This window comes from Vanessa cardui, chromosome 13 (assembly GCF_905220365.1).
Source record: "Vanessa cardui chromosome 13, ilVanCard2.1, whole genome shotgun sequence".
Taxonomy (NCBI): Eukaryota; Metazoa; Arthropoda; class Insecta; order Lepidoptera; family Nymphalidae; genus Vanessa; species Vanessa cardui.
This window is the reverse complement of record NC_061135.1, coordinates 14355493-14486554: the sequence shown is the minus strand read 5'-3', so window position 1 is coordinate 14486554 and position 131062 is coordinate 14355493. Positions and strand designations below refer to the sequence as shown.

The 131062-nt window shown below is 34.6% G+C and overlaps 8 protein-coding genes across 9 annotated transcripts; 5 read left to right on the top strand and 3 right to left on the bottom strand.

Moving 5' to 3' along the window:
- Positions 1 to 14723: 14723 nt before the first annotated feature.
- LOC124534580 (regulator of nonsense transcripts 1) lies at positions 14724 to 23424 on the top strand. Its single transcript, XM_047110497.1, has 10 exons — positions 14724 to 15094; positions 15184 to 15371; positions 15542 to 15742; positions 16425 to 16495; positions 17429 to 17496; positions 17642 to 17757; positions 18344 to 18553; positions 18866 to 19036; positions 19745 to 19904; positions 20616 to 23424. The coding sequence occupies exons 1-10, from the start codon at positions 14915 to 14917 to the stop codon at positions 22314 to 22316; spliced, it is 3066 nt and encodes a 1021-aa protein (XP_046966453.1). The 5' UTR covers positions 14724 to 14914; the 3' UTR covers positions 22317 to 23424.
- A 3363-nt stretch (positions 23425 to 26787) lies between these two features.
- LOC124534717 (arrestin domain-containing protein 17) lies at positions 26788 to 30801 on the bottom strand. The gene is made up of 9 exons (XM_047110704.1): positions 30677 to 30801; positions 29820 to 29973; positions 29507 to 29662; positions 29217 to 29428; positions 28866 to 29048; positions 28318 to 28506; positions 27965 to 28165; positions 27799 to 27874; positions 26788 to 26944 (listed from the first exon to the last, which is right to left on the bottom strand). Exons 2-9 carry the CDS (start codon positions 29932 to 29934, stop codon positions 26796 to 26798), a joined length of 1281 nt encoding a protein of 426 aa, XP_046966660.1. The 5' UTR covers positions 29935 to 29973; positions 30677 to 30801; the 3' UTR covers positions 26788 to 26795.
- Positions 30802 to 30983: 182 nt separating this feature from the next.
- LOC124534718 (hsp70-Hsp90 organizing protein 3-like) lies at positions 30984 to 33002 on the top strand. Its single transcript, XM_047110705.1, has 5 exons — positions 30984 to 31404; positions 31486 to 31639; positions 31711 to 31811; positions 31942 to 32065; positions 32636 to 33002. The coding sequence occupies exons 1-5, from the start codon at positions 31156 to 31158 to the stop codon at positions 32731 to 32733; spliced, it is 726 nt and encodes a 241-aa protein (XP_046966661.1). The 5' UTR covers positions 30984 to 31155; the 3' UTR covers positions 32734 to 33002.
- Positions 33003 to 33613: 611 nt separating this feature from the next.
- Positions 33614 to 38037, bottom strand: LOC124534615 (integrator complex subunit 3 homolog). Its single transcript, XM_047110552.1, has 5 exons — positions 37809 to 38037; positions 35038 to 37638; positions 34806 to 34931; positions 34389 to 34517; positions 33614 to 34282 (listed from the first exon to the last, which is right to left on the bottom strand). Exons 1-5 carry the CDS (start codon positions 37881 to 37883, stop codon positions 34217 to 34219), a joined length of 2997 nt encoding a protein of 998 aa, XP_046966508.1. The 5' UTR covers positions 37884 to 38037; the 3' UTR covers positions 33614 to 34216.
- Positions 38038 to 39032: 995 nt separating this feature from the next.
- On the top strand, positions 39033 to 49061 carry LOC124534582 (myelin expression factor 2-like). Of its 2 annotated transcripts, XR_006966746.1 has the most exons (13): positions 39033 to 39211; positions 39373 to 39565; positions 39656 to 39818; positions 41056 to 41158; positions 41707 to 41824; positions 41928 to 42074; positions 42195 to 42536; positions 42724 to 42943; positions 43337 to 43546; positions 45426 to 45499; positions 48252 to 48391; positions 48611 to 48726; positions 48977 to 49061. XR_006966746.1 is itself a non-coding variant. In XM_047110499.1 (11 exons), exons 2-10 carry the CDS (start codon positions 39383 to 39385, stop codon positions 45479 to 45481), a joined length of 1542 nt encoding a protein of 513 aa, XP_046966455.1. In that variant the 5' UTR covers positions 39033 to 39211; positions 39373 to 39382; the 3' UTR covers positions 45482 to 45499; positions 46706 to 47001. The 2 variants fall into 2 exon arrangements, 1 of the variants encoding a protein (XP_046966455.1); XM_047110499.1 differs by lacking the exons at positions 48252 to 48391; positions 48611 to 48726; positions 48977 to 49061 and adding an exon at positions 46706 to 47001.
- On the bottom strand, positions 49052 to 61197 carry LOC124534971 (pickpocket protein 28-like). Its single transcript, XM_047111003.1, has 10 exons — positions 61010 to 61197; positions 60804 to 60882; positions 59953 to 60071; positions 59772 to 59886; positions 59161 to 59330; positions 58788 to 58899; positions 55672 to 55946; positions 55231 to 55355; positions 49297 to 49539; positions 49052 to 49227 (listed from the first exon to the last, which is right to left on the bottom strand). Exons 1-10 carry the CDS (start codon positions 61195 to 61197, stop codon positions 49052 to 49054), a joined length of 1602 nt encoding a protein of 533 aa, XP_046966959.1.
- Positions 61198 to 72596: 11399 nt separating this feature from the next.
- On the top strand, positions 72597 to 75101 carry LOC124534886. The gene is made up of 6 exons (XM_047110927.1): positions 72597 to 73050; positions 73956 to 74262; positions 74365 to 74461; positions 74536 to 74646; positions 74727 to 74900; positions 75048 to 75101. The coding sequence occupies exons 1-6, from the start codon at positions 72597 to 72599 to the stop codon at positions 75099 to 75101; spliced, it is 1197 nt and encodes a 398-aa protein (XP_046966883.1).
- A 25614-nt stretch (positions 75102 to 100715) lies between these two features.
- On the top strand, positions 100716 to 104780 carry LOC124534969. Its single transcript, XM_047111002.1, has 2 exons — positions 100716 to 102826; positions 104009 to 104780. Exons 1-2 carry the CDS (start codon positions 100716 to 100718, stop codon positions 104778 to 104780), a joined length of 2883 nt encoding a protein of 960 aa, XP_046966958.1.
- The last annotated feature ends 26282 nt before the right edge of the window (positions 104781 to 131062 follow it).

Below are 131062 nucleotides of genomic sequence, written 5' to 3'. Positions count from 1 at the left end.
GAATTACTAACAAATTAAGTTTATATTACTTAATGTGTTTTATTCTTGCCCAACCATCAATAAGACCTCGCTTGATTGCATCGCTGTACGAAGGATGGGAACGACAATAATCGACGAAGGCACGAGTTCTGATCACATATGTTAACGGAGCTTTTTAGTGTTCATATATTCACAACTTAATTAACAATCATATGTGATGTATTTCAAGACACATATATAAATAAAATACCATGATGCTTATTCATAACAAATAGTATAACTGTATTTAATATAACTTTGTCTTGATTGAGCTGAGATGGTCCAGTGGTTAGATCGCGTGCATCTTAATCAATGATTGCGGGTTCAAATCCAGACAAGCACCAGTATATATATATGTGCTTAATTTATGTTTATAATTCATCTTGTGCTCGGTGGTGAAGGAAAACATCGTGAGAAAAACTCTATGTGTCTAATTTCATGAAAATTCGGCCACATGTGATGCTGATACTCTGCTTAATGGAAGAAGAGGCTTTATCCCAAGAGTGGTAAATTTACAGGCTGTCACTTTACTTTTTACTTTTTTGTCTTGATTTGTATGCACACATACAAATATATACCTCCAGGTAGTCCAGTAGTGAAACAAATTTAAGGAAACAGTTTAGAAATCTGCAAATATGTAATTGGCACAATGATATAATCAAGATCCAATTCTACATCTTTGTACAAACATTCGTGAGAAATCGCTGATTTTAAAATTGAAAGGATCTAAGGAGTACGTTTATGTTAAACAAATACTTACTATCCCAAATTCGCAAGTAAAGCATTTTGGCATAATGTTTGATAAAATATACCGATTATAATATCAGCTGTATTATATAATTCGATATTATAATTCGAGTCCGACGACGTATTTGCCGCACCGAGATAATCCATCTTACCTCACGCTTCTTGTCCTTTTCTCGCTCGGTCCAAATTGCAAAGTGAAACAGCATTTCTGTTAAAGAATACGCTCAAAATGTATTTGTTATTTATTTTGATAAGGATTGACACCGGTCGCTGTGCGACAAACTTGATATCGGCTATAAGTACACGAATTGTCTGAGGTTGTATATTTATTATATAAATAATTTTAACTAACATGACTGTATTTTTTTAAATGTCGAAAAAAATTAACTAGGTACTGAATTTAGTTTCCAAACCGGTGATAGCTTTACTTCATTGTTAAATGACGATTCAAAAGTGCTTGTAAAAGCCCACTTGAATAAAGTTTATTTTGATTTTGATTTGCAACTAAAATACAAATTTATATCTCTTACACAGTTTCTGTGGTATATTTATAAAACAAGAAAGTAAAATATGAAAAAATACACTATATATACATATATAACTATAAGTAGTAAAAAATATTTTATTTATTACCTGTAAAATAACATAATAAAGTTTAATCAAATAAACAACATTAATAGCGCTGAGTCGGTAACCTTTATTCTGTATAAGTCGACTAAACATAATTAGTGTTGTCTTCTATCTGATTAATAAACTCAATACGCGTAAAAATATTTACTAAAAACATCATAAGTATAATTAAACCTTCAGCTAATAATGACTCCACACGCTGATGACACTTAGCGCTGTCCCCGCGATGCTGGGATGCTATACATTGTGCTATGCGAGTCTATTTCAGACAGCCACCGAAAGAGAATGTGTCGCAAGTCATTCACAGGTTCTATAATTAGCATGGAAGGTGCGTGAACGACCGGACGTGTCCGGTGAAGGCCGGCGCGAGCGCATCGCAGGTGACGAGGACGGGGCTGGCGGGCCGTCTGACGTCTCCCGCCCGATCAGGAAACACTTTCGTATGAAATACACGAAAACTTGGTTTCGTGAATTGCCATCCGACCTACCCTTAATGCGTTCATAATGAAGTTCCGGCCGCCGCTCTATCGTCTGATTGTTCACGCTTCGGTCGCCGGTAATAAATCATTAACGCAATTATCTCCATTAGTATTAATAACACGAACTCAAAGCGAGCGCTTTAGCATTACGTATGTATTTGCGATCGTGCCTTCCACGTGCCTTCTCTCCATATAAATTCATTTTTGTGGAAATAAATTGTAATCCTATATGATAATTGCTTGATCTTATATGTATGACTTCAATGACTATTGATGAATTCCACTTGTAATGGATTGACCTACTTACACCGGACCCAGACCTAGACATACCTCCGTCTAATCCTAATTTGGCGCGCTAAGGATGACATTTTTATAAATTAGTCACAAACACTACTTATATTCTATTACAAGAAAATATGATAACTGAATATTTTAGTAAGCAAAAAATAACATGCTGTTTTATTTGAAATACATGCTTAAATTCGCTTGAAATATTAAGTTCTGTATAGAGCGTACTTAACGACAAAATGATGATGACATTACAATTATGCTAGCATTTCTAAATGCTTTTTGGCTCGTAAATGTCTCCTAGGAGGTCCAAATATAAAATATTACGTCATAGGTATAAATTTGGACGATTCCCACGTCATACTTTTAATAATAGCGTAATACAATTACAATTAATTCTTTAAGGACCATCGAGGTCTTGTTGTACTCAAAAGGAATCAACTTATCCTAATACGGCTGAGCGAGACCGGCTCAATAGCCGATGAGAAAAACTTACTGCGATCTCTCGGTCATAGTAAAATACATTTTGTAATTAATACCATTTAAACAGAAGATCTATGTTTATCGTTTTATAAAGCATCGCAATATTCTTTGTTAAATAGTGCATTCTCTGAATAGTATATATAACAGTATATATTTTGTATATTCTCTGTTTACAAGCGTGTTTCTCTGAAAGTATTAGAGTTTCAAATATAATGATAACTATTAGGTAATTTGTAATTTCAATGAAACATTTTTATGAATAAAGATTTTGTCAAACCGTCAGACTGAATGTCGTAATCAGTGCTTAGTTTTACATTTGTATTAATCTCGTTTTAAATATAATAGATTTCTATTTTGAAGGAGACGGACCCTAATGAATAAAGATAACCATGAGTGTACAAATATCTTAAGAAATCGCCTAAAAAAGTTACCAAGCAATATCTTTCTTGAAGGCACATTTGCAGTAACTCATTTCAAAAAGGCATTTTATAATTCAATAGCCTCATTCTACGACATGATCATAACTTAGTATTCTATTGATCATGCTCAGAACCGTGGAGGATGGTTATGTAATACGTCAATCGATTCTGGTTGTATTCAAATTACTTGTAATAATCAACGCTCTGAGACAAGCACATGTTTTGGCGTAAGTAACTGCCTTATATTTAATTCAAACAATAGTTAATAAAATTATCATGTATAGCATTGACATGCATATTTAAAAGCACGTCCGTCAAGTACACCTTTCAGCGGAAAACTGTCGCTACTCTCATTGCAAGAGATGAAAATTAACCTTTAAACACCCCAGAAGGGCACAAAACTGAACATTTAATCTTAATGGTCTAGAGGCAATAAATTTTAAACAAAAATGTGAAAAATATATAGTCATTTTGTAAGTTATAAGTTTAAGCTTAAATACATAAAAGTACTACTTAAGACTTCTAGCAATATATAAAACCGTACATAACACAAAAGTCCGTCGACTGCTACTCATACAGGCCCATTAATTTTGATTTATTTATTAAATCTACGCGAGAAGATGAATCTTCCTATTAAAGATGAAACCTTGTCCTAAATTGGAAGATGCGTTTAAAAATATGTGTTATTATTATTTATTTGCCAGTTATCTGATGGCACGGCGTGTCGTGGCTCCAGCGTTCTATACCAATGAAAAAGAAATAGATATATTTGATGCGAAATATTTCAACCCATACATTAAAACACTTTAACAGAAATCGGAATTCCTAAAGAACATTTGGTTTTGTTTATTGCTGTATACAGAACCTACTTAAGAATAATCACAGAATTATATTGAGTTGAAAAGATTAGCGAGAACTTACCTAGATTTTTTTTATTTAAGATCCCATTTAGTAAACGTCATTATACAGTATTACAGTTTTTACGTGGGTTTATTTAGAAGTTGTTTGTTAATTAAAATTAGTTACAGCGTCTTATAAAGAACATAAAAAATATTAAATTAGGGGGCCTATAAAAATTAATGGGGTGGTGAGGAATCTTAAAATACCTTTTAATCATAGCCCGATGAATGTAAATTAACACACACACACAAGCGATATAAGAAAAGCTGGATCATTTTTTGTCCAGAGAACCAGAATTCAACATGGGAATGCTGCTAGCATTCTCGCAACCCCACGCAGTATTTTTTTTAACGTGTCGCCAGTACATATATACTTTTTATGCAATAAAAATAATTCTAACTTAATGCGATAGTAAATATGTAAATTAACACAATTGTAAGGATTCGATTCCGAGTTAGACTACGAACCCGAACCGCTAGGTTGCTTTGTTCGTTTTTTAATAACAATCGATAAATTTTGTTGTCGAAGTGATTAATCGAAAAACCCATTTGAATATTTAACATACATACATAGTCATTAGTCGAGATAGGAATGAAGATAAACGATTCCTAATTTTAGTGGCTGAAGAAAATCATAGGTTGCAATGAGCCGTGAACTAAATTGTCTGCAAACATAAAGCGTACATCTCGTAAATTGTTCTCAATTCAGTTTAGGTAAATACTAGGGAGTCTAGACATTCCTAACCGCCGTCGTTAACATCTATTTGCTAATATTGCTACGTAACTTAGCGAATGAATATTTATTGAGACATTAACTGTAATACTAAATAGTTTCAATGATGGGTAAAAGACAATATTTTTTAACATGCTTTTATTTAATCCGTGCACTAGAGCGAATAATACTTGGTTAACTATTAATTGATTGATGATTGCTCATTTCGTTCTGAAGTCATCTTTAGGTAGACTTAACGCTCAATGTGTTTCGAGCAGCCATGACAGTGACCAGCGAAAAGCCGACGAGGGCAAGTTCCTTTAAAATTTATTACACGATTGGAAAAAAGAGTATTTGGCATTAACGTGCCTGAGAATACTGAAGTATTATTTATATCGTTTGTTCGTGACTATACATGTTCGGAGTATTGAGTACTAAAAATATTAATAAACATCCGACCTAAAGTTTAAACTAATAAAAAAGTAATAATATATCGAATGAAATAAGGTACTCGTCTGCGGCAGTGAGTCACCTACTCGTGTGAAAAGCGAGAGGTTGTCCCGCGCCAGCAGGCACTCGCGCAGTCAATCTATGTCTGCACATTAGTATGTATAAAACCTGCCATGAATCCCGATGAGACGTGGCGCCAACGGTAACGCGCATGTCTAATAATTGCTCACGTGTTTTAAGGCTATTCCATTGCTTTGGAAGACCCTTTGGCATACATAATGCTCTATACATATTATATCATTAATATCATTTCATACGAAACGAAGACGGAAGTAGGTGTCACGATATATTATGAACTACTCTCAGAGATTAATTATTCATACATATTAAATAATGTAGATATATGTATGCGGTAACTATAGTTGTTGTGAATCATGTGTAATCAAATCAGCTAGGTACCTATATATAAAATGTACACGAAGACCATCGAACACTAAGTCGACGCTGTTGTTGGGTGCCCTTAACCCTTCAACTGTCCAAGTGTACGTTTTTTAAATGAAACTCAAGCAGCCGTATAATACCTCCGCGTGTGGTGAACACAACATTCGATGGCAAGGTTTCGGTTCCGAGAAGGTACGTTAGATCCTTCGCTTGATACGATACGGGAGATTCGAAAATGTTCGGCTGTACTGGCACCGACCGAGCAAGCACAAAAAGATTACACTCTTACTGTTTCCTTTTAGATTACTCAGCCAGGGAAGGCAGAGCTAAACCCGAGGAATGCGCTTATAGCTTTACAATAATGTATCGGGGAACAAAAAATATCAGTAGTTGGGTTACTTGGAATATTTAACCTCGTTCACCTTCCTTCTCAGTAAGTATAATTAACAAAATAACTTCTTATGCCTCATAAACCTTTGGGTTGAAATATTTTGTCTTTATTATATTTATTTTCTCACAGAATTGACTTACGTATAAATAAAAAGAGTCGTGTGGAAGATGCTTAATATGTTTTATTTTTAATATTTAAGTATATTGAATATTGTTTTTAAAAACGAACAGATTTTTTTAAGATGCAGAGTAACTCAATTTGCAAGATGAAATTATTATCACTACAAAGTATAAAACAAAGTCGCTTCCAGCCCTCTTTCTGTCCTTATGTTTGTTTAAATCTTTAAAACTACGCAATTCATTTTTAGGTTGTTTTTTGACACATAGAGTGATTTAAGAGGAAATAACATATAAACCATAAGTATAATACATGCATAATATAATAGACAAAAACTTTTAATTTAATAGGTTAGTAATGTGATGTCGTGAACAAACACATACGAGTATTTGTATGTTTTGCGTTTATATCGCAGACGCTGCCTGAACCCTTCCGAACCTAACCGAGATATTACAGATATTGAAAGTATTGTACACCAAAAAAGTCTGCGTTGGTATATGTCTCATTATATGATAAATTATGGCATATTTACAAAGGGATTTTAAGTAAAACAACATCAATCCCTATCCAATTAAATACATGTGATTCAAATGAATAATAATAATAAATTTGATTGAAAAAACACAATGCTTACATAATAGATTAGAACATATGGCACAATATTAATCTTCTTAAACTTAGCTTAAACGATTACAATGTTTTCCATTGGCTTAGGTGCATTATGGTTTTAGCAATTTTAAAATTTTTGATTATCTTTCGACCCCACACCTGAGGAGACCTGCATCGTGGAATCATACAAAAATAATAAAGATGACACAAAATCTGTGGACGTTGTATGTAAGGACTGTAGTAAGTATATTTAGTTAGTATATTCAGCTTTGCACCCGTGCGATGCCGGGCGGGTCACTAGAGTTTCTATATAAGTCGACCGAACTATCATAGTAATACCATTTTGCATCATGAAAAATAAGGGTTTTTTTTGTTATAATTATTGGAAAGAATAATTTTATATTAATCAATATACTTTTATTAACATAAGAATTATTAACATTAAATGCTTAAATATATACATATATGAACTAAAAAAAAAGGAAAAAAGTAGTAGAAAGTTGGGTATTGACACCAAGAAATCATATTGAAGTAATTAAAATTATAATAATATCATGAAAGGCATAATGGGGCTTTCTGTCAAACAACCTACATCTGAAAACATGAATTGGCCGGGTGGGCGGTGTTACTATTTATACACGCACTTACGTGTTTCTGTTTGTATAAACAGATACGACTAATCATTATATGACAACACAAATACACTTAACGCGTACAATAATATGTTGAATAGAATATAAATACAGTAAAATATACTGATAAATACTACTTATAAAAACATGCGTCGACTCTAAGAAAACAATTTGAAATAATGATTGACATTCAGTTTTACCGACTGGCAACATTTATTAAAAGTAACTAGAACGTATGTGTTTAACATATATACGAAACTTTACTACGAAATTAAGTAATTATTCGGTTAACAAATACTAAGAAACGCCATACGGATAACCGTTATTACACGTAGAAAGTGTTTGTGAGTGTTTACGTTAAATAGATACTTGTAAGTAAAGTTGGTCAACATCCCACCGCTGCCAAAGACTACCTTTCCTCTTAACTTATTGGATAACGATGGTGCACGGATGTGGCCAGAAGCGCTGCCTTTTAGGTAACCCCGGAGGTGGTCATGGCCATTTGTTGATATTACCAACTTTACCTACTGACTATTAGTAGTTACTAGTAATAGAATTTGAAACGATTAACGGTTACCTCCATCATAGATAATATAGAGACAATAATATACGAAGTGCAGTATGTAAGGGTATACTGATGTATATTGATGTTTCTATTTTTATATAACTTCTTTGATGATTTAATAATACAAAAGTTTCGTATAAGCTGGTTTCTAAAGTTATCAATTTCGGAATATTTAACATGTTTTTTATTTTTATTCGGTAGAGCTCGATATTTCGACATTATCTACTATACTAAAAAACATGGTAAATATCCCGAAATTAATAACTTTAGTAATAAAAATAACCATGTTAATTTAAAATCTTATATAAGCAGGTTTCATCCGCTAATCTAACAAATAAGGAATTATTAACTGAACAATTTATACATTATTAGCAACATATTACTCATTTATTAAATAAGCCAATAAATAAATAATAGCTTCCCGGTTAAACTTACATAGCTATTGAATTCAAATGACTTCTGTGTATGTTTAACCATAATTCAATTATGTAAGATAAAATTGACATTTATATGTAGCTTAGTCTTTTTATTTTTAAATAAATCAAGTTATTTGACATCTCATTTCTTATTCATATTATAAATGCGTCGATGAATGAGTAGACGATTGTTAATCAATAACACCAAAAGGCTGAAGAAAGAATGAAATTGTACACAAAAATAGATTAAATAAATAAATAAATATGATACAACATCACATACATTACTCTGATCCCAATGTAAGTAGCTGAAGCACTTGTGTTATGGAAATCAGAAGTAACGACGGTACCACAAACACCCAGACCCAAGACAACACAGAAAACTAATGTTAATCAACATCGACTCGGCCGGGAATCGAACCCGGGACCTCAGAGTGGCGTACCCACGAAAACCGGTGTACACACCAATCGACCATGGAGGTCGTCAAAATTTAAAAAATTATACTCAAATGCGGCACTTTTCGTTCCTAACACCAGCACCAATTATACGAGGGCGAAACCTCGTACCTCGTATATGAAAAATTAAATGAATGCTGCATTTTTAAAGGTATCCATATAAATCCAAACTGCACTTGACGAAGTTACTGGGAGAGTCATATTGCCACTTTTAAATCCCCATACCTAAGTTAAAATGAAAAGCCTCGATTTAAATTTAATGACACGTATGTGTGTGAAAATGAGTGTAGTAATTAGCAGGCACGCAGTTCGGTGAAGACGCTGAAACGGCTAACAGTCGGCCGTCGCGGTGACATCACGACTGGCGCCGCTGCGCGCCAATTGTCAGCAATTGTCTCGTGCCCAGCGGAGTTCGGCCCAAGCGAGCGACTCGTCGTCTAATTACATTACTTAATAATTATATTGTCTCGTATTGAATAAACGACGTCGTAAAACTGCAATAGTAAACTTATCAAAAGTAAAGTTTTTCATTTAAACAAAGTAACTATAGAATGGCAATTCATTAACTACACAACATTTCTATAGTGATGACTAATTGCTGCGAGCTTATAATTTGCCAGGAAGAGTTTAAAGTCGACACTTCTTCATTATACTGTAGGGTAGATAAGTACTTGTGTGAATATTATAAGTAATCGAAAGAATGAAATATCGATATTAAAATCGTATCTTGTTACGAAAATGTATATAACAAACGCATGTTCATTTTCAGAATAAAATAGAAATGAGTATATAATAACAAGCAAGTAGGATGCAATTGTCTAAACAATATACATTATAACTCTCATATTGCGGTCATACCTGAATTATTTTACATAACATGCTAAACAAATTAGAGTTAGACTACACCCACGCATTAAAGCTTTAGTACACTGTATATTAGGCTGACAAACTTTTGTTACTTTCTTATGAAACTTATTATTGTTAGCTCTACTTGTTGCTGTAACTCTAGAACTCATAATCAGCGCTGCAGCAGATCACTAGTGTTGATTTGATTGTCCACCAGCTAATTAGTGATCTTAGTAGAGTTATCCTGAGACTAACGTTGCCTGGCCGTCTCTGCTTAATCCGACCCTAATCGAGTGCAAGTATTGTCCTAATATTATCTCCATGCACAAGATTCTACGTTAATTATAATCAAAGCTCACCCTGTCATGTAGCAATGAAAGTTATTAAGTACATTGTGCGTCAAAACCGGGAACAATGCTCAAAGGAGTAAATAAACATCTGGCAAAGGGCATCGTTCTCATCGGACGAGGCATTTACATCAATTAGTTAACGTTTTCAGAGTAAAATACAACGAACCGAAATTTGATACGTACTTACGATGGTGTAGTTACACTACTCGCGACCCTTAATTGGTTAAAGGAACACGACTGAGCGTTTGATTTACTGACGCGAGTTGGAGTTCGCTGTGCGGAAAGTAATAACAGCTCTTTGTTATTACGCATCTTCGACGCCCTCGAGATAGCATTTGGTTATGAATATCGGGCTCATATTATATTTGTATAGTTTCATTATCTTTATTAGTTGTAGGTCCACGACAAATCGGCCACCAGATTAAAACTGTTTCCCCAAACTGTCCGGCTATACTTACGCTGTCAATGCCCGTCGGGCGTCGGCCATGCAGTCTTAGAGTTGTGTTTATTATGCCTATTGTCTTCTTATTTGAGTAGAAGAATCTTTAGCATCAAAACTAAAAAGATAATTTACAATCAAATCAACTGATCCCTTAAGACATATATTCAGAGCCCCACCGAATTTTCTTTAGTTTTTATCTTTTTTCTTATATGTCCTTCATTTTTCTCCAGTTGCGGCACTCTATCAAATAAATCGTGAGACCAAAAAAACTTCTACATAAGATTGGATTCTTATGCAAAATTTCATCCTGTTAGACTCACCGGCTTAGTCTGTGCGCTGTGTGTCAGTCACTCATTTTAAAATGTTATTATGTAGATAAACAACCGAGTCTATAAAAAAACATTTTTCTGAGAAATGTTATGGACTTATTTATTGTGTTTGATGTTAGAGATAATTGGTTTATTACATTTTGAATATTAGTTTCTTGTCGTATTTTTTTTAATTATCTTTTAATTAGATATAATATAGATTTGGTATATGTTTATAATTATTTCGAAATGTATCCGAAACTACTGTCAGTATCTAATACAAGTCGCAGTAATCAAAAATTTTATTGACATATTTTTTAAGTTGGCTATAACTTTAACACGTTACTTGGTTTTAATTAGTTTTTAATAGCCATTACCAATTATAAAATTTCAAGAAGGAATATAGGCAGGTTATAAATCAACATTATATTAATATTAATATAAAAAGCCTTGACAGGCTATAGATATAAAATTGACATAAAATAAACCGCAAGGAAAACGTTGCTTCAATTCGCAGAAGTCACATTTGATGAGAAGCTTGGGAATAAATTACCACGAAATAAAAACATTAATTTTATAAGCATAAACGCATTGTTTTTTTTATCATATACTCCTAACTTATTTGACAACGGTAAATTATCACTTGTGCACAGGTGCACATACACTACACAGGCACATCCTCTCACAATCCGAGGGCAATATGACACAACCTTAAAGAGATCAAGCACTCGCAAACTCTACTAACTTACAAACTCTAGAGTTGCTACCGTGATATTTTTCCAGTGTTCCGCCAGAACCTCACGATCTTCGTCGGCCTTTGGTTTTATATAAATACTAGCGGTCGCCCGCGGCTTCGCCCGCGTAGATAAAGTTCATGATCAGTCTTCTAATATCCCTACTGCTGAGGTACGGTCACATTTGAAGAATTACTGCAACCGGCGCTTGGATCTATTGTGATAAACCTCAAATTCGTGATCACATCACCTCAGCCAGACCAACATCAGCCACGAATCTGATGAGGTTCTTAGGGTCGGAGGCCATTGTGCCCTTTAAGGACCGGAGTTAGAACATTTTATAGTTCTATTTATTATAGTTTAGGCATCATACGCAAAAAATCAAGATTAGATTAGTAGATTTTTTCCTTTTTTGTCCGAAAAACCCAAAATATCTTACGGAACCCTATTTTTTTTTCAAAATAAAATTTAGCCTATGTTATGCGGGATTAATTAAGCTTTCGAATGGTGAAAGAATTTTTAAAATCGGTCCAGTAGTTTTTGAGCCTATTCATTACAACCAAACAAACAAAGTTTTCCTCTTTATAATATTAGTGTAGACTATACTGATAATGAAATATAGGAAAAGATTAACTACTGTATGTCTTGAAGATTTTCGGTAGAATCCTTTTCCGAACCGATGTATGGTAGCTTGAATATTTTTCAATATAACACAATGAAAAGTCATATTAAACACGACGATTCAAAAGTGCTTGAGTTACTTGAATAAAGAAGATTTCGATTTAGATTTCAAATTGGTTGTTCACAAAAATAGTAATAACTCTCATCTGCTGAGATTTGAACTTCAAATAGTCTATCTTATTTTATCCATATTTAACACTCATAAAAGTAAAGTGCACTAATAAAAGTTCCGATCGCATGTAGCAAGTAACGCCATCTAGTGTTCCTATTGTGAAATACCTATAAGGCGAAAGTAATATTTTCCTCATTCTGACAGGTTGTTCTATTATGCTAAAACGAGTAGACTTGCGCAAACTTTAATACAATAAACTCACATTATCTGTGTATATTATATCTGATACATCTCTGGCAAAGCGCCAAGCCCGTTTTCTAAAATAGATGAAAATGCAAGTTTGCAAATTACAATACCGCTGCTTTATCTGAACGCTTTAGATACCTATTATAAATGTTAAACTATTAATCCTTATTTAAAATTTACATTTTTTTATTGTCAAAATCATGTGGTTAAGTATAAATTAGTCGTATATTTAGTGTTGTAACTTCATTAAAAATAAAAATTATAATACAATTAAAATTAAAACATATTTAAAAAAAGAAAAAAACCTTTTTTTTGAGTTAAAGTCGATTGACAGAAAACAATGTTACGATGAAATGAACTTGCTCCAGTAGGTACTCACTACATACAGATATGTTTTCGCTATAATCATTGCCAACTTTTCGGTTCGCATGAAAATAGCCCAGTCGTCAAGAATACTAATGCCCCACTGACCGCGATGAGGAAAACGGAAATTGAATTTTTGTCCTTTAATAAATTAATTTGACATTTCTAAATTTTAATGGAGCCATTTCTACCAGGATAAAACATTAGAGCCTTTAATAATTTTAAAGATTCATTATGTCTATTATAATGACGGTTTAATTATAATGTTAAACAAAATATCCTTCTATTCATAACATCAAGATGACAAAGAATATATATAGTATATACGTAAAAAAGAAAGCTTAACTATGGTCATGGGTTTCTAAGGTTGTTAGTTGTTCGATAGATCTTACTAAGGTGACTATCATACTGACTCTATCTCGAAGGTGGCAAGATCTATTCAGAAGGATCGACCCTTGCTCATGTTCCAATTTTTCTGAGATTATCAACGGCCAGTAGAGAGCGCTATTCTAACTCAGTTAATATTACTTTCCTGGTTCTTATAAGGATAAACCTTATTCTTAACACGCTACGTATACTATTTATAAAATGTATATACATTATAGTAGTAGTATTTTAGTAACAGATGTTCTCAAGCTTCAAATACCTCTCCTACACGAGGAGACACCGCCAGCGCCCAGCTGTGGGACAGTAAGTGGAACGTTTACTATAAGTATATCAACAGAAACAAATCCTGTATTTTTGGGAAGATTTTTCCAGTAGCTAGTTTGAAGTTTTACACTGCAATGTGAAGAATATTCCAAATAGGAAAATTTACAGTCGGTAAATAGACTGAAAACAAACTTGCTGTTATTTAACAACCGTGCACATGGAAAGACGGCGAAGGGACGATATGAGATAATACCTTGTCACTCAAGTTTTGGTCGCTGTGACGACGGCTTGACCGCATCACGTCGAATTCGGACAAAGTAGGGTATAAGTGTTATAAAGTTATACGATTTGGGTCGAACTACAACCGCACGGTTGATACACTTAATTTACAACTACTTAAGCAGGATGATAGTAGTACGACAAACGTATCGGAACACCAAACGTCCAATTTGAAAGCAGCCAAATGGACATACAAAATGTATGTGAACTAAGGTAAGTTATGAATTCTTATGCAAATAATTCATTCCAACAAAAAATAATAATTAACTTGTTAATATTTATAACAATTACTATTTTTTGTAATAACTATTTTTACGATAATTTTGTTCTTTATTCACCACTACAAATTAGAGTTCTCATAAATTAAAATTGCAATAAAACAGATATTTTAATTATTTTAAAAAATAAGAATAAGATGAAGAGAATTTGAAATTGTCTTTTTGGTTTGTTGATATTTAATTGGATGTTTAGTGATCAATTTTATCACATCATGATATTACCCTTTACGCAAGCATCATAAAAAATCGCTCTACAAATTTCAAATAGAGATTTAATAGCAACGATTTTTGTTTATAAAATTCAACTAGACTTTTAAGAAACTGAAAATCTTATTCATTACAAATCAAAAGAGGATATTATTGTTTTAATAATATAAAATGTACATAATCTTATTACAGATTTTTTAAACACCAAACTAATAAATAAGCGATTTCACATTTTACCCTTTGTTAAATTTTAAAGCGATTTCATTGCCTTAATAATAGTCTTGAATTTGAGTCATATCGGTTGTTTTTAAACGTTTAGTTAAAATATAAAACAAACACAATTCCTCGAAGTCAGACCAAAAAAAAGGAAAATTATCTATGGATCGTGTTTTCCTTGCAGGTTATTGGTAGCAACAGTTAATACAGAATTTTAATTGGTTGTTATATCTTTTATGTTTTGATTTGCCAATGACTAAAGAGATTGTAAACGGAAACAAACCATGTGCTAAGTGCTAACATGGCGATTTTTCTTGATCATCAACATCATTCATAGCAAATCGTTCTAATAATGTTCGATTGTTATGGGATTGGCATTTGATGTCCAGTATTTTATACTTTTTGACTTATTTTCATCGTTTTGTACAACATAAAATTGACGTGTAAGCATGAGTGTCGACGCGTATGGTCCAAGTTCTCAAACGTTGACATTCTTGGACACCGAGGAAGCTGATCTTATCGGTGCTGATACCCAAGGATCCGAATTTGAATTCACTGATTTCACTCTTCCATCGCAGAGCCAAACACAGGCATCCCAACACGATCATGGACTAACAGCATCCAGCCAAGTGAGTGAACTTTTCCTATTAGCATTTGCATAACCTAATTCAAACAACTTGTATGCCTGTTGTTATGTTATTGATGCTTCGATTTGTAGGTGAATGGCCTTGGACGGACGGATCTTAACTCGAAACTTTCAAGTGTAGGGAATACTATAGCGGAATTGCAATTTGAGGAAGAAGATGAAGCACTGTATAGTAGCAAGGAACTGCCAGATCATGCATGCAAATACTGTGGTATTCACGACCCTGCAACCGTTGTTATGTGCAATATTTGTAACAAATGGTAAGACCGAACAATAATTAACTTATATAAGTGAAACTGCTTTTACCAATACTCGTAATTGTTGAGAAAATAAATATTTAATTATTATCTCATAACAATACTGAATATTATTTGACTCATACAATAATGTTAGTTCTGAATTGATTAACTTTATGTATATGTTGTTCTAGGTTTTGTAATGGACGAGGTAACACCTCTGGGTCACACATAATTAACCATCTTGTAAGAGCTAAACACAAGGAAGCAGCACTCCACCGTGACGGACCCCTTGGAGAAACATTACTGGAATGTTATTCTTGTGGTGCACGGAATGTTTTTGTACTCGGCTTTATACCAGCCAAGGCTGATTCAGTTGTTGTACTTCTGTGTCGGTAAGTTAATTATCAACATAACCACTTACAAGTAGTTTGTAGATTGTTGTCTCACAACAAAGTTGCATTCTCTATCTCTTTGTGTGCTTAATTCTTTAAAACTATGCAATGGATTATGATGCAGTTTTTTTAATAGATAGTGATTGAAGAGGTTTTTGTATATAATACATAGACCATATAGTAAAGAAAGACTTATAATTTTGAGAAGTTTCTATTGTGATGTTGTAAATAAACAAATTCTGTAGTATATTTAGTATCAGTATTGCACCCTTGCAAAACCGGGGCGGGTCATTAGTTCAAATATAAATAAAGATAAAGATACACAAAATAAACTAAATAAAATTATAAAAACAAATGACATTACTTTAATTAGAACATAGAAAGAAATAAAAGTGATAATGTACAATTAAATTCACTTATCATCAAAGTGAATCTTACTGTACATTTTAAATGTGGTTATTATATACTTATAGTTTTTATTGTTTGATTTTGTTTAATATTCAGTATTTTTTCACTTTCGACTGAATATAAATTTATACAATTATCAGACAAATAACCATTATTAAGAAAAGGCATGCTTTATTTACAATAATTTGTTTATTTTGGTCTTTTTTATTTACTTTAATATTAAGAATTAAAACTGAGTGTTTTGTTTAACTACACTATGAACATTTGATTTCAGTCAGCCATGTGCCGCACAAAGTTCTCTTAAAGATATGAATTGGGATCAAGAACAATGGAAACCATTAATTTGTAAGTTTTAGTATTACAGATGGGATTGCATTAGAAATTCGCATCCCGAATTTAAGGTTGGGGAAGGGGTGGGGGGTATGGGGGGGTGGTGTAGTACCTACACCACCACTCCCCCCGCGCGAAAATCATTAGTTTTTTTTTTCTTCAATTTTTAAATTTCAATACTAAAATCATCAAAATTCGTACTGTTAGTTAAATTTGAGAGATATAAAATTCCAATTATTATTGGTATACAATGTGATTTCAGCTTTTGGTCATAAAATCTAACCTAACCTAACCTATCCTTAGCTACTATAACGATCTACTATTTTTGTTGCCGGAGTGGCTTCGCCACTCCTGTGCCACTCACAGCTGTTAATTTTGGGTGAAAAATAGAAACAAAAATAGGTATATTTTAGAAATTTATAAGAACCATTTATCTGTATATATACTTGACTACATTTAATTATGCGATAAATGGATCTTTTTTATATTATATTGTATTCTATTATCATGTTCGTAAAATCTTCTGGGTGATTATTATTTTCTTTATAAAGGAATCACTTCACTACAAAATTAAATTAAATTTTTACATGTTTTTTTTTTACTATAAATTAACGTAGTATTTGTTGCAATATAATACAGAAAAAAGCTAATAAACATAAAAAATAATGATTTAAGGTTAATTATAATGTAAAATATCGATCCGTTACACGTAACTCTAAATGCACATTAAAAAAAACTAAGGGTTTCCGCGGGTTGGGAGTGGTAAATTTCGAGAGAGGGGAGCAACCCCTTTAAGAAACAACCCCTACTATCATCAAATTCGGGATGCGAATTTCTAATGCCGACCCTTACAGATTATTATTTGATACAAGTCGTAAATATATATAAATATAATATATTAATAAGTATAAAAAATATTAATAAGTTTTATTTTTATTTCTTAAACAGCGGATCGTGCCTTTCTATCGTGGCTTGTAAAAGTACCATCAGAAGCTGAGCAAATGAGAGCTCGTCAAGTGAGTATTCACATCTATTAAAGTTGAAACTACTCTGTGACTATCATATATGTCAGTTGCTTATTTTATATGACACATTGTGGGATAACTAATAATATATAATTTTACTTCTGCAATTATTTTCAATTTATTTTATATTTTACAGGTAACACCGCAGCAAATAGGACGACTTGAAGAACTTTGGCGTGACAATGTCGATGCTACTTTTCAAGATTTAGAAAAGCCTGGAGTAGATGAGGAACCCCATCAGGTTCTGTTGAGGTAATTCGTTATTTTTAATTAAAACTTTACAAACCTTTCTTAAGAAATACAACATTCTTATGTGTCTAATATCATCGAAATTCTGCCACTTGTGCATTCCATCAACCCAATCCGCATTGGAACAGTGTTGTGGAATATGTTCCAAACCCTCTCCTTAATGGGAGAGGAGGCCTTACCCCAGCAGTGGGAAATTTACAGGCTGTTACTTTATTTTTACTTTACTTTTATCTTAATAATAATACATACACATGTTTCCATAACACATACTGATTTTAGATTATGATGAGATGAGAATTATTAGAATGAAACATATAAAGTATATTTTTTATCTTATTACAAATAAAGAAAATGATGAAAAAAATGTTTGTAGTAAAATAAAATGTAAGTCGAACGAAAATCATATATTGCACATTGTATGGGGATAACTGAATAATTGCATTGCATGCGTCCCATTGACCTTGAAACCAGTCTTCAAGTCTTTACATTTAGGTGAAAATTCTATCTTAAAAGTCTCTTAGCACTGCACACTAATAAAATCTATTATCTGGACTCGATTGTGTTCTAAAAATACATTTTGTTTTAACAGATACGAAGATGGATACCAGTATCAGAACATCTTCGGTCCACTGGTGAAGTTAGAGGCTGACTATGATAAGCGACTCAAGGAATCACAAACGCAGGAAGGCATAGAGGTGCGCTGGGACGTCGGCCTCAACAAGAAAACCATTGCGTACTTCACGCTCGCCAAGACCGACAGCGACATGAAGCTCATGCACGGAGATGAGCTGAGACTCAGGTAACACGATGAATCAATACACGTATTGTTTAAAATAAATAAATAAATAAATATGAGACAACATCACATACATTTCTCTGATCCCAATGTAAGTAGCTAAAAAATCAGAAGTAATGACGATACCACTAACACCCAGACCCAAGACAACGTAGACAACTAATGGTAATCTACATCGACTCGGCCGGGAATCGAACCCGGGACCTCAGAGTGGCGTACCCATGCAAACCGGTGTACACACCACTCGACCATGGGGGTCGTCAAATAACACTAACTCATGATAGTAAGGTTTGTTTTATCTAACGTTATTAACAGATATGTCGGTGAGCTGCACAAGGCCTGGTCGGGCGTCGGTCACGTCATCAAAGTGCCCGATAACTACGGAGACGATGTCGGTCTGGAGCTGAAGAGCGGGGCCGGAGCTCCTCTTGACTGCACGTCCAATTTCGTCGTCGATTTTATCTGGAAGAGTACTTCGTTTGACAGGTATGTGAGAACTTCATTTCGTATATAAACCATGAGTGGTTACTTGATTCTAAACATTATGGTGACTTGAAATCATTACCAATTGTAAAATCTATTTAAAAATGGAGCTATTTTGTATGAAAAGAATAAAATAATATTAAAATTAGTGGGTGTCAACTGGGTGTGTTGCGATATCTACCATGCTTTTAAATAAAACTAGTTATAACGGATTTGACTCTACCCGTGACCACGAACGCTGTAAAGTGCTCGAAACGTCGGGATGCCAAAAATAATTAATATACGCGATTCAAATCCGTTATAACTAGTTTTATTTAAATGTGTAATAATCGCGAAAATTTAAGACAATACTATCTACCATGCTTGCTCTCACTCGATACTGTAACGCCCTAAGACAAATAAGTACTGAAATAATGCGTTTAAAGTAATGCCATAATTTGAACAGAAAATATCAGTCTTTGCAATGTTACTTTTAAATTGCAGAGTAGGAGTTTTTGTAATAATTGACGACCTCCATGGTCGAGTGTTGTGTACACCGGTTTTCATGGGTACGCCACTCTGAGGTTCCGGGTTCGATTCCCGGCCGAGTCGATGTAGATTATCATTAGTTTTCTACGTTGCCTTGGGTCTGGGTGTTTGTGGTAACGTCCATAACACGCGTGCCTCAGCTACTTACATTGGGATGAGAGTAATGTATGTGACGTTGTCCAGGATGCAGCTGGCGCTGCGCAAGTTCGCGGTGGACGAGTCGTCGGTGTCGGGCTACATCTACCGGCGCCTGCTGGGCCACGAGGTCGACGAGGTGCTGTTCCGCGTGCACCTGCCCAAGCACTTCAGCGCGCCCAACCTGCCCGACCTCAACAGGTCTCAGGTGGGTGCAGTACTTTACTCTCTCATGTACTGTTATATCACTGTTACCCTTGTCCTTTACCCTTGATCCGTCTACTAGTATATAAGGTTTACATGCCCAAGCACTTCAGTGCGCCCAACCTGCCCGACCTCAACAAGTCTCAGGTGGGTGCAAAATCAAAATCAAAGTATACTTTATTCAAGTGGGCTTTTACAAGCACTTTTGAATCGTCATTTAACAATTAAGTGAAGCAACCACCGGTTCGGAAAGTAGATTCTACCGAGAAGAACCGGCAAGAAACTCAGTAGCTACTCTTTTTCAACATTTAAAAAAGTTTACACTCTTATATCATGTTATATCATGCATACACTGTTATATCACTGTTACCGTTGTCCTTTACCCTTGATCCGTCTACTAGTATATAAGGTTTAGAATAGCTTATGAGGCTGTCTTATATCACTGTTAGTTACCCCCGATCTGTCTACTAGCGAATAGCTTATAAGGCCGCTGACCCTGATGTCGTGCTTTTAAAGGTTTAGGGGGCTAAAATGTGTGGGATAATGCTTTATATTCATATAAACATAACAAAACAGTTTTTTATGTTATACCATATATCATATTTGACCTGTTTAATATATTAGCAGCAGTAGAAATTATATTACAGACTATGTCATTAACACAATATTTTTTTCAATATTTTATTTTATCATTGAATTTTATATTCGTTTCCAGGTATATGCCGTCAAGCATGCGCTTCAGCGACCTCTGTCCCTGATTCAAGGCCCCCCAGGAACAGGCAAGACCGTCACATCGGCGACCATCGTGTACCAGCTCGTTCGGCAAAACGGTGGTCCGGTACTCGTGTGCGCACCGTCGAATACTGCCGTCGACCAACTCACCGAGAAAATTCATAGAACGGGACTTAAAGTGGTCCGCCTCTGCGCGAAGTCGAGAGAGGCCATGGAGTCTTCCGTATCGTTCCTCGCGCTGCACGAACAGGCGCGCGCGCTGGGCTCGGCCGACAGCGAACTGCGCAAGCTCACCCGCCTGAAGGAAGAGGCCGGGGAGCTGTCGGCCGCCGACGAGCGGCGCTACCGTGCCCTCCGCCGCGCCGCTGAGAGGCGCCTCCTGGACGCCGCCGACGTCGTGTGCACCACCTGCGTCGGCGCGGGGGACCCCAGGGTCGCCCGGATGCGTTTCCAGTCGATCCTGATAGACGAGGGCATGCAGTCCACCGAGCCCGAATGTATGGTACCGGTGGTGCTCGGAGCCAGGCAACTGATTCTCGTCGGCGATCACTGTCAGCTGGGTCCCGTCGTCATGTGCAAGAAGGCCGCTAAGGCGGGCCTGAGCCAGAGTCTGTTCGAGAGACTCGTGGTCCTCGGGATTCGTCCCTTTAGATTGGAGGTGCAATATCGTATGCATCCTGAACTCTCGCGTTTTCCGTCTGATTTCTTTTACGAGGGTTCTCTTCAAAACGGAGTGAGCGCCGAGGAGAGGCGCCTCCACAAAATCGATTTCCCTTGGCCCCGACCGGATAGACCGATGTTCTTCTACGTAACCCAGGGCCAGGAAGAGATCGCCGGCTCGGGAACGTCCTACCTGAACCGAACGGAAGCGGCCAACGTAGAAAAACTTACGACTCGCTTCTTGAAAGCCGGCGTCCGCCCCGAGCAGATCGGCATCATAACGCCGTATGAGGGGCAGCGGTCGTATCTCGTGCAGCACATGCAGTACCAGGGGAGCCTGCACGCCAAGCTCTACCAGGAGATCGAGGTGGCCAGCGTCGACGCGTTCCAGGGCCGAGAGAAGGACATCATAATCATGTCCTGCGTCCGCTCCAACGAGCACCAGGGCATCGGGTTCCTGAGCGACCCGCGCCGCCTCAACGTCGCGCTGACGCGCGCCAAGTACGGCCTCATCGTGGTCGGCAACCCCAAGGTGCTCAGCAAGCAGCCGCTGTGGAACCACCTGCTCGCCTTCTACAAGGAGCGGCGCGTGCTCACCGAGGGCCCGCTGTCCAACCTCAAGGAGTCCGCCATCCAGTTCGCCAAGCCCAAGAAGCTCGTGAACGCGCACAACCCCGGCTCGCACTTCATGTCGACGTCCATGTTCGACGCGCGCGAGGCGCTCGTGCCGGGCTCCGTGTACGACCGCGCGCGGCCGCCGCGCGACCCGCTGGCCTACGTGGGGCCCGCGCACGCCGCGCCCGTGCCGCCCGCCGCCTTCCCGCGCCGCGCGCCGCGCCGCCGCCCGCGCCTCTCGCAGGAGCCGCTGTCGCAGCCGCCGCCGCTCGCGCTGTCGCAGCCCGCCTCGCAGCCCGACCTCAGCCAGGAGTCGGCGGCGCCCGACTGCCCCTCGCAGCCCGACGGCCTGCTGTCGCAGGACTCCTCCTACCAGGGCGGCTTCCGCGCGCGCGCCGCGCACTACTGAGCGCCCGCGGGCGGACTCGCGGACTCACTCGGCCGGCTCGCCGCGGACCGGCGGCCGGCGCCGCGCGGGAGTGCCCACACGGGATCCGATTCTAGCGCGAGGAGTATCATAAATTACAGGAATAGATATAGAGATGTTTGATCAAATTATTCGGGAACCACACGCATCGACACCTAGACCATAGTATCGGGCCCGCCGGGCGGCGTGCGCTCCCGCGGGTCGACGACCTCGGCGCTAAATTTGTTTCAACTCGTGATTCGATAATCGTACACCGACGCAGTGGATGCCGTCGCCGCTACCGTTTCGATCAAATCCAGAGTACAGAATCGTCATCATTCGCCCTTCAGTAGTTGACTTGTTTGTTTCGAAAAGAAAACATACAGAGGAGAGGATAGCGTGGTAGAACTGTACCCAATTAGGGCATCTTTTCGTGGTTTTGTTTCCATTATTCATTATCCTTGGTATAAGCAATCATTAAAATCAATGCTCCGTATTAGACAATATTCAGCAATAAATGCTTGTTGTTTTTCCTTCATAAACTAGGATGTTACTGTTACACAAACACTGAATATATCATACGTCACGTGTCATTGAGGGTTCAGAGTAACAAAAACTAGACAATGTGTTGACAATATCATGCGAGCAGTCGTTCGTCGTAATCCAACACAACATGACCTATTGTTATGTTTCAATGTCTTCATTTTTTATTTAAAAACCTTATACTAATATCAATGTTCATATTTACACGTGAAACCAACAAATACGATTATTTTATTTACAAGTTTGTACAATTAATAATAACTAATCAAAGATTAAACCTTTTACATCGGTTCATTCAGATTTTACCTCATTTTATTTAGTATAGATTTACCGAGTAATTCAATATTCAAATATAAAGTAAGGTTTTTTAAATGTTGTAAATTTTTATCGACAGTTTCTAAAATAAAATATTTGTTTCACTTGATTAGATTACAAAATTGTATTTTTATTTATATTGTATTGGTAAGAGAACACACATCTCATTCTGATAAAATTATGTTACAAATGATAATGCTCAATGTTTTATTACTTTGTGAAGGAAAAATCAATAAAGACATCCACAAAAATATCTTTTATTTTCCTTTACAATATTCCGCAATACAAACAAAGACTTATTTCTTTCTTCATTATGTAAATTAGTTTAATATGGCATCATAACATTTTCTAAATTATTGGATAAATAAAGATGATACAATATTATATTGAAGTGCTCCGTGAAGTACTGCACTCGCTCAATCAAAAGCAAAGAATCAAAAAAAAAAACAAAAAAGATCTATCAAATGACTCCTTTAAAACTATAGTCTGTTCGCGTTAAGAATGCAGTGAGTTGTCATTCTTTACCGGCCTGAGTCCGCCCCCTTTGACCAATCAAATATTTTCAAATTACAAAGTCAAGTTCACATTTAATTAATTATTAACTGATATTTTTATAATATAAATTTTGTTTATTTATATATAAGTTATTCAAGCTGTACACGTAATAATAAATGTAACCTATAGCTACTAGATGACGTTATGTCAAAATATGTAAATTTCTACATCGCGATGGCAAGATTCGCAAACGATATTTTGTAGATTATTCACCCCGATTCGATTTTTTATCTTAATGTGTAAACAATGACAACTCACTGCATTCTTAACGCGAACAAACTATAGGTATTATTTCAACTCCAATAATTTATTTTACTAAGCAGCCGATGAGCAAAGAAAACTCTTTAGAGCGATCACGCGCACCCGATGCGTTCGTTTGGGAATCGTTAGTTAAACAGCACTAATCTTAATCTAGCAATCTACGCACACCCACAGTAATACAACTGTTCTATTCCATTTACGACTTTATTTTTCTTTTGTTTCTACTGGTTCTTAACTACGTATAGTACGACACAACTTAGATGCAGCATCGGCTAATTCAAAAAGAACCGATTAATGCCTATTTATGAAACCAATAGATAAACCTCCCTATCGCGCCATTCGACGCTATTCGTCACTACAGATTCTCGCGTCAGTTCAACTCGAGAAAGCAAGTGCATATAAATCGACGTGTCAAATTGACGAATATATGAGGTCATATGATATTAAAAGCTATTCGTTTGTGTAAAGATCATATTCACATAAGAAATAAATATTTTTAGAACCAGAAGTAGGTTAACCTCTAAAACAATTATCTTTAATTTAAAATAATCATCAATCTACCACAAAAGAAAAACATTTAGTCAACACAAATAACCATCAATAATCACATTACACCGCAATAATTATATTCGCGATATCTATGTGTCAGCCACGAATCTCCCGCCTTTTTTTTAAGGGGAGTTGTGTGACTTGACGGCAAACGCAGACGTTGCTTGTTTATTCCAACAACATTGATAACTTGGGGTCGCGTATACTTAATTCGGATGTGATCGGTTTAATTAATTTTGCCGACGCTACATCTAAGTTGTGTCGTACTATACTAAACAATCCAACACCATTGAACCAAAACTATTAAATTTCTAAGTAACTCTTATGACATAAACAAATAACAGTTGGACTAAAAATTCAAATTGTAAGACTTACTCCCTCAAGAGCTCTTATGCCAGATTAGAAGTTTTCGTCTCTCCATTTTTTTGAAGGGAGTTATGAGCCAAATATTTTTCAGTAACTTTTGTACAGTATTTCAATTTTTCAGAAAGAAAAAAGCAATACTGTACACTTCGATTGACGTGACTATTTAGTAGTTGTGCTTCAACGCTTAGAGCATAGAAAATTAAAAATACTGAGAAGTGGCAATTGTCATAAGCGCTCTCAAATTATTATTAATAAAACTATAAGATTCTTGTTATATAAAATTCTTCGTTTGGTTTTCATAGGTGACGGGTTGAATGAAAAATCATTAAAAAGGTATTATAATTTATTTATAACAGATTAATAAATTTTGTAAAATGCTAATACTGAGGCCGTTGACATAAATTATATATAAAAAAATGAGATTTTCAGCCAAACGAGTTAAAATAACGATTCTAGCAACACAGCCTGCATTACTAAAATAATAGCATAATATAAACACGTATTCATAAATAGCATAATCGGATAAAATAATTAGTATAATAAAGCTATACTATTAATTAAGTTCGAGACATACAATACAAAGCCACTGAGCAAAGATTGTCTAGACAAATCTAGACATATAAATGTGTCCCTACTCTCACAATTGTAAATACATATTAATATTGAAGATTAATTCTTAAAATATATACTGGTTAATAAAATATCCGAAATTATAAAACATAACCTTAACACATCAACAAACTGGACGATAACAGTAATATAATATAAGTATACAAAAAGATAAAAGCACATTGAAATATTACTGTATAATAAATATTATCATAATTACTCTTTATAATATTTTATACCAATAAAGTATAAACATCTACAAGTACATTATACCTGCGAACTGTGCGTTTACTTTTTTCATTAAAAACAACTTCAGTAACAATACATTTATTAGTAGTGTACCATGCGGTTGTAAAATATATTTGTAGAAAAACAGGCAGTATCGATTTCTATACACTTAAAGCCTTACAATTGACATAAGCTCTGGCACTTTTACATTGTGAATATAAATATTCGTCGCACTAAATACATCAAAGTTATCACCACCCCCAAATGTGTAATTTAAATAAAACATAGTGGTATGTTAAGAGAAAATTAAAGAATATGAAATGAACAAAAACAAATCCTTAAAATCTAAAGATAAATAAAGTGCTTTATTTTTTATTTTTTTCAATTACTATAAATAAAATGAGATTTACACACAAGATTCACGTTACATTTTTATATAAAAGAGATTATATCCCATATGAGCAGTTTTGATTACCATTGCTTTTACATCATTGGTTAATATTTTAAATGAAGCTTCCACTTGCGATCGTATATTCTAACACTATAAATGCGAAAGTAAACTGTCTTTTGTTCATTCAAGGCCAAACCACCGAAGGTAAGAAATAAGAATAAGATGAAATTTGCGTTAAAGCGGAGCGGCGTTTACAAGTGAGGTCGCTATGATACGAAATATAAGACGTCATGAACCATCGCTCGAGTAAGAAAGTCAAAAAATAAAAAAAAGCATCTTGAGGTAACTTTGTTAACTAATCCGTAGATGGCATATTATATTTCAATAGGTAACTTATTTCTCTTCTCATTTCTATTCCTGAACGAATTGTATTTCGTATTAGTGAATGACAAGTTTCTATTATATTACTGACAATAATCGGTACAAAAAAGTTGTCAAGAAATTAAAAATATTATCAGAATTTTAATTTTCTTCACAACTTTATTGTTACATGTTATAACATGTTTATGATTATAAAAATCCTGTTTATATTAGAACATACAATATGGGACCATAATTAAGGAAAAGAAAAAATAGGTTTACAATTTTCATCTCTTCATTACATGTTAGTGCGGCAGGGGTGGGGGTTGCACGGCCGCGTACGTGGGGTAGAAGGGCGCGAACCGGGCGGGGCCGGCGATACCCATGGCGTCGCTCTCGCCGCGGTCCTGGATCGTGCGCGCCTCGTACGGGGATACTTTGTACACCGGTTCCGCTGTGAAAAGAGGGGATGGAGTCAGCATTATATTTGATAACTAACAGGGAGATTGTATATTATTGTACACAGTTTAATATTATTATTATTATTATTTTTTTTTTTTATGTTATATGTTGGCGGACGAGCATATGGGCCACCTGATGGTAAGTGGTCACCATCGCCCATAGACATTGACGCTGTAAGAAATATTAAGTATTCCTTAAATCGTCAATGCGCCACCAACCTTGGAAACTAAGATGTTATGTCCCTTGTGCCTGTAGTTACACTGGCTCACTCACCCTTCAGACCGGAACACAACAATACCGAGTATTGTTATTTGGCGGTAGAATAACTGATGAGTGGGTGGTACCTACCCAGACGGGGTTGCACAAAGCCCTACCACCAAATGAAATTACATATACATTGTAGAATTATATAGCACAATATACATAACGGAGCAGGATGTCCGAGCCCGTTTTTAAAAAACATGACGTCAGCGTTGCTGACGTCACGAGTGTCAGAGTTTCGATCTTTAACCATCTTCGGTGGTATGAAATAAAACTCAGGAAATAATCCTCTCTGATTTATTCCGATATGAGGCGGTCCGATCGCTCCGACGGCTCGACCAAGTCTGTCGATAACGACGGGCGCTTGATCTTTTATAACAAAAATAGGTGGGTAGACTTATTCACTCAAGATAACAGCTGTTTACAAACATCAAAATATTTCAGAGTAATTTAACATTTCAAAATTCACTAAAAATTATTCATTTAACAATGAAACAGTTTTAAATTATTAAAATAATCATTTCTGGACACGTGTTTTTCTTAAATTCGTGGTTTCGCGCCGACATACACAAATGTTTAACTTACTGAGCGTGGGGTACAGGGACTGGTAGGGCGGCGGCTGCGCCGGCGGACCGGGGAGCGCCCAGCCGCCTCCCGCCAACTGCGCATACGAAGACATTAAGTTTACACCATGACTTCATGCAAGTTTACACCATGACAAAAATGCAATGTAGCTGCAATAATAACATACATTGCCGGGCTGTGCAGGTTGACCAGGCATCACAGGCAGCACGGCCGGCTGGGTAGGGGAAGGTTGGCCATCACTGGGCATCATCGGCGCTGAAGGCTGTGGTACCGCTTGACCGGCCATACCCACCAATGGGACAGTCCCAATAGTTATATACTTTCGGTCTTTCATATTGATGTGTGTTGTTGGTACGACACACTCCACCTGGAAAACATAGGAATATCATTTTTTCCGTCATTACCGACTGTAATGGTGACCACCATTATATTGTCATACTGGACAGTAAATAATTACTTTAAAGTAGCCAATGTATACATGAATATATAAAGTAGGATTTGCTTGATACAAAATCGTACCTTTAGATCATAATCTAAGTCAATAATATTGCAATTGACTAAATTCGAAGGAGGTATTGGAGGCACTTCCATGGAAAGATTCCAGTGTTTAGTTGTACCAGCTGGGGCCGGGCCTTCCTGGATTGTTAAGATTACATCCTTAGCCTTCTTGGTCACTGTAGACGGAGATGTTGCTCTGTATGTCACCACCTAGGTCATAAAGGGCAATTGTAGCCACAAGTTAATATTACTTTATAACTAACAAACATTGACAATTATAAATCATATTTTTTTTTGCAATCACCAAAATATTCAAATATAACTTGCATTATTCATTATTGTTGTTATTTCCTTAATGTGTCATTAAAATCATTTCATAAATTTCAAATCTCTGTGTAATGGTAATTTAAACAAATAACATAAAAACTGTTTGAAAATAATACTAAATATGAATGAATCATGATGAGCATGACATTAGCTGACTAGATTCTCAATAGGATATATGACAATAATAGTCATTAAATTAAATCACAACAATATGTTTATTCTGCTGACTTATCTCTACTTACTTTTCGCAAAAACACCTTAACAAGATGCAATTGCACATTGCTCTTGTTTTCAATATCTATTGTAATTGGAATCACTTGTCCAGGACAGTATCCTGACACAGGCGCCCGCACATCCACAGAGAGTGGTGGGGATGCACAGCAGAAACAACAGAATGTTTTTTCCATTTGGAAATGTATGGGTTCCTGAAATATATAAATATAATCTTAACTTTTTTTAATCAAATTACAAACTCAGTACAATCAAATTTTAAAAGTAATAACTTTGTTATTAACTTTTTGGTAAATAATAATAAACATACTGTTCATTTTAAAGAAGTAATGTTGCACAAAATCAAAACAATAATTTCTTACCCTGTAAGATGGATTAAGGTTTAAGTCCAAAGCATTGATGACTGTAAATGCCATTTTTGTTTCCTGATCAAATTTCCATGGTCTGTCTAAGGTTACTTTCACCGTATATCTGACAAAGCCATACTGGCCCTCAAAGGACGATGGTAGGACGGGTGGTAAAGCACATGTGAAGTTGTACACCTGTTTGCCCGCAGGAATCTCTATCTCTTCACCTGTTCAATAATTCAAAATCTTGAGATCAAAGTTTTGGTAAAAGACTTTGTAATCTTCAAATTTATGACTTTCTTTACCTGAACTGCTACCCAACAAATAATATGATATTTGAAAGTATTCTTCATTTCCTGTGTGAAGAGTGTCAGTGGATTGTGTCTTGCCTTCTGCATCTTCTTCTTGTTTACTTTCACTCCATTCCGTATGAGCCTCGCCCTTAAACTTTACGTGTACTCCTAGCAACAAACAATAATACAAGTTTCGGGCTATTAATAAAATAAGTGATCTCAGATTACACTAATCAAATGTAAACGCGATATAGTATTATTTTTTTAGCAAACTATGAGTCATTCTTCAAAGGCAATCATTATTTTTAAATAGGCTTATACTCACCTCTAACTTTTTTAGGACTGTCAAAAACATATTCTATCCTTCCGTTAACAGTTTGGCCCGCGTAATATGTATTGAACTGATTATCTAAATATATAGCAGCTTCTTTTAAGCCCATAATGACTATATTAACAGTATTCTTAAATTAACAAAATAGTAGAGTTGTGTAGTTCGCGAACGAACTAGTTCGAAAGAGCCGTTCCCACAGATGAACTACGCGAACTAGATCTCCGATTTTTCGATCCATAGTTCGTTAGTTCGTTACTGAGCGAGACAAGGTTGCGCCAAACAAACTAATGTTGTCTCGCTCGCTCGCGCGGTATTCTACCTGACACTCACTCATTGTTGATAATTTCTAAAAAAGACTTTAATATAAATAATTTAATATGGTGAATATTATAAGTTGATTATTTTCGTTTGACTTTTACATGCTTGTCAAAAAAGAGAATATGTATTAGTTATCGTTGATTATTTTGAAATTTAATAAAAAATATAAAAGCAAAAATACTAAAAGATCAGAGATTTTAATTACTATCTAAATAATAAACCTATTTGTTTGCAATAAATCTAATATATTTTACGAATATTCAATTCATTTATCTTTTATTTTAAGTCGAAAATTTTAATTTATTATCGTCACAGTAAGTACAGTATCAAAACGAGCGAACGATCTGCCCTTTTTTGAGTCAATAAGAGTCAGATCGCTGTTTTAGATCATCCGTCCCCAGTTCCCAGATGCTCGGTAGTCGGTAAGCAGCTGGGAACTGAAGAACTAAAAGAGCGAACTAGTTCGTTTAGGTTCGGCGAACTAAACTGATCGATCTCAGTTGCGAACTATTATGCCCAACTCTACAAAATAGGTACTATTATTGCAAAATGTCAGTATCAGACTATCGCTAATTCGCAACTTAGTACTTACTGCGTTTTGACTTTGACATATACATACATTTTTTAATATAGATAATATAATGTTGCACTGTGAATCCTGCTACCCAAAAAATAATCACAAAGTAGAAATAGAGATCGATCATAGTAGAAACAGATCGTAATTTTTAAAAAAGTACTTATAAAATACTATAATAACAATACAACATTATTCTTTTTTACTACCCATCCAAACCAAACATGATTTATTTTTGACAGATGACATTTAAATGATAGCTGAAGCTGACAGCTACAACTTGAGAGACTTGAGCTTGACTTCATGAGGCGCTACATTTTATTTTATTATCACATGAAGACTTAAAGTTACTTTTTATTTAATTAAAAACATGTCACGTGTGAGTGTATAGTAGTGCAGAAAGTCTGAATGTATAAATATTAATGTACTTTACTTAAGATGGATGAATCAACAAAAAGAGGTACTCAACCCGTAAATATTGAAGAACTAAAGAGTAAAGGGAACGACTGTGTTAAGGATGGGAAATATATTGAAGCTGTTTTACATTACACACAAGCAATTAAAATGGATCCTAATAATTACGTCTTATACAGTAATAGATCGTTTGCGTTTTTGAAACTAGATCAACATTATTTATCCCTACAGGACGCTAATGAAACTGTTAGATTACAGCCCCAGTGGGCAAAGGTAACCAAAATTACAGTATAGAATATACAAGGAATAAGTTATAAAGGATAATTAATAAAATTGTGATAAAACTAATTACAGGGCTACTTTAGGCGTGCTGAAGTTGAAGCTGCCAGTGGATTGTATGATGAAGCAATTATTTCATACACTAGAGCACTGCAGTTGGAACCTCATAATCCTAAATTAATGGAATCTATTAAAAACATAACCGATATGCAAAAAAATAAATTAAAAGGCAAGACACTTTTATTTGTGTAAATTCAGTGATTGTATATGAAAAAATAATGACTTAAATGTTGTTTGTAGGTAACCAAAACACTATCTGGATCTGCACATGTATTGGATTCATTATTGGTATTAGTATAGTAGTATTAGACTACTCCTTGACAGCAAACCCTACGTTATCAGTAAGTTCAATTGTATCTAAAACATTTAATAACAAAGTTAAAGTTGGATGTTAACAACAATTTCTTCTGTATTGAAATATATTTAAGTTTCACTGATTAAAATTAAAATCAACAACATTTCCATTTTTAGCATCCTCTTAGTATGGTGGCATTTTCAATAGCATTGGCGGGCTTGGGTTGGACTATTGGGAAGACTTCTACATTAATGAGTGCATGGAGTGCTGGGAAGTCCTTGCAACCACCACCAGACTTAGGTTTGTCTTATTATCGATATACATATACTATTATTATGTTTTATGTTGACATAGATTTTTCAAATGATAATAGATTTACCAAAGTCCAACATTTAAAAAAAATAGTGGGCCAGGTACTGAGTATATTAATATTTAGTTTTTTGTTGTTGTAACACCAAGCCTCAACTCACTGTATTGTACCATATTATGCTTAACACCCATAAATGTGTGTGGAGAAGATAGATTTTTTGTTTATAAAGTTAGAAATTATCAGTTTACATGTTTTTAAATACAAGCAGTAGTTAAATTTTATTCAATATAAATTACTTTCTACCTTCTTATTAAATAAAAGTTTCATGTTAATGTAACAAAAATTAGTTTGAAATTGAAAATTACAAATGCGGAATTTTAAAGTAAAATGGTAATACTACACTCGTAACAAACACACTTAATATGTTGAGTGTTGCTTAAAAAAAATTAAAGGTTGGTTTACTAACTTTAAATGAAAAATAATAATTATGCTTTATAATTTTCTTCAGTTTAAAGTTAGATTCTTGATATTTATTGTTGTTTATTTTTGTTTTATTTCAGTTTCAAATGACACTAATGAAAAGGAGGCCGTGCCAGAAAAGAAAACTAAATACAGTAAAGCTCAAGCGAGGCAAAGGTATAAACAGGGAAAAAATTAGTTGAACTTATTCAAAATTGACCTTTTTTATAGTGGTTTTGGTATAATATATTGTGGTGTGGAATAGGATAAGAAATTAAGATGTTTTGACTAGATTTTCTATCACATTAGATATATTGTAAAGTTGTTTGATTAAGTAAAAGTATACAAAAACTTTTATTCCATTTAAATTTCTACACATAATATTAAGGTACTTACTTAACAAACCTGGACAGACTTATTATTTGTTGAATTTGAATGTATTGTATTATTAAAAAATATTGTGCAGAACATAGTGTTTTTGTTCCTGTCAAACTTTTATCTATTTTATTTTAAATGCTAATTTGGATATTTTATCTCATCTGAAAAAAGTTTTTGAAACATGGCTCATTTTAATTATAAGCCACAACTCAATAAATTCTAACAAAACTAATAAAAATATATAAGATATAAATTTGTTTAGGTCTTAAATAAGACCTCAAAATATAAGTTAAAAAAGTCATAATAATCATATAAAATAATGTCGTATTCAATGTACACCACCAAAAATGATAAAACTTACTAAAACAGCCAGACACTTTACAAGGGTACTGAGAAATTAATCAAATATCTCAAATAAATATTTTACAAAACAAATCATATGACTAATCCATTTATAATACCCCCTTTTAACTTGAGTACTCTTTACAATAAGTATTAATTTTTTAACCAACTTTAAGGATAACATGATTTTTTATGCATATATTTATCGAAATAATAATTATAGATATGCGTAGTATAAGGGATGCTGTAGGATGAGAGCTCGAAAACAGCAGACATTAAAGGATAAATTTGTATTACCGAAAATGATCATAAGAAACGCTGCAGTTATTTTTGAAGGATCATTTATTAAATGAAAATTCTTTTAGGGGCAATACTTTATTGATCCTAGTGTAAAATGTATTTAGAAAATTGCATCAATACAATATATCTTTTGAATATAATTCTTGGTCACATACCTTATAATTAAAATAAGTCCAACATAGATAGTATGTGTGGCTAAACAAAGTATAACAATAGTGTATTTATACTATTACTACAGAATTTACAACGGAAGTCTTAAAATAACATTGTCCATCACCAGAATTCTCTTTAGTTGTGCATTCAGTGGTACATCAATGAGTATACAAATTTAAGTTTGATAATTTTTGGACATCGTTCATTTTTTCAAAACATTAGATATAACTAATAAAATTATGTTCCTATACTTTATTAACATAACACTTAATTGTGGCAAATTATAATTTCAAAAATAACAGTAATATTACATAGTAATATTATGTATGTGTTTACATAAAATTATCTAAGCAAATAATATGACAATAGTAAGGTACTATTCTTAGAATCGCATCCCTGGGAAACATAAGGTAACAATCAATTTTTATGTATTAATCATATTTATATTTATTATATTGTTGAGTTGCACTTTGGTGTTTAAAATTACCATATTTTTTCGACGAGATATGTCAATCGCTATCTGATATCGCCTTCTTTCGACGTTTCGCTTGTTTCGGTTTTACGATTTCTTCTTCCTGAACACAAAATAAAATTTATGTTAAATATCTTGTTCGTATGTAACTTAACAGATATACCAAATATGATGTAAATTAGTTACTAAAACACAATCCATTGCCTCACCTCACTATCTTCATTTGATGAATGTAAGTTAGGGTTAATTGGCAACGAGTTCGAAACTAGTTTTCTAGCTCTTCTGGAAATTGGAAGTTCATCCTCCCATGCTAATAAAAATAGTTCATTATATTGTCTCTGTAACAAATCACAGTATATTAAGTTTTTTGTATATTGTATTAATAGGAATAGTGGTGTAGAAGTTGAGTTGTTCTTAGAACAATATCAAAGAGAACCATACTTGAAATGATTTACAGAAATCATTTTGCTATGGGTTTATCTAATTCTTTAAAACTAACATATTTTCAACGATGTACCACAATTTTGTTACATTATAGTTATATATGTATGATTATTTAATGCCAAATAATATCTTACTTCTACTATATCAACAACATTTGGTCATTAAGATAACAACTTACTAACCTTTAAACTATCACTACTATTTGACTGTGACTGTTGTAAGGCTTTCTGCAAACATTCCATGTTAAAAATTGACATATCATCTTGATCAACACAGCATATTCTTATTTGCTCTAAATGACCTAAAACCTAAAAGGAAAACCACAAATTAAATATGGAGACCATTTATATATTTAGATAGATAGCTTTTCAGTGGCTAGTTTACAGTGACTTAGGTACAAAAACATAAACTCACTAGTTCTGCAGACGGCGGTGCATTGGGTGGAATGTTGTGTTTTCCAGGTCGTTTTCTCTTATTAGGGCTGGTGCCTGGATACCTTGTGCTTAATAGTACTGCTAGCAAATCTGCAACCTTATCTTCGTAGTCCTGACACCAGTACATGACAGTTGAGACAACAAATGTATCCTCTTCATCAACAGCTCTGCAAAACATTTGTCTCAGAACATCTCCAGTGGGTCGTTCCTGCTTCAACATTAATAGTACTGATGTCAAAGCTTCTGCATGATCCTTATATGACAATTTAGGAATAATAGGTAATACGTCTTCTACTGATATTTCATGAGCTGTTAAAAGTTGCCATAGGCAATATTGTTCGAATGTTTCCCAACTTAGACTTGTAGAAAGCATTGTTGTTATATCGTCAGATTTGAACATCATCAAATTTCCCTGTAATGTGAGGCACACGAGACGCTGTAACTGTCCTGCATCTAACGTAGAAACAATAATATGCAATAACCTGATGTGATTTTGAACCTGATCCTTAAATTCTCTGTAAACATCTGGTATTAACCACACAAGTACATTAGCATCACTCTCTTGACACTTTTCGAAATCGTCCGCCAAGCTCTCAGCTATTTTTAACTCTAAAAAACTACAATAATCTCTATATACATCAGCTTTAAATTTGACATTCCTTTTTTTTACCGGATCACGTTCGGCCCGTCGTTCCCGTTCAAAACAAACTTTTAAATAAAATAATAAACAATATCCTACATTTTGAACAGAACTCTGTACATACATTTCCTTTAATGTCTCTAAGATCAGTTTACGTTTCACCTCAGTCACATCACTGCTATGAAGGCAATTAAACAATGAGAATATTGGGGAGTTAAGCGTCTGTTCTAGTTCCGATGGAGAAGGATTGCGGGTTATTCGTAAAGGTGAAGCGTCTTGTAAAGTCGCCGCAAATAGATCGGCCAGAGCAATCGGCGTTGGCATGGGAGTCGTACAGGCATTGAGCAGTGCGGTGGCCGCAGAAGATGATCGATCATCTAATAACGTTTCCGCAAACGGTCGTAATATGAGGGGAAGGGCAGCTGCTAATTCAGGTCTTTCACGCGCCCGTACTTCAGAAAGTGGCAAATCGTCGTCATCGGTGTCTTCTGCTATATTTGGTTGAGGTTCATCTTCATCATCAGAAAAGGCTGGTTCATCTGGACCTCCTCGAGGTAAATCATCATTTCCATCTTCTCGAATACCAGATACACCCTCTCCATTTCCATTACTACAAAATTCTTTAAAAGTATCCCTTACTGTTGTGCGTAATTCTCTGTCTAGCTTAGGTGAATCAAATAAAGGTTGCAAATTTGGTAATACTCTTTTTTCGATTATTTGTTGTAAAGAATTAAATATCCCTTGTTTAACTTTGTCAGCAAAAGGAGGGTAAAAGTTGGGAATGATACGACATAGAAAATCCAGTAAAGTTGCTGTAACCGCAGGGTGTGATCTCATAGAATGATGCATTACCAGTATAGCTGGTTCTATGTTCATTATATTATCTTTTTCAGGGTCATAGAAAAGCCAATCATAAAATAAAGCTAGCTTTGCATTTGATGCAGCAACATTTGATGTGCAGGTAGTTAGGAGCCAACCTATGACAGCCCATCTTGGAATTATATCTGAACAAAGTAATTCATTGGTTGGGTGTATGACTCCTACTATGAAGCGTATCATATCACTCCTGAGTGTCTGAGATTCTGGAGTAGCTAAATATTGCCTTTGAAACCACTCTTGGTACTTTTTATGATGACCAAATCGAACTTGAGATGTCAAGAAGACTAACTTTCGTTCCATTTCAGGTGTTAATCTAGATTGCAAATATCTCCTAGAAGTCCTAATTTGTAAGAGTTGCATGACATTTGTGAATGTAGGTGATAATGTTTTAGGGTTTATCAAAATGTCTTGCCACAGTTGGTTAAATTCAGGAATCCGAGCAACATTTTGTAGTAGTCTTACTAAGTCTCTTCCAAGCGTTAAGACTTCATTAAAGTGCTCACGAATGAGAGCAATAACAAAATTGACTTCCCTTTGCCTAAGTGTCATTAACTGTGGAATATTGTGATCTTCTATCAACCTTAAATATGTATACACTACCATACACACAAGTACAGGATATTTATCCAGCCACATTCGATTGTCAATAAAAATATCTAAAAGAGATTCTACTAAGAAAATATTTTTAGGAGTAACATCTCCCCCAGAAGCATACCGCATTAAGTTCCAACAAACACTGTCGACACCGTTCACTGCATTCCTTATCATTTCTTTCAAAAGCCATAACAATTGATTACGAGTAGTATCTTGAAATTTTAAATATCTCTCCAAAATCAAGTTAGATAAGTTGTTAAGTACACATGTTAGTCCGTCTCGAGTGACGAGAGTAAGGTCCCGGTAACATTTCGTCGCATTGTGGGGTTCTGTGAGTATGGACATCAGCATTCCAAGTGACACGTCTTCATGATTTTTACATACGGCATTATTAAGGGCGTCGTGAGCTTCTTTTTCACTGCAGTCCGCCACGAGTGATTGAAAAAAGTTATAAGCCCTTTCATATCTCTGAAAGTAAAAAATAAATAAAAAAGTTTATTTAAACTTTCAAAATACTTCATAGATTGAAATTTCGCGCCACAGACAGCAGCGCCGCCAACGATACAATAAGAAAAATATGATTTTACATGGCCGACTAAATGATTCTTTGTTGGAAACTATGAAATTGTGCACAATACCTCTTCTATTTCATCCTTGTTTTCTATAGCGGTGCACACAAAAAGCCTAGGCGAATTAGCTTTTGTCTGTTCCATTATTGGTATTTTTATACTATTTAATTAAATAAAAATATAACAGAGATCGCCTGCATGGCTATCGTAGACGAAAAATATACATAAGCAATACAATCACAGATAATATAATGTATAAGTACTTCGTAAATGTGTACATGCGTGCAATGACTGTCTTGAGTCTTGACTCCCGCTATGTTTGCTTTTAGGGTTGCAATTTACACAAATCCTTTTATATTCGACTATTATACTTTAATAAATTATAATTAATAGATTTTGAATATTAGAATAACGAAATGAATTGCTTATCAGCTTATGAGGAAAATCGATTGCAAATATGTTTATCAATCTTTTTTTCTTAAAATTGAAAATAAAACGATTAATTAAAATTATAAGTAACCATAATGTAACTTTATTATAAATGTGCTTAATTTTTTTAGCACAATGAAATTCAGATTTGTTAATTTTATAATATTATATATTCATATGGTAAAGAGTTTCCTTAAAATCGGATTCGCGCAGAACATATATTTTTTTAAATATTTGCCTAAATAGTACCTTGTGGTTTATAAGGCAACATATTAAATAATTATTAATTACATTTTAAATGTACCATATTCCTGTCGGACAGCGCAGTGTAGGATATTAGAACCCGTGAGATACATCACAAGTACTTTTGTTATAAATATAAGGTATTATTTAGTTCAAGATTAAATCATACCAAAATATTTAAAATGTTAATAAAACATAAATATCAGTAATAAAGTAGGACAGCACGCAACACAAGCGAAAAGCGCTTGTTTCGACACTTATTGTATTATTATAAATAGTCAGGTATAATTATTAATATATATTTAAACTTTAAGATATTTAATAAATTTTACTGTTTGTGTCATGTTTATTTTAAAACTTATTAGTCTTTATTTTAACTAAACGAAGTCGAAGTTGTAGTGAGGTATTTTGTGATTAGGCTGTTAAATAACAACAACAACATTCTACTGTAATATTTGAGAAAACTAAAATGTCTTTTTTTTAATTTAATTTTTGTATAAAAATTCTAAGGTCATAAATATTTCTAGTTGATACCCAATGGTATTGTTAATATTAAACAATAATTAAAGTCTAAACGTCGAACTCATATTTGAGGCTTTTTTTAATCTGTATTTTTACATAAATGAAATCATATTTATATTTTGTAATTAGTTTATATTTCATTTCGACGCCATTTTGATTCAAACTTAGGTTTGATGGAAGTTGTTTGCCTGTTGAGTTGCTTAAAATTTGGTTAGATTTGTGAAAAACATCAATCTTTGTGCTCTTATCGTTAGCTATTTTATTACTTGTAAAAGAAGGTAAATATCTATTTATTCAATTCTTGTTAGAAGTTGTAAAACGTGGTCTCGCCCTGTCATTGACCGGTACTGATGTTTACCGGCTTTATTACTGCATCATATTAATATTTAGAGTCGATTATATCAGAGAAGTTTCTAATTGTTTATATTTAATTATTCAGAAAACAGAAAATGGACAATCAAAGGGAAAAGGATCGAGATCGTTCGAGGCGGGGCGATAGACCGTCAAGGTTTTCAGATGCTCCGAGAGACCGATCCAACGATCGTGATAGATCGGAAGGAAAACGCTTGTTTGTATCTAATATTCCTTACGAGTTTCGCTGGACAGAATTGAAGGATTTGTTTAAAGAAAAGGTTTGTCATGAAACAGCGCATTTTGAAATCATTTTAGAATACGGAAAGTTTCAATGGAATCGATACATTTTATGTTTATTAAATTTCCAGGTCGGAGATGTTGCGTATGTCGAACTGTTTAATGATGAGAATGGAAAGCCAAGAGGTTGTGGTGTTGTCGAGTTTATTAATTCAGAAGCCATGAAGAAAGCTCTATTTGTAATGCACAGATACGAGCTCAATGGCAGAAGACTTGTATTGAAGACGGAAACTGGTATTTATTTTTCTTTATATATACATTGTTATTTTTGTACTAGATTTAAGACTTGTATTTACAATATTCTGTACTTAGTTTAGTTAGAGTTTATTGGAAGGATGTGTTTGCCATGTAATTGTTAAAATAAGACACATGATTTATGTGAAATATTATGTTCTTCAGTGCATGGATGTAAAAGTTAATGTTCCTTATTGGGCCATACTTAGTTTTCTATCTTTCTACAAAGAGTAAACTTCTTATTTCTTTATCCTACTGATTTGCAAAAAAACACTACTCATTGTCAGGACACCAATAACAAGAGTCAAATAGATATATATATATATTTTTTTTATGTCTATTGTGCAGTACAAATGATAGTTAGTACAACTTTGACCATGACCACCTTTAAACATACCACTAGGGCAAGCAACTCTTTATTTGCATACCTAGTTCTTTAAAAATCCAATAATTATTATTGGCCTTTTAATCTCCAAACCCTAGGGACCAACAAGTCAATCAAGTCTATAGTCCATTCCAACGACAAAAGGAAACATTCAAAACATACCGTATTTTTCAATATCACAAGTGTTTTGTTGATAATTCCGCTATATGATTAACTACAAACAGTTCTTGATTAATATATCTTCATTTGTAATACAACAATATTTCACTAAACTACATAAATCCACTTTAATTTCACTTCTAAATTAACTAAAACAGTTTTGTCAACATTCAAAACGCCATTTTTCGATGAATGAATAATGAATCGAAATGAAGAATTAATGAATTTATACAGATAATAAATATATTATTTTAGTTTCAAAATACTTTATAGATATTTTTTTAATATATGTATATTTATTTATAAGGTTGTAATATGGAATATGAAAACAGACTGATTGAAACCTATTTACTATTTACGAACTTTAGCTTCTGCCTACTGACTTTTCTTTTAATAATTGTTTTATTTTAATTTTACCTGCAATTTATATATAATTATTTATAAAATAACATAAAATTACTTTTAAAATAAAAAAAAATATATTGTTCCTTAGCATTAATTACCCATTCATTAAATTATTTTCACCTCACTAGTCGAATGCAAATAACATATCAATTCAAGGTCAAAGTTGTTTATTTACCTTCTCTCCTCTTCCCATTGGAATAGACTATACAGAGCCTACAACTGGAGAAAAACTAGTGTTTTTATTGTTTTATATTTTAATGTTATATCATTTCAATCATTTGTTTCCAGGTAGTGAAAGAAACAGATTGAATAGTTCAAGGTCAGGTGGTGGTGGCGGTGGCGGCGGTGGCGGCGGTGGCGGAGGAAGGAACATGAGGGAAGATAAAGATGGGTATGTGTTGTGATATCGGCAAGTAGATTTATCTGCTGTTTCCTCTAATGCTATTCATTTTAATGTCAATAAGCCAAAATGAGCCGAGATGGCCCAGTGGTTAGAACACATGCATCTTAACCGATGATTTCGGGTTCAAACCCAGGCAAGCGCCACTATATATATGTGTGTTTATAATTCATCTCGTGCTCTGCGGTGAAGTAAAACATCGTAAGGAAACCTGCATGTGACAAATTTCATAGAAATTCTGCCACATGTGAATTCTATCAACCAGCATTGGAACAGCGTGGTGGAATATGTTCCAAGCCCTTTACTTAACGGGAGAGGAGGCCATTAGCCCAACAGTGGGAAATTTATAGGCTGTTACTAAGCCAAAGATACTGCAGCATTTAAATTGTAGATATATCGTCTTTGAAATGTAGTAATGATAATATAAGTTGTTAACAAAAAACTCATAGCTGACCATGATTTTTGCTGCAAATCAAGTGTAGACTTTTACAATTAATGTTATAAAATCATATATAATATATTACATTTCTTTTTTCCAGTTGGGGCCAAAATAAACCAAGGGAACCTGAAAATTACAACACATATGGTCTTAGCTTGCAATTTTTGGAATCAATCAATGTACAACCACCACTAGTAAAGAAAGTATTTGTTGCAAATGTAAGTATCTCGCTTGATAATGTTATAGAAATATTATTAGCGATGTAAATGTGTGATGTCAGTGGCATAGAGAAGTAAGTTCTTAATTAGGATAATGTTACAGTTGGACTACAAAGCAGATCGAGCGAAAATCAAGGAAGTTTTTAAAATGGCGGGGAAAGTACGCAACATAGATTTGGCTGTTGATAAAGATGGTAACAGTCGAGGATTTGCAGTAATTGAATATGACCATCCTGTTGAAGCTGTACAGGCAAGTTACTTTTTTGTTTCCTTGGTAGAAAAAAAAAAAAAATGAACTCATCTCCCCTACAAACTAAATATTTAGTGTGTATGATCATTGTTTACATGTTTCTATTTCAATTTGTTCCAGGCAATATCCATGTTTGACAAACAAATGCTATATGATCGTAGAATGACTGTTCGCATGGACAGAGGAGTGTCTGACAAGTCTGAACTGAAACTACCCGAAGGACTTAAAAGTATAGGCGTGGGGCTCGGACCGAATGGAGAACCACTGAGGGATGTAGCCAGGAATTTACCCCAAAATTCAGCTCCAAATAATTTGAATATGGCAAATGCCGGTACAGCAATTGGTGCCGGAGTTTTAGGAGCTGTACCTACTACTAATGTTGCTTTAAATGGTCTAGGAACTGGTCTATCTGCTAATCCATTAAGTACTAATGCAGCACTAGGTGGAAGCTTAGGATTGCAGGTAACATTTTCATGTAAAATATAGTGTATTGCTCTTATCTTGGTTGAGTTACCTCAATACAAATTTAACAAAATTGGCTGTATCTAATTTTGTCAGTATTATTAATTATCAACTGTTTTCTGTTTTAACAAAAACATTGTTTAGTTTCTATTAACAAATGATCCAATAGCTGACTTGCCACTTTTAGGCTCTAGGTCTCACTGGGCTAGGAGCCCTGCAGAACCAGCTCCTCCAGCAGGGCCTGACGGCAAACGACCTGGCGACCGTGCTGAGCCAGGCTCAGGCCAACAACACCAACGGCCTGGGTCTCACCACCGCGGACCTGAGCGCCAACGTTCTCGGCAACTCGGGCCTCGGCAATAATGTTCTGGGACCCAACTCGACTATGAGCAGTGGGCCCCTTTCCGGTAAGGACATGGCATAAATATCCATATCGAAGATATTACAAAAGTAACAGCCTGTAAATTCCCACTGCTGGGCTAAAGGCCTCCTCTCCCTTTGAGGAGAAGGTTTGGAACATATTCCACCACGCTGTTCCAATGCGGGTTGGTGGAATACACATGTGGCAGAATTTCTATGAAATTTGTCACATGCAGGTTTCCTCACGATGTTTTCCTTCACCGCTGAGCACGAGATGAATTATAAAGACAAATTAAGCACATGAATCAGCGGTGCTCGCCTGGGTTTGAATCCGCAATCATCGGTTAAGATGCACGCGTTCTAACCACTGGGCCATCTCGGCTCGTTTCGATATTACAAACAAACGTAAAACAGGAGAGTGAGATTGGTGTTGTCCGCAGGCAGTAACCGCCAGATGGGAGGCGTGTCGGGCGGGTCGCGCGACAAGGCGTCGGACATGGTGCTCATCAGCAACCTGCCGCCCACCGTGACGTGGCAGCTCATCCGCGAGAAGTTCAGCGAGTGCGGCGACGTGAAGTTCGCCGAGATGACGGCCGCCGACACCGCCATCGTGCGCTTCCACAAGGACTGGGACGCCGAGCGCGCCGTCAGTATCCTTTGCATATATATCATCTATAACATCTTGTGTCGAATTATATGCCTTTTTTATCATTGTATATTTACAAACTATTTGAATTTAGCAAATGGCAAAGTTAAGTGCGGGATTTTATTATAGAAACGGATACCTTGCCCCAAGAAGGATTTATTGAGTTTGCGGAGTCGGAAACTTGGCGTTATAAGCTTATCCTTACTAGTGCACATACAATGATTATCATTGATTTTATCAAAGTGATCAATGTTACTGTGATATAATATTGTTGTAAATATATTGCGACGCAACAGTGAGTATTCCTACTTTGTTAAAAACATCCCGAAGAGTCTCTAGCTCCATGATTATAAATAGAACGGATTGCTCTCTTTTGTAAAATAAAGACAGATTCAATATCTGCAGCGTTACCCCAAAGTAACATGCCATATGACAATACTGTGAAAATAACCAAAATAAACTAAACGAGCGGTATCAATATCAGTTAGTTGTCTAACTTTTCAAACCGCATATGTTGCGGAGCTGAGTCTTGCACTCCACTGAAGTCTGGAATCCAATTCTATTCTCAAGAACACCGTAGTATCGGCTACATCAAGTCGGTCACCGTTTAAAGATATATTATAATTTTTTTTTTATAACATTGGGTAGGGTAAAAACTACATATTTTGTTTTTTGAGCATTTACCAAACCCAATTATTTACTTTAAAACAATCTTGTATTTGTGATAATGCACCTTTCACATCGTCATAGTCAGTTTTATTCCTGTCGACTTTAAAAATCAGTGAAGTATCGTCAGCAAACAATACTATATCACAAATACCTTTAACATATAGAGGAAGATCATTTATATATACTAGAAATAGAAAGGGACCCAAAATTGAACCTTGTGGAACACCTATTTTTAACGTAGATCCAGAAGACTTTATTCCATAAATGAAAACTTCCTGGATCCTTTGACTTAAGTATGAAGCAATACCTTTAACATATAGAGGAAGATCATTTATATATACTAGAAATAGAAAGGGACCCAAAATTGAACCTTGTGGAACACCTATTTTTAACGTAGATCCAGAAGACTTTATTCCATAAATGAAAACTTCCTGGATCCTTTGACTTAAGTATGAAGCAATGAGATCAAGAGCCTTACCTTTACACCGTAATATTTTAACTTATAAAGAAGCGTCTCGTGTTCAGTGGCGTAGCTAGGTGAGGAAGGGCCCGGTGCATAGAAAAAGAATCGGGCCCTCACTCCCTCTTTCCCATCTCTCTTTAACTAATGATTACCCTTTAAAATTATAGATACCAAATAAGAAATCTATATATAAATACAGAAGTTTAAGGTTTAGTTTAGAGGGCCCCCTGAACTCTGGGGCCCTGGTGCACTGCACCTCCTGGCCCTACGATAGCTACGCCACTGCTCGTGTTCTACACAAAATGGTTTAGATAAATCACAGAAAACTCCATTGGTATTCAGTGATTTTTCCCAAGCATGGTAAATATGTTTGAACTTAAACTCAAACTCAAATTCCTTTATTCAATATAGAAGCATTACATTTACTTATTGATTGTCAAATAAACACTACCACCGGTTCGGAAAAAGGAACACCCTGACCTGAGAAGAACCGGCGAAAGAAACTCAGCGGGTCTTTTTTTTGTTATTTTTTTTTTTTGTCAAATTAATAAGATACATAGTAGTATATGATTAGAAATAGCCAGGAGGCGATTTGAGAAGCGCTATTGCCGCATCAGTTTTCGATCGATCTGTTGTAAAAGCGAATTGCTCACAATGATAAATAGTATTTCTATCGAAATGGATGAGAAGTTGATTTAAAATAGTATTTTTTTCGAAAATTTAAAGATGGTTTCCTTAGCGCTGCGCTCAGAAATGTTTGACAGGACGCGCATCGACGGCAGAACCATCGATGTCCGTTTCTTCTGAGACCCGCCTCCCGATCGGGTGAGTACTGCCTTCAGTCGTGACCTTGAGTTCATGATTTGCTAAAATAAATTCCACATTCATGCGTCTAAGGCGGGTCATGATGTCCGTTTTGGTTTTGCGGTTGCTGTTGACGTTAGCTTCGAAGTTTAAATTGAAATTATGTCTATATTATCTGTAAATAGGATTTAGGTTATATCCTTGTCACTAGCGAGGCCGAAAATTATTTTATTATTAGTTTTCACTTATTCGATTCGATAGATCTTTGTGTAAATAATGCAACCTTTAGGTAGCCATTTTTAAATATTGGGGAATTTAGCTATATTAGGAGAGTGAGAAAATAGTTGCCTGTTCCGATTAAGGGGACTAATAGTCCCGGGACCCTTAGTACATTGACAACTGCGCTTGATCATCGACATATGCCATCCAAGCCCGCTCCCTCCACACCCGCAAGTGATCGTTGGTAGCTACTTGCGTTATTACTAACACACAAGAAATCAGATTTGCGTTGCTAAACAGTATGAAATGAATAATAAAATTTGCCAGATTTTTAACGTATACATTACAACACCAATTCATAACTATTACTATTTTTATTAATAAATATAGAAGAATAAAGATACCGAGATTCTCATTCGTTTATAGTGCGCTCCGATACAACGCTTCGGCTCCAGCTGGGCCAAAACTATACATTTAGTCAGTGGGGTCACTAACTCTCGATGTGAATTCAGTAACAGCTTTATTAATTGCTTGATTTTCTTCTTTTATCTTCGGATTTCTTTCGAGGGCATTTTTTTATTCCTACGTCTCATCATAACTCACGTTCTTTCAATTGGTGTCATCGGTATCTTTACAACACGCCAGTAATGATAAGAAAGTTGTTTTGTGATCTCAATCGATGCTGATTGAATTATTAATCATCATTTTTAATTAAAAAACAAAATCTAAATATACGTTAAAGCAGGACTCGAACCCGCAACTCTTGTATCAAGGACCGAAAACTGGCAACTGCTTCTAAACTTTTGAGGTCGCTCGGTCTTAATTTCACCCTTGAATCCGGCGATGGCGTAGGAAATTAAAATGATTCGCTCGGTACGAGGAAGGTATTCTGTCTGCCAAACGGTCTCGGTTCCTTTTCAATAGTGTATAATTGTCTGTATAACCGTAGGATGTACCTTAGACAGTGTTTAAGAGTGGTGGGAAAATAAATTGTTTTTGTGTTTTCAGGGATGTGATATTGAAGTTGGTCTCTTGGTCGAAAGCCGGTTTCCATCATCGTCTTAGTACATCCGCTGCGTAACGTGTCGGGGCCGCTTCCTCTAGATCGAACTTGACTCTTGACAAATATCTGTAACTAGGCTAGTTAGAGTAAGTCCCGCCGCTCGGCGATCCGGAGTTAGTCCAAAATAATTGTTTCTTTTCTGGCGAACTTTTAACCTCGATATTACATTTTCTTATCGACTTGTAACATTATTTTGTGTAACTGTACATTCATTTGAACTTCAATAAAATAATATAGCTAATACTTTCAATTATTGGTCCTCCTTATGGTCATCGAACAGAGAAATGGTTTCGAATGAAATTGAATAACAAAACATTGATCGCCATATTCGGTAAGTTACTCATTCTCACCATTGACGCTTTGTCTATCAGTTATTGCATCGCTCATTAGATGAGGGCGTTCGTCTATCGCAATATACAACAAATCACATCCACGGCAATGTACTTTCACGTCTCACTAAACAGTTTATTTAAATTCGCTTTGAGTGATGTCTAAATTGGTGCGCGACCAGATCTTCCACGCGCGTGGAGATTTCATTTTAAGATCCATACGTTATATTTTCCTTTCTGACATGAATAACTATTGAAAGGTCGTAAGTGGTGCGATATACTTACGCTTCGGTCGTGAAGGTAAATTGTAGTCGTATAGTTGCAAATACAACGAGTGATAAATAACGTAAACTGACTATTTGATCGCAGGAATTCAGCGTAAAATGTCGAGTTTGATCGATCCTGCATTTGGGTAAGACTGATATTTCGATAGTTTTAACATGCTTTTAAGGTTTTTGAAGGTTTCTTAAGGGAAGGGTAATTTTGACAAGGTTTATAATTTGTTGCCAGAAATTTGTGCAAGAAATTTGTAAAAGAGACAATTTGTGGTCCAACGAATTGCTTTAGTTCAGAAGAATTTTAGAATTGCAAAAGCTTGTATTTTTAAGTATAGATGATCTAGTAAAGTTAACATGAATTTGTTGACCGCGGGTCGCAAGGGGCGCCTTAATATCAAGTCCAATGAATGCATCATTAGATATTAAGGTCGCTGTTGCGCGAGTTGAGGCTCTGGTGCATCGTCGACCGTCCCAACGTCTTGAAAATATTTATCGAAGATGGAATAACGCTCATTTGTCGACTCGTCTCGAGAAAACTTTTCGTTTCAACGGTAAGTGTCCCAACTCTCAATCATCGAATTTGGAGATTATATAAATTGTTTGTTTGGGTACGCATGGATGTCATACGCATATCGTTTATTCTCTTGCAAAATATGTCGGGTACTAACTTGTTTATAGACGACGACGACGATTGCTCTGCGACTCGTCGTATTCCTTCCGCCGGTTCATATCGACGCGATTTGGAAATAATCGGTAATGTCCTGTGGTTTCTTTTTCAGATAAGAATAGTATCGGTGCCTTAAAATTTTAGCAACATGTTTAGGTTATTATTTAAATTTACAACACGCTTGGAATCAATACTAACATTCTGCAACACTTTTCAGATGAAAGTCCAATTTGAAATCCGTTTCTTATGTCATTAAACGGGATGTTATTGAATGGGATATTGGCATATATTGGATCAGAAATAGTTCTGGTCCAGGCAGGCAGATGTTCGAATACTTTCATAAAAGTACAATGCAAGGTAAATGAATTATAATTAGTCGTACTTTAAAGACGTGCACTGAATTTGCAATAAAACCTACATTAACTTATATTTTTAAAGAATATATGTATTTTGTCAACGCATCAAAATTTTCAAATTGTATAAGATCAAGTCGCATCTTTAAAATGTTAATGCATTAACTTCATGTACTCATGAAAATGATATTTAATTTTTTTTAATGTTTTTTTATCTTTTCAGCCTGATTCGTTCACGACGAGTTCTCGTCATCTGAACGTAAAGCAATGGTGTACGGTATGGGGTTTATTGTGAAATATACGCGATGCAAAATGAAACAGCCTCGCCCAACCGCCGCGGTAAGTTTATACTATTAAATGGAATAAATATTTAATGATTGAACACAAATAATATCAAATCAATTATAGAAGCATAAGACTTTTTTTACTGATAGTCAAATGAGAACCTTACCGCCGGTTCTAATGGCGAGCGCGGGAAATGAATTTATCATTGAATTTAAAAGCCGCGATTGCGACTATTAGTAGATGTCAAGGATCGTTTGCGAATGTTTTCTGATCGAAAAGTCTGATGTTTTATTTTTCTTTCTAGGTATTATGATGTGAGGAAGACAGAGGAGCGAAATCGTTACAATAAAAACTGTTACTAGATTGAAATAAATTGAATTTATTTTTGACATGACTTTTTCTTTGTGCGCCTAAAAGTTGCCAGCTTACATGTCTTAAAGCGTCCGAGTGCTTTCACGATCACGTACAGGACAATTTTGAAGATCACCAACAGGAACTCCACGACGGATACTACCGAGCAACCGATGCAGAGGTTGACGACGCCCCCGCTCCTCACTGAAACGAGAGGAGTATTCAAATCCATCTCAAAAATCAAACACATCCGAGACAAGGAAAATTGATTACGCAGGATGTCGGCGGAGCTGAAGATGACGTCACGGACGACGCGGACCCTCGGGAAGGAGGTGATCTTGAGGATGAGCCGGTTGAACCCCTTGGTGGGCTCGAAGTCCTCGGTGTCCTTGTAGTACAGGTCGAGCTCGCAGGCGCCGGCGCACGCGCAGCCGCGCGCGCCGCGCAGCGACACGATGGCGCGCCGGTGCCGCAGCACGCACTGCAGCTCCGCGATGCGGCACGTGCGCTCGTGCTCTGCCAGGTCATATCATTGTGCTTGTCTAGTGACTTCGTTAATAATTAAAATGTGTTAATGGCTTCATTTAATATTAGATGACCTTAGTAGTTGATTGAATCGCGCTGTCGTTATGCGTTCGGGGCTTAATGTTCAATTCCCCAGGCTCAGTACTACATTGAGACATGAAGGTCCTTCGAGCCGGATCGTTTTTGACCATGATCGAAAGTGGTATAAATATTCATATATAAAGATTAAATAGTTAGTGAGCCGTGTATAGTGTTGGACATTATAAATTGAAACAGTGACAAGTTACAGTGGCGTCCTCTGGAGGAAATCATTAGACAACACAAAGGAATTAAACTGAATTCAGAGTATTTTCTTTATCACCTATGATAATTTGGGCACTCGCGACATAAATTCGTATTTTTTTTCAAGTTTGCGAGAAGATCGCATTTTCGATTTATTAGTCAATCTCAATGTTTCTAACTGCGAAAATATTGATGAAGTCGAAGAGGATATTCCGATGAAAAGCCCCTATTCAATTTAGCTCCTTCAACAATCCGTCCGACAAGGCGAGACCTGGGTGAAGTCTGAAGGTTGTAACCATACGGTAAATGTGGACACCCCGTTTGAAAACACATAGGTGGCAAACTAGCAGGAGGCTCACCTGATCAAAAGTGAATACCACCGCCCATGTACATCTGCAACACCAGGGGGCTTGCAGGTGCGTTGCCGGCCTTTAAGAAAGGAATACGCTCTTGAAGGTTTCCATGTCGTATCGGTTCGGAAAAACCGCCGGCGAAAGCTGGTTCCACAAAGTGGTTGTGCGAGGCAGAAAATGTCTAAGAAATCGCGAGAAAAATTTTGGCGAGATGTCCGAAGGTGAAATTCAGCAGCCGGGATTAATCCGAACAATTCCTCGGAACATTCCCCGTGAAAAATTAGGTAGAAGATGCAGAGTGATCCAACATCTCTACGCAAAGCCAAAGGATCAAGGAGATCGGAAAGGGCTTGATCGTCGATAACTCGAGCCGCTCTACGTTGGATACGGTCAAATGGAAGGAGCTGGTACTGAGGAGCACCCGCCCAGAGGTGAGAGCAGTACTCCATGTGAGGCCGAATTTGCGCCTTGTCAAGTTTTAGGCGATGGGCCGACGTGAAATACTGTCTCGCCTTGCTGAGCACACCGAACTTTTTGGAAGCCAATTTGGCTTTGCCTTCCAATTGACCGCGGAACTGAACGAGACTCGAAATATCAACCCCAAGTATTCCGATACTACATGTAGCGGCTATCGGGATGTTCTCAAATCGTGGAGATACGACAAATGGTGTTTTTTTAGCGGTTAACGGCCAAATTTGCGTCTTTTTGGGGTTGAAATGGACTAGACTTAGTCGGCCCCAGTTCGAGACTTCGTTTAACGATGACTCGATTTCAGACACAAGTTTGTTCCGGTTTTCTTCGACGCTTTCCCGAGAAATATTAGCGCGGCCGGTGTATAAGGTGTCAACGGTACTGTCGTCTGCATAGCAGTGAATGCTCCCGTTTGCAACAAATAATTGATATGCAGAAGAAATAGAGTGGGTGATAGAACGCAGTCTTGTGGTACACCAGCATTGACGAATTTTAAGTCAGAGCATGCACCGTCGACAACGACCTTGACGCTCCGATCTGCCAAAAAGCTGGTTATCCAATTGCATAATTTCCCGGGAAGCCCATAGGAAGCAAGAAGCAATTTAAGCGGTGGCCCGCTTGATGTAGCCGATACTACCGTACGTCTTGGGAATAGAATTGGATTCCAGACTTCAGTGGAGTCCCCATTTGTCGTCCCTAACAGGGAGACTCAGCTCCGCAGCATAAGCGGTTAGAAAAGTTAGACAACTAACTGATATTTATACCGCTCGTTTAGTTTATTTTGGTTATTTTCACAGTATTATGTCATATGGCATATTACTTTGGGGTAACGCTGCAGACATTGAAACTGTCTTTATTTTACAAAAGAGAGCAATTCGGTTTATTTATAAGCTTGGAGCTAGAGACTCTCTTCGGGATGTTTTTAACAGAGTAGGAATACTCACTGTTGCGTCGCAATATATTTACAACAACATCATGTATCAGTGATAATCATTGTATATGTACTAGAAGTAAGAATAAGCTATTAACGCCAAGTTTCCGACTCCGCAAAGTCAATAAATCTTTCTTGGGGCAAGGTATCCACTTCTATAATAAAATTCCACAGACATTTTTAACTTTGCCGTCTCGTAAATTCAAATTGTTTATAAAAAATACATTGGTGAAAAAGGCGTATTATTCGATACAAGATTTTGTAGATGATAAATAAACGTGGAATTAATACCTGTTGACTTCCAGGCAGGATATATTAACTTAATAATTGTATTTACTAACATGTATTTTTTTAAATGTTGAAAAAGAGTAACTACTGAGTTTCTTGCCGGTTCTTCTCGGTAGAATCTACTTTCCGAACCGGTGGTAGCTTCACTTAATTGTTAAATGACGATTCAAAAGTGCTTGTAAAAGCCCACTTGAATAAAGTATACTTTGATTTTGATTTTGAAGGAAGCTTCGAAAGAAGCGTTTTGTGCCACACGCGATCGAAGGCCTTCGCTATGTCCAAGCTGGCTAATGCCTCCCCCTTGCTCTCAACTGCTTCAGCCCATCTATGAGTAAGGTAAACTAGAAGATCACCGGCCGACCGACACCGACGAAAACCGTACTGGCGGTCGCTAATCAGTTGGTTCTCCTCTAGATACCGCAGGAGCTGGCAGTTAATAAGGGACTCCATTATCTTGGAGAGCAAGGAGGTGATGGCTATAGGTCTATAATTGGACGGATCTGAGCGGTTGCCTTTTTTAGGGATCGGGTGCACGAAAGCAGTCTTCCAGAAGTTCGGGACGTCGCCTAATGCGTAGGATTGCCGGAAAAGACGCGTTAAGACCGGTGCCAACTCGGGAGCACATGTCCGTAGCACGATTGGAGGGATGCCATCGGGTCCACCCGACTTGTGAATGTCCAAGGAAAGAAGTGCTTTCCGAACTGCACTTGGCCAAAATTTAACCTCCGGCATCGTCGTATCAGACCGCGGGATTGTTGGTGGTGACTTTCCTCGGTCATCCAGAGTCAAGTTCGACGCGAAGAGAGACCTCTAAGAGATCGGCCTTCTCCTTCGCGGTATGAACCATAGACTCACCGTCCCTGTGCAAAGATGGAAAGGAAGGCTGACAGACATACCCTAGAACAGCCTTAGCGAGAGACCAGAACGCACGTGTTCCTGATGGGAACCGCACCAGTCTCTCGCCAATTCTGCCAATATGTACTTTACAATCTTTAACATCGATCTGGTTTTTACAACTATTCATACATATTTTTATATTAAGTATTGGACAAGATCATGACAAAATGTGGATACTATGAAATTGAAATAAATAAAATACACTCATATTATTTGTGGATAGTATGTGTTTCTGCTCAAATTCAATGTATATGACTTTAAGCATTACTTTCATTTTTTGCATCATTTTCAACAATACTTAGTGAACTTACTTCAATGACTTTTAATTGTCATTTTGTTTTTTTTGCTTCTTGGAATATGGTAACTAAAATAAGATTTTTGATTGAAATTTATCGAACTATCAGATAGAAACCGCATCAATCGTCGTTTTATATATTGTAGTACTGAAATTTCGGTCATTGGGCATATTTATATTGTTTCTTTTAGAAATTCAATTGATAGTGGATTTCTATAATCTGCGAAGTTGATATTGAAGTCTCCATTTAAAATCATCGGTATATTATCATATTTCTCGTCAAGTCTTTTTTTCGGGTATTTCAGAACCTTATTTTGTATAAATTATAAATTTTTCTAGTATTTTTTTTTGTATCTGTCTCATTAAAATGAATTGTCCATTTTCATAATTTCAATCAATAATATGCTGAATTCGTTCGAACTGGGAGTTATATTGACAAAAATTTTAAAACAGTTTTCAAATTTTTTAAAACAGTCACTTATATTTCAAACATGGCCAAAAGAAAATCTTGTAATTTTCAAGAAAATATTTTTTATCAAAACCAAAAACAATCAAAATCAAAATTAACTTTATTCAAGTAGGCTAACTTTTTACAAGCACTTCTGAATCAAGAAAAAAGAAACTCACTAGTTAATCTTTATCAACATTTAAAAATACAAAGTCAAGTTAGTTAAATACAATTATTTAAAATAATAGCCAAGTCGGATTACTTGGAAGTCAACAGGTTTTTTACCATCTATAAAATCTTGTATCGAATAATATGCCTTTTTACCACTGTATTAATGTTAAAAAAAGAGTCACTACTGAGTTTCTTGTCGGTTCTTCTCGGTAGAATCTACTTTCCGAACCGGTGGTAGCTTCACTTAATTGTAAAATTACGATTCAAAAGTGCTTGTAAAAGCCTACTCGAATAAAGTTTATTTTGATTTGATTGATTTGATTTGATAAAGGATTTGTATTTACGAAACGGCAAATGATAAATGAGGACTCTACTGAAGTTTGGAATCCAATTCTATTTCCAAGAACATTGTAGTATCGGCTACATCAAGTCGGTCACCCTTTAAAGATATATTATAATTTTGCTTTCTAACGTTGGGTAGGGTAAATATTACACATTTTGTTGTTTGACTCATTCAAAACTAAGTTATTTACTGAAAACCAATCGTGTACTTGGTGATAATGCACCTTTCACATCGTCACAGTCAGTTTTTTCCTGTCAACCTTAAAAATAAGTAAAGTATCGTCAGCAAACAACGCTATATAACAAAACCTTGTGGAATACCTATTTTTAACGTAGATCCAGAAGATTCTTTTACTTATAATAATCGATGAGCACTGGAAATTTGTTAAAAAAAATGTTTGCACAGATAGGTTATGTTGAGAACATAAGTTTTGAATATTATTTTGAGCAACACGTGGAAGGATATTCATATAATTGTGGAATATAATTTAATTCTGAAATAATATTGTATTCAGTGTTGGTATTATAATCTGTATATGATTCTGGAATATAAAATTTATTTCGTATAGAGGGGCTAATAGCGCTAGATGTATGATTTGGTGGTTTATTGTTTCATGAAATAACTTTAATTTCAAAGTCAACGGCAAAAATACATCTGGAAATCTGCTTAATGCCACCGTGAAATACTCATTTCGTGATGCATTTGATATTTTTAAATATTAGAAAATAAAAGGTATAAAATTTTCAAACGTCAAACTAAATACAAAGCCCTAAAATAATTTTCTGTTAATTTTAAAATTGAGAATATGTAATGTGTATTCAAATCTTTGGTGTATTCACAGTAATTCTACAATTAAAACTATTCAAACATTAATCAAACGCAAACATGAAATATCTAATGTTTCTAAATACTGTTATAAACATGTCGTTGACGCGAACACAAGAAATTTCACCCATCTAAAAAGCGCCTAACGCGTATAGTAGATGGCCCGAGCGCGCATGCGCCTGTCATGAGCATGTCGGTGACGCTTATCTATGAGATTTTCCTGTACCAAAATTTGCCTAAATAAATACTCAATCGATTGACTTAATTAACCATTTTTTTCTATTTCAAAATTGAAACACATCTAAAAATGACCATTCCTCATTAGTACCTATGTGTATTTACATAACATAAACGAGTAGGTATCAGTTTACAACATACCTAAGGGTTTGTAGAAATGCGGTACGCAGCCGCAAAGCTTCAGGATCACCTTGATTCTGCATTCTAACATGCAATGACTATACGAATAAATGGGATATCTTTTGCTTATAGGTTCATTAGGAAATCTGCAATAAAAATAAGGATTATATCGTAAAATGCGCTCCACCATATGCAACTTTTTTGTATTCAGATTACAATATATTGACGTTACACGAATTCAATAGCGGCTGCATTCGGACTGTGATTATATATAATGTAAAAGTTCAATAATAATACCTAAATTGCCAGCCACTGTCTCTACGATGTTATGACCTGCTACTACGATATTATGATCTGCGCTAGTGCTCTCACTAGCCCAATAAATATTCCACTCAAACACAGCTACACAAAAGTATCGCCTTTACGTTAACATAGCCCAATATTAATCCGGGTGGATACTACCTGCATTTTCGTAGATGAAGTGATTTATAACGCAGCGTTTCCGATATTCTGCTACTCCAAACAGACAAGCCAAATGAGATTATCCCCTCCACGTCGAAACCGAACGACGATGTGGTACTCGTCGTTACTTCGTCGGGGCTGTGGATGAAAACCTGCAAATTGTGTCGAATGTAGATTATATAATTATTTGCATTTACTAAAGTTCTTCGCATGTATACGAATGACGACTTTACATCTGATATTTTTTTAATGTAAAATATATTCGTATGGTATTTCTACGTCTTATAAAACACAGTGTCGAAGAAGTAGTCCTTATGAATGTGTGAATTTAAGTGAATGTCCTGTGTATTACTTCTGACTTCTGTAATTTCCCGCCAATTTAACTGTCAAGCGTCATATATTCTTGTGATACTTTCTAGCTGCATCGAAACTTTTATATTGTATTTAAAGGGGTACTTACGTATTAATGCCATATATTTAATACAAAATGAAATAAAAAAAAATCTATCCTAACTTATATTGGCGCATTTTCAGTGGCGGTAACATTTAACAAGAATTACAGTGTTATATGTTCGTTAAAGGTGTTATCTACTGATTGTATGAGTATGTATTTTTGTTGTCACAAAAGATGGAGCTGGTAGGTACTAAGCAATTAAAATCATAATATACTATATCAAGTAGGCTTTAACAAGCACCTTTATGTGATGACAACTATGAGGGAATAAGGTATTGTTGCTCTGGATGGAGTATAATTATCGTCAACACGATCTAAAACATCAGTGTAGATACTCCTCACGCTCTTCAGTTAAAGACAATATTGCACAACTTTTACATAATAAACGTTCCCATACCGTGAAACGAAGTACAAGTCGATACGAGTTTATATTGAACCTCGAGATTTCAATAAAAGTATGTCTTTGGATCAAGAACTTCATATTATAAGAACTTGAAAATTCCATGGAAATATCATATAGAGAGCATCCAAAGCTATGGGTTAAACTTTGGAAAGTTCAAATGAGAACCTTAGAAATAATGAAATGTCCCACACAATTCTGGATCCTTATTACACAGCAAAAAAGCTCTGCTTAGTTTTGGGATCTCACTCCACACGGGCATAATCAGAATTACTGATGCATCTTTAAATAAATGCGTATTTTTATTTTATGAAAAAATAATAATGCGATAACACCTATAACATAATCATATACAATAATATATACATCAGCTTAGTTAATAATTGATGGCCCAGTGGTTAGAACGCGTGCATCTTAACTGATGATTGTGGGTTCAAACCCAGGCAAGCACCACTATACATATATATATATGTGCTTAATTGTGTTTATAAACATCGCGAGGAAACCTGCGTGTGTCTAATTTCATCGAAATTCTGCCACATGTGCATTCCACCAACCCGCATTGGAACAGCGTAGTGAAATATATTCCAACCTAGACTTAGCCCAGCTGTGGGAAATTTACACGCTATTACTTTACTTTTACAGCTAAGTTAATAACATGTTCGTCATTGCAAAGTTACGTCGATCAGAAAATTTACAACTGTCAAAAACATCGAGGTATTTTGTACAGGGTATAATTTGTGTATTCATTAAAAAATATATTTGAGCAACTATATTTTTGCCAGTGTCACTATGAGCATTTAATATAGATCAAAATATTCATTTAAATTACAGCATGCCATTTAAATGAATGATTTGTTTAAGGAGTACCTTAAACAAATCATTCATTCATTAAGTATAATTTGATAAGAATTAATGCTGTGTTACCTAAAGTCACTTCGACAATAAGGCATTATTTTTTGTAAAACGTAAAGGATAAAAGATGTTTATTGTGTGTTATCCCTAAGAGATATATATACCATCGCGAACTGTTTTTTGAATTACTTTACAACAACAACAACAGCCTGTAAATTCCCACTGCTGGGCTAAAGGCCTCCTCTCCCTTTGAGGAGAAGGTTTGGAACATATTCCACCACGCTGTTCCAATGCGGGTTGGTGGAATACACATGTGGCAGAAATTCTATGAAATTTGTCACATGCAGGTTTCCTCACGATGTTTTCCTTCACCGCTGAGCACGAGATGAATTATAAAGACAAATTAAGCACATGAATCAGCGGTGCTTGCCTGGGTTTGAACCCGCAATCATCGGTTAAGATGCACGCGTTCTAACCACTGGGCCATCTCGACTCAAACAAACTCAACTCGAATTACTTTAGAAACGTATAAAATTATTAGTGTTTCTCTAGTATATTATGCATGTATTATACATAAAAATCATTCTCTTAAACTACTATCTATATTAAAAAAATGAATCAAAATCCGTTGCGTAGTATTAAAGATCTAAGCATACACGTGGACAGAAAGAAAGCGGGATGCGACTTTGTTTTACTATGGAACGAAGCTGATTTCTAGCTTGTCTACGTAAAACGAGAGTAGATATACTGTGTTAACATTTATTCGTACATGTACTACATCATACAGCACAGGAATAGATATTCAAAAGTTATAGAGCAGAAAGAAAGTTGAGCACTACCTGAAATCCTTACCGACTCTTAAAATAAATCCCAGCATGCGATACGTTAGTGATGTTATGTAGCAAATGTGATCAGCAAAAAGTAGAATATTACTGCGTTGAAATATTAAATTTACATTACAGTTGACTTTTCTGTTTCTTATTGATGATCTCAGTATTTATTTTGGTTTTACTCACACGAAGTTGTCTTTAATATTGAGCAATCTAATATGGCATAGAATATCGATAAAATAATAAAAAAATGATTAAATTATAACTGTCCGTATCTAAGCCCGGTTAACAAGAAGTCGCGTGTAGTCCAAAAGTCACTAATTTGTATTATACTACCTGTATAAGAGTGTAGGTATCCATTCTCATTTACGATGTGCAAAAATAAATATATTTACCTATTTATTATTGCATCTTAAAAACAACGGTGCTTTTTGTAAATCTTTTGGATTTCTTTCAAGGAATTGAATAATTGTCAGTACACAATCAAATTTTGGAAGTGTACAAATAATTTCAGCGTGTGCTATGCATAAAGCTATTTACAGTAAGAATATGAAATAATTGATTGACAGACTCAAACCTTATAAATACTCGAAAAATTTGTTATCTCAGTTACGAAATTTGCTTCAAATACAGAGAGTTCCATGTTACTTTTGACGTATGGTGGCGGTGGCGTTTTATCATTCCAGTGGCTGCAATAGAAAAACAAAACAGAGTTACATGGGACTTGCAAACTTCGCTTTTGTTTCCTTATACAAACACATGCGTACAATTGACTTTTAATACTTAGGGTAGACGACCTTTTTCGTTTCTCATTTATTTCGAATAGAAGTCAGATTCAATAGTCTATAGTCTATAAAAACTCACACTTGTGCCAATATGTTCGAATTAAATTTATATGCAGAAAAGCTGTTAACTACACCAAATACGGTGCTAATACAAATACCGCTTACTGAGGTTTGTCATATATCGCAACATTAGAATTAATCACGTGGCACATGCCCATTTCCGTCATGGCTGCATCCACGGTAATCGACCAGTTCGTATTAGTGGTCAGCCATGTGTTTTCAAATTTCCTGAACATTGAAGCCGCCAATGTCGCGTAATCTTTCGGATGAATTAGCTGTCAAATTGGAGAAGATTAATGTTGTTACCGATTACCGTGCACTTTCTTTTAATTATAATGTTCTATAATTTATCTAAATAATATTTTATTATTATGAAAAAAAAAAGCAATCTTATGCCAGGCATTCTCAATTGTCTATTACAATTAACCATAGTTTTTTTTGTTCTTGTAACTCTCTCTTGTAGTCTGTGCCTTTGGTGTATTTCATCTTTAATTTGTAATCTTTATTTTTTTTTAACTTATACTAAAATTGTATACAGTATATTTTTTGTAAGTGTAAGCTCTAAACCTTCTTAAGAGATGAAAAGGCCTTAGTCTAGCGGTGTGGCATATACCTTTCTATACTAACCTAAACAAAAGCTACGACTGCAAATAACATTTGTTACGTTGTTTTATTTATTTCTTATCAGCATTAAGTTTAAATCATTCGTTGCTTACCGGGATTACGTCTTCCGGGATATTTAAGTCCATATATTCCAAAGTGTCCAGCGCAGCTTGCGATATTGCCCATAAATATCCCTCCACATGTAATCCCGTGTAATTATATGTTTGGCTGTAATTATTAGTTTTGTGTTTATTCATATATTTATGTGATACATATGTTTTAATTAAATCTTACTTGATATACGTGTGAAATTTTTTCACGTCTGGTTTATAAAGCGGACAAAGCGTGACTGCAGGATATGAAATGTTCCAGTCGAAATAGTTCATCTCGACGCTCATCACGGTCGGCGCCGCCTGGAAATAATTAATATTTTATTCATATATTACTCGTAGCTGTGTGCTCGATGGGATTTCTCATCAGCAACATCTCAGGAAAGGTCTATCCTATTAAAATTTTAGTTTTTTTTGTTATTGTTTATGATTTTTACTCATTGCTCGCAAGTCGGATATAGTTCTGTTTAAACAAATAAACAGTTCCAAGTTTTTAGTTTTAGTTTGTTCCAACTATTAGTGTCACATTTTTTTAAATAAACCTTACTCTAAATAATCAATGGTCCGAAATTTTAAGTAATTATTTAACTATCTTATACTTAAAAAACATTAAACTAGGAATTGAATTGAATAAAAACAAAAGACGCATCTATTCACCTATATATAGATGTATATTTATATGTAGTATTTAGTTGATTATTTATAGTATAGGTGGCAAACGGGTAGGAGGCTCACCTAACGAAAAGTGACTACCACCGTCCACCTTCCAACACCGGGATGCTTGCAGATGCGTTACCGACCTTTAAGATAGGTGTAGGCTCTCTTTTTCCATATATAACACGTATTCAAACTAGTAAATTTCGTGCGAAATTTTATTAGCTTATTATTAAGCTTATTTATTTATATTTTTAGGGCTTCAAGTAATATTTAATCTACTTTATATAAATAACCTCAGATTAGCAAGAGTTTAGTTAAATTATGCTTCTAAAGTATCTTTTTACCAAAAGTTGGGTATATTTTATCCCAAAAACTTACGATAAATCTTCTATACTGCACATTTAGTAACAGTGCCGCAAGTACCACGCACGCCACAAAGTTTCCTATCCAGAAAAGCCTGTGAATTAGAACTCTGCTTGAGTGAACAATGGTTTGCACGAAATAATCCGGTACACAAAATCTTTGTACAAAGTTTATGGGAATAAGAATATATTAATTTAAAATTAAATCAATATTGTACTTACTTTTCCAAATAATGTATACGCTTCTTTACAAAGTAGGATAGTCCGTGTGTCGTAGAAGTGGCCAATTCATTTCGTATATATTGGACAAGATTTTGTTTCTTTAGCGACCTGTTGCAATTATTAAGATGTTTTATGCTTCTGGAAGTAAATTTATTTCCTTTCACACGCTTATTACGCCTGAACTTCATCATTGAACTATTCTTTACAATGTTTATTCAGCAGGCCATAAACTTTGACTACTTAATGGGCGCTTTGTGGATAAGTGATTTCAAAAGCTTTTATAAGCGGCTCCGATATAATTCAACTAATGGTATACATATTCAAGCGCTTAACAATGAATAAGTTCTTATTCAATAACATGAATACGTAATGATGTTGTAGACAATCTGATCGTTTAGGATAATGGTATCTGATTTAATTGTACAAAAATGTTACGTACCTTATAGAGTTAAATCTAAATATAATTATACTGGCAACATACAGTTCTGTAGTATTTTCTTTCGAACACATAAATAATCTATATCATATTAAAATTGTATGCGGTAACATCACGTGAAAGACCTAGACCGATTTTGATAATGTGGTTATATTAAAAAAATGTGAATTTTATGACGAAAGTGGTATTTTTTTTATCTCACTATAAAGAGAAGCCGGAGACAACAATGTACTTTTTATTTATGAAGTAGCCGACGGAGGGAAATATGTAGCCGGAAAGCTAAAAACTAGTAACAAGAACCGAAAAAAAGTACAGATTGATTAATCATTGGGAATATTTTTTTATGAATACGTTTATTAAGACTGAATACTGATTACTGTCAGTTTACTCATTTCCACTCTAGAAGCGACTGTACAACATAAAAGTTGTGCTCTTCATTTAAATATGTGTATTCTGAAATATACAATGACGTAAAATGTTCGCTGTAAACAAAAACAGGTGTATATCACAATCACGGTTATGAACTGGGAACAATCATCTTTTAGCAATGAGTATTTATTCGACTCTTGTGTATAAGGAAACCTTAATAGTGAATAATACCTCATTGGAGGTGTAAGAGATATATACTTTTTTATTTTATTTATTTAAACTTCACTATCACTAAATAAGAGAACAACAAAAAATTAAATTATGAAAAATAAACTAACCTAAAAAGTTTATACCACCAAATTCTCAGTAGAAGAAGCAAAGACTGTATGGTTATACCAGTTCTATCTGGCACATATCATTGCCGCCAGGGAATGTGTTTGCAAGAGAGAGTGTGCAGATTCTGGCAGACGCAAAATATACTTATGGTCAAATTATGTACATTCTAGGCTTTGCCATGTTATTTTTTTACAAAATTATGTTTTACAAAATAGGTGCTGTTTAATTTCACGGAGCTTCCGTAAAAAATAATACAGTTTCAAATGCACGTGCCGAAATTTACGACACTTTCGCATTTGCATTGGCAAAGCTACGCTACAAGTGCCGTGTCATATTATCCCCTACTCAGTTGGCTTGTTTCTAAACTCTAACAAAGAATGTGTATTGTTAAACACAGGGGTCCTTATAAGTTATACATAAGGTAGGTGTAATAGCCGTTTACTCTTCCTAACTTTATACTCGACAAAGTCCTTCGTATAAAATATATCAGGTAAAAATATAAGCATTAATTACCCTTTGGCGTTTTTATTCATAATATTTTATGCTGGTGGAATATCCATATTATTATTTAGCCCTAATGATCTCTGATTACCCGTTAATGATAACATATTATTATAAATTATTCAGTGAATGCTCCTGACTTTGTCCGTCTGAGATATATTAAGTATAGTAATAATTCGTTAGTGTATTCAAATTCTCCAATTTGTAACGATTAGACTCAAGTACAATAGTTAGTTACAAGATTGTAGAAGTTTTCGACTTTCAGGTACCGCCGAGCATCAGATAGGTGATCGCGGGCTATTCTATCAGTAATCTCCGAAACTAAGTTGCTATCTCGCGTTTTGTTGAATTAGTAAGAGGGTACAGACAAATGGCTAGTAAGAAACATAGAACGATCTCCGACTCGCTCTGAAAGCGATAGTGCTCCGCTAGTTACGATAATAAATAGGGGCTTAACGCTTCCAAATGGCCGATTAGGGCATTCTTGACTACAACACGGGCTTTCTGATAAAGTTAGCGTTTGTTTGCAACGAGTCTCATGGGTTTTATGGGTAACAAATAGGCTGGTCTCTCGTTAAATCACATTTTCATGTTTACCTTGAATACAGTTTGAAAAGATAAATAGGTAAATGCCAATATACCCATTCCTAAATATTGGGTATATCTTAGTCTCGTCGCTACAGTATATCTAATATCAAGCAATCTTTGAAGGGTTTCTTTAATCCCGATTAGATTATCCGAGTTTATCGTAGAAGTAGGTATTTGTCTCGGAACGAGGTCTAATGCTTAGGTTTAAGCATCCACGATTATTGTTCTCGGTAAATTGAACTTTGTCTTTTCCCTGTTTTCCGACAGTTAAGTGTTTCGTAGGTTTCGAATATTTTTCTAACTCACTTTGATTGAATTTTATAATTAGTTCGTATTTTAAGTATATATTAATATTTATGAAACTTTTAAGTTTACACTTATAGTGGTAGTTTGATTAGCTATTTCATAAAGTAACGATTTGGATCTACTAAGAGCAGTATCCCCATTAAAAACATTACCCATAAAATAACTGATGATCTTATTACAACTGCTTTAACAGTAGATCACTTTGATTATATTTCAACAACAAGTAAGAGCCGTCGAAGCCCACATAGTAGCGGGGTTTTTATGTTTACACACTTATAAACATGTACACATATATTAAGTTAAGATCGATGGTAAACAAACATATACACAGATGGACGGATAAACAAGGTTTACTGAAAATTGCTATTTACAAGTGATATATCTGCGAGCTGGCGACGTACTTCACTAGAATTAGTGCATATCTGTTCATCCGTTTTCTTGTAATCTGTGAAATAAAAAATATGCGTCTGTATACTCACTAGAAATATAACTTCCAAAATAAAAGAAATGATTCTTTGAAGTCGGTTAAAATGCCGCTACCATATGTTTATAATATAAAATTGAAATACTATAGTACCTTATTATGTAGATTAATGTGAAGGTTATGCATCAGATATGTGAAGATTTCATAAAAAATATCTCGACCAGTGTAAAGCAATGAAATTTACTCTAAGGATCACCGAATTAAAACCTATATTTCGAAAGTGCTTCAAATATGGAAGATAAGATGGAGTACGACGTTAGTTTAAGAATAAATGTGTAAAAGATCTAATTATATATAGTACTAAGTGTATAATATATATATATATATATATATATATATATATATATATATATATATATATATATATATATATATATATATATATATATATATATATATATTATGAGATAACATTACTTTGTTTTTATGTAGGGGGTACTCTAAAAACTAATGATTCAATTTTAAAATGTTATTCACTGCTAGAAAGCTAAATTATTCTGGAGTGCTATGGGTATACATTATATTTATATGATTATATGTCTTCATTAACAATCCGCAAGCCCACATGAGACTGAGACGAAAAACTGAATTGACTGGAATATCTTAGTTAAAATGAGTTTCTTTAAAAATTTCTTTGTGTTTCATATCATTCAGAGTTATCTGCTACAAAGCGATGATCATGCTTTGGCATGAGGCTGAAAGGCATAACTAATCTCCCAGGGAGGTATTTGATCAAAGGGCAGTTTAGGGCAATTTGCATTCTCGAGTACAACTTGAAACTTCACTAGAAATAAAAATGGAACCGTTACATTAATAAGTATTCAAATTTCAGTAATGCGGTGTTAGGTATTAGCAAATGATATTTGTGACTAAAATAAGCTGTGTTATTAATTATTAAATATACGCGATATTTGTATATGTGAAATCATATTTTCTGGAAAAGTATATTTTGCTCAAGAAAATGGTGCGTTCTTTCACTGAAAGGCAGCGAGCATTCGGAAATGGCAAACTTTGAACTAATTTAACTTTAAAATGGCTTTTCCCAGTTCCACCAGTGTGTTGACAAACAAATATCTGATTTTCTTGAAATAAATTCATACGTTGCAGTTACGTAGTGCTCTCAGGTCGAGACTTACTTCATACCTTCAATATTAGGTAAATATTGTTTAACAAGAAAAACATATCATATAGGAGATGTTTTAAAAACGTTCTTTAATTTATAATATTGCTATATATGTATATAGAGTAGACTTTTACAACCGTCTAAGTGTCATTTTTGCATAAATTTTATTTTTAAATACATGAAAAAATTTGGAATTTTTTCTAAACTATTTTATACACATTTATGCAAAATGAGACTCTGAACTCGTAGTAAATGGTTTTGACTCTAATAGCACGGCATTTTGCGGTATATCAGGACTACTTTTTTGGTTTGACCGTCCCTTTCCTATTGTTCAATTTATAATATGTGTACATATACGTTTAGTAAGACTATATATAATAAGACTACTTACACATGTAACTGGTCTGACAGGCGAGCTGCCAGGTTAAAAGTGGTCACCACGATTCATAGACAATACATAATACCTTACATCGGCAATGTGCCAAAAACCTTGGTAGCAAAGACGTGCCTGTAGCGAGATTGGATCACTCGTCCTTCAATCCCGGAAAGAGCTATGTTAAATATTGTTATTTGGCGGTAAAATGTCTGACGAGTGTCTCGCACCCATCCAGATGGGTATTGAACCAAACCCTAAATAGATAAGTTATGCTGCTAATAATAACAATAATCCTTGGCATGTCTCAATTGCAATCTCTTTGAAATATCGAGCACGTTTTTCACTTATTCTTTGATTTCAATCGAGATCTTTTCAAATCTACGCTACTGTTACCCTGCAGCAAAATTTTCTTAACAAAATTGTAGGGTAAGAGAAACTTATAGCTAGTAGTAAGTAATGTATAAACGGGTTACTAAGTTTTTTATTATTATTATGTATGACAAACAGAAAAAAAAATACATTTTAGAACAAAACTTTGCAATGACAGTTTCATAGTATCCATCGTGCACAGTCGTACACTCTATCCCAACCATAATAGGAGCAAAGCCAAATAAACAACACTTGAAAACAAATTGACGCAGTATCATTCGTCCAGAGCTTGATTAATCTATGATATTTGCTATGGATGTGCCAAAAAATGGCGTTTTGGACGTAGGCGAACCTGATAGCTGAATTTTGGAAGTAAAATTAAAGTGGATACAAGCAGTTAAATAATAAATTCTTAGTAGTGCACAATGTGCTTGAGATTTTATCATATGAAATACGTAGATCGAAGGTGTGTTTATTATTATTCTATTGGAATAAAATAGAAGTGACTTCCTATACTTTAACGTATGTTAAGTACCTACTTATCAGATCTCATAACTTTTTTAGATTAATCATTACGAAGGCGGGACTAACAATTTAAGTAGATAATAAAAAAATAAATGATCTTCAGATTTAACGAGTTCCACCATGACATGTAAATAAATCATTAAATCCATACGATATCTCAAATTTTCAATATCGAAAACATCTCAACAAAATCCTTGGTTTTAATTAAATGCCTTGTTAATTAACCGCAGAACCGACGTGTTCACAGACCGCTGCGAAAGTTTTCCAATTATCATTTGAGTAATATTAAAACGTTTATAAATAATAAATTGTTCCATAGTTCATAAAGTTTCCCAGAATCAGCTCATTATACCATAGTTCAATGTGAGATTTTTTTTTTAATGATTGTCTCCTGTAATGTTACATGGGTATCAAAACAGGAGAATCACCTACAGGCACACAAAATTATAAATTTAATAATAATAATAATAAATTTGAGACAACATCACATACATTACTCTGATCCCAATGTAAGTAGCTAAAGCACTTGTGTTATGGAAAATCAGAAGTAACGAAGGTACCACAAACACCCAGACCCAAGACAACATAGAAAACTAATGATAATCTATATCGACTCGGCCGGGAATCGAACCCGGGACCTCGGAGTGGCGTACCCTTGAAAAACGGTGTACACACCACTCGACCACGGAGGTCGTCAAATTATATCTTATTTTTGAATTACATCATTAAAAATCGAAATTAAAACTAATTAGCCTTATTGTACAGTTACTGCTGCATATTATGTTTAAAATTTGACATCGCTCCTTGATTATAAGCAACATTAACATGATGTCGTATTATAAATTGGGTTTGTGACAACATGACAGAAAATCTCACAGCGCGCGTGCTCATTGGTCAAATCACATAGCGCGCTCTTCTCCGGCTTCCTATTACACACTTCCGTCAAGTTTTACAAAATTTCTCCCACAGATTTCCGGAAAGCGATAGAGAAAAGAAATAATAATACCCATGATTACATTTTATTAGTGGAGACGATTAAAACTAATAATAGTTTTGTATTACTAATAATAATTTATAAAAACAATAATAATGTTCAGAGTTACGTTAATCTTTAAAATTACTTTTTAATACTAAAATTATATTATTTATAATGAGACGGTAACTCTGTCTGTCTGACTGACTGCCGACCTATTTGTCTCCCTGTTTAATGAAATTTCATAGGCATGCATTTCATAGGTAACTTAGGGAAGGACACAAGCCTACACTTACATCTTTTGACGAAAAGCGCAGCCGTGGGTGACGACTGGTAAAAAAAAATATTTTTTTTCAATTGCATTGTAATTGATTTTGGTGTATTATGTTGCACTATGTAAATTTCCCACTACTTGAACCTGTCCTCCTCTTAAACTTTGAATCCGATTCATGCCTTATAATTACAAACTAAGCACACGAAAACCAAATATGATTCTGTAGAGTAACTTATCCATAAAATAGGCATGAAAAGAAAGGACTGAAAGTGTGATTATTAATCAGTGACCACATTTTATTTCGTATTTACTGTGCATCAGCGATAATGATATTGTACTGAGTATCATTTCTGTTGAGTATCTGCAAAAATGCTGCATTCATTTACAAGTCATGACCGGGTAATTTTAGTATTGAAGTTAACCAGCAATATGTCGGGATAAGTAACAATAGCTGGCGCGAGTCCAAAATATAGTGACCGTTTGCAATATCGAGACAGCTTTGATGCAGTTTAATAGAGGTAAATGTCGCGTTAAATTGAACGCCACCTAGAGCCACTTGATAAGTCACCGCTGATTTTTTGTGTTACACAAGCTTGTTTTAATGTTATTACGCTAACAATTGGATTGAATTGGTTTGTTAAATATACAATATGCCTGAGAAGAACCAGCGAATAAAACAGTGGCATTTTTTTCGTGTTTTGTACTGTAAAGTTGCATACGTAAATTGCATTGCATCAAATTTATTATTATAATTAGTTGTAGCCCGCGGCTTTGCTCGCGTGGAAATTATACAACTCATACTAACTTTCAACCCGTATTTCATCCCTTTAGGAGTAGAATATCCAAAAACGCTGAAATAGGCATCGACTTATTTTTAATCAGTATCTAAAAACTTAAGTTTTATGTCCCTAACTTAAAAAAAATAACGGACTACCATACAAATGTTTAACCTTTATTTCACCCCTTTAGGGATAGAATATCCAAAAACGCTGAAGTAAGTATCGATTTATTTTTAATCAGTTTCTCAAAAATAAAATTTCATGTTTACTGAATTTAAAAATGACGGACTTTCATACAAGTGTTTAATCCCAATTTCACTCCTTTAGAGGGAGAATTTACCAAATTCCTTTCTTAGTGGGTGCCTACTCAATAAATCCATCCTACTCACCAATTTTCAAGACCCTAACTTTAATAGTTTACGCTCGGCGATGATGAATCAGAAAGTATGTAGATCCTGCACAGAATAACCGATTGAAACTCAGTACTTAACTTAACATATAAAACTTAAACCACTTGTGAATGAAATGAATGAAACCAAAACAATGACAGAGTTTAAGTCAATAAATTGCAATTAGTAATTTTATTTGTAATATTTTTTGGTATGGCGATATGGTGTGAAACAAAGCTGGAAATGTCTCAAGGCCGAGTAACGGCTCTCCTTCTTTTGAGGAGAAGAAAACTTGCAGGGGTATGCAGGCAGGCATTTTATAATACCTACTCGATGAGCATTTTATACAGTGTATTTTATAAAGAATAACATACAACACCAACACTCGCTAACCTATTTATTCGCGCGTATGTGTTACATCGTACAACGCAGCTCGCGTATTTTTCCACGCGTTTTTAGCTATCTCGTAATACTGCTACAAACTATTGGATCGAATTGAAAAGTGTAAAATGCAATATTTATTTACATAAAACGTTTAAATTTCGTGAATTTTTTATTTCAATAAAGATTGTTATTGGCAAATTGTAATGGTTACTGTGTGTTCTTTACAAAAAATGCTGACGATTCAGTAGACGTTTTGAAGTTTTGTTATAGTCTTGGCAGCGCGCCTTCCAAACGAACCCGGACCGATGGCGACCCGACGGAATCAAGATTTGAAGCAATATTTAAAAGACAAATGCAAGTTATTAACGTAGATACTACATACAAGTATACCTACATATAAGTATACGAGTACTCGTACTGGGTTGTCAAGTACATGACATACAACAAATAGTTTAAAAGTTCCATAACAAAAGATCAGTAATTCTCAGATATTTCCCGCTGAGTTTCTTTCGCTGAATCTTCTCAGATCTAAGGTATATCTTTGTAATCCGACTCTTGACCATCAATTAGAAAGTATGACACTTATATGTTGAATAAAATTCAATTTGAATGGGTTAGGTGTAAAACAAATACCATAAATTTTTGAAATATTTAATTTCGTGAAACGAACAGTTTTATTATTCCATAAAATAATAATTCCTTAAACTTCAAAGGGTTCAAACTCCTTGGACTAGATTATTCGAAAGTGATTGAAGTATTTCTATGTTGTAGTGATAACAGTAGACCAAAACTTACGTATGTAGATACTAATCCTTTTAAGCATAGTAATTGAAAAGAGCGTCGTGTGAGTATCGAAGCGTATTTTTCCTTTTGAATGGACATCGACGTAGCGCTCAGGGATATGTTTATGTGCGTGTAGCTGTAATTATAATGTGTTACGCACATGGAACATTGAGTCATTTGAAAATTATATCTAGACCTTGCGCTACGTGGATTTTGTTATATAAAAGATAGGCCGACGTGCAAATAGGCCACCTGACAATAGGTGATCATCAACTTAATTATTTGGAGCTGTAAGAAACATTACCTTTCCCAACCAACACCAACGGCTCACCAACCTTGAGAATCATGGTCTGATGTCCCTAGAGCCCGTAGTTACACTTTGTCATTGTCATTTGGCTTGCATAAAGCCTAACAATCAAGTAAATTTCCCAAGGTTAATTTGTGGTCATTGCTAATTTTAGTTCACATAAATAGTATAATCAATCAATTGCTTTCTTTTTCAGTTTTTCGTTGTCAGGAATCTGTCTTTTAGAAACATTTCTCTCGAAAATACCTTGGACAATAACTATTTTGTTTACAAATATATATTTTTTTCAATTTTATTTTGCGTATCAGGTATATAAACAATCATACATCAATAATTTATATTCTATATTTTATTTTAATCTCAAATAAAGCAAAACGAATGTTGAACTTGTATGTAGGCGCACGTGTTAACGTACTTTAGGAAAATTTGTTTAAAGTAATGGGTCTTGTAAGATATAGGGTAAAAAGTTTTCCTCTCAAAGTGAGAGGTAATGCTGGGTTCGTCGGAAAACAATTCTCGTACGTGACCCTCGCCGCAGATCCTTTGGGAGCTTCTCATTGATATATTGCTGCAGGTGTATATTGGAAAAAGATGTTAGGCTTTCTTTCTCAAACAGACTTTATAAATCTATACTCACGACTCGATTGGGCCGGGTTTTAAAAGAGGTTTTGTTTAAGGGCACGTTTTCACTGAACTTTTGTACAGACGGGTAATTTAAGGCGGGCCAGCGAGACGAGCTACCTTAACGGTTATAGCTACAGGAAAGCGGTTTTGAGATAATCTGTGAATTAATTTTAAAATACATATAAATACGACACAAATATATTTTTTTTAATTTTTTATATTTCAGTTACGAAATTGTGTTTATGTGTGTGTAATATGTTTATATAATATTCCTCGGGCTTTGTCAAAGCCCCTCTGAGTAGTGGTACCTTTTAACCTATAACTTATGGAACGGGACATGAGGCTTTTGTCTTTAAATATGAAATAAAACAAATGATTGAAACATTCTTCTGTTTAAAATACATTTAGAGTAAATGAAATATTCCGTTACTTCTAATACTAGTACAAATAACGTTTTACTTACTCTCCGTGTTACTCTTTGTGGTAAATGTTAATTTGGGCCAATTAACAGTAGGTGTTGTTATAAAATCTGAAAAAAGCAAAGGGAACATTATATAGAGTGAAATTTGTTTCATAAGATTCGTTTAACAGCCTATTATACTATTTACGTTGATATATACTTTTTATAACTAAACTGTTTGTAATATTAGTCTTGACAAAAGTTCTGTCCGTTTTCGGGGCTATAAATAATAAATAAAAATAAATCTCGAGGACTATTACCAATGGCGAACTGAAGCACCTTTGTGAAATGTTGTGACCACGAAGTGATCTTGATTGATATTATTCTAATTAAATTATAAAGCCAAATATAATCTTGTGTTCTTGTTGAATGTTACTTGGTAAAAGCTACCCTCAGCGTGGGCAAGCCCTGCTGATACGATAATCCTGTATCCGCCATCAAATATTATGTTATTGTACGGGGGTTTATAAAACATGATTTACGTATGAGATGGTCTTTATTTTAAATGACTCATTAGTTTTCAGACGACGTTTATTTTGCAAAGATTACATTAACAGTTTAGACATATCATCAATAGTTTACACGTATTATTAACATTAAGCAATCTTTACCGTTACGTTTTATATTATTTATATTATCATGCGTCTGAAGTTCTTAACTCGTAGAATGATAAATATCAGAACACTTATTTTAATATTTTTGTCAATCCATTTTGAATTTAATATATTTTTTTAATTATATTTCTTTTTTAAAAATTACCTGTCATGTTTATTTTAATTTTGTTAATAATTACTCAAAGAATTTACATACCCTAAAGAACACACATTTTTTGTATATATCCTCACATATAGTAGCCACATGTCTTATGTTTTGAATAACTTTGTAGTATTCAATTACCAAGCAATTTTTCGTAGACCGCCATTAAACGTTACTAATTAGTATGAATTAAGCAACATTAAACCATTAATGAAATAAATTATTCGTTATTTAATACCGCAACCCTCAAAGTTAGTCAAAGTTATCGTAATTCTAAGTATTCATTAAAAATGAATAGTGAAAGAAGTTTTCGCTTCCAATTAGTTATTCCTTATTTGAAAGCCACAACTGCCACCACTACGTTCTCATAATGCCTGGATCAGCCCCACTTTGCCACACTTAAGAATCGCGACGCTCCGTGACTGTTTTGTCCTCCTGCTTCAAAATGTCTGCGAGTACAGAGAGCTTGTTAAAGAGTTTTTGTAGTTACGTATACTATGCCGGGGCCGGGAATTTTTGGCCTGAAAATATACACCATGAATCTATAGTTTACAAAATGTACAGTTTCATTTCCTTTGGTATTTACGTAACGATGATTCTACTGGAAAACATGGCCGCTCTTTTCGGTAATTTCCCGGAAGTCGAGAAAAAGTCAGCTATAATGTTTTCTGCTATACACGATATTATTATTATCAAAATGTCTGTAATGCTTTACTACAAGAACTCTATTAAGAAGCTAAATTACGAAATGTCTTTCGTTATGAAAGATATAGAAGAGGAAAGTGTTATGAGGAAACAGAAGAGGAAAGTGCTGTGGGGGATCACGTTCTACGTTATAACTGTCTACTTGTCACTCACTGCTTACGGGGTGGAGAGTTTCAGGAAAGTGTTGGTCGAAGGCAAGTAGTTCCTTGTGGAACCAAAGTTACCAGTTATATGCCAGTACTAGGAAGCAACACACACGAGTCTGCACGGTCGAGTAGTTAGAGTCGGAAACAAACATTAAATGAAATACGATTTTGTTAGTTCACTTCTCGGCGTTGCGATAATATTTAAAATGACTAAACTTCGATGCAGCGAACATCGGACGTACAGCTCATTTACCAGCGCTCTCTAGTCGTTACTTTTATAGATTTTTTAATTCTCTATGAATAAATTTATTTTTAATATTCATATTGTATCTCTCTTTGTTTGTGTTGTTTGATACTCATTGAAATGAATGCTTCAGCTTTATTGAGTGAGACGACGAGCTTCTTTCTCCTTTTGAATACACAGTTGAATGTATTTACCATGAATATACTTTTCAATGAATCTGTAAAGGCGCAGTGTAGAGGGAGCATCTCTAAACTTATGCTGAAGAGGAGAGTAGGCTTAGGTTCAGCAGTTACTTTACATTGTGTTTTATATTGTACTACGGACTGCTATGCGTTGCCCTACAACAACAACAGTCTATAATTTTCCCTTTCTCTCCCTTTTGAGGAGAAGTTTTGGAACATATTCCATCACGCTATTCAATGCGGATTGGTGAAATATAAATCTATGAAATTACATTCAGGCAGGTTATCTCACGATGTTTTCCTTTACGTCTAGTACGAGATGAATTATAAACACAAATTAAGCACGTGAATATTCAGTCGTGCTTGCCTGGGTTTGAAACCGCAACCATCTCTCAATGTTATAAATTTCAAGTCATAATATTCCGGAGTTTTTGCGTAGTATAGAAGATTTGCACTAATTCTCCATCTAGAGACGAAAACAGTTTCGACTATAAGAGCTGTAATGATTTTTAAGTAATAATTTGCAGGAACTCCTTTCTACACGGTCGTCACTTACCTGCCAACGTATTACGACGAAACTCTTGCAGCGAGTGTGTTTCGGGTATTTTTCTACGTCACGTGGTTGTACATGATGCTGCCCATGATCGCAGCTGACTGCATGCCCATAATTCACGTTATCATAATGGCCTATAAATTTATTACTTTATGCCATCATTATGAGAAAATCAGGATAGCCTTCGAAAGGAATCTTTTGGTAATGCCTAATGAGGCCGCTACTCGAATATTAAAAGAAGGATGTATAGCGGGTATCAAAATGCACCAAAAATTGAAGTTGTGAGTATGACTCACCTTTAAAACATCAGTTTCGACAATTGCAACATATGTAACTATTGTCGGATGTAGTCAATGTATACATTATTCTTGTGTGTTATTTAGTTTAGTTGAAGAAATTCATCGCGTTTTTGGGATCATCATGTCGCTACAAGTCTGCGAAAGTTCGGCAGTAGCCGTTTTGCTTTTGCTCCGGCTGGCGGTGAGCAACTTTCTTAAGCAAAGGAACGGAAATGTTTGCCAGTAGCTGAAATATAATGCTTTACAAACTTTCAGCTCTCCTCTCATCTGAATTTGACGAATGCTATCATGACTTACACGTTCGTGGGCTCGCTTTTCTTTTTATTAGCATTGAATCTTTGGAACGCGGGTGAAATCACGTATCAGGTGCGACCTGAATCAAGTACCAGTCGTGGAATGAAATTCTAGTTCTTAGATTTAATATTTCGTATTTTTTTGTTTTGCAGGCTTCGCTACTGTCGGATTCGATGTTCTTTTGCGGGTGGCACTTGTGTAAGATGGACAAACAGTCACACAAAGACATAAGGCGCCTCGTTCTCGTTGGATGTGCGCAAGCGCAGAAACCGCTGATACTGAAAGCCTTTGGAATTCAAGATCTATCTTACACTACATTTGTATCCGTAAATATTTTTTCTTTAAATTTGTGCCTTGTATTGTAATAGCAGTTAAAATGGCTAGCTTTGCTCGAGCTGGCTGTCTATGGTCGAGCTTCGGCTCTCTCAGGTGCAAAGCAAACACATTTAAGTCCAATATTACTCATATTTCAGGTCGCGAGAATGACATATTCGATCTTCGCAGTGTTTTACCAGCGACGGGAGTGAAGACAATTTTGCAAAAAAAACCATGTCACTTATGAACTATTGTTTCTGTTTGAATTGTCAAAATATGATAAACCGACTTCATTAAATAGCGGTTTCTATATATAATAGTTGTCTTTATCTTTATCAATGTATTTATAATACTTAAATAGGAAGTTATTAAAATACTTAAGACAACCTAATGGTTACCAACTGATTTGAATTAGTTTTTATATATGAACACAAGTTAATAAAAATAAAATCAATAAAAATACAGTACTAGCTCGGATATTGAAGTTTTGTTCTAAGCTCTGGGCCATAACAGCATCGTTCTCTAACAGTAAGATGATACTCAATAGTTTGGTTTGTTCCCATTCGTAGATCTAACTTCGGCTAAAATGTTGTGTATAATGGTGCGTGCAGATTAGAGCCTCGTCAGTCGCGGTTTCCGCACAAGACTGCTGCGACCGCGACCGAACCACTCTGTGCGCAACGCACGTTCTGAAATCCGCCTGTTGACATTTTGTTCACCTAGAGAGATGTGCAGAGACAAATTTAGTAGCGGTTACTGGTGCTCTTAATAATTTACTACGTATTTGAAACGTTGGATGGGTCATCAAGATGTTAGTTTAAGCACATTCATTAATATTAGTACAGGTATATTCTTGTTGGGAACAAACATGATATAGTATTTTTTGCTGATGATACCTCCTTAGTTTTTAAAATTAATAGAAAACAGGTACAGTACGACGACGTAAACAATGCTATAGCTGATATAGTACATTGGTTTAGCGTAAACAATCTTAGGCTTAATAAAACAAAAATTGTGAAATTTAGTACACCAAATGTACATAATGTAAAAGCCGATGTACTCATTAAAGGGGAATCAATTGATTCTGCTGAGTTTCTTGGCCTTACTGTTGATGCCAAGTTGCAATGGGGCCCCCATATTAACGGTTTGGCGAGTAGACTGAGTTCAAGTCAAAAAGATTAGATTATGTACCGATGTTGATACGGCTCTCTTAGGATATTTCAGTTACTTTCACAGTATAATGTCATACGGTATTATGCTGTGGGGCAACGCAGCCGCTATCCATACTATATTTGTGCTACAGAAGAGGGCTATTCGCGCAATCTATAACTTAGGAGCTAAAGAATCGTTAAGGAATAAATTTAGAGAAATCAAGATATTGACTGTTGCTTCTCAATATATATTCTGCAATGTTATGTATGTACGAAAAAATATTAATGATTTCATGAGAAAATGTGATACTCATAGCATTGGTACAAGGAACAAACACAAACTTGTTACTCCTGTTACTCGACTACATAGAGTCAGTAACTCCTATGTGGGGCAATGTATACGGTTTTACAACAGGATCCCAGAAAGCGTTCAAAATGCCACTGTTGCCAAATTTAAGAAAATTATTAAGGAACGCTTGTGTGCAAAAGGTTACTATACAATTAATGAGTTTATCGCCTCCTGGCTATTTCATCTCATATTAAATTGTTTAAATAATATATGAGACATATAAAAAAAAACCCGCTGAGTTTCTTTCGCCGGTTCTTCTCAGGTCAGGGTATTTTCTTTTCCGAACCGGTGGTAGTGTTTCAATAGACCATCAATAAGAAATTGTAATGCTTCTATATTGAATAAAGTTATTTGAGTTTGAGTTTGGTATAATATTATAGATAGCCTTTTTTTTTAATATTATAGATATTATTTGTATGGAATTATGAAAAATTCCAAATAAATTTGCAAGTGGAGGTTCATCATCAGTGGAGGTGGAACATTTCCGAAATGGAGGTTTTTTCGAACCGAAAAAAAATTGGGAACCCTTAAGAAAAGTGCCTTCTTATTTTATAAAATCTCAGTCACTATTCAGCAGGAAAGCCTCCTCCTCGTTTGCCTCCTATGACAAGAAAAAATAATTTGTGCTCATATCTATATCCAAGTAAGTGATCCAAGTAGGCTCATTGGTATAAAACCGACACCTAAGCATATACTGGGTTCAGATTTCCTAAAAATTAAATGAGCTTAGGTAAGTCTGCTTGGTCGTTGTCAGCGTCTTAATCCGCACGCGCCTTTACAATGCATTTCAAAGTGATTACCTTCAATTGTTGAATCGATCGTGATTCGGGGTTCAATTACGTTAATGGACGAACATACATATTCAAATCTATCACATACCAGTGATAGGAGGATGATAACAAGATGGAATATAACATATAAAACAAGTATACATTTAAGTCCATTGTTATCGCTTTATACTCGTATAGTTGTAAATCTTACTGGCTTGGTAACAACTAAACATATGGACATTTTCGTTATTAAAAATATTATTATGCAGCATGTTGTAAACGAATTTAATTTGGTTTAATAAACATATACCAAATTAATTATCGTAATTAATTTCAAAAGCAATAAATATCGCTTATCACGCAAAAATTAATGCCTGTTCCGCATAAATCAAGATGCTACTAGTGACAAACGGTCGATATGGCTTGTTAATATATTAATATCTGATTAATTTGTAAACTACATCGTATTATGAATACCTACGAGTATGATACGCAGTGCAATCAATAATGTTCTATTGTGTGAAAATTAATATTGATAAGAACTAATACTCATATGCGAATAAAAAAGCCGACTGAAAAAAATGCAAAGACGGCAAACTAAATTTAAAGTTTTTAAATTCATTATCTAAAAATATTAAATACATTCTTAAGAGTAAAACCAGATCGAATCGACTTCGTAGTGACAAAGAAAAATGTGTGATTGCGCCATGGAATCGATATCACAGCTACGTGGTTCCTTCTGGTGAAGGAAAGCGGAAGCAGAAAGTATATAGAATTATGCCTTCAAGACAGTCACTACCTCGCGGAGACACACGTCCTTATAAACGTTTGTGTTAACGTAATTATTTATTTAAAACACTGGAATAACAGTTTTTATACAGAAACATATTCACTGATTCCAAAAGTCACTAATTTTGATATAAACCATTTCCAATTTTATAACGTTATCGCTGTAATGCCAGTCTTTAACTCATGAGAACCCTAATTTACCCCTAACATCAAATACGCTGAACAGATAGTTAACGCTGCTTACAACACCAATGTCGCCATCTATGGGCGGTGGTGACTAATTACCACCGGCATCTCTTTTGTTTGCATACCTATTGTAGAGAAAATAAGAAAAAAATATAGAATACCTCAAGAAAGCTCATTTTCGTAGGCATATAATACATTCTTCGTAGTTTATGTGGCTCTCGTGAATTTCAGGAGTGAAACGTCGACTGTTATAACCTTGTTAACTTTATTTAGGTTCGTAATAAAGTCAACGATACGGACCTGAGAGCACGTGCGCGGTATGGCCGGCCGGTGGCTCCAGCATTCATCTTGGCACCCATTCAAGTTCTGAGCACGTATAAAACTATACGCAAATTAGCGAATTCGTCCGGACCGAGCGACATGCTGGCTGTTCATATTTAAACTGTAATCATTATAATACTTAAGTTTGAGACTCCTTTCAATTTTAAATATAAATAAAATATGTAGTAATAGTTGCGTCAAAAGAAAGGGTAATTTTCTAGAACCAGCAACACTCAATGTATAAGCACGATAGCTAAAGGTAAATTTATAACAGCGAGTTTCCAACTTCGCGAATTCAAGACATCGTTTCAGGGGCCGATTTGTGGTCGATTTCCATATAACATGGACATTTGATTATTATAGGTAAAAGGATATTTAATTTGAGAAAACGATAAACAAGTGTCATTATTACCGATTTTTCTGTGCACAATCTGTAATATGCTTATAGAAGCCTGCTCAAATGATCTACATTTTGATACTACGACGATAAAACTGTAAATTTGTTACACGTATTTTATTTTAATACGACGTATGAGAAAATAAACTGTAATCCCTTTCAAAGTTACTCTCAACTGCAATGCAGTGTCTATGGGCAGTTACAACAACTCATAACGTTAGGGGGATCATTCGCTCAATCGCTGCGCTGCCAATAGCAATTAATAATAATTAAAAGGAATAACACAGTCATATTACAGCCAAGGTATCTCTGTGGATTTATGTCGATCTAAACGAAAAATACTTGAACTTATTCTTTATGTCGTGGTCAGTGAACATTCAACACACAGTAATAAAAACTACATATGTTGGACTAAAACACACTAAATCAACCACAATCATATGTATATCCTTATGCAGCACAATCATCAGTATAGTGGAAAGATTTTAGCACTTGGTAGCGGAGAGGACGCCTGTGGGATCACAACACGTTAAACACAAAAACATTAATAACAAATAATTGTAATTGAGAATAATATTTGCAAATATGATGTTATAATTCAATTTGATTTTTTTTATTATGGTCAATTTCAAAATTTATAAATTATAATAGTTTTTTTTCTTAAACACTCACGCTTATTTAAATGACTCTTATTTTCTCAGTAAGTCTTTAATTTACGTATATTTTATAAAACTATTTTATACAGGTTTTAAACAAATTAATCCTTATTATTTAATCTTATTTTGTTGACTTCTTAATAAGATACAAATAAAATATGTTATATATAAATAGCTTCGTCGAGGATAAAATATATTTATTTGATAAAGTCGCACGGCAACATAAAAAGATAGGATTTTGTAATTAGTCGGATTTCGTGATTCCATTTGCGAAAATAAAATTTTAACAAAAAGAAAAACCGACTTCAAACAAAACACTATTTTAAAACAAATGAACATGCACGAAAAAGTAATAAAAATAATTGCGTATTCAACATATTTTTTAGAGTCTTCCTAAGTTAAATGAAATGAAAAATATTAGACTACTTAAAAGTCGATTAACGATTATATCATGTAGTTATAGTTATTGGTATATTTGGAGCCGGTGTCAGCCACGGTGCCCTTGCCCCAACAATCAAAAGAAAGAAGCGATACGAGCCCCTTGATTGATTCAGTATATTATTGTGTAAAAGGTAATTTGTAAAAAACATATTTGTTAAAGTATTCTCGTATTATTTTTTGATAGATATACTGTAGGGTTTTATTGGCTGACACCGACTCCAAATATAACAATAATTATAACTACATGATATAATCGTTAATCGACTTTTAAGTAGTCTAATATTTTTCATTTCATTTAACTTAGGAAGACTCTAAAAAATATGTTGAATACGCAATTATTTTTATTACTTTTTCGTGCATGTTCATTTGTTTTAAAATAGTGTTTTGTTTGAAGTCGGTTTTTCTTTTTGTTAAAATTTTATTTATTTTTTGATTTTAAGTAAAGCTGATGTTGACTAACTATTTTTTTTTAATATGGATAGATTAAGCGTTCCGTTTATATGAGTCAGAAACTACTTCGAGGACAATTTCAAAGGAAACTTGCGAATAAAGTAAAAATAGACTTTCGAAAATGCGGATTTAATACGTCACGCACCGTAAACTACAAGGATCCCTCGAAAGAGCTGTAATCGAACTCAGCAAAAAAACTTTGAAAAAGACCAACTATATTTCGTACATCATATGACATCACATCACATACACAAAATTTGATTAAAGATAGTAAGAAATTCTGCCCCATATCGCACCCTAACTGCGAGCCGTATAGGAGTTCCATCACTACATAGTATAAAACAAAGTCGCTTTCTCTGTCCCTATATCTTTAAATCTACGCAACGGATTTTGATGCGGTTTTTTTTAAAAGATAGTGTGATTCAAGGGGAAGGTTTGTGTATATAAAACATGAACAATATAGTAAAGAAACACTGATAATTTTAGAAGTTTGCGATGTGATGTCGTATATAAACAAATTCTGTAGTATATTTAGTATCAGTATTGCACCCGTGCGAAGCCGGGGTGCGTAGCTAGTTGATTATAATATTCGACTATGATAATTACATAAACATAACCACATTACGGAAGGTGACTCAAATATCCAAATAACCTATAAATAAAAGATTCGACCGAGTATCGCTAACGTGCTCCTCAGAATTGTTCCGTTCCCTTCCGTTCCGTTACTTTGTCATGGATCCTGTGCTCAGAACCTTACCAAACTTTCACCAAATTACCCTTGAAGTATATATTTTATAATAAAAAAAGAATTATCAAAATTGGTTAACGTGATTTTCAGTTATTCACCTATTTGTCGCGCATATACGTAATGCAAATTTAAGACTTATGTCGTTTTCACATGGATACCATCATCGGAAAAAAAAATAAAAAAAATGGGACAACACGGGAAGCACTACCTTTCAAAAAAAAAATAATTATCAAAATCGGTCCACCCAGTGAAAAGTTATGAGGTAACAAACATAAAAAAAAAAAAACAAAATACAGACGAATTGATAACCTCCTCCTTTTGGAAGTCGGTTGAAAATATATATTTTTATTAGCAATCCTCGTATTAGTTATTCGTTTATCGAGAATATTCGTATTGCGGCTAACTATGGACTAAAGAGGAACATTCAAATGGTGTACTATCCTGCGTAATATCCGGTGTACTGGTGTACGTCCCCTCTCTAACTTAGTTTCGTTACTTTGTTTGCAAGTATTTCATTCATCAAGTAAAGTGCGGTCAAACGATATAAGGTAAGCAGTTCATGAATGGAATAAGTTGTCGAGTTAGTTGCAAAGTAATTGTACTCGTATACTCGTGTGGTATATTTGTTTCGTATACTTTAATGATATTAGGCGAATTGTATTCCAATAATATATTCACAAACACGTGTTTCTTTGAAAATCAGTCAATACGCCTTTACGGTCTCCCTCCCCGGAGTGGGGGGTAAAGGACGAAAGAACGAAACGAAAATATATATTTATATAAGTCGATTTGTCACATTCGACTCAGAATATAGATGTATCATTTCTTTATACATTTTAAGTACATATTATATAAATTACATTTGTAACGTAATGCGTAAGATATGTATATATTTATGAGCCGAAGGACTTAAAATAAAACAGAGAATTTCTATTAAGGATCCGAATGGAATTTATATTGGTGTTCAGATTACCATACGCTGTGCCTTCGATACCGGCGATTTGCATAAGAATGTAATCAGCCGGATTTCCTTCAGCGCGTAGCATTCTGTGATTTTAAAAAGAACGAGATTTATTCGTGGTTATAAGACCCGGTTTTCAGCTTTCACTAAACACATCGATATTTTTACTTTCTCCTAAATCACTGAACGAATGAATGAATGAATTGTACGCCTCTCACTCAACACAATCCACTACACCACTTATGCGTTTCTTTTATTACTGTTGAAGACAGTAGTACAATAGATTCTTTGTTATTACTTTTGTTACACATTTGGCGGAATTATTGTGGGCCGAAACTCAGCACGATATTGGTTTTACTACTTCCCGTTTGTTTATTTTCTCAATTCTTACCCGTCTTAAAATGTTGAGACCTTCAGATTCCTTACGGTGTTTTAAAATAATTCAATCATTTTATAAACGATTTTTATCTTAAATAGCTGCTTACGATTTTTTTATATTTAATGTTTTTGTGATGGTTCAGTGGTTGGAATCTTAGCTTTATCAGCTACCTGCTATATAAACGAGGCTTGTGTTAGTACATGAGGTAGTTACAGCAGTATATATGAATATCTAGCAGCAGTTTTTGCGAACGAACTTATCCGCAAACCAACAGCGTTCATTTTTTTTTCGTAAAACTTGTGATTTATGTGGCAATATTTTTATCCAGCCCCAGGTGACCTCTACATCAAATTCCCTTCGATCGGTTCAACGGTTCAGTCACTTTGCATAAACAATTGACAGCGTACAAATATTGTACCAAGAGCTGTTTTCTTTGTCGAAAATGTAAACTAAACAATGAAATGTTTCCTCGTGTGAGATGCGAGTACGTGTCTATTTACAGTTCGACTTGCACGAATGTTTGATTCATTTAAACTAGTCGGACGACAAATTGTTTTACACTAGTGGATGTATTGATTCCATCCGATCTGGCCGAATGACTGACTGAAATAAATTGCGTGCCGGATGTCGGTCTGCTCGATCGAAAGCAACTGCTAAGCGAGTCCATCGAGAATGTTACATGTAAATTGACGCTAGTGTGTTCTTCTCTGACCCCATTCGTGTCCCTGAGAATGTTTATCAGCAATTTCTTCATTACGAAATCGAGAATTTATTGTATGCAGAGTAATACAATTCTTAAATATACTGGTAACGAAAATGTCTTAAGATGTAATCGTAGTTTATAATATCAAATCTAAACATATTTTTTTGAGTAAACTATTTATTAACATTTTTGTAATGAAATTAAGTAATTTGCAACCGACAAGAAACTAAATAATAATAATAATAAGGGTCAAGGGCCTGATGCAGAAGGCAGTACTCCTCGGCACGGCGCATTGTGAGGAAGTTCCTCTCTTTGGAGCCCTGACCACCGATGGCTTGGACCTGTTGCCGCCACTGGTTGGTCTCTGTATTTTATATTTTTAAATATATTTTATACATATGTTTGTAACTTATATTTAAAAATGTAATATTATATGAGTAAAAATAAAAAATAATAATAATAATAATACGACGTTAATGTTAAACTTCTAAAGTTGTCGAGGAATTGTGGAAACAAGTTTTAGGATATATAAAAAATATGAGTACATTTATTTGGAAAAAGAAACGAGCAACAATAACGTATGTCGGCCCTCAAACAATTCCGTCATCTGCACCGTCAAGTGAAGCTTATCATAAATATGCATTATCGTCAGAAGTGGGCCAATATCTAAGTATTACTTAAAAAGAACATTGCAAGTTTAATAAAAGCTTGTAAAAATACGGAAACTTCATAACTATGGAAGGTTATTAGGCGGTGATTTGACGTGACATATGTCAGCTGTCACTCATTTGTCGAAGAATTAGCGAGCGATTTACAATGAACTCTCTGGAGAGAGCCCGCGCCGGTCGGACTTGTTGGGATAATAATCAATCAGTTTAGCATTAGGTAAATGAAAACAAATGAAGCGGTAATGGAAATTAACTCAGATGATCAGCTGTAAGTGCCTAAGTAAGAAGCGTTTTTAGCAAGAATGATTCACGAAATTAAGTAAATGACACAAAGAAGATGTTTTTATTGTATCTACGTATCCGAGAACTGCTGCCAAGGTGATTGGATACACTAAAATAGAATCATGGAATGCGAGCCCAGGTCAAATATACGTAGAATCTCAGATACCTCAGATACGTGCTATGTATTTTTTACATTGTAATTAGTACAGCAGATAAGAGAGTTCCAAACCATTTGACAGTCTACCGTTCTGAAATTTAATAAACTGTCATAATACTAAATTTAAATTGTAACATAAACTTATCTTTAAAGTTTTTTTTATGTTTTTCCTTCTACTTGTTTCAACATATGTATGATAAAATCTTAAATAAAAACATTAGAACATTAGTCTGCTAGCTAGCAGGAACAGAACGGGCTCGAAATATCAACGGCAAGTATTTCGATTCTAGCTGTAGCGGCAAAGATTATTTTCTTGTTGTATGGAGATTCGACAAATGACGAATTTTTTATAGTTAGTGAAAACACAAGTGCTCCGTCGTGGTGTCGGAGTTGTCTTTATATTATTACTTTTTGAGTTAGTTTATTAGTCAGTTAATCTTCATGCCAGTGTATACCACTCCTAGTGGTAGTAGGTAGTAAAAAATGAAACAGCACTGCAATGAAGAACCAATTTAATTACTTAGTAGATATTATCAAAACTAGTGTAATAATCCATCCACGTCTTCCTAGTCTACTGATATATGTATCTTGCTCGCTCGCTCGTGCTTTTTCCATTTTAATTAAATGCATAATAATATCTAATGGGTGTTTGGTAATTATACGTAAATAAAGTATGAGATTGAAATATTTCAAAACAATCCGTTATCAAACAATCTGATCTGATCTTACCAAACGCTTTACTAACTCTCTCTCAGAAAAATTCATTGAAACTTTGTGAACGTAATTTACACCAAGAAGTACTACAAAAAATTATCTAAATATTATAAAAAATAATAAAATGACAGATATAGCCATACCCCATCCGCTACAACGATACGCTACCCCATCCTTTCCAATGGCTTAAGACAAATGTTTACCCATCAGAAAGGTTGTGTCATGTATAAGATTCTTTGGTAATAAATTGTTATTCTGTACTTTGTAACTTTCACATAAAAAGTTAGTCCAAAAAAGAATCTATTCGATCTTTGTCCCATTTCCTGTTATTCGGAGGAACGAAGATGCGTTACATTGACAAGATTTACGAAATAAAAATCTTACTAAAAAAATATTATTTACGGATTTCTATCAATAGATTTTTTCTTCGGTATCGCTTTTATTTTTTGCTTCAATTGAAATTGGCAGAATAAAAAGCATTCTCATTAAAAAAAAATGTTAAAAGGAGTTTTATCATTTTCATAAAACTTTGATGCGATGGTAAAAGTGAAGTCACAAGCTATAAATGTTTGCTGGGCTAAGGCCTCCTCTTTTGAAAAGAAGGTTTGAATCTTACTCCATCATATAGTCCGATGCGGGATAGTGGTAACGTATGTTGCAGTTTTTTTTACTCTACTAACCAATATATAGGTTTTTCTCACGATATTTATTTTACCGTCAAACTCGAGATGAATTATAAACACAAATCAACGACATGAAACATCCATTATACTTCGTTAGTTTTCAAGCACTAATCTTTGGTTCTAAAACACGTGTGTATTTTAAAAATAGGCACAATATATGGTGTATCCCATCTAACAAATAATTTTTATTTTATTTATTTACGCAAGAGTTCCTGGGTTTTGCGTTAAAATACTATTCTCTAACACTGCTCCACGCCGCAACATACACGAGAATTATTTATAAATATGTACGCAAATTGAATAAGAATCCTACACGGCGCCCCTGATTGATACGTGAAGTGGAGAAGCACCTTCAAGTCTATAGATCACAATTTACAGCTGTCAGCCGTTACTCAGCACGCATCCATTAATTCCATTTACTTGTCCCGGGTACTGAAAGCACATTATGCCTAGAATAGATACAAAACTGACAATAACATAAAAAAGCGAGTAACTAGCCTCTCAGAGTGGCCTCTACCCACTGTTTTGCACACATACTTTTAATTACTTAGTGGTAGGGCTTTTTGCAAGCCCGTCCTACCCACCCATAAGTTATTCTACCGCCAAACAACAGTACTCAGTATTGTTGTGTTCCTGTTTGAAGGGAGAGTGAGCCAGTGTAACTACAGGCACAAGGGACATAACATCGTAGTTTCCAACGTGCCACGGGGCATATTGACGATATAAAGAATAGATAATATTTCTTACAGCATCTTGTCTATGGGTGATGGTGACTATATCATCAGGTGGCCCATGTGCTCGTCCGCCAACCTATACCATAAAAAAAGTTATAAATGAAAAATTTTTAATTACTTTACTAAAAACTATTGAACGGATGTTGTTCTGTTCCACGGTTAATAAAAAGGTAAAGCTAAATTGACACTTATGTCGCGATTTATTGTTTTTTTCCTCACGCGATTACTCTGTGAAACGAATTTTCACCGGTAGTTTCCACTTGGGAACCTTCAACAAAAGAGGCCCCACAATCCTAAAATGTGCAACGTAGGCTCCCTAGTGTTCCATTTGAAAATGAAGAAATAGTTGAAGATAGTGTTGAAGTGTTCAGACATTGGCCACCTGACGCTAAGATTGCCCATAGACACTGGCGCTGTAAGAAATGTTAACCATTCTTTAGGTTGTCAATTCGCTGCCAACTTTGGAAACTAAGCTGTTATGGCACCCTTCAAACCGGAACGCAACGAGACTAAGTATTGCTGCTGGCTATTGAAATATATGATGAGAAGATGGTATCTACCCAGACGAGCTTACATAAAGTGAATAAAAAACTTAATATAAATATAATAAGTATATAATACTTATTATATTTATATATACTTGTGCCAGCGACATCTTGCGCGTTTGAATTTAACAAAAAAGTAGTTTTCAGTTTGCAGATTTTACTATAACTTATAAAATAAAATTTTAACAAAAAGAAAAACCGACTTCAAACAAAACACTATTTTAAATCAAATGAATATGCACGAAAAAGTAATAAAAATAATTGCGTATTCAACATATTTTTTAGAGTCTTCCTAAGTTAAATGAAATGAAAAATATTAGACTACTTAAAAGTCGATTAACGACTATATCATGTAGTTATAGTTATTGGTATATTTGGAGCCGGTGTCAGCCACGGTGCCCTTGCCCCAACAATCAAAAGAAAGAAGCGATACGAGCCCCTTGATTGATCCAGTATATTATTGGGTAAAAGGTAATTTGTAAAAAACATATTTGTTAAAGTATTCTCGTATTGTTTTTTGAGAGATATACTGTAGGGTTTTATTGGCTGACACCGACTCCAAATATAACAATAATTATAACTACATGATATAATCGTTAATCGACTTTTAAGTAGTCTAATATTTTTCATTTCATTTAACTTAGGAAGACTCTAAAAAATATGTTGAATACGCAATTATTTTTATTACTTTTTCGTGCATATTCATTTGATTTAAAATAGTGTTTTGTTTGAAGTTGGTTTTTCTTTTTGTTAAAATTTTATTTATTTTTTGATTTTAAGTGAAGCTGATGTTGACTAACTATTTTTTTTTAATATGGATAGATTAAGCGTTCCGTTTATATGAGTCAGAAACTACTTCGAGGACAATTTCAAAGGAAACTTGCGAATAAAGCAAAAATAGACTTTCGAAGATGCGGATTTAATACGTCACGCCGCGTAAACTACAAGGATCCCTCGAAAGAGCTGTAATCGAATTCAGCAAAAAAACTTTGAAAAAGACCAACTATATTTCGTACATCATATGACATCACATCACATACACAAAATTTGATTAAAGATAGTAAGAAATTCTGCCCCATATCGCACCCTAACTGCGAGCCGTATAGGAGTTCCATCACTACATAGTATAAAACAAAGTCGGTTTCTCTGTCCCTATATCTTTAAATCTACGCAACGGATTTTGATGCGGTTTTTTTTAAAAGATAGTGTGATTCAAGGGGAAGGTTTGTGTATATAAAACATGAACAATATAGTAAAGAGACACTGATAATTTTAGAAGTTTGCGATGTGATGTCGTATATAAACAAATTCTGTAGTATATTTAGTATCAGTATTGCACCCGTGCGAAGCCGGGGTGGGTAGCTAGTTGATTATAATATTCGACTATGATAATTACATAAACATAACCACATTACGGAAGGTGACTCAAATATCCAAATAACCTATAAATAAAAGATTCGACCGAGTATCGCTAACGTGCTCCTCAGAATTGTTCCGTTCCCTTCTGTTCCGTTACTTTGTCATGGATCCTGTGCTCAAAACCTTACCAAACTTTCACCAAATTACCCTTGAAGTATATATTTTATAATAAAAAAAGAATTATCAAAATTGGTTAACGTGATTTCCAGTTATTCACCTATTTGTCGCGCATATACATAATGCAAATTTAAGACTTATGTCGTTTTCACATGGATACCATCATCGGAAAAAAAAATAAAAAAAATGGGACCCCACGGGAAGCACTACCTTTCAAACAAAAAAAAAATTATCAAAATCGGTCCACCCAGTGAAAAGTTATGAGGTAACAAACATAAAAAAAAAAAAAAAAAATATAGACGAATTGATAACCTCCTCCTTTTGGAAGATATACACGATTTACATGATTTTCTAAACCCATAATATTATTGCGTTTTTCTCCTCGGTTTTCAGTGGGGATGCGGGTCGGTTCTATTTGGAACTACAACCTAAAACAACAAATAATTTTTAATAGTTCCATTTAGTCGTTTTCCACTTCTGCTTCCCGAGCGACCTAATTCAAGCACGAGCAGAGTAGCGATGTAAAAATTGTGATAGATAAAATGACCCAGTAGAACGGACTCGTAATGTTAGTATATTTTCATTTCAGTATTTCGAGCGAAGTGGGAAATAATAATATATACTCTTTCATGTTGCGTGTAACACTCATTTCAAATGCAACACGGGCCCATGATTTTTCTAGTTATAAATATTTTTTTAGTAACATATTACAAGATCTTCCCCTGAAACATCTGGACATCTGATATGAGTTTTAAAGCACAAGTTAATGTCAAATAATTAATTTGGTTTCGTTAATGACATAAATATTTCATTTGTCACTCATCCTCGTGAGTTAGAGTTTGACTTCATAGAACATTCACTTATTTACCTACTAGAATGATATAAAAAAATCTTACAACAACAACAACAACAACAGCCTGTAAATTCCCACTGCTAGGCTAAAGGCCTCCTCTCCCTTTGAGGAGAAGGTTTGGAACATATTCCACCACGCTGTTCCAATGCGGGTTGGTGGAATACACATGTGGCAGAATTTCTATGAAATTTGTATTACCAATGCGCCGCCAATATTGGGAACTAAGATATCATCTCTCTTATGACTGTAGTCACAGTAAGTGTGTGCACAGACGGGCTTGCACAGACAACTACCACTATGTACATTTAAAGAGACTGATTTTTTTTTGAGATGCTTAATAATGTCTATGCAGTACAATAAACTACTTTAATATTATCTGTTTGGAAATCGACAATGTCTTTTTAATAACATTTTTTAACTTTTTAAATAACTAATAAAATTAATTACACCAGTAAGTGTAATTGCTTTTAAAATGAATAAAATTAACATATCAAAGCGTCATAACAATCATATATTATCGAACTGTCAGTCTAGCGACTGCGGACCATGAGTATGCCATTTTGAATTCCTAATTCAACCAAAGTAATGTATGTATCACTCGAAGTCAAGACGTAAATGTTCTTACTCTTGTGTACATGAAGTAAAAATAAATAAACACTACTCTACTTCTACTTGCTGGTAGGGCTTTGTGCAAGCCCGTCTGGGTAGGTACCACCCACTCATCAGTTAGTACTCAGTATTGTTGTGTTCCGGTCTGAAGGGTGAGTGAGCCAGTGTAACTACAGGCACAAAGAACAGAACATCTTAGATCCCAAGGTTGGTGGCGCATTGACGATGTAAGGAATAGTTAATATTTCTTACAGCGTCATTGTCTATGGGTGATGGTGACCACTTACCATCAGGTGGCCCATATGCTCGTCCGCCAACCTATACCATAAAAATAATAAAAAATAAATAAATAGTAGAGCACATCAAACTGACGTCATATCATTGGTCAAGAGCTTGAATAATCTATGGTATCCATTAAGATTTCGCGACAAAGAGGCATTTTAGGTGTTGTCGAAGCTGGTAGCAGAATTTGGAAAGTAAAATCGAAGACAAAGAAGTTGAAGTAAATAGTGTTGTATTCTAATTCAATATATATTTAAGAAATAAAGACTGTCTGTAATGCACAATAAAGCGGAACTATAAGAAAAATGAATGATATACGTACAACATAGGTTTGTTTTTTTCTCCACACATTCTTCGATTGAAAGAGAAGTGTCGCCGTCGAAGAGATGAGAGTTTAATCAAATTCATATCATACACGTAATTTTATACATACATACAACAGAGGTTTCATAAAAATATGAAATAGCCTATCCACTGTAACGACATGTTTATTTAAATAAAAATATTTACATTTAAGTCTTAAACACGCTAAAATAAAAATAAAAATAAATAGCGACTGTATAAATTACGACGCCGTTAATGGTAGCAAAAATGCTAGCGGTATTTGCGCGTTAAATAAGTCAGTCCTATCAGCACTAGAAGCAATAAAGCGACGTGTTAATGATCTCAATAAAATTATACTCTCAATAGTTTAACAAATAATTAAAAATCCAATTAAAATATATTTGATCTAAGTAGGCCTACTTTTTATCTTCTTGGAAAAACACCATTGATTTTATGGTAAGAGGAAGTGGAGTCCAAATGCGAAGACGGCCAGTACAGTCAGTAAGTATTCGCTGCTATGCCGGCACGCAAGATGCTTCTACATTCGAGTTTATAAGAGGAGGGAAAAGATCCAATATGCATTTACCCTGCTTTTGAGAGAAGGGGGATTGGTGATCTCGACTACAACGACTCGAATCTACAAGTAATTAATACCTAATTACTTTTATTTTTTTCATCTATAAATTTAATTGCAAACAGTCAACTACATATTTACAAACAAAATTTCATCCTTTATCTACTATTGTTTTTGAAAATTTAATTACTAATTACAAGAACTAATCACTTCGTAAGAAAATAATAATTATGAATGATTGAACATGAAGACGGAAACAGTGAAGATACTTAAGGCCACGAGGATGTTATATGCGGTAAGTGGTCATCAATCTTCATTAATGAGCGACGACTTGACGCGCCCATCCTCCAGAATTGTATATGAGGACAGAGAGACTCATAAATTATATAATGACTGTACTCAAGAGCGAATCATTATCGTACGACGAAAGAACACTATTTCTGCGATAACTCGTTAGATTACATTTGTTTATATTGTTAATATGCACATCATTTTAAGTGATGAACCAAAATTAAAACAAGAGTTCGAATAGTGTAAATCTAAGTAATTTAAGACTTGGTATGGTTCAGTAACTACTATTATTACTATTTTAAATCAAGAGTGCGGGTTCAGATCCTGACAAACAGTATTTAATTTGTGTCCCATGGATATTTGTGGTTGAAAAACCTTTACCACAAAAGAACAGAAGTCATAAGCCCAACAGTGGGACATTTGCTGGCTACTTTACCTTTTCGCTTGTGTATATAACTAGGTATTTAATGACACCTTTTTAAGGTAGATGTTTTGCGTGTTTAATGAACAAGAGTTCATAATTCATCAAATCAAATACTACAATGGTAGCTGCGAGCATTTTTTCAACACAAATCTGAACAAAGAGCTGCTCAACGAGAGATTTATCACAGGGAACGTTAACAACGGAAAAGTTTCGAGCGAACGTCGAAAACAACTGTTGGATACCTCCACACTGCTCCTTTATAATACAGAACTCAATTCAACACGGAGCGTTTAGCCGTTGCAACAGTTTCTAGAAGGTAATTAAAGATTTTTTAATATGGAATCTTCACTTGCGGTTGTGTTATGTATTCGCTTCATATCATGACATATTCGCATTGAGCTTCTTGTATTGTGCAGTATGTAAATCGGTTCAAAGCGAACGATGAAGCTAAGTTCGAGAAAATAAACCGCATGTACGGCCCGAGAACGAAGTTTAGAACCGTTTTCAATATTGCTTCTAGTAAGCTGGCTCGGTTTGATACACGACTATTCAAGGTTAGTACTTCTTGGAACGATGTACATACACACGTTTATAGCATGATTCCAAAAAATCTACAGAATTGATATATTGTAAAACTCTGTTAAACTTTTAAGACATTTTTTGTAAAGGTATCTTAAAGATACTAATGTATTTTTGCCCAAGACCGTTAAAATTCCAACCCTTACCAATTAAAACATTTATATTAATTATTGAATAAAGACTATGAATATTTACAATTTTATGTTTTGGTTCAATGGATTGTGGTGAAAGACAAATTTCATAATCTTGTTACATATTTTTAAAAATGAGAATAGAGTAGAGTAGCATATTGAAATAATCTCTAAAACCTACATTAATAAAAAAAATTGAGAGAGAGAGATAGCAAATTTCACTTGTGCAATTTTATATCATTGTATAATCTAGTAAAATAAGAATCTTTAAATCTTTAACTATGTGAAGTAGCAAATGTGAAATTATTTCAAAACAAACATGTTGACCAAATATTTACAAAAACATATATTACAAATATTTCCCTTGAAAATTTAAATTCTATTTGCACTGTTTATCGTTTATTTAATGAATACCACTCTGAAATTGAATTCATATATTCGTAACCTCGACGATTAATCTCACAACATAACCACGGATTAAAATAAATAATTATTATGTATGTTTATTGAAATGAAGTGCAGGCTGCTCCGCCCGCTCATCAGGTATTCTACCTCCAATCAGCAATATGAATCGTTGTGCTCCAGATTGATCATCATCAATCATTTTAACAACTATTTTAAGTGAAACTACCACCGGTTCGGAAAGTAGATTCTACTGAGGAAAAACCGGCAAGAAACTAAATATACAGTCATGTTAGTTAATTACAATTATATATGTATGTAATTTGTCCTGCCTGGAAGTCAATAAGTATTAATTCCACGCTTTTTTATCTGCATAATCTTGTACTGAATAATATGCATTCTTTACCACTGTATTTTTTACAAATTATTTAAGTTTATGAAACGGCAAATTTAAAAAATGAAGAGTGTGTGAGCCGAGTTAATTACAGGCGCAAGGGATATAACATCTTAGTTTTCTAATTTGGTGGATTACCACCAAAAACTAAGCTGAACTGAAAACTGTTCAATAATTAATTGATTAATATTTCTTACAGCGCCAATGTGTATGAGTGTATGAGAGTTGCCCGTCTTCCTAACTATTTTATAACAGCAGGAACATATCAAGGAATTTTAGACGAGAAATTGTTTTAAAATGGAATTTTGTTGCAGATCAGAGAGTTGTGTCAGTACCGGTAAGCTATGTAACTTTTAAATTTGGAGAAACTTCACTTCATTCTTTTCTTTAAATTTTCTGCTACTTGAAATAACTTGACCAATTGCTTACTTTTATGTTTTAAATTGGATTTAAGGTTGAGTTATATAAGGCAGTAAGGAGAGGAGATAGCTCAGTGGTGAGATCACGCAAATTTCACTGAAAGACTGCTACTGGTTTTAATTCGAGACAGCAGTAGTAAATTCTCGTATGGCTTAATTTCTCCTTTTATTTATCCTCGTATTGAAAGCAACCCGCATGGCTTTGTGAAACCGATAACTGGCATGTATGCCGCAATGTATTAAGTATATTATTTTTTGATTAATTCTAAAGACTATTTCTATGTATTGGTTAACAATTGCGTATATAATTGTAACATATACAAGAAGGTAAGGTACCCGTAAGCCGCGATAATATAAACCTAAAAGCAGGTAAATAAAGCTCTCATAGAACTAGAATTTGTTATAAGACGTCTCGTCGATATCGGGAGTCCAAGGTGAAAGACATTTTTGGGACAAAAACCTTTCCCTTTAGTGATGCCAGTAGGTTTTTTACAGCCAAGCTGACTTTAAATGAGAAAAGTGTCAAGTACGTAAATAAGTCCATTGGTTTACGATTTAGAACAGTTTCATAGCGGAAAGTATTTAGTTAGCTGTTATTTTTATATATAGTTTATTTTATTGATTGCTCATTGCCTCCACTGGTGACAGGAGGGCTGGTTCGTTTTTTGCCCAGAGGATCGGAATTGCGATTCAACGGGGAAATGCTGCTAGCATTCTTGCCACCATTCCACGCGGTCAAGATTTATACAGTAACTAGTTTTTGTTCATATTTATATATATACATTTAAGCATTTAATGTTGTTAATTCTTATTTTATAACTAAAAAATATTTTAATAACTAACTAGATTATTATGGAGTAGTTACAAATGAGCTGTCAGTCTGGTCCCTTTTTTGGTCAAATTTTGCAAAACTAGCAGACGTACGTGAGCTGTTGTTGCAGGATTTGATCTTAAGAAACATTTACAGAAAATTCGGAATCAGGTGTTCTTGATACATAAATACTATAATACTATATCTTAGTTTACAAGCAGCTGTAAGGTTTGCTCTATTTAATTTAGACACAATATTAACGTTAAAAAATACAGAACGTGATATTATGATGTATTTTGTTTTTGTGATAGTTGTCTGTTGTGTTGTAATAATTTTTTTTTTAAATAAATAGCAAAGAACATTACATACGCTATGAAAATAGCGTCAAAACTATAAATACGGTTTCCGTGCTGACGCACTTTATAAATAAAAAGATTACGAAGCTTTCCTCAAGAGAGTTTACTCGTGGAAAGTACTGAATATGCACATTTCCCGGCTCTACTTATGATATTTCCTCAGCCTCTTTTATATACGCCGTAGACATGCAGCACGCCTCATATTAGATCTGTTCACTCTTGGTAAATTATTATTACATAGTATAAAACAAAGTCACTTACTGCTGTCTATCTCTATGTTTGCTTAGATCTTAAAAATTACCGAACGGATTTTGATGGGGGTTTTATAATAGATAGAGTGATTCGAGAGGATGGGTTTTGTATATAATACAATATAGTAAAGAAACACTGATAATTTTAGATGTGTCTAATGTGTTGTCGTAAATAAATAAATTTTGTAGAATATTTAGTATCAGTATTGCACCCTTTCGAAGCCGGGGTGGGTCGCTAGTTAAAATATAATTTAATTTGTATTTTTTGCTATAATTATTCTCATATTGTCTTTGGTACACTAAGAAACCGATAATTTAACGTGGAGGTGCGAGCCTTCATGAGCGAATAGGTATATAGGATAGGTAATCTTGGGCTAATTTTATGACAACACTATTGTTTTTTAGGTTTAGTCATTACTTTGAGCCAATTTTATTGTATTTTTTGAAAGAGATTAACATCTGATGATCTTGAAACAAATCCATATTTTAATTTGAAATTTGTTCATGTGAATTGTAATTCATTTATGATTGTAATTTGTATCAAAGTTAGATTTCGTTCAGTAGACAAAAAAGGTGACAGTTTTAGGGCTTTAAGGAGCCCTAACACTGATATTAATAATTTGAATGGAGAAACGTTTATAATTCCCACGTACTCGTCGTTTTGTCTAATGGCGATCATCAATACTTGGCATTAGTGTTGAACAAACACCTCGACAAAAAACCTTTTTAAACCTACACATATAAAGTATATGTTAATTTTCACTCTCAACTTGTAATTTTTTCTGTTATGCGAAGATCTGAAATATTATCAAGAATTCATTTTCCAAGATAATTAGTATTTTCCGATTTACAAAAACGTAAAGTGAAAGTATTTTAATTGAAATCACGGAGAAAATATTGTCATAAATAAAAACATAATTTAAAAAGAAATTCCGCCCGATTAATGAAGAAGTTGTCGAAGTGAGGCAGCGCCGTGATTGAAAAAAGCCGTAAAATTGCTTTGAATTTGCAATAAAGAATGAAAGGAAATGTGATTAGCTTCGTTTATTGAACTTTTGTGTTCCTCTAATCAATCTCACAAATTGCTGAAATCTGATATCGTTGAACTTCTTTTCAATATTTTGTCGTTACTCATTAAATAGTAACATTGCAAGTAAATTTGTATATGAGTACATATATACACTCGTACTGACGTAGAAGCGTTAATCTGGCCAAGTTAGGCCAAATGTTGGAACACGTGATATGGGGATTCATCAGTTTATAGCCTGGCATTCATTGTTTAATTTTCAAGATTTTCGTTTGTGTTTATAATTCATTGCTTGGGTGTGAAAGAAAGAACTATCGTGTCCTAACAAGTCTGAGTGCATGTCTTGGATTATAATCTACTGCACGTGTTTCTTCCAATCGACATTGGGGAAGCGTTATAGAATCAGCTACCAACTCTCTGCTCAAAACGAGAATTATTTGACCAGAGTCGGCAAAGAACGAAGGCTTTAAAGCTCCATTTCGTAAAGGGTTAGTGACCCTTTTAACATTGTCATATGCTGTGAGATATTTTATGTCATGATGTTTTAAAGAAATAATAATATAAAAAATTATAAAACTCATTTTCTGAAGAGAAAGAAAACTGAAACATTATTATTTACTATCTAAACTTTCTTTGTGTAAACTTCAGACAAACAAATTACAGCCAAGTCTGACTGCTTGTACTTGTTTCTAATAAAATCGTTGTACTAGTATTGTATAAGTTATGATGACGAGGGTTCGACTTCTGAAAGGAGACCATTAGGTACAGCGTGATAAGAGAATAGAACCCTAGTATTAATCAAGACATTCATGTTACTACTCGTTGAGATAGTGAGTGACTATAATCCAGTAAATTTTTTTTTTGGTGATAGGGCCGTCTGAGCAGGTATCACCTATCGTCGTATATTTTATTTACAAGCAGGAATACTAAGTATTGTTGCGTTTCGGTTTGAAGGGTAAGTTAGTCACTGGAACTTCAGACACAAGAGGCACAACATCTTAGTTCACTAAATCACATTGGTGATGACCTTTAGCTGGTCTAGTTGAGCATCCGCCAAAGGGGGGCACAAATATATTCGACTCTACGTCTGATCTCAAGAATTACTGCTATAGTCGATATCTTGCAGCAGCAGAACAAGTCTACACGAGCGCTGTTTATTATAGAATAGAGGAAAGAATACTCTACTAACTACTCTGATTTTAATATTTATTCCAACACTGAATTCGGCTGATTTAAAATGTTAACATTATTTTTAAAAACTGTTATTGGAATAACATTTGCGAGGTTTGCGATTCAATGAAAGCGATCAATTTACATACGATTAAAGATTTAAAATGTACATATATACCTATAACTAAAAATTGCCTTTCATTTCTTTGGAGCGAAATTTAAACTTTTTTTATCGCGATGCAGATCATGTAATTTACTTGGTTGTTGGGACACTCACAGGGACTTAGTACTTTGTTTCCCAACGCTGGCGGTGCGTTGGTGATATGAGGAGTGATGAATATTTTAATAGTCCTAACATATATAATAGTGGTGACCACTTGCCATCAGATGAATCATTTGCCATTTATAAGGATTATTGTGCGTATTGTTTGAAATTGCACCTCTTCATTCACTTGGTGGTAGGGCTTTGTGCAAGCCCGTCTGGGTAGGTACCACCCACTCATCAGTTATTCTACCGCCAAATAACAGTACTCAGTATTGTTGTGTTCCGGTTTGAAGGGTGAGTGAACCAGTGTACAAAGGACATAACATCTTAGTTGCCAAGGTTGGTGGCACATTGACGATGTAAGGAATAGTTAATATTTCTTACAGCGCCATTGTCTATGGGTGATGGTGACCACTTACCATCAGGTGGCCCATATGCTCGGCCGCCAAGCTATACTATAAAAAAATCTCGTCGATGAATTTCTTTGTGGAGCGTCTAAGCAGCGTAAGCTTCCTACTTAGGCGATGCGTGCGCCGCGCGTGTGTAGATTAGTCGATAAGTCTTGAATTGATTCTGCTTCCACATCGCGCTATTGTGATTTACAGACTACAACGTACAGGCCGGTCGGAACTTGTCGGCGCTCTTAAATCTTGGAATTGGAATTCTCTTAGGAAAGCATTCTCATTGTAAACAGCCTTTGTGCGCGTGAGACCGGAAAAAAGGCTCCGTCTTATCGATCGTGTTATCTTTCTGTGTATTTACTATTTAGAGGTTTCAGTCCAGATATACATTACATTTGTTTAACATGTATTTGTTGCTATCTTTTATATAAAATTGATGGTATGCTTGAGATAAGTCTCCGTTTGACCGAATACGATGAAGTGTATGTTTTTTCTTCATGAAGATGGTTCATCGAGATTGTTTTTAGCGATGATTGAAGAAGGTCTGCTTTGTCGTTTGGATGTTATCAGTCATTTTATAGGTTTTGAAAGCTAATAAGTTCTACTAAACAGTTGATATAACAATAACGTGAAACCTCAATCTGATGCTGTAGTGAGTAGGAAAGCTAATGCCTCAACAACTGACAGTAGAGCTATGGCCTTCGAACTCATCAATCTTCTTGAAGACCATTCCAGTCTTCAAGAAGATTGATGTAGTGTTCATATGTTTACATACTTTTAGAGATTGTCCAATGTAAAACTGATGCTAGACGTCAACAGATGGCGCCACTAATACATTAGATCGCGCAAGCAACATTCCTTATCGAACAGTTAAGTGTTGAGTTAACTTTTAATAAAAAAAATCAATTGTAAATCCTTCGGCAGTGTTTTATTTAAACCTCTAAGGTACTCCTCAGAGCAAAGGTTTGTTCATTTTTGGTCCTTCGAACCGGGTACGATTGTTCGTACGATTTTTGCAACATTACTTGCGGACGGTGGTTTGCCGTTGCAAACGCAAGTACAGGAGCGGGTCGACGCTGGTGAAGCATCGACCAGCTTCAGAAGGTGTCTTCAGTGGAAGGCGCATTCAGGAGTCACGGTGGGCGGGAACCGCTCAAGGAAGCAGTTCATCACCAGCAGTGCTTGAGGAGTCGGCACAGTGGCATCACCGTCAGTGCAGTGAGCGAATTATCAATGCGTGAGTACTTTTATACAATTTTGACCTTAATTTCATCGAGATAAAAGTGAAAGTGTAAAATCAGCAGTTCAAACAACTTAGACTTAGAAAAATTTAAACGTTTTCAACACATAGAAGAAATTTGAATGATTTGAGACTTAGAAAATTTAAGTGCATGTTTAGTTAAGACTGAAAATTTAAGTTAAGACTTAGAATAATTTCAATAAAAACGAAGGTACGGGGAACCTATGTCCAATTTTATATTTTTTTAAATAATTTAAAAACACTCAGAAAATTTTCACTAAAAATAACTTGTATCTCTTTTCTGCTTTGTCACGTTTATATAAATTACTATAATGGAATCTTTGATTAACTTTCAAGGAGATATAGCTTCACGCATTAGTAAAGCCAGAGCTAATTTTAAAAAGTCGCCTAAGGAGCGCATTATTAAAGAGTATGTCGAAAATCGAATTGACTCGTTAGACCAATTATGGTTTGAATTTTTATCTGGACACAAAGAACTTATGCGTAGCTCTAATCCTAAAGAATTAAATAGTTCTAGTTACATTTCGAATGATGTTTACGATAAGACTGAAGACATTTATATCTCATACAAAACAGAATTAAAATTAGCACTAAAGAATTTTAACGAAAGCACTTCCAATGTTAACTCTCATTGTGAGAAACCTATGAGTAATGTAAAGTACCCCAAAATCAATATTCCTAATTTCTCTGGCAATTATTCTGAATGGACAACGTTTAAACAAATGTTCACATCATTAATAATAAATAACTCTTCCTTTGATGACATTCAAAAACTACATTATTTATAAAGTTATCTTGTAGGTGATGCTGAACAGTTGCTTAGACACGTTCCAATAGATAATGGCAATTTTACACGTTCTTGGCAACTATTGCAGGAACGTTATAATAATAAAAAATACATTTGTCATCAAACGTTAAAGAAACTTTTGAGCCAGAAAAACCTTCAAGTTGAATCGGCTAATGGTTTGAGAGACCTCGTCGATACTACTAACACATGTTTAGCTACACTTCAAGGTTTGGGAATCGATACAGAATCATGGGATGTATTGTTGATTCACATCCTCACGTTGAAATTGGATCCAGAAACTAGACGTCAGTGGGAGTTTCATGTTACCAAAACTATCTCTTCTGAAGAACTTCCTACTTACAAACACTTTACTGAATTTTTATCCGAAACTTTCCGCGCTGTAGAGTGTCTTGATCCAAGATCAACGAAAACCCAACCTAATAGTAAAATAAAAGCACTCCATGTAACAAATGATAATGTATCTTGTCCATTATGTTCGGATAATCACAAACTATGTAATTGTAAACAATTTCATAAATATAAAGTAGACGATCGTTGTAAGTTTGTTTACGACAAGAACATTTGTTTCAACTGCATGGGAGGTAATCATTCTGCCAAAGAGTGCCATAGCAATTCACGGTGTCGCATTTGCAAACAAAAACACCACTCGCTTCTTCATCCCGAGGGTAAAAACACTACCTGTAACGAGGGTGACAACAAGCCAAACAAGAGTATTGTCACACCTTCAAACAATCCTTCAAACCATTCAGCATCATTGGTCTCCTGTTTCTCGACAGGTAAAATATTTCAGCAGGTCTTGCTAGCCACGGCGGTAGTCAAGGTCACATCGAGAAATGGGGAAGATTACAAACTAAGGGCTTTAATAGACCAGGGCTCGCAGTCATCTTTTGTAACGGAGTCGGCAGTCCAGTATCTGGGTCTCAAGAAAAAACCTACCATTAATCTTATTGCAGGTTTGGGTGGAGAAAAGGATGTGGTATCGAAGGCCGCAGTCCAGTTCACATTAAAATCAATGTATGATCCCACTGTAAAAATTTCAGTGAACGCACACGTTATCAAATGCATAACGTCTCCATTACCAGCCGAGAAAATCGAACCGATGGAGTGGTTACAACAAAAAAAATTATTGCAAGCAGATCCCGAATATCACACACCCAATAGAATCGACATTCTTTTGGGAGCTGAAGTATATACAAAAATACTTCGTGCAGGAATAAAACGAGGACCGCTTGGTACACCACTGGCCCAAGCAACATGTTTAGGTTGGATTTTATCTGGAGTAATCGAATCAAATACCAAGCCCGCTAGTCACATAAACGTAATGCATTGTCATTGCACATCTGATTTAAAAAGATTCTGGGAACTTGAAGCAGACATTCAACTACCCAAAGATAAACTTTTCACTGATGAAGAGAAATTCTGTGAACAACACTTCAAAACCAATACCCGTAGAGAGAGTGACGGTAGGTATATTGTTCGCCTTCCATTTAAAGTTGAAGCTCCTCAAGTCACTTCTTCTCGAGACATCGCAGAACATCGTCTGAAATCACTTGAACGTAAATTAGAAAAGGATAAAACATTAAGAGTAAAATATCAAGAAGTAATTGATGAGTACTTAAAATTAAATCATATGGAACTTATATCTCCGGAAGAAATCGATAACCCAAAGGCTATTTACTTACCCCACCACGCTGTGGTTCGTGATGACAAAGAAACTACGAAAGTAAGAATAGTTTACGACGCGTCCTGCAAGGGTAAAAACAATATGTCATTAAACGATCAACTAGCAATAGGACCTACTTTGCAGCCGGAGCTACGGCACATCATAATGCGTTGGAGGCTGACCTCAATTTGCATGTCAGCTGATATTGTTAAGATGTACCGTCAAGTGAAGACCGACAATCGTGATAATGATTTCCAAAGAATTCTATGGAGAGAAAATCCTAATTCAGAAATAAAACATTACAAACTTACCCGGGTTACTTTCGGCACAGCTTCTGCTCCATATCTCGCAGTCAAGACACTGCAGCAGGTAGCGCACGATGATGGTGCTGATTATCCAATGGCAGCGGAAACAATACTGAAATCTTTCTATGTTGATGACTTCTTGAGTGGTTGTGAAAATGTCGAGCAAGGATACAAAATCTTCACACAAATGAATGAACTACTAGGAAGGGCAAAATTCAAACTTCAAAAATGGAATAGCAATAACAATGAACTCTTGGAATTAATGAAAAGGGAGGAAAGGGATAAAAAAGCAGGAAAGGAACTAGAAATGGAGGAAGAATTAAAAATCAAGGAAGACGAATTAATAAAAATAATGGGACTCACCTGGAACCGACGCGACGACACCTTTCGTTATTCAGTTAATCTTCCGACGTTGCAGCAACCTGTAACCAAAAGGATGATTATATCGGATATATCTCGTCTCTATGACCCATTAGGATGGGTAGGACCTAGTGTAATAATAGCAAAAATTATGATCCAGAAGCTTTGGTTATCAGGATTAAGCTGGGACGAAATCGTTCCAAATAATCTTTTAAATGAGTGGTTAACTTACCGCGAAGAACAATTAAAGTTACGTGAAATTCGCATACCAAGATGGATCGGCACTCACACAGATGACCACGAAGTTGAAATTCACGGCTTCTGTGATGCATCGAAATCAGCATACGCCGCAGTTGTGTAAGTACGAGTAGTTAATTCTTTAGGCAACATAAACGTGTCTTTAATCACCTCAAAAACAAAGGTAGCTCCAGTAAAACAAGTTTCCATTCCGAGGTTAGAATTATGCGGAGCTGTACTGTTAAGCAAATTAATAATAGAAGTAGCAATGGTTTTTAATATAAAGAAAAGCAATATACACGCATGGACTGACTCAAGTGTCGTCCTTGCGTGGTTGAACAACCATCCAAGTAAATGGAGTGTTTTTGTAGCTAACCGTGTATCAGAAATTCATACAAACCTCGATCCACAAAACTGGTCACACGTTACATCCAAGCAAAACCCGGCAGACTGTGCGTCGCGAGGATTACATCCATCTGAACTACTAAACGCCAAAGTTTGGTTCAGTGGACCGGAATTTCTCTATCATAAAAATATCACGTATAATAAACCCAAAACTACTGTAACAGATTTAGAAGCAATAAAAAGTAAAACAAATTGCGCTATAGTGGAACATAAAGCAGACATATGGGATAAATATTCATCGCTTACTAAAATGACTAGAATAATTGCATACTGTAAAAGATTTATATATAATTGTAAAAACGAAAATAAAAATAATGTAAAATATATCACAGCTAAAGAGTTGAAGGAAGCACTAAATATTTGTATAATTAAAGTTCAAACAAATCATTTCGGAAAAGAACTTAAACTAATATCAAAGAAAAAAGACTTACCTAAAGGCAATAACCTTCGCTCATTAAATCCGTTCATTGATCCCGATAATATCTTGAGAGTAGGAGGCAGATTAGATCTTTCAAATCTCGGTTATAATAGAAAGCATCCAATTGTAATGCCGAAACAGTCGCACTTAACCCAACTTATCATAGCCGATGCCCACAAACAAACACTTCATGGAGGACCGCAACTTACATTAAACTATATACAAACTAGGTATTGGATTCTCGGAGCGAAACAGTTAGTTAAATCACACTAGCGCAAATGTGTGACTTGTGTTAAGAACGCAGCAGTCACAAAGGCTCCTTTCATTGGACAGGTACCTACCGTCAGAACAACCCCTACACGCGCATTTAAGCACAGTGGTGTTGATTACGCGGGACCAATCCAACTGAGAACAACCAAAGGTCGAGGTCACAAATCTTATAAAGGATATATCGCTTTATTTATCTGTATGGCCACCAGAGCCATACATTTGGAAGTTGTCAGTGACTTGACTACGGAAGGGTTCTTACAGGCCTTCAAACGTACGACGTACGACAACGGCACCAACTCCATTGGAGCATCAGGAGAACTGAAAAAACGCGCTATCTCAGAACGCAAACAGATGCTAGCCGAGGTCGCTGCATCACTAGCAACAAATGATTGCGAATGGCATTTCATACCTGCCCATTCGCCCAACTTCGGCGGATTGTGGGAGGCCGGTGTCAAGTCGGTGAAAAATCACCTCAAGAGAATAATCGGAAATTCAACTTTGACGTACGAAGAAATGGCAACAGTTCTTAGTCAGATAGAGGCTTGCCTCCATTCTTGCCCCCTGTCGGTAATTCCAAGCCAATCTGAAATAGGCAATATTTTAACTCCCGGACACTTTCTCATTGGTGAGCCATTACTAACTGCGCCAGATCATGATGTTGGATCTTTCAGTGTGGGTTCTTTGAGGCGGTGGCAATACACTCAACGCATGCTTCAATCATTTTGGCAGCAATGGTCGGACGAGTATCTTAATAAATTCCTGCTGAGATACAAATGGAACAAGCACAATCCTCAACCAAAATTGAATGACGTCGTAGTAGTCAAGGAGGACGGCTTACCTCCATCGCGTTGGCTCTTTGGCAAAGTGATCGCCACCTATCCAGGTGTAGACGACATAGTCAGAGTTGTAGATATAAAAACAAAGGGTGGTGTTATAAAACGGCCAACTCAAAAACTATGTATATTACCTGTTGCCGAATAAAATTAGTATAAAAGTAGTAAATAAGAATGAAAGTAATGTTATCACTGTTATGTTTTTCTTTATAGTAATATTTCTAAAGTTAAAATTAAGAACATAAAAATGTAATTTGAAGAACAAGGCATAACCTAGTTCTTGGTGGGCGGTATGTCCAATGTAAAACTGATGCTAGGCGTCAACAGATGGCGCCACTAATACATTAGATCGCGTAAGCAACATTCCTTATCGAACAGTTAAGTGTTGAGTTAACTTTTAATAAAAAAAATCAATTGTAAATCCTTCGGCAGTGTTTTATTTAAACCTCTAAGGTACTCCTCAGAGTAAAGGTTTGTTCAGAGATTTTTCTGAAAGTTGGTTCTTTGTATATATTCTAAATTTAAGAATTATTAATTGAGACATTATTTTTATTCTTTTTTTATAAATTTAATATTATTGCACAATACGAACAATATACGGATTAAATTGTTTTTGATTAGAATAATGGTAAAACTATTTTTAGCTAAGGACAAATAATAAATAGATTTCTTCCTTTTACCTGACACATGCTATGTGACGATTATATAGCATCCCTAGAAAAATAAAACTAACTTAAGTTTAATAATATCTTTAGTCAAAAGTAGTTTTTACAAAATTTATTGTATTTTTTTATTTTTTTTATGGTATAGGTTGGCGGGCGAGCATATGGGCCACCTGATGGTAAGTGGTAACCATCGCCCATAGAAAATGAAGCTGTAAGAAATATTAACTACTCCTTACTTCGTCAATGTGCCACCAATCTTGGGAACTAAGATGCTATGTCCCTTGTGTCTGTACGCTGGCTCACTCTCCCTTCAAACCGAAATACAACAATACTGAGTACTGTAATTGTTTGGCGGTAGAATAACTGATGAGTGGGTGGTACCTACCCAGACGGGCTTGCACAAAGCCCTATCACCAAGTAAAATGTTGTAACATGTCAAATTGAAATAAAGTGAGTCACAACAATTTTCAAATCTGTTAATACCGGAACGTGATATAATAGGATCATACTCGTTTTAAGCGCAAATTTGATAAACCAGCTTTATAGAGGCTTCATGTAATTAATAAATAATGTTAATGAGTCCATGTTTGAATATGATTGAAATATTATTGCACACAATTCAGCCGGTAAACATAATGAAACGGCAAGTTTAAACAATAGTATTATACAATCAAAGCTTATTGATTTAGAGCGAAAGTAGCACTCGATAACTCCATCTGCCAGCGGTTTCCAATGAAGGAGTTATCTATTGCAAAACTTTAACGTAAAATTACATCTTTCCTGACGATATTAAATTTCTATTGTCTTAGAGAATTTATGATGGCTTGTGAGGAGATTATTAATAATTTTATATACTTCTTGATTTATGAGCATAATATTCTACTATAGCTTTATGTTTATTTTGAACGCCTCTATTTTTAACAGCATACAACGACGTACCTTTTTGCGTATTATGTACCAGCGACTCGCCCCGACTTTGCATGATATTCTAAGATATATAATGATACCCTAATTATAGTATTTTGGAATAATGTAAATCCCTTCAATGAAAACAATTTTAGCTTTTTATAATACAGCGTTTTTGAATCGTTAATATTTAAATACTACAAGCGTTTCGGAAAACAGAATCTAGCTAGAAGAGAGCAAGAAACTCGCAGCGTTGCTTTATTCAAATAAACAGATTTAAAATTCTGTTGCACAATTTTTTTTTTTATTATTTTTATTGATGGTAAAGATAAGACCCGAGATGGTTCAACAGCATGCACGCACGTATTTTCAAATTGTGGACTCACACCAAGCAGCATAGGAGCAGTGTGGCACAATAAGTTCCGAGCCTCATTCAGAGGATTTATTTAATGATTTGAATGTTCACGTTTACTGGTAAACACGGCGTTATATTTTATTTTATTTACTGAATTAAATAAACCATCAACTAATACCATCACTAAGCTCCTTATATTTATAATACATATATGTGGGTAACATTTGAGCTGATACGTCTTTAAAGATCTAAACAACATTATGCAATACTGGTTTAGCCTGTATTTGCATTGAACATGAAATATCAATCAGTCAACCGAAATAATTGCTCGTGTAGTCTATATAATGATGACCAAACACGATTATTGTTTACATATCGCCCCACATCAGCAGGAACATTGATGATCACGTGATATCTGCCGGATGCCTTATTTGTTAACCTGGTCATAGCTACTCTGACTTTTGATACTAAAACTCATTCAATTTCATTGTTAAATTTCATTGAAATTATGCTTTATTTTTAATTCAAATAAACTCAAAACTATTATTGTACGCCATTTTATTAAATGAAAAAATAGTTCAGGTAGATTTTGCTGAGAAAAACCTGTGAGTAATCCAATTAGTTCCTCTTGTCCAACATTTGAAATACAAAGTCATGTCAATAAAAACAATTAAAGATAACCAATATTGACGATCAATAAGATCGAAGAAGAAGAACGCCTAGCAACTAGTTGTATTATAAAATGGAGCTCGCGTATTACATTTGCTTCTTTGTATATTAATAACTTAGACTTATTATTGTTCTGACATTTAGCCCTTTGCGTCGTACTTTAGATAAACCCTATCCCGGGCGCTTATCAACGACATAACTCATAAATCAATTTTGTATCTGATATTTGTGGATTCTTTAAAACATGTATATAGATTAATTAGGTAGGTAATGTTTATGTTTAAAAAGATCCCTAGATTTAGTCCGCGTTAAAATTATTTTAGTAGATCCCGTATTCTCGTCTAAATCCCGTAATTTATACGCCTACGTCCTTATTGAGGTCCCAGGCTAGCTGTGTGTCAAGTTTCATTACGATCGTTCCAGTGGTTTTACTGTGATGATCTTATAAAACGAGAGAAAGAGTTACTTTGCATTTTTGATAATGTTCCGAACTGATCTGTAAAACAGTGATAAATGACATTAACTGTAAAATTTATAGAGCCGAGATGGCCCAGTGGTAAGCACGCGTGTATCTCAACCAATGATTGCAGGTTCAAATCCAAGCAAGCACCACAGAATATTCTTGTGCATAATTTGTGTTTATAATTCATTTCGTGCTCGGCGGTGAAGGAAGATATAATGGGGAAACCTGTATTTCTCTAATGTCATAGGAATTTTGCTACGTGTGTTTCCTACCAACCCACATTGGAAAAGCGTGGTCGAATATGTTCCAAATCTTCTCCCCAAAGGGAGAGGAGACCTTAGCCCAGTAGTGAGAAATTTACAGGCTGTTGTTGTTGTTGTAAAATTTATAGAATACATGAATCGTTCTGCGTATCAGCGTACGTTTTTTTTTTGCGTACGATTCGAAATCAATTCTAACGGAAACTCACTGCTGATGTTGAAGTCCTTCAACAAAGTCTCGTTTTTGTTTGGTGTGGTGATTACTTTATTGATAGTATTTATCTTCCTGATGTCAATGCCGGGGGGCTTGCAGGTGCATTGCCGGCCTTTAAGGAAGGAGTACGCTCTTTTTTTGAAAGTTCCCAAATCGTATCGGTTCGGAAAAAACCGCCGGCGAAAGCTGGTTCCACAGTGTTATTAGGAATTCTTTTTCTGTTGATAGTTCACGTGATCAAGTCATGAATATATATAATTAATATACTTATAGTTGTGCATTCCTTCCTATCGAAAACTACAGATAAAGAGATAGAGTATATCATAAAAGATTTTTCGTACAAAAATGGGAAGGCAGTCGTTACTTCAGCTCGATTTATTTGTCACATAGTATTAACCCTTATCAAGATAAATGACACATAAGTGTAAGCAATGTCTTAAAATAAAAATTTTCGTTTACGTTTCTAAATTTTGTACTTTCAGAGATTTAAGATATTTTATGGAATGTTCGAGGACAAAAGGCGAGCGGCGCGCGAGGAATTCTGAATTTATAATAATTTGTACGATTGTAGACAAAAAGTACTAATGTATATCATATAGGTAGGTAGGTTTGAGTGAATCTCAGTGATGAGCGCTGAAATACATTATTTTAGGACAGCTTTATTTTAAGTTTTGAAATTTATATTATGGTTTTTAGATAAATTAAATTTTTCTTAGTTTTTCAATAATGGTTTCGACAAAAAAGGTTTTAATGAACAAATTTGCATATTTTACGTATGTCCACTTTCAGTATCAAGATATTAATTATTGTAAACGTCACAAACTGCAGCTACAATATAGATATTTAATTAAGTGTCTGGTCCGGTCATCGACCTGATTTAAAGTAAGTTTATATTTGTAATTAATGAGGGCTTTATAGCCCGTTACGCGGTCCGCCGGACGTAGACAATTTGTGTACTTAGCGAACGTGATTACTAGATTATAGTGCGAGCGGGTTCATCTGACCGGCAACGTGATACAGTTATTATCGATATTAATTTGATTGCTACGAAGGTTTTCTGCACTTCGTTAAGTAAATTACCAAAGATATAGAATATCAGATTTGCTATGGCCTGGGATTATGCTTTTTGTTTTTACTTGTATTTTTTAATTATCAGAAAACATAATCAATTAATTGTTAGTATAAATATATAATAAAACGTTAATATTTGGAGTTAATTCTTGGAATTTTTCCATTCTCTATGAGTTTCCTATCAGAGCACTGATGTTACAAGAAATTTGTGGAAAATAGAAACCTAAGTGTCAAAATTAATGATACAAATTCTTCTGTGATCTCACATGGTATCTGTGTTATTGCCTCCACAGGAGACACAAGGGAGACTCGTTCATTTTTCTCCCAGACAGTCGGAATTGCGATTCAACGGAGTAATGCTGCAGCATTCCTGCATCTATTTCAAGCGGATGCAGTATGTGTACATACTGTACTGCTGTATTGTGACTATTGAATAATTAATAAACAAAATTTTTTTTTTAAATTTATTTTTTTATTTTTTTTTTTTAAATTTATTTATTAGTTTAAATGTATTGGTGAAATTTAATTATTTTATACAACAACATATTTATACAGAAAAGTATTTAACTAAACCTTATCTTTATATATATCTACTAAGCTGTGTAATACACACAATATACATTACTGCTAGAAAATTCTTGTGCGCTCACTTTTTATTATTAGACGACTCAAAATCATCGGTTAACTCTTTGAAATTGTAGGACGTTACAAAATCGCTTACACTCCAATCTAATGGACAAAATACAGCTTCAGCAAAAACTCTATAAACTCTGACTAGTAAATGTTCGCCCGAAGAAAATGCGCGCGAAGCACAGTCTGCTTTGTCCCGTTTTGTCTTTGTCGAAGCGGGTCAGAGGTTTCCTTTACTACAGCGACTAGCTCCGCTCATTAAGCTCTCTACCTATCAAGCGTGGCATTTCCTATACTGACCAGCAAGAGGTATCTTTAATATTTGTCGCATGAGAGGGTACAGCGACGTAACGACACAGCAATATTCTCGTCTTGCTATTTGATGTATGCAGATGCCAAAACCGCTGTGACTTACTAATATCTGCATCTTTACTCTTCCTAACCTTTGCCTCTTTCTAGACCCGACCCTACTAGGTAGCCATTATTGCTTGTAACTTTAAAAATAACTACTTTTGTAAAGATTCTCCTAAGTACTTTTATCTGTCTTTTGTTGATTGTACTGGAAACCGTAGAAAATAAAGCATTTATCTTGAGCAAATTTATACGACTTTCCGTTTCGATATTTTTGATATCGTATTTGTGAAGGAAGCGTCTTTGAATTAAATAATTAAATTGAAGTCCGTGGTGTATTGACAAAGGAATGAATAATCCCACGTATATATTACTCGGGACACAATAAAGTTGTCTTTAAATAAATAAATGTACAAGGATACGGTACATCGGTGTAGGCTTTTGGCCGCCGGCCAAAGGTAATGGGCCGGCTCGGCCGCATGGCAGCGATTATTTCGACTAGATATAATTTTACGCTTCTTAAATACATAGACGGATAAATGTTCGTAGCGTTTCTATAATATTACGAGTTCTATCAATTATTTTGTCTCGACTTACATTTAAAAGTGCAAGAAGTGGTCCGTTTATGAGGAAAGTACTTGCTTGTAAACATAAAGGTCGAATTTATTTCGCCACGTGGTATTTTATTTCTGGCTGTCCCACGATACCTCTCTTTTTAATGTTAGGAAGGCAGATGAGGAATGTTAGATTAATTGATGACGTACGTGATGTAAAATCGTGTGTATGTTTTTCTATAATCTGACTATCTAATATAACCAAGGTAGGAATCTCCGATTGTTAACGCAGACTAGCTTACTGTCCAGGATTTAATTCACAAGCGTATGCTCAAACACACACACGCACGCACAAACCGCGTTCAAGCCAATGACCAATGCAAACTTTTTTTGGAACCCAATAATGATAAGCTCGGCAAGCTTCCACTAATCCCCATTGGAACAGCGTGGTGGAATATGTTCCAAAACTTTCCCATCAAAAGGATAGGAGGCCTTAGCCCAGCGGTGGGAATTTAGAAGCGGTCGTTGATAATCTCGGTCTGAGAAATGAACACAGAACCTCGAAATCGTCAATAGACGAAAGGAGAAAGAAATACTCTTATGTCTTACATTATGAAACATACAATTTGATAGATATTAGTAATAGCCGAAATATTAATCACTTAACTTTGCTCGGCTCGGTCTGTCGTCGGGCTAACCTAACCTAACTTTGACTACAAATTGACGTCTAATAGTTGTAACAAAACCTCAAATTGCCATTTAAATGGTACTCGAGCCATTACGGTGAAATAATGATATTTTGTAATGAGGTCTTATAGCAATAAATTTAATGCCTATTATTTATTTAATTACAATTTAGGTGAACGTCATGATCATGAAAGTCGTAATGTTCTTTGTGTAAATGCTATCTCATTGACGTTAGAAAACATGTCTGAAATTGAGAGGTACCTATCAATTTCGATGCTTTGAGTTATGTCAGGAGTGCAGACGTCGAATTATATTTGTAAATTGTATTTCAGTTTTAATTTAATTTATTAGGATATATTTTTAATGTTCAGATTCCATTTATATATATATATAAAATGTATCGTTATTAAAATTTGTTAAATTTTGTATTTTTTTTGTTACGTTTTCATTTCATTGTTGTATTTTATTATTGTCTAAAATATGTGACGTTTTTATTTTACTTTTTCTTTCTTGCCACGAAATATATACAGATCATAATAAGATTAGAAATAATTGTTTTTATTTTCCAATTAATTTCCTTTATTCATTCACTTCGTTCATTCACAACTAATCCGATTGAATCGTTTATATAATTCTAGTTTATAGATTGTTTTATGTCCGTCCTGAAACTACAACATATAAACATTTTATGTGATATCGCTTATTGTATGTAGCTCGAGAGGAAATTGTCGGTTTGGGAAAATGCCGCAAACATGTCGCAATTTTGATCAGTAGGATTTACACGTATTGTTACATTCAATAAAACGCCCACAGCTGGGCAAAACTTTTTCTTTTTAAGAGAGCGTATGGGATTTATTTAACTGCACTACTCAAATGCACATGCGTGAATACAAATGTGGGAGATTTACACGATGTATTTTATAGCAAACAAGTAAAACTCATGAAAATTCAGAGGCTCGCCAGAATCGAACCCGTAATCTTCGTTTAAGCTATGTTCAAGCCACTGGGCCAATATATATGAATTCATTTAAATACTTTTGTATTGAATAAAATATAATAATACAGTAGAGCCTACTCGAACGCAATATTATTTTACAATATTCTCTGGTACAGTATTAATTATACCCGCGTCAAATCAAGGGTAGCTCGTATTTTATGAAAGCAATATCAAATTTAACGGACGTTTTGAGGCACACACCTTATATACCTAAAGACATATTAAGCGATATGATATGTTTAAGTATTAGTATGTTTAATAATGCTTATTGTCGTGATTACAATAAATGTTTACCAGCATATGTGCCTAATATGTACACGGCGTTAGAGATTATTGTAGAACGTGGAAAAATTGTAAATGACTTGAATTTCACATGATTTTCGTACATAGATTTTAACGTTTAATGTTTTTTTTTTGTTGTTTTTGTAACTTTCCTCCTTTTGTATGATTTTGCCTGTCTACCTTTTAACTTTCCTCTCTATGTTTCTTCTTTCTTGGGTATACTGGAAGAAATCTCTTCTAGGGATAAGTATACCTTTTAAACTTATTTTTCCTGTGTACACATTTTCCTTTACAATGTATCTCGCAACTTTAATAAATAGTTAAATTAAATTTAAATTAAATTAAATTAAATAGATATTAACGACCACAACGTCCATAATTTTATTCATAATACAATGCTATTACATTTATTTTACAACTTCTAAATAACATTATGGCCTGTATTTAAACATATGGCATGGTGTAATGGTTTTTTCAAAGAGTGAAACTTATTATCCTCTCTGGGTTCAATTATGTACACAACCTGTGTTAAGGATAATTAACCCATCGCTTACTGGAAAATCTAATATAAAAACTAGTATTAACATGTATAGCAAAGTCATTTGAAGAAGTAAAAACAATTATTAAAAAAAAATAACAAAACAAAAACATAACTTAATTTTATATAAGCTTAAATGCAAAATAGCGCTGCGGATGAAAGCGTGAATGAGTGTGCGTTTGTATGTTTATATGTGTGTGTACGTGTGTCGAAAGAATATCTTTTGTAGATCATCAGATACGAGCTAGAATGTTGAAATTAAATATTTTTCACAATTCGTTATTTTTATTCAGATACTTATATAATGTAATTTTATATAATGAATATTGAGAATAATTTTACTATCACAGTTAATTAATTTTATAATTAAAATTGACCGTTAAATTTTACAATATGAGCTCATACCTAAAGGATCAAAGCTGTGACTTTGCCATCGTGCCGAGGCGGTTTGCTGCTGAGCCAAGAAGACGACTGTAGGTAGATGATGAAAACACAGTAGAATGTTTTCAATCCATTCAATCGGTTTCAATTTCTATCGCTATCAAGCTACGCGGTAATCTTTACCCAAGGCAATTGAATTTATTGATTTCCGTTTAATCCAGTGAAACAACTGTCTACATAAATTGCCTTCTGAATCGACATGCAAGGCGCTGCGGTATGCCACACACTACATACATACCTGCTCGGTATTTCTTTGTTATGTATATATATACATACACATATATTTTATTTAAATAAATTTACAATAATATGTAATGTATAATAACAGTTGTGTTTTGGTAATATTATAAAGGTGAAATTTTGGATCTATCATTGTTCATTTCTCTTTCATGGTCGTGTATAAATACCTGACAACTATCTAATAATCGAAATCGAAAACTACTTTTAAATTAAATAATCCTAAAATAATATCTACAATCAATAAGTAAAAAAAAGACAATTACAAATATAAATTGCTGTAAAAGCGTTTTATTGGTCTGTACACCTGTAAAAACCACACACACCTGTGTGTGGTTTTTTTTGTATATGTGTGCGTCCGTTTGTCTTATAGTGTACGTGATGCTCAAGTATATTTAGTTGTTTAAGGTTCTTAAGTTATTGCCCTGTGAGCCTCGTTCCATCGAAAAGCTTTCCATGTTACGAAGGAGCATGTTGCTGTTTTGCCTAAAATAAAAAAAATATACAATATTTCCGCTGTTTTCGTAAGTGAACATCGAAAACCGCTTCCGCAGATGTAAGGAAAACACGGCGCCTCGCGAATATTGCTTCGGTTGTGTCTGAAGTATTAAAAGACAAAACAACGATGCATGTTTTTATAAAAACTCATATCGCTGCCGCGTCGCAACTCACGGAGGCCGCACATTTGCATGGCTCGTGTGCTCTGAGGTTAAAAGCGATTTTAACCGAACGCAAATTATCGTTTGCGGTGCGCGGACCTTTGGGAGTTTCACATTCCACCGAGCCGCCTCGTACGTTCGACGGTTGGCTTGAGTTTCGAGTTCCTGGATTCGAATTTTGATTTGGATAAGGTATCGAATTTTTGACGAGGACGTTTCCGCGAAGCAACTGGCTTCTTCCTGAGATTATCTGCTGTCACAAATTCTGACAAGATTCTCCACATTTCTTTTGAATTCTGAATTGGCTTTTCATATTACTGTAAGCAATATATTTGACGAGAGTGTAAACTTTTAGAATTGAAAACGTTTAAAATGTAACATAGATACGAGACTCATTCCAAAACTGATATTCCAATGTTTCACATAAATAACACAAATATATGTTTAAAAAGGGACATAGATATCACTAAGCGATATAATAGTTGATAAATCATTGTACAAATTGAACGAACTCATTCGCGTACAGCTAATGACTAATCGTCGGTTTTGTAAAATTTATTAAATGTAAATGTTATAACATAAAACAATTCGCATTATTCACGCAAAAGCTGTTTAGCTAAATTATAAATTACTGAGAGGAATATATTATATCGGTGGAATTTGAATTACATGTTCCTGTTATAAATTCACATCTACAAATGGTATAGAACAAAGTAATCGTTTTCCTCTTTCTGTATCTTCGCTTACTTCTTCTGAACCATTAAACAGATTTCGATACAGTTTTCTCATTCGTTTGCTATAAACCAGAAACGTAGCAAAGGTAGTATACGTGACAAAAATGACTGAATTGTCATGTTATAATGTTGTCTTAAATTTTCGCGATTATTACACATTGAAATAAAACTAGGGGTAGAGTCTAACCGTGACCACGAACGCTGTAAAGTGCTCGAAACGTCGGGATGTTAAAAATAATTAATATACGCGATTCAAATCCGTTATAACTAGTTTTTTTTTCAATTGTCATGGTATTTTATCTAAAAACTTCTTTCCCACAGCTACACCCCTAATGCCTGCTAAACTTTAGGAGATATTTTGAAACGTATACTTGTATGTCTATAAAATCTATTTATGATACATATCAGAAAGTTGTAAACTTATTTTTGTATTATTCATATTTCTCATTTATAATACATTTATATAAACTAAGAATTAATTAATAAATAATTGGAATACTTGGCGTTAATGTTAATAATAAAAATTCAGTTCCGCAGTCAATTGGAAGGTGAAGCCAAATTGGCATCTAAAGAGCTTGGTGTGCTCAGCAAGGTTAGGTATTTCACATCTCAAATTTGCACAAATTCGGCCTTATATTGTCTACTTCTAAGACTTCTGTTTGGGTGTTCCCCATAACTAGCTTCTTCCGTTGGACCGTATTCAACGCAGAATAGCCCATATTATCCTCGATATCCTCGATAATATGAGCTGTTCTTCTAGCCCTACCCGAACTGATCTCATTTTATGACCTGAGGAATTGCTCCTAGATGTCCGAAAATCCGTTGAGGAGCGCCATTTTTAAGACATTTTTCGAACCAATAAGACTTGGGAACTTTCAAGAAAGAAGCATATACATTTCTTAAATCCAATTGGGAGCTATGATATTGTCCCTTATGTATGCAGGTACCTGGTTCTCTCAAACTTCAAACCGACAAAATTACGTCTAATGAGTGAGTGGTACCTTCCTCCACGGGCTTGTAAAAATCCCTACCATCAACACTTGTTATTTACAATTGAAAGCGATTTACAGCTATCTCAGTGAGATATAACTGTAAATCTTATGTTAAAAATATCATTTACAAATGAGGCATGTTACTCAATGCGGTATATTATACAAAATTTGATAAAAACTGACTACTAAGCAGTCGAATATTTCGGAACGAGATAAATTTAATTGTATTTTATTAACATACATCCTACTGGATTGGTCGGTTCGGTTCTGTAGAACATTCTGAACCGCTTTGCATTTGTAAGTGCTTGTAAGGGCCTCCTTGAATAAGATATATTATCATTACAATTGTTAATTCTTAATGTTATGTTTATTATATTGATACTATGACATTAAGGTCAATTGTAAAGTGAGATAAATATTAATAAATAAATAAATATGACACAAAATTACATACATGTTACTCTGATCCCAGTATAAGTAGTTAAAGCACTTGTGTTATGGAAAATCAGAAGTAACGACGGTACCACAAACACCCAGATCCAAGATAACATTGAAAAGTAATGACAATCTACATCGACTCTGCCGGGAATTAAACCCGGAACCTCGCATATGCACACACCACTCGACCACGGACATCGCCAAATGGAGATGATATTAAAAAAGACCTTATGTGTGTGGCTTGATCCTCTAACATTTTCTAAATATTTCGTATTCACCGGGAACCTTTCGCAAATCAAAATATTAACATTTTTACGTTGCTTATCTATCTTCATTATTCCCTTTAAAAATTAAATATTGTTAAACGATATAAAAAAGAAAAGAGCGCTCATGATACCTTTTTTAAATAATGATCTAAAATTAGATATTTTTAAAGGAAGCTTTAATTTTCCAAGTAAATTTAAACCAAGATTTTATAACGATATTTTTAGACTCTACATTTTAAATCTCAGCTTCATTGACGCGATTATAAGTTAGACTAGGAACTGATAATTATACTTTATTTTTGGTATTCAAATAATATATTTTGGTTATTTTCATAGTATTGTGTCACACGGCCTTTTACTTTGGGAAAGCTCTACTGACATTTACATTCAGTCATAAAATAGTTTTAATTGCGTTAAAAAAGCAGATCTATTTATAATATTGGAGCCCGAACGTCCTTCATGGGTGTTTTACCCTGCTGGAATACCTAGTTGCGTAACAGTATAGTTTTGTTTATGATATCATTTCACGGACGAGCAAATTGGCCACCTGCTGGTAAGTCGTTTTCATCACCTGTAGAAAATGGCGCTGTAAGGAATACGAACCATTCCAATGCGCCACCAACATTGAGAACTAAGATGTAATGTCACTTGTGCCTGTAGTTACACTGGTTCACTCACGCTTCAAATCGGAACACAACAATACTGAGCGTTGCTGTTTGGCGGTAGAACATTTGACGAGTATGTGGTACCAGATGCGTTTGCAAAATGCCGTACCACCACTTAATACAATTTATAGCTATTTACAATCGTGTTGATTATTTTATTAGAATCAAGATACATTGTACGATCACGAGAAATAAAGATAAACTTATAGCAGCAAGTTGCCGACTCCGCAAAATCAATACATCCTTCCCGTGGAACTTTATCGTTTGTTTACTAGAATCCTGTAGGTATTTATGCCTTTATAGCATATATTTATATATATAACATTTATAATAAAAGCCACGGAGTTAGTTTTATTTTACTCCCAAATAGGGTACACATAAGTTGATCGCAGTATGTAATTACATTTTTTGTTGAAGAAAAAATGTACTTAACTACCACTTAATTTCTTCTAAGCAGAGTCGGTCAACTCTACTTTGTAGAATCTTCTCGTATGTGTGTTTTTGTTACTTTACGAACCAACGACGACAAATAAATAATATTATAATGGCCTATTTAAACATCTTAAATCACAATTGGTTAAAATAAATTGATGTTGTCCAAAATTTGTATATAATGAAATATTACCCTTGAGTAATTTTATTGTTTAATTTATTATGTATCTATAATGTTCGGGTCCATCAAAACAAACCTTTTTGTAATTAATATTTGTATATATAAGTCCTTAATGTAAAAAAGTAAAGTAAAGTAACAGCCTGTAAATTTCCCACTGCTTTGGAATGTACATGTGGCAGAATTTCAATGAAATTAGACACATGCAGGTTTCCTCACGATGTTTTCTTTCACCGCCGAGCACGAGATGAATTATAAACACAAATTAGGAGCATATATACATATATTGGTGCTTGCCTGGGTTTGAACCCGAAATCATCGATTAAAATGCATGTCGAACCACTGGGCCTTCTCGGCTCAACCCTTAATTTAAATAATTGTTTTATAGTAAATTATAATCATATAACCACTAACAATAATTGGAGATGATGGCTATAAATAACTGTCAGTCAATAATTAAATAAATAAATCAAATATTTAAATAAATGATCAAATAGCATTTTAGAGATTTCTTATTTTGGATAGATGTCAGGTACAGTTTTAACAAATAATGCAGGCTCTATATACGCGCCATATATCGTATCGCGAACGCAAATTCTAATTCATGCTTGTTAACGCGTTTCACACATGTCTGCACCTTGTGCCTCGTTTCGAAGCGTTATTTGTACCGCTTAAATCGGCTTGTGGGCTGCTGTATGGACGGGAACGGATCTACTCGCATTGTGAAATAAGTACTTAATTGATTAATTTTTCGAATTACTGTTATTGTGTTAGTCAAGACTTACAGCGATGTGATTAAACCAGGCAGAGCTGAGATGGCCCAGTGGTTACAATGCGTGCATCAAATTTCAAATTCAAATTCAAATTCTTTATTTGTAAAATTTTTGAAAACAACAAAAATTTCGCCACTAGGCATACAAATATAAATTGGTACACATTATTATTTTACATTAATTGAAATATAAAAAAATAATTAACTGCTAAAACATAAAAAAAAAACAATAATAATAAAACATTAATTAAAATATGTCAAAATATAATATAATTAGAAATAAGATTAATTAGGAAATTAGATACGAACTTAGGCAAACATCATTAACTAATATCAAAAAATTCAGAGATTTTGTAAAATGTCTTTTCAATGAGGTATACTTTTAATTTACGCTTAAATAGAGGTATTGGTAATGATTTTATGTATTCTGGCAATTTATTAAATATCTTTACTGACATTCTAAAAATTCCTTTTTGCATTAAGGCCGTGTGGGAGGGGCTCAGATGCAACTTACTCTCGTTTCTCAAATTTCGATTATGTACTGAATGTGCTAAATTAAACTGGCTAGGATTATTTTTCACAAACATTGCTACTTCATAAATATACAAAGATGGAAAAGTCAATATATTTAGCTTTTTAAAGTGTGATTTACATGATTCTTCTACCTTTAGACCACAAATAGCTCGTATGCATCGTTTCTGAGCTTTAAATATTTTTTCCCAATCTGTAGAATTTCCCCAGAAAATGACACCATACCGTAAAATTGAGGCAACATAACCATTGTATGCTATGAGAGTAGTCTCAAGACTAGAAATGCGCGCTAGCTTTTTTAGTACAAAGGCGAATTTACTTAATTTTGCACATCTTAACCGATGATTGCGGGTTCAAACCCACGTAAGTACCACTAATTATTCATGTGCTTCATTTGTATTTGTAATTCATCTCGTGCTCGTTGGTGAAGGAAAACATCGCAAGGAAACCCACATGTGTCTAAGGTCATAGAAATTCTGCTACATGTTTATTCCACCAACCCGCATTGGAACAGCGTGGTGGAATATGTTCCAAAACTTCTCCTCAAAAGGAGAAGAGGCCTTAGCCCAGCGGTGGGTTTAAAAGCTGTTGTTGTGGTTGTTGAGCTACGAATAATATTGCAGCGTCTAGGTAATCGAGTACGTATAATAAATTAACTTTAGCTTTGAAAGATTGCTAGTGCGGAGGGACATAATTTTTACACTTGACTCTCGGAAAAATCACGACGTTAATCCATGATTCACGCGAGAGTCTGTCGGCAGCTTAAAAGTCGGCTTGAAAACAGACGATCGATGACTCTGCACAATCCAGTGCGTATCATATTTTAATAAAATTAATGATAGACACGCCGTCGTTTTATTTAATATATGAAATTTCATTTAAGGCCTTTTGGGAGGGCTTCGTGCGAGCTCGTCTGGATAGGTACCAACAACGCATTAGAGTGAGTCTGTGTCACTACAGGCAGGACATACATTACGTTGGAGCATTGGTGTTGATTAATATTTCTTATAAAACCCAATGTACATGGTGACCTCTTACAATCAGGTAACCAATTTCTGTCCGTTTACATACAAGAGGCTCTCTCTTAAGGTGTTTAACAAACTTTTAATATTAAGTAGGCTGGTACGAAGAGGGAGAGGACTTGTAATACTAAGTTATTAAAGCCTAACGTGTATATATAGATAAGTAGAAATAATTAAAGTACACAAAACTACAGTCTAAAAGTATTAGTTATATCTTAGAATTTTCTTTTGAGAACCTGACAAGCAGGATGCCTGCACACGATCCACATCATTAATTAGAAAAACCCAGCGGACCCGCCCGGTGGCCGCGTATTACTTTTAACAAACACTAGTAACACGTACTCGTGTTAGCTGTGTAGATAAATAAAGATACAATCAGCGTACTGTGTATACTTTAGCAGTAAATTACTGACAGGATTTTGTGCCTTCCTTTTTGATAAACGTTCTACGCTCAATATACGTAAAGCTGCAAGTATTACTATTGCAACTTAGTATGTACCTATAAATATTGGTGTTAGTGTATCTGTTGAGATTAGTAGCTTTCGATATAGTTTGAGATGTCACCATGAGAGAAAGAAAATTTTATTTAGTAAACGGCACCATTGAAAAAATACTATAAACAAAATTTATAAAAAAATAACAGTTTATGCTTGATATTGAAAAAAAGTTACACGTCCAAGATATATTATATTATTAATTTTCTTGTACATTTTTATTTCATTTCATTCTTACAGATTGCACTGTTTGAATAAAACTATTTATAACGGATGAATCGCGTATATTAATTATTTTTTTAAACATCCCGACGTTTCGAGCACTATGCAGTGTTCGTGGTCACGGGCAGTGGTGGGGTCTGCCCGGGATGTTTAAAAAAATAATTAATATACGCGATTCATCCGTTATAAATAGTTTTATTTAAATGTGTAATCATCGCGAAAATTTAAGACAACATTAGATTGCACTGTTGTCTATCGTCTTTTATACCGTTCAATATTGATATATAAATGAATGGATGTATGCATGTATGAACCATGCTACTTTAATTAGCCTCTTAATGAGTCTAGTCATTAAAATAAATGGTGCCGGCAACCAGTGGCCTTCATAACATTCACGTAATACATCTTCCATTCATTGAATACAGTACTTTTCTTGGGACTCATCTGCAAATCAATATAATTAATAGGGCAAAAACCTTTCTGAAATAAGTAACGTTCGGTCTCTCGGCCTCCATTGGCGACAGGAGATCTGGGTCATTTTTCGCACAGAGAATCAGAATTGCTATCCAACGTCTAAATCCTGACAGCATTCTCGATTAATTTACGTGTGCTTATTTATGTAATGATAATAATTATTACGTTAACAAATGTTTTGTAATTCGCATGACAATACAAGAATTATAATAATATATATTTTGGTGGCAGAGTCAAGTTTTCCCCTCCCTTTAATGGCAACAAGTTAACCGTTCAAGTTTGACCTGATTTGGCTTGTTTTAATAAGATTCAGTTGCAATATATAAATCTTCGTATCTGAATTAGGTTAAAAAATTATACAATGCTCTTTTTTATTCACTAAAATTAACTTAATTTATTTTTAATATTCTGTTTTATTTAATTACATAAACTGTTTCCTGCCTAAATAATTCGACGCCCGGCCTAATCGGTGGATAAAGAAGAATACAAATTTGCAACGGAATTCTTAATAAGTAAGGAAAGGGTTTTTAATGTACTCCCTAGTGGAGATAGTAATTAAATAAATATTAAATGGAAAATAAGAAACGGCCAAACAACAATAAACAATGGTTTCGTCTAAATTAATTGTGTTTTATTCGATCAAATGAATATCAAAAATATTGCTAATAATGTGTATCGATAAGAATATTATTAAGAATTCATATTACTAATCGTAGAGACCGCTGCATTGTATTGGACCCTTTATGATTGTACAATCTGCTTAAGCGATAATATCTCTGAACACCTTTTTCTATTGTTGCTAATATAATGTTCTCGCAGTAAACGATGCCCACTGAACCTTGGCATTATCTTGACCCAAAGAAATACTTAACGAAACAAACAGGAAAACTCTTAAATAGAATATTCCATTAACTACTCAAATAACGGTTTACGGTTGTGTTTCGAAGCTAATGGTAATGGTTCTTTGGATTTGAATTTCGTTGATAAACACCGACGAGACTAAAAATAAAATATATCTCTTCAGAGGATCCAGAATTATAAATCTTCAGGCATGAAACTCTCATAGCTCTAAAGGCCAAATAACTCTCCAGTCATCGTTGATAGCTGATAGCTGTTACGTTTTACTTGAAATGCTAGTGTATTTGCTCTCTTCATACTGGGTTGTTTGCACGCCCTTGTGCAATATAACGTATTATTGTTCAGATAGCTTCTTTGAGCTTGGTTTCCCGGTAGAATTTAAACAAAAAGACCGTTAAGTTTGATCGAAGATCATTAACTATGGTATATCTATTAAAACCAGTGGGATTTGACCTTTTTAATATACAGGAAGTGAAGTAATCGTATTGTTATCTAAGTTTACTTTACTTTATATTTTTTATGTATAGGATATTATGCTGTTAGAAAAAATACAGTAGCTATTGTGTAATGCTTATATTCGAACACGATGAATGCAAAATATTTAAAAGAAAATAATTCTTATGTAGGCGTCTTCTTTCTTATTAATAGGGTTACGCAAAACATCATTAATTATGAGTTAGGTGTAGCGTTGGTGGTTTTAAATATTCCTTTGTTTTCCTTCGAACGTATTTTTTTGTGTCAAGTGAATTTATTTTACAATTTATCTACTAAGGAAATGTATAGGATAAAATTTGTTGAAGAAAAAAACTAACGTACTGATCCGTTCTGAGTCTAGAATATTACTGTATGTCATGGGATGTGTTGGATCCCTTTCGTGATATTTTTATATGTATTACTCCTTGAATCTGTACTGAGTCGCTGTCTCTCGCACCTGTCTTACCGCTTCAATCTGGATCCGCGCGAGACGTATGCAGACAGATTCGTTTTATGAAAATGAAAAATGTTGAAGTCAACTTGTAGCAAATATTTTATAGCTGTTGTGGTTACGTCGCTCCTTCTAAACGGGATAAGTATTATCCGTCCTGTTACTTGAGGGTAACCCTAGCCTCCGATACGGTGTTGCCATTTGGTTCTGTATTATTGATTGTATAATTGTTGTTACATATTATTTATATAGCAGGGGCTATTGAATTTACTTTATTATATACAATTGTTATTGTAATTAATTGATCAATAATTTGTGAAACTGTAAATAATATTATTTTATATGGCATAGCATTTAATGCTGGCATGTAACACTATTTCTTATTTTAAAAATGATTGAGCTGTCATTAGAAATCAATTGGACGATAGCGTGGCATTGTAAAGAAGATAGAGAGATTGGAGTATTATTGTAAAACGTAATTTTATTTACATCCCGAAGTACTGAAATTACACTCGTGTTTTAAGAACGAATAAATCATAATAACATTTTGTGTTGAACGCTAAAAGGTCAGGTAGAACTAGGATATCGACATTTCGCAGACCGACGTCTTACGGACACTGTGTTTGCGCATCAGCTAAGCGTCTCTCGGTTTGAGATCATACGGGCCGTGTACCATCAACAAATGTCAAAGCAAGCCGCTCGTACTCGCGAGGACTCGCTTATAAGAGTTTTTGAGACGTTGCCCGTTTAATCACAGCCTTGGGAAGTCAGTTTTATTTTGTCGCTCGTGACCAGAACGAAATTTTAGTCTTGTTTTTTTCTTTTTAGATTTTCAAGAAACGAAGATAGGCGTAAGCGGTACCTTTTTCCTTGCTAATTACTGTTTTTTCTGAATTCTATCGCAGAGAAAAATCAGCAAAGCAAATGTATAGCAGTCGAGTAAATTTCTAAAACGCCCGACTAATACGAAATATTAAATATGCACTCGTAAAACTAAAAGGTTTTACGTAAATTTGAACTCTTGAATACTTAAAAAAAAACTCGTCCTGAGTTCTATTCATTCGATCGTTTGACTTCTTCCTTGAACATTTATTTATGTTAAAGATATACACCGCTAAATTGGCGTTTAATTTGGTTATTCGAGTATAATTTATTTATAATTTCACTGAAAGCAACTTGCAGCAGACTTGTGTTGATTATATTTATGGAAGAAAAATATCCTTTGAACTAAATGTTCTTTGTTTCATTTTCTCTATAATTTTAATTACGTAACGTCCTTTAAATGGCCCACTGCTGGGCTCCAATTGAGAAGAACGTTTTTAGCTATTATTCCGTCGTGCAGGTTCCCTCACAATATTTTCCTATACAGCCAAGCAAGGATGTCTCATAAACTCAAATTAAGCACACGAAAATTTCGAGGTGCTCACTCGAGTTTGATTTCCTCAATCTGTTAAGATTAATATTTCCTATTACCGGGCCAACGAGCCTCATTCAACATAATTTTGGTTTTGTTCATAAAATTCTTAAAATGCTTTTGAGGTGTTAGAAATATTTCCCATCCGAATAACTGCCAGGGTTCAGAGCAGATGTGAGCTTGCCACTTGAAATGCGACGTATAAAGAATGTTCTATTATTGTTTATTTCGACGTTTCACGGAAAAGTATATCCGTCTCGTTATTCGTTTCACGAAATATATTTGAATATCCTTTATTTCATAAAACAACAAAGAATGAAAACAAATCTGCTAAATGCAGGAAATGTCGGCTCCGCGGGGAAATTGCGCTCAACAGATATCTTCGAAATCAATGGACATAAATAGCGCTTGCGAGATTAAAACCGCGCCCATTGATATATTGCGGAGACGCTCGGTTGTCACGTAAAAATACTTGATATGACAGCGACTGATGCAGCTGGTTGGCGCTGACACATCTGCATTTTATTAGATGTTTCAGAGCTGAGATGGTCCAGTGGTTAGAACGCGTGCATCTTAACCGATGATTTCGGGTTCAAACACAGGCAAGCACCACTATATAGGTATATGTGCTTAATTTTTGTTTATAATTCATCTCGTGCTCGACGGTGAAGGAAAACATCGTGAGGAAATCTGCATGTGTCTAATTTCATCGAAATTTTGCCACATGTGTGTTCCACCAACTTGCATTGGAACAGTGTAGTGGAATATGTTCCAAACCCTCTCCTTAATGGGAGAGGAGGCCTTAGCCTAGCAGTTGGTAATGTACAGGCTGTTAATTTACTTTTTTCTTCCGTATAAGCCATTCGAATACAAGTTTTATACAAAAAGAAAAGCATCGATCGACCTGGAAGAAGTCGGAGAAGGCGTGAATCAAAATAACCTCTACCGACAACAAAGAACACATAAAAATAATAACATTACTGAATTGTTAGATTAGATTTAAAGATTATTACTGTACGCTATTATTGCTCTGTGCTTGCTCAAATATAATGTATTTAGAGCGAGGATTGTAATAAGATATTCTTATCTAATTTCATTTCATTTATGTCAAATCATTTTTAGTACTTAGATTGTTTTTGTATTTATGTATATATGTTGATGACATATTAATTTGTCTCCAATAATCGACTTTTACTATTATAAAATTCACGTTTCGTTAGTTTGCTGAACGATGGAGTATATAATAAATAAATATGATTAGCAAGTTGACAGAACCGTTGATTAATAAGTGCTCAAAAGTTTGCTCACTGACAGCTTGACCTTTGCATTTTTGATTTCTATCGTTCAATGTTTTAGCGTTCAAGACAGAATAAAATACAGATAGTTTAAGTGCTTTTCAATATAAACAAAGTAACAATCTATAACAATTGAGTGGAAATCTGATGTTTCGAGGCCGTATCAACAAAAACGATTTAGGACTTCGGTCTGTTTCTTACATTTCATCTGAAGACATACCATCAAGATCACATACATCTAAACATTCTATTCATACTCAGTTTATCTCATACCTAGCTACACTCTACGAATTTTTTGTAACATACAAACATAACAAATTAAACCACGGATATTATTTACGAAATATGACTAGGCATTCACGTGGTCATAACATGTGGATATTAAACTATGGTATGGTCATTACAAGTTGATATATCATTTTATTTATTGTATGACAAATTGCCAATTATCAATGAGACAAAGATGAGAAAAATTCCTTCCTTCAGTACTTTTTAGGTCTGAGGTAATTCTTAAAACTTTGATGGTACAATATAGTCTGTGGTATTCTTCCGAATCAGTAAGATAAGCAAGGGTGACACTTTAATATGTAATAAAGATTTTAGGTCTGACTTAAACAGCGAACAAAAACAACAAATACCACAATAACGAATTAAAATGTAAGCCATTTAAAGTTCATTCCGTACAGACTGTGAGTATATTTATTTTTACGTTCGCGCCGATGATTCAACATTGCTGAGCACCTTCGTGAGAACAGAACTATTAGTCTTCTTCCCTCGTAGATAATTACACTGTAAAAATTTAACGCAGAGCGCTGTAAGATAATACTGCCGTTTGACAGCACAATAATCGGCGAGCCTTCACGTTCCACCACCGGCAATTAAAACTGTTTGCATCATGTTTGCAACACAATTATATTTTTTTGCCGCACTTAATATGACCTGTTTGTAATTTTGTTCTCTTAAAATGTAACTCACATATATTTTTTGGTACCACTACAAATTTTAGACAGCGTTTTCGTTTTTTAGCACTTCTGTAATTAAAATTTGGATAATGAGTGTGGAATAAAATATAATATCATATTTTATTCCAGCCTCATTAAAAAGTTCTCTAGTTAAGGAACGCTGCGGATGTTCGTTAGTTTTCGATAATGTTTTAATTAAACTGTAATTTGTATACATGTTAATCATTGAATACCATTGATATTCAATCAGATACATTAAATTATATTACATTATTGTGCTATATATGATAATAGAGTTAAATGTATGAGCATATAATAACCGCTGCATTAGTAAAAATGGTTACTGATACCAAAGCCCCAGATTCAAATCCCGTCGGATGAATAAACATTTGAAAACCTTGAGAGCGTACAGTCCTATACCTCAGAGGTGGTAAAGTCACTGGTGCTACGTCAAATCAAGATCAAGATGTTTGCACTCATATTGGTCCCCTGGTCCTTCGGTCTTTTTGCACCATGAGAATTGTCGGGTATAGAACGGGGTCTCATCCGGTGCACTGGATCGCTTTGTGAATGGCTGCGGGAGCAGAGATATCCGTTGAATTCGCTAACGGAAATCTTCCACGGGACGATTCCCACCCCCAAGGACCCGCCCCGTAACGGATGGTGAACAGGATAGCGCAGTTAGTAGGCCATGGCTGAAGGAATTTCCGCCACCATATCCACAAGGAATGTTCCCTAACATAGAAAATTTCAACATTTTTTAATAAATTTGTATGCGAATTGAATATATCCTGTCACGTATTTTAAACAAATAATATAAACAAAATATAACGACGAGAATGTTTTCGTTGCTTCAAATAAAACTAGAGGCTTAAAGTAAGCCGCATACATTTAGTATCGATTTGGTTTTCATCGGGATAAAAATCCCGGCGTCGCTATCGATCATTGGGATAAACACATTTGCACATTCTTCATTCCGCAGGCTTCGTGGTGATCGAATGAATTTAGTATCCTCGATAAAACAAACGGTTCGGAAACTGTTATCGCACCAAAAGTGCGCTCAGTAAGTAAGTTGAACTAGTTTAGAATTCAGGTGCGAGATTTGAAATACATGTTTTAATATATACACCGACTCCAAATATATGTAGTAATGAGTATAACTACGTTACCGGCTACAGAGCAATAAGTATAACTACATTATATAATCGTAAATCGACTTTTAAGTAGTCTAATATTTTTCATTCCGTTTTACTTAGGAGGACTCTAAAAAATATGTTGAATACGCAATTATTTCTATTACTTTTTAGTGCATATTTATTTGTTTTAAAATAGTGTTTTGTTTGATATCGGTTTTTCTTTTTGTTAAATTTTTTATGTATATATATTATATTAGCATATTAAAACATGTATTTCAAATTTTAAAAATTATCAAAATCGGTCCACCCTGTTAAAAGTTATGAGGTAACAAACTATAGAATTTTTCTATAGTTTGTTACCTCATAACTTTTAATTAACTTTTAACAGGCGAATTGATAACCTCCTCCTTTTTGAAGTCGGTTAAAAAGAAAACACTGCATTGTTCAGAAAGCAATATAGTTGTATTTGTAATTTATTTATGTGAACATAAAATAGCTCACATAAATATATGCTTCAGAAATATTTAAAAAATAAAAAAATATATAACTTTACAATACGAAGGGGAAATGCTCGCATTCTTGCCACCATTCCACACGGTAGACATTTATACAGTAACTATTTTTAGTTCATATTTGTGTGTATTTAACTTGGTTGTAATAATAGTTATGTAATTATATGTGTGTAATAATATAATACACATATAAAATGCCTCATTTTATAAAGTTAAAAAAAAAACATTAAATGTAGTTAACCTTTTTATAAATGACTATTACTTTGTCAAATATCATCTTTATTGCTTAATAAATGTCTATAAACAGAAATTTACAACATTAGTAGTAATCTAAGCATTCCTAACTAAGTATTAAGATTTCTAAAAATACTAAAATGTGTGTCTCCGAAGAATGGCTATTTTTAGCCCAAACCATTTTTTTTTAAATTTGGTCTGAGGTTTCGGGGAAGGTAAGTGGTTATATTTTGACAAGTAGCATATATAAAACCTTAGCATTTAACCTCTTTTCTACACTTTACGGACACAAAAGATATTACGCACAAAGTGACTCAGAAGAAGACATAGATAGAAGAATATGGCATTTTGCATATTCATGTTGAAATGCTGATCTACTTAAGTTCTTTGTAAACACTACTATTTACGTATTTTATATTGCCTCAGGAATTGTTGAGTGCAACACATAGGTTTCAATCTATGGTATCCAGCTAATAAGACAAGTACGTAGCAAACGTACAAGAAAGGAGGTAGTTCGATACGGACACCTCTAACATTATCAGCATCTACCCGCAAACTTCAGTCTCGTGAACAAGACATTCGTAGACAAAGTCGAAATATCGAGCTCCACCGAACAAAAATAAAAAACATGGTAAATATCCTGAAATTAATAACTTTAATAGTAAGACAAATTTAAATAAAATGTAATAAAGAGATCATAATTGCCGTTTTTCCGTATTTCTTGTGCGCTCCACTTAGCCGGCCACGCACGCCTGAAGCGCTCTGCCCGTACGAGTATATTATGCTGTAATGCGACCTCAATACTATTTATTATGTCCTTAACGTCACCTACAACGCGGAATACTTTGTAATTACTGAAGATTGATGAAGACGCATAAGAGCTCTTATACTGACGTTATAGTAAAGCGTGTAATTACGTTAAACACACGTGTTTTTAGAATGGGCGCCATTAAAATCACCATCAATGTACTAGGGTAATAAAAAAATGGTTCTCATTGAGCGGAGCTTATAGTTACTTATGGTGAAGTTGTACCCCTCACACTCGTTATAGTATAAGTTATGCTATAGCAGCAATGATTTGTGTTTAAAGCAAGAAGGGTAAGTGGCCACTGTTGTCAGGTATATGGGACTGACAAGATCTCATGGCTCGAAGTTAACCAATCAATATGACGTATATTACATATTTGATACATCAACTAATTTAAATTATAAATCATTTCGTAATATGAAGTCAGAAAATAAAGTCGCTTACTTCAGTCTGTCCCTATGTATGCTTTGGTTTTTACAATTACGTAACGGATTTTGTTGCGGATTTTTTTACTAGATAGAGTGAATAGAGATGAAGGTTTCTGTATATAACAATACTTGGACAATGTAGTAAAGTAACACTGATAATTTTAGTATTTTCATATGTGATGTCCTAAATAAACAAATTCTGTAGTATGTTTAGTATTAGCATTGCATCTGTGCGAAACGGGGCGGGTCGCTAGTATATACTAAAACGTAACATAAGTTATAAGCGTTATAGATATAAGAATTAAATACTTTTTTTTAAATATATCATAATTTTATCTACAAGCAATAATAGAAGAGACACAAATCAGTTGAGCGCGAGAAATGTTAGCAGTTCCGAGGGGAAAATATATTTGAAATAAATGTGAATAAATAGGGCTAGCGAGATTAAAAGCGGGCTCGTTGATATATGGTAGACGTCGCCGCGTCCTCGGGGACTAACAGGAGTAGCCCGGCGCAGATAAAAGGAAATTATAACGCGACTGAATTCAAAGAGCTCCGTTTTACTAATAAATTATACTTATTCAGATGGTTTTGTATTTGTACTTATAATCTGACCTCGAATCTTCGATAATATTTAAACTTACTTTAAAAGTAATCGT

Excerpts from the sequence above, each read along its gene's own strand:
- LOC124534717 (XM_047110704.1), bottom strand. The coding sequence starts at position 29,934 with ATGGGCTTAAAAGAAGCTGCTATATATTTAGATAATCAGTTCAATACA. Across the intron at positions 29,663-29,819 it reads CAGTCCTAAAAAAGTTAGAG|GAGTACACGTAAAGTTTAAG; the intron begins GTGAGTATAAGC and ends GTTTGTTGCTAG. Across the intron at positions 28,166-28,317 it reads ACTTAGATTATGATCTAAAG|GTGGAGTGTGTCGTACCAAC; the intron begins GTACGATTTTGT and ends TATGTTTTCCAG.
- LOC124534615 (XM_047110552.1), bottom strand. The coding sequence starts at position 37,883 with ATGGAACAGACAAAAGCTAATTCGCCTAGGCTTTTTGTGTGCACCGCT. Across the intron at positions 37,639-37,808 it reads ACAAGGATGAAATAGAAGAG|AGATATGAAAGGGCTTATAA; the intron begins GTATTGTGCACA and ends TTTTACTTTCAG. Across the intron at positions 34,518-34,805 it reads ATAGTAGTGATAGTTTAAAG|AGACAATATAATGAACTATT; the intron begins GTTAGTAAGTTG and ends GATTTGTTACAG.
- LOC124534718 (XM_047110705.1), top strand. The coding sequence starts at position 31,156 with ATGGATGAATCAACAAAAAGAGGTACTCAACCCGTAAATATTGAAGAA. Across the intron at positions 31,405-31,485 it reads TACAGCCCCAGTGGGCAAAG|GGCTACTTTAGGCGTGCTGA; the intron begins GTAACCAAAATT and ends AACTAATTACAG. Across the intron at positions 31,640-31,710 it reads GCAAAAAAATAAATTAAAAG|GTAACCAAAACACTATCTGG; the intron begins GCAAGACACTTT and ends TGTTGTTTGTAG.
- LOC124534580 (XM_047110497.1), top strand. The coding sequence starts at position 14,915 with ATGAGTGTCGACGCGTATGGTCCAAGTTCTCAAACGTTGACATTCTTG. Across the intron at positions 15,372-15,541 it reads TGCAATATTTGTAACAAATG|GTTTTGTAATGGACGAGGTA; the intron begins GTAAGACCGAAC and ends ATGTTGTTCTAG. Across the intron at positions 18,554-18,865 it reads GGAGATGAGCTGAGACTCAG|ATATGTCGGTGAGCTGCACA; the intron begins GTAACACGATGA and ends CGTTATTAACAG.
- LOC124534582 (XM_047110499.1), top strand. The coding sequence starts at position 39,383 with ATGGACAATCAAAGGGAAAAGGATCGAGATCGTTCGAGGCGGGGCGAT. Across the intron at positions 41,159-41,706 it reads ATGAGGGAAGATAAAGATGG|TTGGGGCCAAAATAAACCAA; the intron begins GTATGTGTTGTG and ends TCTTTTTTCCAG. Across the intron at positions 41,825-41,927 it reads AGAAAGTATTTGTTGCAAAT|TTGGACTACAAAGCAGATCG; the intron begins GTAAGTATCTCG and ends ATAATGTTACAG.
- LOC124534971 (XM_047111003.1), bottom strand. The coding sequence starts at position 61,197 with ATGAAGTTCAGGCGTAATAAGCGTGTGAAAGGAAATAAATTTACTTCC. Across the intron at positions 59,331-59,771 it reads TCCCGGAAGACGTAATCCCG|CTAATTCATCCGAAAGATTA; the intron begins GTAAGCAACGAA and ends CCAATTTGACAG. Across the intron at positions 55,947-58,787 it reads ATTTTTCGAGTATTTATAAG|AAATACCATACGAATATATT; the intron begins GTTTGAGTCTGT and ends TATAAGACGTAG.
- LOC124534969 (XM_047111002.1), top strand. The coding sequence starts at position 100,716 with ATGGGAGGTAATCATTCTGCCAAAGAGTGCCATAGCAATTCACGGTGT. Across the intron at positions 102,827-104,008 it reads TCAGCATACGCCGCAGTTGT|AGCCATACATTTGGAAGTTG; the intron begins GTAAGTACGAGT and ends TATGGCCACCAG.
- LOC124534886 (XM_047110927.1), top strand. The coding sequence starts at position 72,597 with ATGTCTGCGAGTACAGAGAGCTTGTTAAAGAGTTTTTGTAGTTACGTA. Across the intron at positions 73,051-73,955 it reads CAGGAAAGTGTTGGTCGAAG|GAACTCCTTTCTACACGGTC; the intron begins GCAAGTAGTTCC and ends AATAATTTGCAG. Across the intron at positions 74,647-74,726 it reads CGGGTGAAATCACGTATCAG|GCTTCGCTACTGTCGGATTC; the intron begins GTGCGACCTGAA and ends TTTGTTTTGCAG.